Source organism: Falco biarmicus, chromosome 9, assembly GCF_023638135.1.
Source record: "Falco biarmicus isolate bFalBia1 chromosome 9, bFalBia1.pri, whole genome shotgun sequence".
Lineage (NCBI taxonomy): Eukaryota > Metazoa > Chordata > Aves > Falconiformes > Falconidae > Falco > Falco biarmicus.
In genome coordinates, this window is record NC_079296.1 from 28,789,125 (window position 1) to 28,933,303 (window position 144,179).

Sequence of the window (144,179 nt, forward strand, 5' to 3'; positions counted from 1 at the left end):
CGTTTAAAACTTACTGCACAAATCTTCTTAATGAATAGGTCTTGTAAGGAAAAAAGAATGCAAAGAATATGTCATTGATTATTATCAAGGAAAGAACATATCCCCTAGATTAAAAGTGGGTGTTCATAGAGTTTGATCTAAGTGTTACAAATTCTTACCATGAGCCAAATTCAGATTAGATTAGCAGAAGAATTTGACTCTGAATTGTGCCATTTAGCATAAAATTAAATGAGGATCTGATGAGTAGAGGTTGGCCCCTGTGATCTATAACAGTTTCCCTTACCACTTTTTTGTATCATCTCCTCTCTGAAACGCGGGTCCAGACATTTCTTCAGCTGATTAGCTAGAAAGTGGGTGCGTGATGAATATCTCTTCAACTTTGCCAGCTCCCATGTTTGAAGTTCAAGTGTCAAGGCAATTGCTTTTTTTCCCCAAAAGGTTTCAGCTTTTGGAAATTTGGGAATATATTAGTGTAAGTATCTTGGCTTATTATTTTTTAATTAAAGAAAATGCCTATGTTTTCTGGTTGTAGAGAAAGAAAAGCATGGATATATGACACTGGAACACCCTGAAGGCTTGAAAATGTGGAAGGTAAAGTCAAACTGAAGTGTATAAAGAAACCTGTGTTTTTTCTTTCAGTCTTGCATTTCTTTGGGACTGGATTATTTTTCTAAGCCACCTGGGATGGCAGATGGTGCCAGCATACCTTTGAACCTAGTTATTTTCTTGCCTGTTTTTGTCTAGCATTGTATCTCACAGGGGTCTGGTTTGGTTCCTATACTTATGCATGAAGGACAGTCTGACTGTGAGAGTTCAAGAGCAAGAGGGCCTGAGTTACCATTAGCAAATCTATATCCAGTTGCAACTAAAGAGGGTGTGCAATTGTTTTCCATTTACATGACCGAAATACATGATAAAAATTAGAGGTTAGCTAAGACAGAATCCCTACAGATTTATCATGATGGGCTCAGGCAGGAGGTCTGAGGAAAGTGTTATTCCCCTAGGCCTTTTGAATTGTGATGAGGTACCATTCCTGCGGGCTGGCAGACTGGGCAGTCCACGTGCTGTTACTGACCAGAGACTGCAATTCATGGACCTGGGGTCACTGTTCACTTCATTGCGATGAAAATGAGATTGAGCGCTGTTTGAATTCCCTGATGATAATCACGATGCACAGCTTTCTGAAATGGCAGGCAGATTAAAGAAATACATGCTGAACACGGGGCAACTTGAATACATGATGTCGCCTGCAGCTGGTTCACTATGTAGTCGTGTGTTATTGTTGCGAGGAGAGATTAGCAGAAGGGAGCGTGGCTTCACGGTGTGTTGCTATCTGTCTCAGCTGCCTGGTAGCCCAAGGTTTAAGAATTTTCACATTAATTGTTACAGTCCCAAGAGGATTGCATCCCAAGTGCATTTTTTAGCTTCTGACGTCCTGTATTCCATTTCAATCTTGATGGTTAGTAAAGAGAGATTTTGGGGCCTGAGGGCTTTCTGAAATGGAATAAACTGAGAGTATACACAGTCTTTTCCTCTGGAGTACTGTGTGTGTGTAATGTTTCCCCTCCAGAACTCAAATGTGTCACAAATTTAAAAATGCACTTTCTACCTATAACCAGAAAGATTTGTGCAACAATACTTTTAGATGTAATCATTTCACTGTTAGTAGTTATGATTTAAAATAACAGACTAAGGAAGAAAGACTGTGGAAATGTAATATTAAAGTCATCTTTCTTTGCCTTGGGCATTGCTTATGAAAAATTACTAATCTGACTTTTTCAGCTTACTTTTCAGTGTTTTTGAGAATCTTTAAGAGGCTATTATGCTTGCTTATTTTAAAACATAATATATTAAATACCTCAGACAAAAAATATTTTTATGCTCTTCACTTGTAAAATGCACAAAAAGCAAACTACTAAACAGGCTGGGACTCCTGCTAGGGGTATCTTTATTACTCTATCTGTATTTCATCTGCCTGTCATGACTACAAGATGAGTAAATCTGAATTCATCCTCACACCCAGTGAAATTCTGACAGGTTTACTTACCTTGAGTAGGATGTAACTGTATCTGAGGTCCTACTGAACACACAGGTAATGTGAATAAAATATCAGAATACAGCACATTCAAATCAATGGTCCAGATCTGCCACCTTAGTTCAAGTGTTATGTCTGTTACAGGTAGTTTTTTTCTGGTCAAAGGCTACAGAATCAGTCTCCCATTCCTTTTGCTTACTTTGATTTTCCTATCAATAAGCTACCATAAAAGTGAAAATGTTTATTCAGACTTTACTATTGCTCTTACTTTTGGCGATGTATTATACTATGTGTAAATTGGTTAGATATGGTCTTATAAAAGTTTTAAACTAGTACTACCTGCAAGTCAATTACGTAGTTTGGCAGTTGTTCTTGCCCAGCCTATTACCACTTAAAAAAATACAGCTGCACTGTCGTTTCTTGATATTCAAAAAGATCTAAATGATCATCAGTGAACAACAAAGAAATAGTCAATGAACACAACTTTGAATTAGCAGCAATAAAAATATAATCTTTCAGTAGTTCAGATAAATTGCTTTGTTAAATAAAACAAAACTATTCAAAATATTTGTGCTACTGTTAGTGTTGAAAATACTATATATTTATTTTATGAACTGGTGGCTTAATCAGCACTGAAGGCATGTTGGAAAGTGTTAGAATGTATTCTGTCATTTGGCTCAGCTTTAGGCAATTATATATGTAAACATAATTACTGCGGTACTCTTTTTTTTAAAACATATTGGTCTCAAGTTTGTGATGAATGAATCCGCAGTTTGTTTTCCTGACACCATTTTAAATCAATTGACATTGAATTAATCCAATATTAATTTATTTTAGATGTGCCAGAAGCATCATCCTATTACTAATAAGTTGAAATAGACAGCAGGAAGCGCAGGTCCCTTCCTCGCACTGCCAGAATGCATCTCTGTGTGCATCCAGCAATCTGGGTGATATGTTGACAGAATGAGGCCAGCGATGCAAATAAAGGAATTTCCCCCCCTCTCCTTGCAGTTTATTGCTTGTCATTGACTAACTCACTGACTAGAATTTCAACAGAAAAATCAAATTAAGAGAGAAATAGCTTCTATTAGTATCAAATGTTTAAGTTGTGTATTAAGTGTTAAGAATATTCATGTTTCAAAAAGCACAGTTATTTCATTGGGTTTATCAGCCCCCTAAGACTGAAGTAGCATTCTCTACATATAGATGTTTTTGGCTAGATCCTTAGCTACAAATTAGAGTAGTTTCACCGCAGTCACCGTAGCTGACTGAAGTCAGTGCCACTTTGCATTGGTGGAGCACATGAATCTAAATGTTTCTGTTCAATATAAAATACTTTTTTGAAAATGGAAGATGATTTTTTTTCCTATCCTCCAAAAAATATCTTCAATCATTATTCTTGCTGTGTGTGTTAGGACTAGCTATTTTGTCTTAATTGCTTGCAAGTTTGTTATCTGATTCCCCAACATACGAATACAGCACAGAGACATAATTTATTTATTTTTGAAAGCCATAGTATATGTTTCAGTTTTTACTTTACTCGGATCAGGAAAGCTCAACTTAAGATCAAAACTATTTATTCCATGAAAGAGAAAAGTCAGAATTCATTATTAAGTGAAAAAACCACAGAGAAGAATTTATAGATAGAGAAGTAAATCAAAGATAGAGGGTGACTGACAGTGAAGTTGCATTTATATGAAATAAGCATTCTGGGCTTCAGTATTAAAGCGAGGTGACAGAATCCTGTTTTCTTTGATCATAATACACAGATAGATGATCAGGATAGGAAGTCATATAAGCATATGTAACTGTACCCAATTCTTATTTGATAAAAAGGGTCATGGACAAAGGACCCTAACAACAGAAAAAGCTTCTGAATTTCTGGCTCATTGTATCTAATAGCTACAGAAAGCTGGATTTGTGTATTTTATTCATACTTATCTGGGAGCCTGTATTTATCTAAGAATAATTACCACCTGTGACGTGGGGTTTTGGACAATCATAATGGAGGACCCAGCATCTACTGAAAGAAATTAAATGGAACTTCCAATGTTAGTTTGCTGTTACCAATGGAATACAGACTCCAGTTTGGCAAAAATCCGTCCTGTGGGTAATTCCAGGGGAGAAAAGACACCCAACCATTCATTGCCACACAGGCACCCTAAGAACTGGAAAAAAGATTTTTTTTTCTCAGATTGAAGCCTGAATACCTGCTTGATGGAAGGGGGAAGCCACTCTTCCCAAACTCACAAAAGATGTTGTAAGTGCTCATTTGGATGGCTGAAGCAGCCCCGATCCCTTGCTATATAATCTGGAGCACAGAACACTTGGTATGATTCAGCAGGTACTGATTTTAAGTGACCATAGTCTTACCTCATATGCCATTTTTTCCGCTCGTAGAAATGTAAGACTTGGCTATCACCCTACCTCATCTTCGTAGTTTTAATACAAGCAATATTTTCAACTCTGCCCATAAACCACTGAAATCAGCTGGCAAAAGGGGTATTTGTGACGAAAATATTCTTTTTTAAGGGAGAAGCAGGAAGGTGTGAAAGAACTGAAAAAAATGTGAACAGTTTTCTAATGCTGCTAAAAATGTAGTAAATTTTGAATGGTAATTTCTTATTTAAGACACCAAACCAAAATATTTCTGACCTCTCAGATGAATTTGCATTTTAAAATTCCAAGTTTGTTACTAAACAATGTAGAAGAGGCTTTTCCCCTTTTCTAAATGAAATGAAAACACACAGAAAGTTTATTTTTTAGCAGTATGAAAGGCAGTTTACTTGAACCCTGTCCAGCTATGCTCACTGTATGTAAACAGGCCCTAAGTATATAAATCATTAGCGATTTTTTCCCAGAGAATCTGTTCATCTGTTTTATTCATTTTGTTGTATGTATACTTGACAAAGAACTTCAATCACATAAATATGAGTTGTCTGGCAAACACATAATGGATGAAGTTTACTTTGAATCTAAGAATACAATACCCTTCGTCTGCCAGGTCAGATAGTAAGAGCAGTATATGGTGCTAGCTCACAGAAGGTGCCTAGCACGTGGCCTAAACAGACTTCAGTTTTATGAGTACCACAAATAATAACTTCCAGATAACTCATACTGCAACTGTTGCCTTTGGATCAGTATGCCTTCAACAGGATGAACTCAGTGCACAGCTATAGATTCTGCTTGTTTTTGTTTTAGATGAGTGAATTTTGCAAGCTGTGTATGATGTGTGCACGTGTAGCTATAGCATATGATGTTTATGAGCCTTTAATCTTTCTTCACTCAAGGCAGCAATGAACCCCTGCAGTTTACAGTGTTCCATCTGCATCACTTGTCTTGAGTTGTAGTTTTGTATCTACTTTTGGCAGAGTATAGAAAAGGAATCTTCAATCTTCTCCTGACAGTTGCACAGCATGTTTCTAGGCTGAGAGTCCTTGTCAAATCAACAACAAACCTGCTGCACTAGGGCTGCTAATTTTCCATAAGGAATTAACAAATCCCAACACTTTGTCTAAAGAGTTGTTACTTCCTATCCAATTTGCACTGCAGCATTTCACCCAGGGATAGACACAATATATTAAACCTGTGCTGAAGTATTATAGTATTCTCTAACAAAGTGAAACACAGTGTTCCAAAAGTGTATATTCATGTATGTCCCTACTAGCCTAATGATTGAAAAATTAATTCAGGCACATAGAATACCTAGATAAATCCCTGGAGTAGCATGTTACTTAGTCCTGTGCATTGTCCTCTCAGGCCAATCGTAATCTTTTTTAACTGTGCCATATTACGTGAACAAATGTTTACCAGAAGAGGGCCTTCAGCTCAGGTTTTGTTGCATTCTACTTGCCTTTGCCTTATTTTTTCCTATTGCAAGTTGGTTGATTCCTAATAGAACATTTATGATGGATCAAAATGTTCACATAAAAAAAAGTTAAAAATTAAAAAAATCTTAGCCAGTCTGAGTGGCAAAGGGAATGGATTCTTAATTACTGTGCTTCCCTTTCATTACTGCCACCTGATTTAAATCTCTAAGTAAATGCTTTAGAGTAGCAATGTAAGAGTTTACAGTAACATTCTTCAGAATAAGAAAAACTATGGCATAGTTGTATTCTCTAATGAAGAGAGAGAAAATACAAAGAGATCGTTAAACTATTATCAGTCCCTACATAAAAATGTTCTTCACTAAGGACTGTAATAAACAGAAGTAATATTCTTTATTCTGGCACGATAACTCTCTACTTTTATTGGAGTGTGACTCAATCCACCTTTTTATCTTGGAGGAAAAAACACAAAACCGGAGAAATGTCATTTCAGAGAAAAACTGTACCACTGGCAAAAAGTTTACATTAAGATGGTTTTCTTTAAACACTTAACTGAGAGGTTTTTGTAATGCAACTGAAAGAATATACAACGTAAAAGCATAAAATCATTTTGCATCAGAAAACAGACTTCATAGTACTTGTTACATGGAGCTAATGCATGATACTGTACATTTTACATGACATCTATTTCACCAGGAAAGTATGATTTTTGTCAGTCTGTTTTAATCTGTTGTATTTTCCCTAAGTAGCAGATTCAACTTCAAGTATTAATTTATAGTTTGCAGTTGTGTTAGTATCTTGGCTTCCAAAATTTTTCCAGGAATTGTGGTAAGCTCATATCACTGTTTATTAACCTTAAAGACATGACAATTCCTCTGTAATCACAGAATGACATTACAAAGTCTTTTTATCCACTGTTGGTTCTAAATTTTAGATTTGTGTTATAAAATATCAAAACAATTTAGTAAGTATATTGAAATGTGAAGTAATTGAAGTGGAAATTATCTGGCCATTAACTGCTGGTAATGATTAATGTGATAGGCAAATTACTACTGATTTTAATTACAATGTGTCTGTTCATTTCTACAACAAAATTCAGGCTTTTGAAGGAAATGAAGTATCAAATCCAGAAGTACAGAAAATAATAATCTATAGGAGTATAATTTTTACTGAAATAATTTAAATGTTCGTTTCCCTGCAAGGAAATGTTATTGTGAGTATTGTTACTGTGCAACTCTCACTAAGAATCAAGGTATTGAGGGGGGTGTGTGTGTGTGTCTTTTTTTTTTCTTCCCAACTGTGCTCCTACAAAGCAAAGTAATAACTCCTATTTTAGTTTTTGACCACATAAACAAGAAACTATAGGGATTATGACAATATTAAAATTATTGTCCAACTCATGAAAACATCTGAATTTACAAAGGCAATAAGCAGCCAAACTTGCTGGAACCAACCCAATTTTTAATTAATGAGCTCTTGAAATGTGCGTGAAGACTGAAAACTGTATGCAGATATGCTTCCCTACAGTAGTCAATCTAATCTTTCTTTGATGCATTTTATAGGATTATCTATTGGCTTTGTATCAAAAGGATACTGAAGGAGTTGATGTTGTGTAGCATCATACAACGACATGCATGAAGTATATGCCCTCTGTAAAGTTCTCCACAATATTGTCTATGGATATTCCAAAAAATGTCTCTACATTAACAGATATTCTTTAAGAAGAACTGTAAGTGCTCTATCAAGGCTCAGTGGTGAAAGGAAAGACCAGAAGCCAGCCCAAGGCCTTTGAGCAGCTGGATACCAAGGATACAATGGAAAAATCCACCGCTCCTCCTGGTGAAAGAATGGAGGTGAGTGCAATAGTAGAACCTCTTTGTTTTCTTCCCATTAGTGAAGTACTAGGTGCTTTTTGAGGCAAAAATCTAGCACTTAAGCTTCCCAGCACTTTGTCTTTATGTACTACAAGTAATATATGTAGCCCATATTAAAACCCCAGTAATATTACTCATCTATGTATTAAGTATGAGTGCGTTGCTTATAGTGGCAAAGGCTAAACTGATCCAGTTAGAGCTGCAGTTGCTTGACATTGCTAATTCTCAGTGACATTAGATGAAAGCAGCTATAACTTACTCATTTTAACTAAAAAGGAAAGGAACAGTATTTAAAGTTAAAGCTTAATATTTGTGGAATGCAAAACATCATCAAAGAGCTGCTCAAACCATCATAAATTCTGCTGTACTCTTACACATGACTCTATCATCTGTTTCAGATGCTCCAAAAAACCTTTGAAACAATTGCATGATCTCTTTAAGTACCCTTAACACATGAAATTAATTTCTGCAAACACCTCGAGTATCAAATAATGAAAGTCCTTTAATGAATAATCTGGAGAAGAATAGTTTATGTTTTGCTATCAATTATGGAAAATCTTAAGAGGTATTTGTAATTTCTTAAATTGAGAACTGACTTGTTAATAATGTCTTTAAACAGATCGTGAGCCTTGAGTTTTTTCAAAAATTTTACTAGTTTTGAACTCCAAGTGCCAAAAATTCAGTGCTTTTTATTTCAATATTACTAAAGTATGCCTCAGTGGATCTTCTAAGTTGATCTGATCCCCCTCCTGAGAATGAGGGAAGGAGGGTTATCTTTTGAAGATAGTAAGAATGAAGAAGGTCAAGACTGCATGAAATAATATTTTTCAGACCACAAAATGAGAAACTTATGGAAACAGTTTGTAATGTTAAATTAGTCTACTATATTTATTGAATTCTGTTATGGAGAGGTTAAGTTGCATCTTTGTAGACCATTTATTTACCAAAACAAAACTTCACATGAGGTTTGTTATTTATGTAAAACCAAACCAAAACAACCACCCCTTCTCCCAAATTATACTATGCAGAATATATTTCTTCCAGTATTAGTAAACTCTAAAATGATCATTGAACTCATCCCATCAACTCCGTCCTTCCCAAAAATGCTGAGCAAGAGTGAAGAGTGCTAGCAAATCAAGTAGATATATGCATCACTAATCCATACAGATCAGCATTCCTTGAAATGTAAATTCCACAAAGGGACCTGCATTTTTCAAAGATGTGTACAGCTTCTGCCAACTGGTGTTGCTGCATTCAACTCATTTAAAGATTAGCTGTAAACTTCAGAGAAGAAGGAGAAAGACTTGATGCCTGAAAGCATAAATAAAGACATTAGATTTTTCTTTCTTTTCTATTTCTATTTTGTTATTTTCTTTTCATAGGCTTCAGAGGAAGCCCATGAAATTGCATGTGACATATAGACAGTGAACTCTTCAATTACTGGCAACTACCTGAAACCTTTGTTAAAGTACGCATTGTTTTCAAATTAACTTCTTGCCAAAAAAACCCAAACCAACAACACAACCTTATTCTTATTTTCAGTACTATTAAATGGAATCATCATTGAGAAGAAGCAAAAGAAGAATATGGAAAGTTTTGGAATGTATGAGAAACAGAAAGCAATGCTGAAAGAAAGCCACCATCTATGATATGAACTGCAGGTATGTTGCTACCTTTAATACTGTATTTCTGAAATTAGTGGACTGGGATGAGTTTTGTTCATCATTGAGACTGCATTGGTCAGAGAGAACAGGCTCGGTTAAACAATACAGAGAATGTGGATTTCGGGCTTCCGTTATCAGATAAAAATGTTGTGCCCACAAAATGCAAAGTGTTGGTCCAATATAAAATCACCCTGCTTATTTGGAGTTCAGAATTTTTCTCAGTTAACTTTTAACCTGACAGATGACAAAGATGATATTGGAAGACTACACAGCTGTATTTATTACAGTTTGCCTATCCGGTGTCCTGGTAGAGACGATACAAAACCAGCATAAACATCCCGTTCTTAGGCTAATTTGAAAGAAATATATCTGTATTTCTGCACCTGATTCAGATCAACATTGTACTTCTGAGTAGTCCCCACATGATCAATATTAATGATGAAGAAGCCACAATCTCAGGATAGGTGGAAGAAATAAATAACCGTTTGGTCCCTTTGTAGAAATCAGATATGTAGTAAAAAAATCAGGCTTCAGAAAGATAATTTCAGAAGTTAATTATAAAATGACAAATATAATTTTCTCTCATATATACACATAGAAATAGCAGAAGAGATAAAGAATAAGATTTTTTATGTTATTTTTAACATTTTACATTTATTGAGGGAATATTTGATGAAGGCTATTTCCACATAATCTGGCTGGGTCTGATTCTGTCCACCTTTAGTGGAACACTGCTACCTGCCGAACATCTAAGTAGCCCCCACATGAAGTATTACAAGCCTAAATATTAGCGCTGCAATACATACCTTTTAGCCTGTGAAATGGAAGACTGAATCCCATGTTAGGGACATACACTCCTGTAGGCTTGAGCAGTGGCTTAGAGAGAAGGACACAGATTCAGGAACCTCACCAGGGTTAGGCGGAGATTGATGCTGCGATGCTCCGAGCAGGCTCACACAGCTGCAGCTCACCAGTGTTCTGAGAAGCTTAAAGGGATTGTGCCTGGTGAACCCTTCTACTAGGGGGTGCACCAGAGTGTCTGGATTGCAAGGTACAATGTCAAACAAGCACATCTGCACCTGTAGTTCTATCTGGCACCACATTTAACATTTCAAGTTGATTTTCTTCTTTGGTATTGATATATAACAAAATGTTTACATGAAAAAGAAGAACAATACTGTCAAAGAAAATATTAAAAACAAAAAAATGCATAATGCAGTTGTATAGTTGGATGTTTTTTATATATAATCTGAGTATGTCATACCTAGCATACTTAACACTGTGCCTGAGATATACAGTGTAACAAGATGTTTTAACTTTGAGAACATCCCAAGATCTGTATTAGAAATAACAAAATAAAAATACTCGATGCTTTGGAGGGCAAGCAATTTTTTTTTTCCCCCAGCAAGAATCAATATACCAATGGAGATAGGTAAACTAAAGCCAGGAGAGGGAGAGTTAACTAGTCACAGAATGCAAACATGATTAATATGGTAGTATTAACGGATACCTTTTCCATTCAAGAGCAAAGTGACATAATTTATATAATCAAATATTTGTACAGTTGCTGATATAAATTATTTTTTCCATTAAGGGTTTTTTTTTGTTGTTGTTGGTTTTAGTGTACAGAATAACAGTGTAAATTGAGGTTGCCTGGGATATTTTAATTTCTTTACATTCAGGAGACTCAGTTTAAGCTTCATCAAACAATTATATTCTTTGGAGATTTTTTTTTTTTTGTAAACCCAAGATGGTAAGAGTGTGGTTTAATACTAATGATATACTGATAGGGAGCTTCTAGTTCACCTATTCAAAATCACAAGTGAAACAGATTCCCTCTATTATTAATTAAGTACTTCAGTGTATTATCAGCGGATGAATTATTTATTGGAGCCACTATATATGCCCCCTGTTTTAAGATACAATTTAACTTACTGTATGAAAAATTCTAGAAATCAATGCCACTATCATTGTGTGATATAAAAAAAATACTAACAACAAAAAATACAGAACAGTTAGAATAATACCATTTCAAACATTTACATTTTCTACACTGTTCAAAGTAGTCATTTTTCCAAAACAGCTCAAATCTTGTAACATACATATCTGAAATAAGTCTGCTGAAGTTAATGTATTTGCATGATGAGAGAAAGAAGATCAGAATTTGACTCACAGTAATCATACAAATATGTGAAACTTGTTTTTCCCCAACATAAAGGGTACCATTTCCATGAGTTAGAGGTGTTATTCCAACGAAGCATATAACCAGGATGTTAAGTTCTCATAATACTGTTCTCTACAGTTTAGAAAGATCCGTTTGAAAAAGTTTGTTTCAGGCCCTTTTTAAGAAACATTGATTCCAAATGCATTAATGCCAGTCAAAGGAATGATTAACCATTCTGTAAAATTTTGCATTGTGCTCTCTGAAGTAAGAATACAGTTGCTCTAAAACAGTGCTGTTAACAAGAGGATGGGGACGCCCTTTGGATTCATGTAAACATCTCTCCCTTCCATCGCTTCTAATGCAGTAGAATCCCTTGGTTTGGTTAAAATAAAAATTAGAAGACATAATTCGGGAAGGAAGATTTAGAAATCTTTCAACTTTTTGTAATTCAGGAAGAGGGTCCTTGATTAAAGTATTGCCATCCACTATGTGAATCTGATCCAAACTGAAATGCTTAAGCCACTTTTCCATATGAACATCATATAGACTTCTCTGAATAGCTTTGTATTTGGTATTAAGTGCTCCATTCTTAATAACAATATCTTCAAAAAGCTGAACAGGCTTGTGACTTTCTACTCTGTTGTAATATACTTGGGTATAGTCAGATATAACTCTCTCAGTGGGATCCCTTAGAATAAGCAGCAGTTTAATGGAGCTATTCATGTCATGAATTCTTCCTGGAGCCTGTGGTGATGTAAAATAGCCTGGTGTTTTCTCAATTGTAATTTGATTTCCATAAGAAAACGGCATCAGACTTCTATACCAGTCTATTCCTTTCACATAATTTTCATCCCAGTCAAAGAAGTGGACTTCCGTAGCTGCTACCACAATATTAGGATGAATATCCAACATTTCCAGTAAAGCCCTTGTCCCTCCTTTACGAACTCCTATGATGATTGTCTGAGGTATTTGCCGGCTTGTGCCAGGAGGTCTCACCTGTGCCGAATAGTGTTCACTTTTATTGCTGAATAATCCTACTTGTGACTTCAGTGTTTCCAACAGTGCCCCATCCTCAACAGGAGCACCCTGAGCATGAGTCAGCAGAAGATAAGCTGACACTAGTAGGAAGGCCATGTGGAGAGGAGTAATTAGTTCAAGATAATGTTATGCTCGACTAATGAAAGAATAGGTAAGTCCCCTCTCGAGCTGGCTGGCAGAACCCGTGGTAAACACACAGCAAGTTTCTGAAGCATCTACAAAATAAAATAAGACAAGTCAGTATTCCTAAACCCATCACCAGTTAGAAACTGCACTCACAATTCAATTCACAAATTGAATCTGTGATCTCAACAGAAAATTTATACCAAAGTTATTTGTTTTCCCTGACTTTATTTCAGAAGAACCGGAAAAAACCTGCGTGCTTTTTTTCCTTAACCACAGGTGAGTAATGATGGCTACTAACCCTCCAACAGCTTTTATTTCCTTTAAGCAGAACATTATAATTGTTTACCAGATTTTAAATTCCTGACTATTATTTGCTTGCTTTGATTTCCCTAGTTCTTTTCTACATATATCATATACTTCTCTTGCCATATATACCATACCCAGTATGATATTAATAGTAATTCCAAAGCATTTTGAATGTCAGTGCCTTTCCCTTAATTTAGAATAGTATATATACTAATCTAAATAATAGCACTGGATGGTGGTGCAACCATTTGGTTTCCAGTGAGCTATGGATCATACAAAAAAAAAGTTCTATTTACCTGGACACAGAAAACAGAGCACGGATATTATTTGAAACAGATCACTAACAGATAGCAGTGATAAAAAAAAAATCAGATAAATGCAACACCTGCACTGGAACCACTATGCTTATATTGCCTGCTTCTGTGTCTGAAAAATCTTTCAGGACAAATCCTCATTGAGAGGATTCTTGGACTTTATTCCATTTCTGAGCAGTTATAACATTTAAAGATTTGTAGGATACATCTACATCCTTAACTTGATTTGTTTTCAATGCAGAGTGTGGAAACAAGCTGTTTTGCATATAGTGAAGCAGCAGTCATTTAAAAAAAACAAAACTGGTTTTGGAATCTATTTGAATTGCGGCTCATATTTTAAAGTAAAGTAGTCTCAGAAATACTACATCTGTAGCTTCTTTTTCGGTTCCACTGCCAGTGTCTCTCTTTTTCTGAATATATTGGTCACAGTACTTCACCTCTTAGAAACGACCTTAGAAAACACAGCCAATTCCCATTTGTCATGGCTCTGAGAAGCACTCAGTATTTCTATTTAAAAATTGTTTACTTTGAGGCTTACTTTACAGACTTAAACATTTAACATAACATTTTTGATAACAACTGTCTAGGCAATGCAGCAGACTCATTAAATGTATTTGCTAAATCTTATTAAAAGCTACTCCAGCTTTTTGGATATCTAGGGAATGACTCTTGTTAGCCTGAATGCACTCTAAACTCACAGATAGATAGCAAATATTAACCCTAAAATTGCCATTTAAAAATAAACTATGACCTTTAGCGAGTAAATCTGTGGAGAACATTCCCTGTTATGTCCAAGCAAGACCTAAAGGGCAACTGCTTCTTCAAAAATAGCAGGGTTTCAACCAGTAAAATGTGTGAGCATACACTTATTAAATATTGGAAAAGTCCAAGTACAAATTGGCTTTGTAATCAGAGACTGGAGAAAATACTGCTCTCCTTTACAAACCTGAGAGGAAGTTTAATTTGAAAGGTCACAAGTTTTTTTTACTAAGAACTTCTGTGTGAAATTCTATTGAAAGTTCTCAAAACCAGGGAATATAAGTGTTTCTGTGGCAATTACAGGATGGAAGAACAAATATGTTTACACCAAAACCATTTGTAGCTTTGTAGCTACATTTTTCAGATTGACTTCTTTTTTGGATGGCAAGTTTGGAAAATGCTAGCCAGTAGCCAATGATTTGGGAGCCGGGGGGCAAGGGAGCAAGGAGCAGTTAATCATTCTTTTAACCTATTCTGAAATCCACTGGGTTTTAATTTAGATTCTATTTGTCTTCATTTTTAAATTAAAATTCTTTCAGGAAGATTGGGGAATTGTTTTTGTAAACACCTTAAAATTGTTTTTAATTTATCTTTTTTTGTGCCTATACACACAGTACATTATAACGTGTATACACCTGCATACATTAGATTACACAAACTTTGAAACTAAGGCAAGACCAGCCTGAATATCTGCCAATCAAAGGATGCCTTGCAAATACCAAGGTGGAGACATATAGTTCATTATTTAATTTAAATTCTGGAAGTATCCCATCCTGAAACAGTTTTATGAACTGATTCTTGACAGTTATTTTTGGCAGATTTGGCATATTTATTTAACCAGAAAGAAAAGTATTTTGGGAGTTTTTGAGAAGAAGTATTCTTGAGACTAACTAGGTTAACAGCTTAAACAAAAAATAGAAAGGGAGAGAAGAAAGAAGGAAATTCTCTGAAATCAACTAAAACTAGTGTAAAATAAGATACAAAAGTGTTTGAGACTGGGGGCTCTGCAGTGGTATAGACAGAGGTATGCTCTTCCTAGACCTAATGACAGATAAAAAAATGTTCAAATTATTTAAAAAAATGTATTTTAAAACCCTCAACACTAATATTATTTTATCCCTAATTAAATGATAGTTATCTGGTTTCATGTACCTAAGAATCAGGTGCAAATACTGTCAAAGAAGCCTGTAACCTGAATGAGAAATCCATACTTGGAACTAAAGAAAATTGGTCTTCCAAAATATTATCAGGTTCAGATGTGATGTGAGTGTCTAAATTAATTTACCATCTGAAATCAGCAGTTCTCTATAAAACATGTAGAAAGCCAAGTAACAGAAGAGATTCTGCATTTTATATGGACCAATGTATTAGTAGCATCTTTGAAAACAATTATACTAGTTTAACCAGTTTACAATTGCGTAGTTGTTTTATATAGTGGAAATTTCTTAGATTCATTGCTAGAAGAAAACCCTACCCGGGAAACACTACCAGAAATAATCAGAATGTGCTGTAAAACTGGTGCCTAAATAGATCAGAATTGCCTTTGGGAGCAATTCCATCAGAACAACATTCCAGCTTCAGCCTAAGATATTTGATTGATTTTGATGAAGCTCTAAGATGTTAAATCCTGTGGTTAGGTTATAATTGCTATATAAATGTAAAGGTTTTAAAGATGATTTATCAAATATAATTGGAATGTTATTTGAATAATTTTTGTGTTGCATTTCTGCCTTTATGCAATTAAATGCACAGTTTTAGAAGATATGAACTGCTTTCTGTAATGAAAACAATATATTTTACATTGCTGTACTGCACACTCCTTGAATCTCAGAGTATTCCTAAGAAATTAACCCCATGATACATGATCAGAATTATAGTGCCTTATTATGGTTTTTCCCCCCCCATTATTTGGTAGTGTTGGTGTTGCTTAGTAACATAAGGAACCTCAACAGGTATGATACTTATTAAGCAGAAATGAAGTTCAGAAAGAAATTCATGCTGCAGAGAGGACTAATTAGGTAGATACTACCTTGGGCTTTTGTTCGTTTTACTTTTTTAAAACCTTAGACTAGATTGAAGAAGCTCAGATGCTGGCTGAAAAATCATTTTAATATTGCAGAAATGTTCTAAAGACCCTTAACTGCTGCATTCTACTGTAAAAAAACCCACCTTCTAAGCAGCTTATGATTTATCTTGCTTTGGGGTAAAGTACATCATAGGGTAAACCTAACTGGATTATCATTACTAATTTATAATATTATTAATTTCTAATAATACTTTCCGCTGCCTGTAATGCTTTTCATTGGAGAATTTCACAGCACTTTGTGTTAATGATCTATGTACACCCTATTAAGGTACCATTCTCACCTTACAGGAAATTGCAACTGACCAACCTATAGATCCAGTCCAGCAGTGCAAATGCTTTGGAAAGTCAGGGTTAATGTGATCTGCTCAAGGTCATATAACAGGTTTATAGTCCAACCAAGAATAAAAGCCTCAGGGCTTCCAATTCCCATTCCAACTTTGTGCCATTTCATGGCAGCCACTCACATCTCTTACGGTAAAAAAAAATGCTTGGGTTACATGCTAAACTAAAAAGCAAAGACTCCTCAATGCTTCAGCATAAGATTAGAGTATTTTGTGGAACAGGAAGATTCTTCCTACTTGCTCACCCCTGCAAATTGAAACAAAGTATGAACTCAGGATTTTGTTGTTTCAAGGTATTTATGCAGAAATACTTCTGTCCACTACTGAAAACTACAACAATGGGAAGTGGTCAGACCAAGTACAACAAAACACAAATTTGTCTTTATTTTTAAAAATGTGTTTGGATTTAAAAAAGTGTACTGCTTTTCCTGTTTATTCCTATTATATATCAATTCATCCCAACACTGAGATCAACCATTGAGAAGAGTATAATTCAAAGATTTTAAGGCTTACTGGCACTCAAATCTGTACCAGCTCAATTTTATCTCTATAATCAAGTACATCTCTAACGCTGACAATATAAAAGAACCATATAAATAGAAATAGCAGCCTAACTGTATTCATAACCAAAGCTCATGCAAGGTGAACTTTTTCAGGAATTTTTTAAAAGAAAATCACACTTTGATGACAGTTATGCCAGTGCAAAGTATCCATATACAGACTGCCTTTACGTAAAAAATAATTCTAAATAACACCGCCGCCACCACAATTCTAAAAGTTTTCAAGTATCTGAAATTAGGTTGTTTTTTTTTCCTTTGGTAAAAGTAGAGCTAGTTACATAGCATAATAAATGCAAATCTGCTCTCAGTATGACTTATACCTTTTTGAAAAACAGGCACATGAATAATCCAGTGCATATGGGACATGTTGCTTAATACAATCCAATATCAATTTGTTCAAATCCAATAAAGTAATGACTAGTTCTATTAATTCTAAGCATTAAATGTTAGAAGTAATACAACATCAAAAGTCCTCTTCATAATACCTTAATTCTGCTTTGTAGAATAGTTTGTGAAATAATGGACATTGAAAAATACCTGGCACATGTCCAACATTTGAACAAAAATGTATCCTCTTTAGTATGAAGTAAAAAGAAACAAAATTCAGCTGCTTCTATCTGTACAGGTCAGAAACACCTAGACTGAGTTAAGGAGACAATGAGAACACATTTATGAGTGTGAAAAATACTTAAAATTTTGAAAAGTTTCCTACATAGAAACAATTGTGAGTAGACCTTAATTTTGTTAGAAGCAGTGCAATTACTTCAGGTTTACGTTAGAATGAGATCAATTAGAAATAGGTGCAATTGAATATGTTTAGAGCTGTGTCCTAAAAGTTCCAGTGAGGTCAGATTCAGAAGAATCCCAAATTAACTATTCCATGAAACTAAAGACTGTGTGAAAAGACAGTTATCCCAGCACATGATAACCTTTTATCTTCAGATAGGGCATGAAACTATTCTGCTAGACATTTACTCTACATTCTGTTACCAGATTAAGTGTAATAACTAAATAACACTCCCGTGATGTCATTACCGGGCTTTATCAAAGTCTGTTAGGAGAGGTTAGGCAGTCTTCATGAATGAATATGCACAGATCGGACATGAAGAATACTTTCCACCAGTGATTGTGAAAAATGTCAGATGCAAACTGGAGAAAGCAAGAAAGGTTGAGTGTGAGTAAAATATGACATGGCATTTTGTAACAGAGCTTCAGTCTGAGCTCCAGTGGTGTCTGGTTATACAAGGAGCAGAGGACTAAGAAAATATGAAAAGGACCGCAGATCCCAGAGTCAAACAAACATCGCAGCAGTTTGTATTGCTCGTGAAGAACATTAACATTCTTGTATGCACTTAAGAATTTTGTTTGCTTTCATTTTCCTAAAACTATGGACATATTTTTAATAGGGAGATGTACTAAGAATTTTTAAATGAGGCACTACCTAAAAGGCATGATCCCACAGACTGTTCCAATATTCTGTCTTGCTGTCACAACCACTCTTCTGGAAATGAAAGAATCTAGATGTGTCTCTTGAAGCATCAATATAAAAACATATGTTATCCCAAAGAAATACAAAGACATTAACATTTTAAAGTCCTAATATCAGCAGTGACTTTATTTGAATGAACCTTTGCTAATGACATTGCAGCTTTATAACAGCCAACAGTTACTACATTACAGAAATAAAAAAAGGAATAAAAAAGAAAGTAGCAATTTGGTGAGTAAAGATAGGAGCTACAAAGTAATGGCAATTGGCTGCAGGCTTCCCTTCTACCAGGTACACAGACTATAACAGATAAAAACGAAAGCTAAGAAAGGTGAGCATAAACTATAAACACATTAAATCATTGACAGGTGATATTAGTAGATATGAGTTTTGAAAAAACTTTGCTCCCCTAAGGCTAGCATTACATTTTCTAATTCCCTTTTCTGATAACTCAAGATAGAAAATTCCCTGATGATAATATGACTGCAAATATATAGCAGTACCTTATATGCAGTAATATATACATTATAACTACACTAATACATTTCTGAGCTAAATAAGCCTTCTACAGCTGTAGCCTGCACAGTTATGTTTTACGTTATCTTTGAAAAATACCACATTCAAACCATCCACATAAAACTTACTGAATTACAATTTCATAAAGACCCTTAATATGTTTAGTCCATAACGGCAGGTACATTCTAAGCATACCTCTAAAAAGACATAAAATCTTTTTCTGTTCTTATTAAAATGTAAAGCATAGATAGTGGTCAGATTAATAAAGATGACAAGGCCAGTTTTGTATGTCTAATCACTCTGTATATCACACCGGCATATTTCAAATGGAATCACATTATTATTTAGTTGAATTAAACTTACACCTCTAATTGTTAATTATGCATCAGGACTAAAGTAACTGAAGTAACAAAGATGCCACGCCAGGTCTTCAGCCAAATAAGCAGTAACTGTGTAATTACAAAGATACAAGGTGTAATGATGTGTGGCTGATAACTGGCTCTTGTTTTATTTCTACAGAGCTTACTAAGGTAAAACTTCAACCTCTCTCCCTCTGGTATAATTAATTTAATATTATTCATTTGCCCACACTCATTGTCATAAATAACACCTTAATACTCACTGATGTTTAAGAATTAAAATTAGATTTTGCTGCAGAGGGTTTATGAGACCTGTCTTTCAAAGGGAAAGATTCCTCAGAGTGTCAGAGATGGCAACAGAAGCGTTCAGTAGGGATGACGACAAGTTAGTGCTCTGTTGTACAAAACAGCAAACTCCCACAGAAGATCCACGTCAGACAGGTGACCCTAGAACCGTTACGCTGTCTTATAAGAAGCAGAGCTTCCTGACATTCAAAAACCCCCAAACCATAAACCCCTGATTGAACTGGTGGGTACTCGAAAGCATTACAGCTTCAAGGACTCCAAAAAAGGGAAGACTTTGTCTCACAGAAGAGTTCTGGGCAGAACTTGCCAATATTAAACCTTATGCTCTCAGCACTGTCCTATTGCAGGGTGAGAGCAGTCCAGGCAGAGCTCACCAGACATTGGCAGCTGCATGGGGAGCGACCTAAGACAGCCAGGAGTGACACGTGATGAGCTGGCCTGGAAGAGAAGCCACGACGCATTAGTCTTACAGGCAAAGAGGCTCCTCTGTCCCCCACCTTGAATGCTCTCACACAGTTAAGGACTTCAGCCAAGTCTGCAGAGCCAAGGTCAGTACCTTACTCTCTGCTTATAATATCTTTTTGGAGAACTTTTCCAAGGCTTTGGCATTAGTCTCTGGGAAGTAGTTACATGATGTTGACTGATAAATACTGCTGTATTGGGTCTTATATAATTGCTGTATATACCCACTGTACAAAGTATGAAATAAATTGATCCTTCCCTCGGTAGTAAGTCCTACTATCCAACAGTCAGCAGATTGGAGACCTTCTAATGTCAAATTGAGACACTAAGAGAAGGAGCCAACTTCTTGGCTCAGGAATATACTGAAAAGCATCGCTGTAAAAAGTGAGCTGAGAATTCATCCACAGTAAAACAAAGCAGTTGAAAGGCCCATCAGAGTTCAAATGATCTGGCCTTATAAAGGATGACTGAACAAAGTTTAGGAAGTACTTCATTACTGCATGCAGCCAAAGAGCATATTTATTTTTCTGACTACAGCTACTTCTTAAGTATTTGATATTTTTGGTAGTTTCTAGTTAAGCCAAGATTGTGAAAAGTACTGCGAAGAAAAATAGAAAAGAGCTCAGGAGCAATTTTTTTTTTTTTTTTTAAAGAGTGACTATAAAACAGGATGTGAGGGAATATAGAGATATTGGAAACATAAATCATCTAGACAACTGATTTAAAGCTGAAAATCTAATTTTGAAACTTTGGGTACTAGCATAGGCCCTGATAAGAGAAAAGATCAAGATAACGATCAGAGACAAAAGACCTGAGTATGCTTGTTTGATGCAATAACAGGATTTGTAAACTAAGAAACCTGCCTAGTCTACACTGAGTTTAGGTATGCTGAGAGACTTTGGCATCAAAGAATCCAAAATTACATTAAAAAAACCTCCTCATAGTCTACCTTTCCTCAAAGTAAATAAACATGCAGAACTTGAAGTCAGAGACCACACAGAGCAACCGCCTATCAATCCTTAAAGCTGATTAACACAGAAAGTAGTGAAAAGGCAAAATTCTGTCTTACGCTGGTAAACAAATCCTTGCTGCAAAGGTAAATATAGTATCACGATACAGAACAGGTAAACACGTTAGAAAAGAAACAAATAGACAATACTCTTGTTGAATTAAAACTCAATACCTTCAATACATATCCATTATTGAGTTACATGCATGTTCAACCCAGCAGGCAGCTGCAGAGACACAGGGATGAAAATTGAGGAAACATTTGAAAATACCTAATAACCAGAGTATGACACAGAAAATAGGTGTGCCAAACTCACGCCTCTTTCACACTGTTCCTTAGGCTAAAACTGAGAGTCAAAGATGACAGTCTGAAAACATGGAGTAAATAGAAGACAGTTTATTTTCTGGATATCATAGAAAAGCAGAAATCAGATTCTTTGTTCTTTATCAGATCTGTTCCCACCGCCAAAGTGGTATGTTAAACTACAGTAAAAGAATACTCATTATTGAAAAATCTGAGAGCAGATAGCTAATACCAAACACTTCTTATGCATATCTCCAGGATTTTGGAGATTTAGTAAGGGTCCTTGCACTTCTTAGTTAGGAATGACAGAACTTAAGAGTAAGTTTCTCCACAGTTCCAATCTTTCAAACCTTGATGTACAGCCTGAACCTGTAGACGTGTCAGTAGTCCAACCAAAGATATACATACACATGTCAAAACCTCTTAAACTTCAGCAGAAAACAAAGCAACTCCCTCTCCAGCCAGTTATTGTGACAACTTCCCTGTGCAAAACCAATCTCTGAATCTACAAGTTTAAGGTCACCCCACAAAACCCACCTTCTGTGGTTGTGCTTTACATCTGAAAACCCAGGGGAAAAATACCTGCAGTAGCACTGCATCAAATAGCATGGTTAATTCAAGCAGAATGTGTTCCTTGCCATACAGCATCGCTTCTCCCCCATAGCTCAGTGCTACTTTGCACCCAGATAAGCCTTCTGCACTATTCATTTAATACTGCTTCACTTCAAATCAGTTACAACTTCTCAGAAAGGCTTCCTGATGGCTGAGAGTGCCTTAAGCAATTCTTCGGAACCTTTAAGCTCTGACAATTTTCACCTAGGTCTTTAAGGTAAAATCATATTTAGGAGCCATCACATACATTCAGGATCTGGACTTTAAGACTTTAAATTTGTGAGACTTGTGACAAAAGAGTCACAAACCCTGACTAGGAGGAGCCACAACAGATGTGGTTGGAGCATGGTATGATTCCCTCCTAGCTTAAAATATTGTGTTTGCTGGCTATGATGCTAAAATTTGCAATTAGTACTTTTTTTATTTCAAATTGTAGTATCAATCTGGAAAACATCTGTTGCACCTAGAAATCCTATAAGGAGAAATATATTAAAAGGTCATTAAGTATGAATGGTGTTATCAGTATTCTGGTAGTTGGCAAGGTGCTAGAAACTCCTGTAACAGAGGAGAAAGAGGCAGCAGTAGGGAGGGGTTCTGATATGTTTTCATAATTAATTGCATATTAATTAGAGCAATAAAGCATTAGAATGTTCAAAGTCATTCTCTTACCAGTGGGTAGGCTGTATGGGATATGTCCTTTGTTTGTAAAACCCCTAATTTCAGCTACTCAAAAAGATACAGTAAGACAGCAGACTGGTCTTATATTGCCACGATGGGACATTTCCCCAAGGATCAATATTAACATGACATAAAGGCAAAAGGTACTTTCACTATCTTGCATTCTCCCTTTCCCTCTCAATTTCCTTCCCTCCCAAATAAAAAAGACAAGAAAACAAAGCACTAAATTTTGTTATTTCAGTTCCAGACTGGCAAAAGGCCTTTACTTTCTGTAGGAGCAGGTAATCAGTTTTGTGATCTATTGTTGCCATTGTCTAGCCACAATTAATTTTTTTTCCTTACTATATAGTTTACAGCCATACATTCTATATTATTTTTTCTCAGGAAATTTAAAAAAGAAAAGTTGATTATCAGTCATCATTTCTTCTCTCTTTTACCTGTTCTCCATTACCACTAAAGCACTGTTATATAAAGTAAGGATGTAGGTGTTGTGTATTTTATTTTTAAAACCATCACATACAGTCTTGTGCATCCTGATCCTTGTTTCTCTTGCCTCATAAACACACTCAGAAGTCCCTATGCATGGTGCAATGAAAAAAAAAAAAAATTAGCTCACTGTACATTTTACTTCTGCGTACATGATTTTTTCCCTTTTCAATGCAGTATGAGTTTTTCTGGAGTGTTAACAGAATTATTTTCAGCAGGTTTTCTGTGGCATCCTTCATCAGTAGCTTAGAAGTTACTTTAAGCCTTTTGAAGAACAAATGTCAGCATTTGAATACCAGTTAACTTGCAAGTCCAGTGAGATTCCTAGAAAAAACAGAAAGCGAAGTGCCAAACCAACACTTTCAAATCAGACTGCCTAAAAGCACAGAAAATCAGAAAGACATTCTGCTGCCGTTACTCGGTGAAGAGTACTTTACTCCATTAATAAAACAGGGTTGGACAGTGCTGAATGCAAGACTAGAGAATCTTAATTCCCTGTGTAAATAGTGGTTATAATCTTTAAAGCTCTTTCAGCATCTGATGCTTTTGTAGCTGAGAACTCCACTGAAAAAGTCGCCTGTTCTCAGACACCAATACAATCATTTTCCAACTCAGCAAGACACAAGAAACATACTCAAACACAGGTGTAACAATTCTCCAGCAAACATCTGCAGCCTGTGATGTATGTCCAAACCTTACACCATTTCAGAAGAACTTCACATTTTTTTAAAAAAGCCTCACAAACATGCAGTAATGCAGAAAGATTAACATGAAATTTAGTTTGGGAAAGAGGATCTCTGCTGAAATCCCAGAATTACTTATTACAACCTATCCATCCTCCTACTCTCAGCTTTTAGTATCGCACTGTTTGGTCATTACATAAAGTGGTTTGCAAAGCATAGTCATAATACTATTTCCCCCCAGTCCGGTTTGTGAAAAATGTACACTTCTATTTAAAGCAACATCATGTTTAATTTTGTGGCAATAAAGGACTTTTTCTGCATTCTGATTATGAATATTTAAGGTAAGAGGACTGAACGTGCCCACAGGGGAAAATAAATCTGGATTTTAAATTTAATTTGCAACGATAAAGTACGGAATAGTTATTTCTGTTTATAGCATGCTAAAAAAGGTAATGCAAGTAAGCAGTGTAAGCTACCGGTTATTGATGCCAGCTCTGTTTTACAGCAATGGTAATAGCTTTTCCTCTCAAGGGATGACAGTATTTCTTCTAGAAACTATAAATTTTATTTATTATTTTACATTTTTAATGCTGAATTTTGATCTTAGATTTGTAGTTTGATGTTTCTTAGCTAAAATACTTTCACACTCATGTCCCACTCATTTTTTATGGCACCTATTTAATTAAATACATTTCAAGCAAAAAGAACAGTAATATTAAGAGTGGGTTAAGTTTCTTCCAAAACCTTTCTGTCCAGGGAGGAAAGTCTGACATGGATGTACCTAGAAAGCTGTCACACCTACTGATGCCTTAAAGGGAATTATAGTCAAAAGAACAAAGTCACTTTGAGTTTATAGATAATAAACAGTTCAGAGCAAACTTTTGAGATCAAAATCAAGATGTTACAATCAAAGATGTTACTGAAGTGCCAGTGTGTGAGAAATAAAGAGGTTCAATTACTGAATGTAAAGAGTCAATTCCTAAACTATGGAGCTCACCAAAATTATATAGGAAATGAGATAGTAGCACATCAAAAAAATTCATAAAATGAAGCTATTTCCCCTGACATTTTTTAATAAAATGATGGATATCATTGTCATTCACAGTCTGAGAATTGTTTCAGAAACAAAATTTCAGTCAAATTTAGAAGTACCAGGAGAAATAAATCATGAAGTTTGATCTATTTCATAAAGCATTGTGGATCTACTGTGTTCTAAAGTATGCAAGAGAAAATTAATGTGAAGGATTTTAAACTATAACATGTAACCAACTTCTACCAAAACCACCACAAAACTGGTAGTGAAAGAGGAAAGGAGTAGAGAAAGCAATGGAAGTTACAAAAAGCAAAATATCAAGCATCCATAGGCAAAACCATGTTATTAATCATATTAATGGCCAGAGTTAGGTTCTATATTTGTGCAAATAAACACACACACATATAGCATACAGAGAAATAAAGAACAGTAATATAAAATAATGTACTCAGATTCAAGAATTTAAATTACTTGGGTTCATGAGGAATGCATGATAAATGTGGGTTATAAAAGTTTATTGCAAACAGATAAATGTGTATACACTGGAAACATGAACAGCTGTTCAAGCACAGAAGGCCTTAGATTTGTTACCACATAACAAAGCTTAGGAAAATTTAGACTTTACTATAGTGCATGTTTGTAGGAAGGCAAAAGTGGTAAGGATGGCATTGTGGTTGTGATTGGAGTGCAGACAATGAATCCAGGTTCAATTTCCACATTTTCCCATGGGGGCTGGAGCAAACATACCTTGGACAGCAGATGCTATAACAAAGTGAGATGGAGTTTGAATTTACAGTTGGTTACATGCTCTCCAAGCAGAGAAACCTCCACAAACTCTGAGACTATTCACAAGGAGAGTTAGAGCTCAGTGGCTGATACGTTTTAAAATTTACACCTGAGCTTTCTCACGGTGATTGCCCCTTGAAGACAAGCCTCGAGTGTGAAACTTTTCAGAAGCATTTACACTAGTCTAATTTTAGCCCCACAGAAGTCAGCCATGGAATAATTTACTTAGTAGCAAAGTTATGAAAATTATGGAAGTTTGAAATATTCCACTTTCTTCTTCACCTTATGCTCCTCAGAATTGTGTTTTTCACCTTGCAGTGATACTATAAAGGCAAATTTAAATACCTTGAATGTCCAGGTGACGGAAACGTGGAGGCAACCATAAAATGGATTCCTTAAAATTGTAATGGTGAGTTACATTGCTACAGCTGAATGATAAAAGGAAATGTTAAATCACCATGCAGATTTGGAAATATAGCATGTTGGAGGGATTTTCAATTACAGGGTTGACAAACTATCAAGCAGTATCAGCCCCCATGTTGAAAGATAACAATTTTAAAGCTACCAACAATAGTAACAAAAAAAAAAAGTCACAGTCATTGAAATAAAATGGGAGAAATTACATTGAAAAAACATGAAGGGAATCTTATATGCTAAAGGAAGGGAACCATGATATGCTAAAATTAAATCAATTTATTTAGATTATACCCCTCATAATCCACCACATATCCCTTTTTGCTGAGCAAAATTTTACATGGCTTTTAAATTCCATTCACCATGCAAGCTAAATAGCACAGGGAAAAGCACAGGCTGACATAGTTTACTTGATCTTTTGACAAAGTGCTTCACTGTTAGTTTCTAGGTAAAAAGCAAAGATTTAATGTGGATTAAAAAAATAGCTCAGAAACCAAAATGTAGGAATGCACAGGCAACCTTTAGCATCCAGTTAATTCAGAACCTTGCACCATGCATCTCTTCACAAAAAGATACAGGCTGACAGTTTCAAAGGAGCCTAAGGGAGCTTCAGTTACTCGTTCATTTGAAATTTGAATTTCAAATTAGAGATGGACACCTAGATCCCTCAGTCTTCCTGGAAAGCCCTACCCTTAGGATTCTTTGTGAAACACTCTAAAATCTCAATGAAAACTTCAGCTTGATATACAGTAGTGGACAATGGCAAGCACACTATTAGTATGCAAAAGCAGTGAGAGAAAATGTCAGTACAATTTTAATGTATTTTGGTAAAATAATGGTTCAGAGTGACTAGAAACAGTGAATTTCATTCTGGTCAATCTCTCTCAAAAGAGAGGGAGTTCAGAGGCGGCTGTCAACAGACAGTTGCAAGCATAAATAATTTGTTATTATAAGGAGACAGAAAAATACACACATCTTTTGACTTTCTCAGGAGTTTGTGCTTCGACTGCTACATTAGATAAATGAACTAGGATAACCCTTACTCATCCCTTTCAAGTTCATGAAAAACATGGTTCAGTGAAACAAAAAGACAACAAAATTAAACCCGACAAAGTTATATGCTCTGAAAAATGCACAATTAATCTAGGAGTGTCATTGCCACTAAATATTACTGAAGACCTATGTAACACAAATAAAAAAAGAAGGCAAGAACAGCCAACAAAGACATTTTAAGCTGTATTTGAAAAATATAGTATACAGTGTCTTAAGCAATCTACCATAAAATAGATTTTACAAGAGCTCAAGGGGAAACAGATTTCAATTTGAGAAATCTTCACTTCTGGGATTATAATAACTAAGAGGTAGATCATATAAAATACATAATAACGTATTTTAATATATTTTCTGAAGAAATTTTATATAATAAAGACTAAATAATTTTAATAGGTTTGGATGAGTTTGGGTTTTGAGTTCTGTGGAAAGAGGGGCAGAGAAAATTCTCAAATTCTGACTAAATGACCATAGTTTCCACTGTCATAGCTCAATGCACAGCTTCTAATGTTCCACTAACTTTACTGAAGACCAGGAACTATACAATTAGAGCATACTGTCTAACATTGATATTGAAAGTATAAGCAAAATTGGATGACTTCTAGAAGACAAGAAAAAGGACAGCAGCATGACAGACTAGAGTCGTGTCCCAGAGAAGAGGCTGCAAATACAAACAATAAAGCAAGCTAACAGAAAGTTAGGAACTCAGATCCTCCCACATATTTTAGATGCCAGGGCACAAAGTAACATGATCAATTGATGAATCCTAAACAGTTGTGTTGTATCAGCTTTTAATGAATTTGAAGATGTTATACTATGCAAAGAAAAACCTAAGAAGGTACACAGTAACAGACACAGTTCATTTAATTCTGGCTTGTGAGTCATGTTTTCTAGACTTGTGACCATTCCCACTGATCTCTAGACTCTGCTGCTTCATATCCACATCGATGGTGACACTGAACCCCTAGGCCTCTCTCATCAGATAAGACCTCACTAACATAGAACAACCAAACACATCACTTGTCTTCCAGACTATGGCTTGTGTAATTAATCCTTACATTCTTCCTGCTTTTTTGCTTGGATGGCATTAATTCTTGGGCAGTTTCTAATCCATCAAATCATGTGACATTCTTCTGTGCAGCACTCTTAGCTAGTCAATAACTCCAAACCTGGGATTTGTACAGTTAAACATTTCTGTTTATTTTCACTCGTAATCTGCCCCTACTAAACTGCAGCCTATTTTATTCAAACCATATCTTGAGTATAGCAACAACATTTTGACACACAGTCCTGTCCTCCAGTGACTTTTCACCCTTCCTCAATTAGTGTCACCTATGTCTCCTCCATCATCCAGGTCATTAATAAAAGATACTGCATATTGTTTTTCCTATGCTCAGAAACCGTGTACTCCGATGTAGGTTTCTGCCAATAAAGACTGAACGACACAGTGCAACTCTCATTCAAGATGTCTTAAAAAGAAAGTATAGGAATGAAATATAAGGCAACAGTTGACATGTGATTAAATACAGAAAAAAAATATACGAATATATGCAGTGAGTAAGTTAAAATATAATTAGCCATGAAGGGAACATACTTTCATGTAACAATAACACAAAAGATCTAGAAATGCTATCCCATTCATCTCAATGGAGATGTTAATTTCAGATTAAGTCAAATTAAAACAAACACACAAAAGAAACAAAGCCAGTGCTCCGTCTCTGAAACTACATGCAAATTGAAGCATACTTGCATCTTGGCAGCAGTTTTAACTGAAACATTTCTTAAGATTAATCTAAGAAAGGATATACTTGGTCAGACCAAACATTTCACTTGTCCTGTGCCCCCTCTCTAGCAGTGGCCCAACACGGACATATATGGGAGTGTACAAAGTCCAGGGAAACATCCAAGCAGACCTTCCCAGCCTCCAGTGAGTGAGTTTCAGTGGCTCTCAGACAGAATTGTCATCTTTGTAGTCCTTAACAGATAGTATTGGTAACCAGTCTTCCTACTTTTTGAATCAATGTAAACTCAGCATGTGGCAAGGAGTTCCATGGCATAACTATATGAAACATGAAAAAAATACCTCCTTTGGTTCAACTTAAACATACCGCCTACTAGCTACATCTAATGCCCAATGTCCTTGTAGTAGAAGTTGCTGAACAATCACTCATAATCTATTGACTCACCACTCATGAGTGCATAAAGTTGTCATAGCCTTCTCCAATTTTCTTCTTCCCAGAATGAAAACCTGTAGTTCTACTTGTTCCTTGTTTAAAAGATTTAATCATCCTTTACTCATCCTACTCATTCTTCTCTTTAGCTTTTCAAGGTGTAGATGCACCGTTGACACTGCTTGTAACTATGATGTTCTCTACTTTGTTCTATTTCTTTCTAAAAATTTCTACTGTTAAATTTGCTTTTTTTTGACTGCTACTATTTTCATAGCTCACACTGAATACACATATCTGTGAATATATAATCTCACAGTGAAGTTCTTGAACAGTAAGTGTCATTTGGAAGTCCATTCTTGGGCACAAAAAGGCTTTTTTTTTTTTTTTTTTTTTACCCTTTGAGAACTACTTTACATTTCTTTACAATGAACCTCACTTGTCACTTTATCACTCAGTATCACCGAGGTGCTTCTTTTCAGTTGGTTTTCATTTCTTGTATTCTGAGTAATTTAGTATGACCTGCAAATTTTTCTGTATAAAGCAGACTTCCTGTTCCTGGTGAATTTGAAACAATGCTAGTCTTAGGTCTTTAACAAACTGTTTAGTAAGCTCTTTCTTAGTCTATCTTATTGTGGTTTATGTTTCTATTTGACAGGCATGTCTTCATTTCTTACATACTGATTTGTTGGTGCCTCCTTGTAAGAAGGTTTAGCCAAAACCTGAATTGTTGAACAGACTAAACATACACCTGTTAGAGATGTATCAAAAATAGCTGAATAAAGCCATTTAAGATATAGTCAAATATCTTCAAATATATAGTGAATTAGAAAAATTCAGTGGAACCTCTTTGCATTCTAGTGGATTTCGATTTGGTACTTAAATCCAAGACCAAAACCAAGCAGATGGTTCAAGATGCCAATACACTGCTTTGGAAGTGGTCTAGATGAAAGCATTCTGCAGTTCACTTGTTGAGATTTGATGATGTTTTTGCAGTAAAGGTCCTCTACAATAAGTATGTGATACAAACCCCACCTGTCAGTAAGAATTACCTGCACTGAATTCAATAGCCTTGGAAGAGTTCATAAAAATGGGTTAAATAATGTTAATAAACCTATAACGCTTTTACTCTTGACATTTTATTATTTGGTCAACACTATGCAACTTCTCTGAAACTGAGCAACAACTCTATGCACTGCTCATTCCAAAACACTTAAGCAGACACCTGTCTACAGTAAAATGATACCTATCATCTACCTTTATCCAACTATTGTATGCTCTCCATGATCTTTATCTCTCCTATTTAACTTGTTCTGCACTCAGTATTTACCTTCATAGCTTCACCTTTCTCCTTTTCTTCCTGCACTTTATTCCTCCCTCCTTTTTCAGTTCTCCCCCTCCCTAGTCTTGCCCATCTTTGCCATTTTAATTACAGTTAGAATGACTTACACCAATGCTCCTCAACACAGTTTATTAGCAAATCTAGTTTCCAGTTGTATGCAAATTTGCCAAAAATCTGTCAGCTGAAATTCTCCACACTTGTGTGCCTGCCCAAGGTGATTCTTTTTTCTTAAAAATGGCAACTTACTGAGCTGAGCTGCTTCCAAGAATGAAGCTGGGGAAAATCACATTGTCTTTTCAGGTTACAATAAGAAAAATATAAAGCAACTTGCTCTTTAAGAAGCTTTAGTGTTGTTTCGTTAAATGGGGTTTTGTAATATGGCAAAGAATTGTCAGCATTTTACTGAGCCCATGAAAATTTCACTGAAATTTGGCCAAGTTATAGAGTTTCTATTAACTTCTGTTTACGTCTCCCCCGCCCCCCATCTTTTTTGAAACCTGGATGCCAAAACACTCTGAATCACCCACTACACACAGCCTGCTCCACCTTCCCACAGCTTTTTTTCGCCTCAGACCTGCCCCACTACCGCACAGTAGCTGCCAGGCACAGCAGGACCCCCCCGCTGTGCACCCAGGCTGTGCGGCAGCAGCCACACTCGAGCCCACCACAATGAAAAACTGCATGGTACAAGGGAGCATAAAAGCCACAAGGGTGCTGAAGAAGCCAAAAGAGAGAGACAGAAAGGGATGAGGCACTTGGAAAGGAAGACCAAGTGTGCTTCAATACTACAGGACCAAAGAGGAGCTAGAGGCTTAGCTGCTTGTAATCACTTACAGTCCATTCCCTAGACTCCAAGAAGTGAATCCAATAGAGGGAAACCCTTTCTACAACTAACAGAGGTTTCAAGCTTTCTGGTTTTAAGAGATTATACCCATATTTTTCCCTGTTTTATTTTTAAACAATTCTCCGATCCAGTTGAAATAGGTTAATTTTGAGAAACGTTCATCTTGAGCTAGATGATTTGCCTGAAACGGTCTCCTCTAATAGCTGGTAACTGGTGCATTATGAAAAAATGAAAAAATGACGTTATTAATATGCAACATGAAATACAGGCACCACTTCTAGCTTCCTCTATAAGACAGGAACTTGTACATAACATTTACAGACCTGTCCATGCAAACACCTTATTTGACCACCCTCTGAGTCTTCTATAGGCTTCTAAGTGAATCTACTACCTTGGCCAGTCCATTGATATCTGCAAATCCTGAATGCACAACCTTCTCTTCTGTGCATGAAGAAAGCAATTATCAGAGTATCAGCAATAATTAATATACATATTGAAACTCACTGCACACAGGATGCCTGCACATCATGTCGTTGGAAAAATCTGTAGTAACATGTGAACTGCCAAATTTTGCATTCTGAATACTGACCGATGTGTTTCTTTCTAGTCTGAATGGTACCCTGATTCTACTTTTCTCATCCTGAGCTTTCCTTCCTCTCTCTCTACTTACACTGGCTGCCTCCATCACCTATGGCACTGTGGTTATATTTTAGACTGCCAGCTTTGCAGCTGCATCATATTTAAAGCTTCACAAAAAAACCCCAATACTTGTGAAACAAGTACTACTAGGCACAAGAGAAGAACTCAAAGAGAGCAAAAGGACTAATAGTCTAAGTTATTCCTGTCACATCAAATAAAACAAAACAACAAATTACAAAAAGCAATTTGTCTTTCATTTCTGCTACCCAACTGTTTGAGATTTTAACTTTAAAATTGCACCCAAATTATAGGTAACTGCTGCAATTTAGCATTTCTTTAAATGATTGCATAGACAGCAGCATCCCCACATTCCCTTAAGTACCTGTGTAAGAGTAACATATGCGTACTTACAGGTTATTAGCAGACTGTAGAAAAATGTATGTTACTGTCCAAAAGAGTTTTACAGAACAATCAAGAAAGGACGAGAGCATGCTTCAGAGAATTAGTTAATATGCAGCACAAGAACTCAATCAAAGGGTGGAGCACACCTACACGAGAGACATACACCGGCAATAATGGTGAAGATGCTTGCTGTATCTGCCCATACAACAAAACTCATACTGTATGAATTTAGAATATATCCTAAAAAGATAAAAGTTGAACAATTATTTCTTGGTGGTAGTCTTGTGTAGCAGTAGTTTCAAGATTTCTCTTACCCAGAAGCCACTTCCAAGACATGACATCATGGAAACTCCATTTTAAAGATAAAAAAAAGTCTTAGCTGTCTCTCTAGTATCTGATGCCCAGCAAACCTTCTCATTTTCTCGCTGTCCTTTTGCAGTTCTGAAGAAAGAAGACATCTAATCCAACTTTGAATATTGTTAAACCTGCTCAACTTTACTGCCATTTCTACCTTGATATGGAAGCTTTCAAGGTTTTGTTTCTATTCCCATTCTAACAAAAACTGCCCAAACCAAATTTCTGTAAACTGATTCTTCTTTATGTTGCAAATAAAATTACACCTGCACTGAACTCTTCCTCCCCAAAACCCCAGAAGCTTATCTGCCATAACTAAGGACTTTACTATTTCTTTCACAAAGTTTTTATTCTTTTCTATGCAACGTAACTTCATTTTTTAAAAAAAAATCTAAATGGTAGTACATTGGTAATTTGCTCCACTAACAAACTTCACTGAATATTCAAATATAATACACGAACTACAGCAACTGATATCGGTGAAATACGCTGTTCGGTATACTGATCACAGGTAAAGTTTGCTTAAAATGCTCATGTATAAAATTTAAGTAAATTGATGCATTGAAATTCAAGGTTCTTCAGAAAGTAAGGAAATGATAAATATCACCAGCTTTGTTTCTCCTTTCCTAAACCAGAATAAAATAGTTTTGATGCTATTAGAATCTTAGCAGTTTATGCCTTTGTCAAGAGTACTGCAAACTATTTTGGGTTCCACCGTGTTTTAAAAAGCATTAACATAATATTGACTTAAAAAAAAAAGAAAAAAAAAAAAGAGAGAGTGCTTACCTATTGACACGTAACATTTTAAATGTGTACAGCTGTAATCCTTTTCAGCATGAGAAGAGAAACATAAAAATTCTCTAACGTAATACACATTTGAAGCACAATCCACAAAAGACCATTTGGTAGTTACAACTTTTTTCTTTAAGATCAATTGTTGATATCTCAACTAACTTTTACAACTACATTTTCACTTTTTCTCTCTATTCAAAGACAAGACTGAAGAGAGTTATCCAATAAAGCTCTTAGCCATGTTCTTGATTTTAAGCACACATTAGAATCCCTTGAGGTAAAAAAGCCACACTTAACTCTAAAACTGTTTTCTTACATTATTTTGTTATCAGAGATTTCACCCCCTAACAAAGACAACCAAGCAAAATATGTATATAATTATTTCCGTATCATGCTGTAGCTTCAGCAACATCTTCAGTTGGCATATCTTCCACATCAATTCCTGGAATATTTTAACTACACTGTTGTATCACGCACTTGGACGTCACTTCAGCAAGTATAAACCTTTAGGCTCATGTTAAGAGCTCCCTTTCAAGATCCATTGGAATTGCTCACACATCCTTAAAGACTTGATGAACTGTGACAAATGAGTAAGAAGGAAAAAGGCTCAAACTAGTCACGTTCAATAAAAATTAGATTCGGAAATATACATACAACATTTCAAGACTCCATAGAGATGGGAACAGGGCACCTTTTCCAGAAACTTCCAGTATATTTCAGTTTTTCCATTCTAAATAGACAACCTTTAATATCAAAGTCCAAGTTTTCACAAATGCAAGACTTCTACAAATACGGCCCAAATTAACAAGAGCAGCCAGGTACACATCACACGATAAGAACTACACCAAACAGCTAAGAAGAGAGACACATGAAGTCAACAAAGTACTTTTTTAAAGTACTTTAGAAAATGTAAGTTAAATATTTTTCAAAGCAACAGAAAATATTTTCTCATAGGATTTTCTTTGAAAGTGAATATTCACTTATTTGCTTACCAATATCAGTACTTATTATTTTAATATGTATAGTCAGATTAAGAAAGTTAATCATGCACATAGATCTGAGGTAACTAACAGGTTATGTTACCTCCATGTTACCAGTTTTGAATCTTACTGATGGAAAATGGTATGGAGTATGACAAATAAAATGAAACTCTCTAGTCCCACGCCACAGGGACTTTCATTGACCTCTTAACTGTTCCTATACTAAATTGCTACTTCATTTTTAATGAGTGTTCTATAAATGGAAGTAGTTGTTTGTATTCTCAACCTGCAAATGTTGCAAAAATTTCTAAAAATGGGTCAGCTGCAAAAATCTAAATACCTGCAGTCCATTAGTATACAGTAGTATTTAAAAAGTATTCTCAAGAATTGATGTTTAATAGTAGATGTGTATTTTAATGACAAATTTGAAATAATATCATCAAATAATGCTAATTTAAAAAATCAGGACACAGTAATACTCATGGGGAGTCCCATCACCCAAAATAATACATGTCTACAATTGACCAAAAAACGACACACACGTGCATATGCACAGAAAGAAATTGTGACTCGGCTTGAAAGATGACTTACGCTTAAGGATGCTTCAAGAGTCAACATACCAGAATTCTGTTCTGCCAGTGAAACCACTGCTGTACTTTCATAAAAGGTTTAATTTCAATTAATTCTAGCATGCTTAGCCTAGTTTGGATGAAAGAAGCCACATTGTGTTTCTCGCACCAACTAAGTTATCTTAATTGTAGCTACAACATGTACTGGAGATCACTACTGCAAAGCCATATAAATTCCAAAGCTTTCAAATTGATGTTCCTTCTGCAGAAAAACCAAAACTGAAACACTTCAATGTTTAACAAAAGTCGTATTTTGATGAGTCTTTGTTAGGACACTAATCTGGGCTTGTGGAAGCACAGTCAAGTACTTGATCTGCCTGATCGAGAACTAATTTTCCACTATTAGACCACACCACTTCAGGAATAATGCTTGTGTTTTCTCCTCCTTACCACAGCTTTTCCATCCTTTTCTCAAAGGAGAAACATCTTACAGAACAGTATACTTTTTCAACTCCAGTTTAATTCCCACCTCCTCTGGCTTTTCAGTTCTTGAGCTTGGGAAGTTGATAATAAATTGCAGGCATAGCTGCATAGGCATAAACGTTGTTGCTGCCATATATAGTTTTGAAGAGTCCTAAAGGTAACTGTACCATTCACTTCATCAACAGGACAAGGCATACAAGTAAAAGGCTGCAAACGTGCATTTTGATGACCTTCACAGAAGAACAGTCTGAACAAGCATGTTATTTGTATCACCAATTCATTAATAAAAGCTAACAACTCTGCCAAACACACCATCATTGTCTGGAAGAAATAAAAGCAATGTTCTTCAATAAATGTTACTTCCTTGAAGCAGTCTACCTTTTGAATTCTAGCTTTCATCCACATAAAGGCACAAACAGAGAATCACTGGCACAAGACGATCCACTGTGTAAAGCGTACTTGTCACTGTAACTCTTACACTCCATAAGACTGTGCTAAACTTAACATTAATTGTGAATCCCCAGCACCCTGCGTGTTTGGGACTTCACACTAAATTCATCTCTCCACTGTCGGTTCCAACATTTCAGTCTCCTCTCAGGCAATGCTAGTCTTTCCTCCTCAAACCTGTCATAAGAATACTCTTTCCTGTCTTTACGAAAGCATTCCATTTAAAACATACTTTAAAAAGGCTGATTTAGTGAACTTTCAAGTCTTGATCTATGCTGCTTTGCTTTTAATCTCTTCCTTGCACTCTGTTCTTGATCAGTCTCAAGGTAGATCTTAAAATGCAGCATCCAGTTAAATGGTATTTCAAGTTTCCATAATTAATTAGGAACCATTCTCCTTTCCTTCCTAATTACACATACGAATCCCTGAAGCTTAAGAAATAGGAGTGGGATAAAATAGTACAAACAAACTTTTATAACTGGGTGGCTTTTGTATAAGTATCTACAGCATGTGGCATTACAATGGCACAGAATCACAGAAAACTGAGGTAGGAGGGACCTCCAGAGGTCACTTAGTCTGCCTCTGCCCCAAGGCAGGATTCAACTATATTAAAATCATTCTTGACAGATGTGTGCAAAACCCAATCTTAAAAAATTTCCCGTGATGGAAATTCCACAGCTTCCTTAGGCAATCTACAAAAATACCATTACAAATTGTATCTACTGCTCAATATAGCAAACAGTTCTTACTGACACTGGTCTGCAGGATTAATTCTTTGCCAGTTTTAATGCACAATATGGCACTCCTGAATTCATACAGACAATGCACACATCTCTCTGACTAGGTCTAGAAAATGTGTGTTGGTTTTCAATTTTATAAAAAGAGAAATTCTGCATAGCTGATCATGAGCGCTCTTAAGTTACAGAGGACTTCATAATTAATCAAGGTAAAAATACACTGCATTCTCCGATAGTGTAATTTGTGGGCTAAATAAATTTATGTATTTTAGTATTATTTTTATACAGAAGGATTGAGATGCTTTCATGTACATACGTATATAGAAACATCCTCCATAGGTGGGCTGTGGTTTAAAACAGATTTATAATGCAAAATATTCTCAGTGGGTCTAGGTCTGTTGAAGCAAAGGATCTAATGATAAATTAGCGCCTTCACCAAACGAGGATTCTATGGTCAAGCCAGTGGGCTCCTGACACTTGTCTGCATCCTGACTTGCAGTGAAGGCTCAATACAACAGTTCACTTGCAAGCATGATTTGGGAATTCCAGTTGCTTGTAATTAGGATGTAGAATTAATTATCTACTAAAAACATAACAACAGGATTTTATTTGTAAAGGTGTCAGTTCTTTCCAGAATTTAATAGAGATTAACAAAGGCTTCTAACTTTTTTTCCCCTTCTTTTTTCTTTCTGCTTTATGAGAATAATTTTACTAGACAAATTGAAATTTTCATGGTGGTAGATGGATAAAGATTTTGCTGTTATGGGAAAGGGACTGCTTTAAGGCTTTAGTCCTGATACCTGGAAGAAAAAGGTACCAAAAATAGATCAAAAACCATTTTGAAAAGTGGAAATAGTTCACTATCTCTTTTTTGGTTTTATGTCCCCTAGAAAAAAGTTTTGAACTTGCCGAGTTAAATATTGACAATACTCTATCAATAAGTGTGTGTGAGCTTTCTGAAACAGCTGGAACATTATCTATAGATTTTTGCAGGTTCACAAGTGCTGTGCTCCCATTTCCAGTAAAAGCTGCTGTCTAATATACAAAGCTAAATGCCCCAGGGACACTGAAGTGAACATATTTTTCTGCTGCTTTAAGCACACCAGTAGTCATTTGTAGAGTTTACATGGCTTTCTTGTCAATACCTGCTGGTCACAGTCGGTGAAGAATCAGTTTCTCTTATGATCTGCTTGCTAATTAAGCATGGCAGTAGCTACACATAGCGACATTTTCAACAACCTGACACACAAAAGGAAATAATCAGATGTATTCTCAGAAGGCTTCGATCTTTAAATCATTTGGATTCTGTAGTTACTGCAACTGAAAGATAACAGAAAAAACTATGCCAGATTAACATGCAACTTTTCTGATAAATTATAACATACTTTATATATGTTATACATATGTATAGAATGCATGTATGTAGGATGGATATGTAGGATGGATACTTTAACTCTAATGCTCCACAACATAATTCTTTAAAAGAAAAAGTGTTAAAATTATTTGAAGCTATCACAATATAGGCCAAAAATCTGCATTGTCTTTTGCTTCTCCTCATTTTCTTCAGTGCTTCATAATCTACCTTTTCTGTTACTATCCTTCATTTATCATCATCTAACTGCACCTTATTTCTGTTGTCCATTCCTTTACTTGCAGAAGGATTGCAGAGTTTTGTCTTATGGTGCTCTTCTGCACACAAAACATCCTAGAAATTATTAACAAAGCTACTTCATTGCCCCATTTTAAACTGTTTCCTTTCTTAGCCTTCAAAAGCCCGTTGCTCCTTTGCTGAATGACTCCTTCTAACATCTCACTGTTTCCTCATATTACTCCTCCTTGGTTTGTGTCCGTCTGTTGTCTTTTAGCTCCTTCTTAGATTATAAACTCTTGGAGGCAGAAGTCTCTGGCACTTGTACAGCCCAACCCAGTGGTCCAAGTGAATTCCAAGCCACATTAGTCTTCCTCCAACAGTTAAGATTTCACTATTTTGTAAAGCCCCTTGTGTGCCTGGAGGACAAACCTGGAGTGGCTGGTAACCAAATCTTACTACTAGTTAATAACAGGCTGTTTAATCTGAGTAGGTAATGAAATAGAAAACATCAGTAAAAGTGAATCTGTTTTGAAAGAAATCTTCAGATGGCAAAGCCATTAGTAGAACTACCAGAGGTGACTGAAAGGCTTTTTCTCACTGCACAAGGAACAGTACCACATCCAAGCATGCTTTTGATTACTTAAAAGTCATGTCCAAATTATTTAAATAAAATAAAATAAACATTTATTTGTTTCTGATTTGTGGTTGCAACTTTTACATTCTTGTCCACCTATGCCTTATATTAATCTCCTCTAAAAATGAAAATTTGACATTATTGTAAAAAAATGTATCTTCTGCAATTCTGGACAAGAAATATAGCAATAAAATATAATTTTTAAAATATCCTAAAGACAAGAATGCAATAGAAGATGCTGCTTGTAAAGCCAACTGACATAAAAGAAAAATCTTAGAAAATCTAGTACTTTAAAAATCTGAAAGGACTCTCCCACACTTGTGGTAATAGAGATTGGACTTGAAACAGGAAGCTTCTATTGGCTACTTAATTGCTTTATTTACCTTATTAAGGTAATAAAAGGATCCACAGCTGCTATTGGCAACAATGGGTCCTGTTCCAATAGCACAGTGTTACTGGGTGACAAGTCAAGGCACACAGAGACCTCAGTCCACCACAGCATACTGTTTTTAAGAAGTAACTGTGGTGTACCCCTTGCCACTATAAATAGTCTTGATTTTAGTTCGGATATTGCAGGTGGTGAGGTAGCTCTCCTGCCCAGGCACTGTCTAGTGCTATTAATGTCTACTCTGCTCAGCATGAGATCTACAATATACTTCTGCTGGCAAAAAGATCTGACAGTGTTATTGTACACCTGGTTTTGAAGTAAACAGTACTTTAAAAACTACATAGACTTTATATTGAAGCCTAATTATTTTTTCCCCATTAGTGACAAACTAGAGATCCCCTGGACAGATAACAGAATAAAAAGACTTCAGGAAAAAAATATGTAAGATTTCATTTTAAAGACTAGTATTCTTTCCCTGCCCTTTGGGTTTTTTTTTGGGTTTCTTAATCATAAATGAGGTTGAGCTACTAAGCTGTCTGGAGAGAATACATGGTAGTGTTAAATAAAGAATCAAAATCCAGACACAGTGAAAAATACATTAAAAAATATCTACCAGAACTTTTAAATTAAAGTCTTCAGAAGAGTTAGAAAGCCTTTAAACTTCAATTTGATGAAGTTGTACTGAAAGGGAGCTCTCCCTGTTTCTGATAATTTTATTTCACCTTTCCATTGTAAATGGGTGGTTTTTGCTGGTTGTTGTTGTTGTTGTTGTTTTGGTTTGCTTGTTTGGTTGGGTTTTTTTTAATACTTTCTCACTTAATTGTTAGTTACTCTTTGAAATGCACCTCTTGACTGAGATTTTTGGCTGCACCTATAATAAAATATTTTCTGCTGTGGAATACTGGCAGCGTGCTGCCAGTGATCACCCATGCTGAGAGTCAATCTTCAAGTTTTCACTTGCCTGCAAGTAAAATGACTTGAAACATCCACAGAGAAGTTGCCTTGCTACTCCTTTTCCTCAAATATTTGTCACCTCAAAGGAAAACGTGAGCAGTGAAATAAATGTTGGGGTAGGTGAGGAGGAGATCCAGAAATTGTTTTTTAAGATTAAAGAACTCGAATTCAAATAAACCGTCAGAGGGTAAATAAATGGTCCTTTAAGAAAGAGGCTTGAGGAGGGCCACTTTTCAGAACCCGTCTGATACAAATTAGTTAGCGTTAGAAGCCTGGTATTTGTCTCCATGAAATTCCTTCCTCTCTGTTCAGATCAGACTCTTTTACACCCACTGAATAACACAGGAAAAGCCACAGCTTCATGAAATCTCTATGACTTTCCTTACCCTATAGCCCAGCTCTCAGAAATCAGGAGAATTTTATCTGGCTAGATGAGAAAAGGCCATGGTCCCTTTTAAGACATGTATCATTCATGTCCCCTCCTCTCATTGAGCATTGCCTCTCCTTGTGATCCTGAGATTCCACAGCAATTATCCAGAGATGAAGCTGAAGAAAACCTATTGCCTCTATGCATTTAAGACAGCAAGTCTCTCTGCTAGGACACATCAGCAGGAAGGAGCCACCTCCACAACAAAAGCAAGGTGGTATCAGCTTCAGCCCCCTTGTGTTTAAAGCACTGTTTGCTCTGTATGAATGGCAGCAGGACTTCCGCTAAGCCCTTACCAACTTGTAGTATTTAATTTGTATTTTTAATGAGCATTTGTAATAAACAGAAAATGGTAAAATTTTACTAACAATTGTACTACAAGGGTTTCTAATATAATGTGGTTTCTGTTTGATTATAAAGCTGGTACATATAGGACATATAGAACATCATGTCACATACGGTCTGTTGATTAGTTTTTGAAGTAAAGCATGATTAATCAACACCAAATGTCAAGAAAAATTTTAACTATGCCATTTGCTCTTCAAGAAGTATTTAGCTAACTTTATGCCACATTTTTAGCTTCCAAGGATTACTTCTTAAATCAGCAAACTTGGTTGATTGTAACTGTTGTCCTCTGTAAAATATATGTTGAAACAGGTAAACTTTAAGTAACACACAAATAAAAAATGGAAGAAGCTAATTTCCATAAAGTATTCTGTCTGCATCCTGCTGAAATGTCTAAAGATCCACCTAAACTACACCATAAACAAAAGTGGGATAGGAAATGTTACAGCAAGCAGTGCTGTCCATCAACAGCCTCACACATGAAATCCTGTATCAGTGAACAAAGAACAAAAGCCTTTGAGCTCCTTGCAACACCAACTGCCACTTATTAAATATTAGTATATTACCAACCATGTTCTTAAAAATGTATCAATAGAAAAAGGTCACAAGTAAGCCATCAGTTAAATTTAACATTTTTTTTCCTGTTTGAGGCTGTTGCACAAAGGAATGTTATTCCTGTGCAAGAATCCAACACCTTTTTACTAGGATGTGAGAAACACACAGTGTTTTGCATAAAGCTAGTTTTACCCTGAGTAAGAACCTTCTGGCATAAAACTGAATTAAAAAGAACAGATGGTTGCAAGAACATAGTAAAAACCCCAAACAAACCAAAACGAAACAACCAACCAACCAACCCCCTCAAAAACACAGATATCAAAGCATCAACTTGTTTTCCCCTAAGTTTTCCCCGAAAGAAGTATAACAGGAAGCTTTAAGAAGTTTAGATCATCTCATCTCCATAAGATTCAATCCAAAACCAAAAATACCAAACACTTAGATGCTCAGTATGGGCTAATTTGAACACTACCTACAGTGACCACTAAGCATTCTCAGATACTCAGGAACTGAATATAATTAAAAGGGAAAAGTCTTTGCTGAAAGTTATTATTTAACACAGAATTCATCAAACACAGTTTGGTTGTAAGTCTTACCTTGTTCTCTACCTGCTGTGAAGGCATGGCATTGCTCGTATTTGTTTATCTATGGAACATTTCCTGATCATTTAAAAAAAAAAATATGAAAAAAACGTCCTGCTAGGTAAAAAACCACGAAGTATTAATAATGTGCATAAACCCAAATACATTTAAAAATATATGAAATTCCTCACTTTCATTCATTCAAGAGTTGGTTTTTTACAGTTCTCAGACAGCATTATCTCTGGAGAGAGCATGGGATTACACTTCTATTCAACATCTGGGCTTGTTGAAAATTGACATCATCTACCAGCATAAGACACAGTTTATAAACAAAACAGCTCCTTAAGAGCCAATGTAAGAGCTACAATCATAGCAACAGTAGCAGATATACATGAAGTATGCTCACATCAAACTGCAAAGTGCACCAGCAACAGCTTCACTGCATCCTACATAAGAGCTACTACTCATGTGTGAACTCATTAGTGCACACACAGGAAGTCTTATCCCTCTGAGGAGCAAACTATATTTACATCTTTATATAAAGCTTTATGACTTCCATGGCCCATGCTCGGGCACAGGAATTTACTTGATTTGACCTCAGCCCAGGATGAGATGAAGTATACTTGTCCATAGAGTATTTGTTGTTAGAACTGACACATTTGTGAATACAGCATGGAAAAGTCATCAAATGTCAAGACATCTGAGCAAACAGATAAGCTTAAGGAAAGAAGTTGTACATTCAAGTGTGAAGTTAAGTCTGGCTTGCATCTTCTATTTGTATTTAAATGTGTGCAGATTCTTTTCTGCAGTTTAATAATGAGTTGTTTCATATGCACAGTCTGATCAGGAAGGTTATGCTTAGTATTCTGCAGTAAAACAACATTTTAATTAAGTTATAAGAATATTAATTTCATTCTAGTCTTTGATGCTCTTAGAAACAATTATAAAGCAGCAAGAATTTCAGAAAACAACTGTTAGTATTATTTAATTTTAATCAGAGATCAAAGTTATGAGAAGTGGTAAAAGCATTGGAAGTTTCTCAGAACAGCTGAAAAACCTTTACATCTGACTAATTAAAAGTACACTAGTCTATAATTCTAACAATGTACAATATGGACAGCTCCAGTAATAACGGCTACTGTATATAATCTATTCTGTGGCACATCTTCAGGGCTTCAAAATAACCAACAAGAGTTACAGGTGTGAGTTAGGATGTCATTAAAAATATTGACTCATGTTACTTTACAGTATCTGTAATAACCATCTTAAGAGCTCTGTTGTGCCACAGCAGTATCTGTACAGGTCACCATAGATGGGCCGGGGGGGGGGGGGGGGGGGGGGGAAGAAATCTTGAAGATTGGTAATGAAGAATGTGCAATTAAAGTGTACTTGGTATCATTTCATGTCTAAAACAAGCAATCTTCTATCTAGCCCTGCACTGAGCCATTGCAAAATACTTTAGTCTGTAGCAAAAGCGATGTATTCATGCATCTTCATCAACTATATTTTAATTTGAAAGTTGGTAAGTGAAGGTGTATATATAAACATAAATAAAAGATTATGGTGGAGTATCTAGAGGGTATCCTTGTTTATTGAAACAATAAGCACTGTTCTTTACCATTGCTGATACTACTAAATCACTTTAGCAATAAAGTTACTATTCAAAATCAGTTACTTCCCTGAAGTTATAAACTGTTGCCTTTGTGTGTATATTGTGTTTCAAAACAGATCACTAAGTGAAGCAGCTCAGAATACTCTGATACGGTTGCAACACCTTTAATGTAGCTCATTTTTCTGAAGAAAAGATTAAGGAAGAAAAAGGAAAATTTCAAAAACATTACATAATTTCTAATTTAGATCTATGAGACAAGGAAAAAGAGCCTAACTATATTACATCTAGGCTATTAAAAGCTGCATAACAGGAAGTTTATGTATCTATTTACTTAGAGAACTGGTAGGGATGACTGTCTGTCACAGTTAGAGTCACAGTACTTCATTCCTGACTAGACTTCACCAGTGTCTGTGTTAGCCCACAGCATGGACCGTGGGACTCACTGCTACTAAACTGATGAATTTCAATGTGCCGTGCCAGTTTTAAGTATCGCCAACTGCTCAAGCACATAAACATCAGCAACTAGCAGGTGCTCTGTAATACTGTATGCTGTACTTCATATCTGTGCTCTACACTGTCCTTCCTGATTTTCATTTTAAGAAATGCATTTTCAGTTTCATTGCTGTGTTACCAATTAGCAAATGCTAAAAAGGTGCTGCCTGAAGCCATACACAGCATCCCAAAAGGATAATCTGAGGAAAAGAGGGGCAAACTAAAACCAAGTCAATATAGAATGTAAACCAATATTTCCTACAATCTATTTGAAACAGATGGCAATCTGGTAAGATTTTACACAGTGTCGGTAGGAAGCAGCATATCTGCAGTATTATTGTATATGTATATTTTCCTGAAAACAAATCCTAAAATTTAAAAAGGAAATGATGACATCTGGAGAGAGTTTAAATGTATCATTTTTAAAGTGATAGATGAGATCGAATTAAAGCATTATTATTATTATACCCACAACTCTGTTTTTAATAATCAGGATGATAAGAGACAGGGAAAACTGTAAATTAGTTTTTCAACCCAGGAAATTTTTTTGTTTGTTTCTCAAAAGTATGTTTACAAAAAAAAAAATTGGAAGATTTGAATGGTGCTTCTATGACAGTGGCTTTGGGGGTGGAGACAATACCTTATTCTTCTCTCTTTGAAGGAACAACTAGAATAATCACATTTCAAAAAAAAAAATTTCAAAAATTTACATTTAGGTTCATTTCCTCAAGAACAGCCACCTCTCTCTATACACCAGTCTCTAAACCTGAGTACATTGATTTGCATTTGCAGTTAATTTTCTGGGAAATGCATAGAAACTGAAAAGCTTGAATAAAACATCATTTATATTTAATGCCCAGGATGTCAAAGCTGTAAAACTTAGTAATTGGAATGATCAGCAAGTTATTTCCTAGCAAAGCTTACCAATACAAGAGAACACCTTACCTAATGCAGAGACACCACAGATAAATAATAAAAGAACAAGCACGAAAATAAATAATTTCTAAAATCCAAAGGCAATCTTCTATCTCAGAGCATGATTCTCTCTTTCATGGCTGACAGAGGAAACTTGATGGTATCAGAAATGCTTCTGAGCCAGATTTGTTCTTATTCAAAGATTGTTTCTCCTTTTTTTTTTTCCCCAAAACAAACTTTATCAAATCACTCCACTAAAGATACAGATTCTGATGCCTTTTTAAGTAACTAAATCCCAAAAGTTAGACCCTTCTAACCATGAGTTTCATTTCTGAAATATAATCTAGGCTGTCAATATGTACAATACCTCATTTTCAGAAGTTCCAGTAAAATTGAAGAGTATTATTTACAGATAGTTTCCCTAAGCAGTTGGCTTAACTTCGTGCACAACTGCAAAAAAAAAAATTGGTTTTGGAAGATGTTGCATACTCCCAGTCAAGACAATGTGAAGTCCACCCAGATATAACCATACACAGAAGTGCATCTCAAAAAAAAACCAACGCAAGAACAAAAATTCACACCAAAAAAGCCCTGAAGAATACTATGGCTACCGAGATGTTTTGAATCTACATAAAAGATTTGGCAAAACAGTCTACTCGGCATGGCAGCTATCCTAACATTAACAAGGAGCTCAACATGACCCAACAGTGCACATTTGCAGCCCAGAATGCCAACCAGATGCTGGGCTGCATCAAAAGAAGTGTGACCAGCATGTCAAGGGAGGTGATTCTCCCCCTCTACTTGGCTCCTGCAAGACCCCAGCTGGTGTACTGCGTTCAGGTCTGGGGCTCCCAGCATAAGAAGGACATGGACCTCTGGACGATCAGAGGGCTGGAGCATCTCTCCTATGAAGACAGGCTGCGGGCATTGAGCTTGTTCAGTCTGGAGAAGACAAGGCTCTGGGGAGACCTCAGAGCAACCTTCCAGCACCTAAAGGGGGCCTACAAGAAAGCTAGAGAGGGACTTCTTACAAGGGCATGGAGTAATAAGACAAGGGATAACGGCTTTAAACTGAAAGAGAATAGATTTAGATTAGATATAAGGAAGGACTTCTTTACTGTGAGGGTGGTAAGGTACTGGCACAGGTTGCCCGGAGAAGCTGTGGACGCCCCATCCCTGGAAGTGTTAAAGCCACATCCACCCTGGCCTTGGAGCACCCTGGTCTAGTGGCAGGTGTCCCTGCCCATGGTAGAGGGGTTGGAACTAGATGATCTTTAAGGCTCCTTCCAACCCAACCCATTCTATGATTACTACTTTGGCAGGGGAGGGATATATGGCAAGCGTACTAAATTCTTTGGGTTTTGTTATCCAAGAAGAAAATAAAAACCTTAACAGAGATGTAATTCTTAATAGTACCAGTGGATTAACTGTCACTTTCCTAGCCAAGTAATCAAGGATTAGAGGTTTAGCTTCTGAAAGAAAGCTTTTATTTCTGTTTTCACTGTTCCTAAAAAATAAAGTCCTCATAAACCCTGCCAACCAATCTACTGGAGACACATTTCCTAAAGTAAAAGTAGAAGCCTAAAAACCTCTGTGTAAAAACTTACACGGCAGACATGCTATGATAGGAAAATCCATGTAAGGTTTTCTCTCTGCTATCTCTGCATTTGTATTGATTTCCTTAGTTTCTCTAGGACTGTTTCGCAGGTGCAGAAGTGATCTCCCAGCAGAGAAAGCTTGGTCTCAAGGAGTATTTCTTGCACAGAGCTTTGCCTTAGGACATGTCACTAGTGATGTGCAATATTGTCTCGCTAATTGATACATATATATATAATATGAAATGGCTACAGGTTAAAAAAATTATTCACACTGATTCTCTTCTTCCATTTTTATCAGTTAAAACATTTTAGACTTGTTAGATTATAAAAGCTAAGATCACCTCTTTGGGTGGCACAGGGTTGAAAAAATTTCAGTCTCATACTCAAAAGTTCTATCTACTAGGACAAGAGGAAGGAACACTGGACCTGTCTTCAACTAAGTCTGAGGGGAGTGGAGGTAAATTACACTAAAAAACCAACATGCACCAAAACTAGAAGCACAGTCTATTGCAAACTGCTTTCCTTCCCAGGTTCTGAGAGGGCAAGAAGCTCCTCTGTAAGGAGAGGACAGATACAGATGGGAATAGAAGGAAAGTTCCCTTCTCCCTAGATCCACAATTCAATTGAAGAGTTGTTCTTTAGGTGTTTTAAGTTTGCATGAAATTAGCACCCTCTGTGCAAGCAATGCAGATAGTATTCCTATCTTAGTTGAATCAGTCTCTGAAGCCACCACTGACTTTAGAGAGCCTAGACTCCTAATTTTAACTTTATTGGGTGCCAAAGTTATAGGGCACAAAGAGGGGTGTTTGTGTAATCACATGATGGAAGTGGTTATCTAACTAGTTGGCTTCAACATTCTGAATTCTAATGGTCAGCATTACCTAAATATGGCTCTTGGCATCATCAGCTCCAAATGAATCTAGCATGAGATACAACTCCTCAAGTTGCCTTTCCCAAATAAGCTTTGAGACATAAAGAAACAACATCAGTTCACCTCCAAGGTACTGGTGGATTTCTGCTGATGAACTAAGAAACAACTAAAACCACCAAATGCAGTAGAAACAACTCGGGGCGGTGGAGAAGAGTAACTTTTGTACACTTTTCTCTCTGCTGGCACCTACTGCTTGTGTACAGAGTGAAACAGTACAAACACTTTAAGTGTGGTCAGAAATTTTCTCTGATGCTATTTTTTACACTTTATTTCCTTTACGTCTCATGCTTTGTGTGGCACAGGAGAATAACACGGGTGACACATTCTGTGCTTGAGTTCTGGCTGATCAAGGTAGCATGGAAGGATGGTCTATAAGCAACAAAAACACTGGCTCCAGTCAGATGATCTTCCAGAAATTTTCCTTCTAGATGAATTAGTGCATTAGTGGTGAACCACAGTAGTAATACTAGCACAGAACATTGATACTTCAGGAAATGTGCTTGTCTGCAAATAAAGGACTTAAATACCATCTTAGAAATGTTTGGCAATCCCTCAATATACACTATTTTTGCAATTTAGTAATTAATCTGTAATTCTGAATAACTTCAGTTACAAGCCAGAAATCCTAAAATGCTCCTAAAAATCTGAGTGCATTTTTGAATTAATTTATTCTGTGGAAAATTTAATTCAGGCTGAAATGGAATATCTCGCTTAAAAAAAAGAAAAATCAGTTTTGGTTTGTAGACCTAATAGAATAAACTTCTACCTGCCTTACTTGCTTTATAAAATCTGAGAGATATGTAATGAAAAAAAAAAGAATATTTTTTGGTTATATGATGACTCAGAATACGTCACCTTTTTTCTTACTGGAACAATAGGAACTGATTGGAGACATAACCTACAAGCTTTACTGAAATGCTTAATGTTACTGAAGTGATTAGACCTAGAGCATTCACAGAGGGCACCAGGAACATCAAGATCTTTTATTCTCATTTCAACAGATATATGCTTCTAAATAAAAGGCAATTAATTAAGAACGTGCTTAAAAATGTTTTTCTTCCAACATTATTTTAGCTATTGTTCAGTTGGCTTTCATTAACTTGTATCTCATCTCTTTATCATCCTGTAAAATTTACTTACCTATATGAGATTGAGATTATTTTCAAATAATAAAAATACCCAAACCCCAAGCCTCCCACTCCAGACCTCTCCTCACAACAAAAAACTGTTTTCCTACATTCAGACTGAATTCAGGTGTTTCAGTTTATGTCCATTGTCTCTTATTCTGCCACTGGTCAGAAGAGTATGGGTTCATCTTCTTTGCACTCTCCAATCAGGTATTTATAACACTGATAAGGTCTCTCTGAGCCTTCTCTTTAAGCACGCACACTTATGACAGATTAGACACATAGGGTTAATTGCCTTCAATACCTTTTTGGTATCAGAACTACAAAACCAGGAAGCCCATTTTTAAAGTGAGGCAGAGTACCTGAACATATGTAATGCTACTGTTAACAACAAAGGAGCTTGCTTACAAGGATGTCATCACAACAGTGGAGCCAGGTTCTTCCTAGTATTGCATGGTGGGAGGACACAACACAATCTAAGCTGAAACATGAGAGATTCTGACCGCATGTAAGGAAAGGCCTTCTTACTATAAGGACAGTCAGGCATTGGAACCAGTTGTCCCAGAGGCAACAGGTTGCCACCAGAAGTGGTACAGTCTCCATCCTCAGACATTTTCAAGACCAGACTGGGAAAACCCTGAGTAGCCTGGCCTGACTTCAACACTGACCCTGTTTTGAGCAGAGGGCTAGATGAAGATAACCCCTGAGGTCTCTTCCAACCTCAATTATTGTATGACCCTATAATCTACAACCAAAGTATTCACAATTCATTTTTAAGGAATTGAATAAGGTCTGAGCTAGCTCTACCACTGTGAAACCAATAAAATCCAACCAAAACACCCAATATCTACATTCTGGAAATACACACAATGTGCACCAAATAACACATTCCTGCAAGAACTGCTCTGGAATAGGAAAAATGGTTTTAAAAGTAGAGGTAAGTATGAGAAATAAATGTTAAATGCTAATTCTGTAACAGGTTTTAAGTACCAAGGCATACAGCAAGAGTCAAAATGGTACAGGAAACAACACTTTTAGTAGATATACATCAGTATCTTACACATTACCTATGCTGTAGATTACAGACTCTCATAATTTCAAGCCACCCTAGATAAAAGGCCGTATTACCTACAGCTTCAAAATTATCCAAGTTTATAAAACAACATAAAAAGCCAACATCCCATACTGGAAGAATCATTCTCTCCTGATTTTCAACATGAGTAATTTTTTTTTTTTTTTTTTCAATTATAGTTCTTGTTACTAGGCAGTTGTGTAACAAGTCAGATGCGTCTTGCAGAGGCACATTCAGTCCTTTCCTCATCCAATACCTAGGCTGGCTTCTCTGACATTTCAATGGAAGCAGGTGCAAGTCTCTCAAAAGTGAGCTAGAGTGCACTGTGCAGATTTAATAACTGCTTCCCCAACAGACTAAAGTGCTCCTGGTGCTCTAAAAAAATAAATGAGAAAACTGAAGTTCTCTAGAGATCCCTTGGGACAATCACTCAGATCAGAGATGGAAGGCTTCAAAGCACGATGAACTTGGTTTTTTTCCATTCTTATCTTGATTATTTTAGCAGGAAAAGAGCTGGTTCTTGCTAAAGATGGGATCAACTCAACTACAGCTAACCTAAACAGCTACATTAAATTACAGTGTTCTCAAGGTTTCTTCTGATTAAGGAAAGAAATACATGATGGAACTTGGTGTCTGATGCAATCTTGTTTATTTACAGAGAGTGTTTAAGTTCCACTTTTCTTAGCACAACAAATTGCAAGCAGGCAATTGTTTTCTCTTTCTTACTACTCACCTTCATCTACTATTATATCTAAAGAGCTCTTACAAAGCAGTGTCTGTATTCACACTTCAAGTAGTCATTACGCAAGGTCATGAGCATTTGGCTCATTTTCACCTTCATGTCATTTCCTCATTTCTCCCAAGAATTACTCAGCAAAACCTGCAGGCTACATGTACTGTTCTTACCGAGTGACATACCTTTGATTTGGTGCTTCTTAAATGAAAGGCAGTGGCTCACCAGCTTCAGTTAGCATAGTTACAAATAGAGTTTAAATTATTCTGTCATCCTACCTAAGTGTGAAAAATAGTGACCTCATGCTTCTTCAGGGAAGAATTCAAACAGCATATACCCTTAAATACTAAAGTGCTTTTACCATTTTCCTGACTGTCCACTTACACAACTACTCTCAATTAGTGTGATTCTAGTATTCAAGAATCACACTAAATGACTGGATCAATTTCTGCTTTTTACTTTAAAGGTGTGAGCAATGAAAACTACAACCACTCTTCTGTGACTCTTTCTGTTACATGGAATTGTTCCTTTGTTAGCTTTCCAAAGAGGTGATTCTTCCCTTCAGTGGGATCCTACTCTTACTGTCAAAAAATTCAAACAAAACATACAATAAAGGTTAAAGGAATAGGGGTCCTTTCTAGAGAGACAAGAACTAGCTATCACAATCCTGTGCCGTGCTATGCTAATACTCTACTTTCACATTAATCTTTCTGACAAACAGAAGGAAAGACAGTATATACACCAAGATGGTATAAATGTAAAACCAAAGGTTTCAATTTAAGAATTAGAATGGCAGGGTGACGTTCAAGGGCATTGCTGTCTTCCATGAAAAAACATTCACCATGCTTGGGAAAGAAAAAAAAATAAATAAGAGAGGGATAAAAGGGAACTGGCTATTTTACTTAAAAGCAAATAGCAAGAATTTTGAGCCAAACAGATGTTACTTCCTTACACTAGTCTCAGAAGTGACTGAACACAGAATTCAAGATGGGCACAAATAAAAATCAGGGGAAAAGGTAAGCATCTGCCACAACCTCCCCCATCTTCTCATGTTAAAGAACTGAGTATGGGAGGCATGCAAGATTAACTTCACAAGGTTAATTTTGGGTGTCTCAGATTTTTATAATGCCAGAATTAGAATTGCTCCTTTGCATCACAGACATTTTACAATTTCTTTTCTTCAACCTACATAATTTTCTAAGTAAGACAGTCAGGGTAGGCAGACAGCATAGACAAACTAGAATTTGGCCAAGGTTCTGGGACTAAAACATTGGCTTAAGGCTCTGTCCTTCTCCCCCGCCCCTGACTTCCAATGCTGCACTAAACACTATAGCATTATCACATTCTTATAGCATCTAGGAATTGGCTATTAGTGCTACAGACTTAATTTCTAACCTCAGCTCTCTGTCGACACATGGCTGCAGATGGATTTTAGACACCAGTTATGTATGTGATAAAACACTAGCTTTCCACAAGGCTCTACAGTTGAGCCCCTCCACACACGGCTGCTGACCAGCTGTTGGTTATTCACAGCAGCAAGCTCAGCTTTTCCACTGACAGCCAACCTGAGCCCCATCTTTTTGATTCATCAATAAAGTCAAGCCCAGTAGATACAAAACTGACTCTCAGTTCTTAGGTTTTCTGCACCAAATGCAGAATCTGATAAAGGGCAAAGGCGGCCATACTTTGAAATAGAGTGCAATGCACAATCAGTTTTTGGTCTGTAAGACCAAGGGCAGGAAAATGGATGGCACTGGGCTCTGCAGGCAGAGACAGTCCTCTTTCACACTGGTGTCTTATGGAGAAACTGGATTACCACATAATAACAAGTCCAATGAGCACAGACTATAAGAGTAGGCTAGAACCTAATTTATCACCAGGTTAATCCCAGACATTCCTCTTACCTAGACTACATTAAAACATGGCCTATTTTTCAATGTGTTTCATATTCTTTGCTCCTTCCAGAAAGAACAATACATCAAATGTTTTATTATATTTTATTTACTCTCTACTATCTTCTTCAAAATAACAGTTTCACATGCAGCAGGTCAAGTCTGCTAATTGGCAGGAAAGTACAACAGTATTTTTAACCTGTCTGCATTTTCACTGGGAGATAATATGACTCTATGACTGCAGCACACAAAGTAATTATTCTCAAACACACAGTACACCTTATAGACAGGATCTGAGGTCACATCCATATAAGAAAACCCAGGAATATTAAACCAAATTAAATCTATACCTGAGGTGCAGTCCACTTCTTCACGGGAGGGATATGGGCACTACGGCTGTATTCTCCATCTCATTAATATTTAAAATAATACAACAGTTTCAGTGTAAAAGTCTGAATTCAACATTCTACCACAAAACATCCCATGAACTAACAGTGTGGACACTTTCCCAGCAGGTAGAAGATGTGGATTCAAAAGCATGTAGGAGACAACTCAGATTTCAAATCATGAATAAGTCCTATGCTCGCATACGCTGTGCTACTAAATTATATACTCACTGCCATAGCCCATTGCTACTACACAGAAGTGAATAATAATATACTGAAGATCCCTTCAGAAAAAATAAACTACAGGCATCTATATCTTTGGCACCCAGTTACTTCCAAAATTTTTTACTTTAAGATGTGACAAGAGTCCCAAATCCAAAGTTCATTTACATCTAAAGCTGGTGAGTCAAAGATTTGTTCGCCAAGAAATATGATACTCTATAAACAGTTTCTGCTGCATCATAATAAAGACAAGTTTCTCAACAGTAAATAAAAAAAAAGAGGAAAAAAAAAAAAAAGACATGTATTTACCCAGTGCAACGTATAAGCAAAATGTGGCAAGACAAAGCCCTGATTCTGTCCAGTTTACTGCAATCCAAATACCTGCTGCACTGAACCACTGAATTATTGATTTTGTCAAAATGCAGGTGAACAGGAGGAGTTCTGACAAACTGGTGTCATCTACTGAGAAATACTTCAGAAGAAAATTCCATCCCAACAGCACTAATCAAAACCTGCAGTTCAACAGAGTTTCAGGTTTCATTTCAGAATTCACAAAACCAAGTCTGAGAGATTGGAAGATGGTGAAGAATGACAAGCAGAGAGCAAAAACAGAAGTGGAAAGGAAGTGTGAGCAAAATAAAAAATATTAAAACAGAAAACCACCACCACAAAAAAAAGCAAACACAAAAAACCACCAGAGAAGCCAGAAAAATAAAGCATAAATGTGTGTCAAGGGAACCACAGATTTAGAAGAAAAAAAATCTGAAAAAATAGACTGTATAAAAAGAACTCTGCCCTAGATATTGATTATACTTAACAACAGACAACAGGAAACAAATGAACAACAAACCAGAACTTGTAAGAAATGTAAAAACTGTAACTAAAAAGAAAACATGACTAAATTCCACTGAATGTTCCTCCCTCTTCAACACAGAATAAAGTGTCTTCTTAAAAAATAGCTGCATTATATATTCAAGGTTTTTTTTCTCACTTATCAGCAAAGAGCTGCTTGGGACCTTCTTCTGCCATACCTGTCTGAATAACGCTGAATGGGCCTTAGGAAGGATTGTCTAGTTATTCTGGGGGAAAACCACTTATAGCCCTTCCCACCTCCCTCAGCCTTCCTGAACTCATTGCTTGACATTATATAAAAAGGGACCAATTATAAAACATCAAATAAACAAAATGTTTTCCTTACCACCTTACAAATTAGACTGCAATATTCAACATTCACTTTTCAGAGCCATCCCACATTAAACAGGACTGTATTAAAGCTAAGTAGTTATTCACTCAGCATCAAGATTAAAATAAATTGGGCATTAAGAGGTCAAGATGAGATATTTTATACCTGGATACTCAGTTATGTGGAAGGTGGAATGCATGTTCTAAGAAGTTCTGAAGCTTCAGTAGTACAAGAAATTATTTCACTTACTTAAGTGAAGTGTCTTAGATAATTTGTAGAAAGGGAAGAAGCTTTCCCCAAGCATTTTGTTAAACGAAAAAGATTTTCCTTAAGTTAGGTGAAACAAACTCTCCTAGCTATACAGATTCCTTGCTGCCAGCATGGTAAGCTCTGCCTTACACCTGGGTTTCCTGGGACCTGTAGTTGCCTTTAAGTCAGTTAGGAGTAGGAATAACAGTAATTCTATTAGACAGAATTAATATTTTCTCATTAAATATTAAGCTGAAGTAGTGTGTCAGATACATTCCCTCCAAAAGTTTCTTACCAGCCCTACCCTGACACCTAGGATTCCTTTATGTATGTTTAAGTGGTAAAAAAAAGCTCACCTCAATCACACATTGCAGTAGATTCAAACCACTCTACATGAGGCATACTATTCAGTGAAGACCTACAGTGATTAACTCTCATTAATAGATAAGAGATCTTCAAAACAAAAAACTGAAGAGCCTTACCCAAAGCTTCCTATATAACGAATCATTGTATATGCTTTGGTTGCTCCATCTGTTTAAAAAAATAAGATTACAATAAGACTGTAAAAATAAACATTGTTACAATCTTATTATTCTTATTAAAATCTACAAATGAAAAATTATAAAGTATTTGTTGCTATTATTAACTATGCACAATGAGCACATTTCATGGGACCAGGATCAACAGCACATGACTGCATGGCAGAGACTGTGTCAAAATACTAATGCACATACAATAAGCTATGTGCAGAGACAATTGATATTTTTAGATTCATAATTTTCTTAAATTACTCTGCAATCCTAACATCCTTTTTTCTCTGAACCTTTTTAGCAAGGAATCTTTTATGGATAAATGCAAAATCATCTCCATCAAAACAAATACTTGCAATTTAAGACTTAGACAGTTATTTCCTTCCTCACATATATAGATATATATACACACACAAATTATTATTTCCATTTAATAAATAAGAGTACCCTAGGTTCACAAGTAAATTAGAGACAGCAGAGCAGCCCACATTTCTTTATCTACAGTGTAAAGCAATATGATCAGCTTGTGCAGGAATAACATGTTAAAACATGTATAGTATTATTTTACAATTGGCTGAACAGTTAATTGGCTGAACAGTTAATTGCCTTAATCAGTATATATAATATTATCTGATTATTTTTTAATGGGAATTTTACACACTGAATATTAGATTTTTTACAGAAACAAAACAAAAATGCTTTTACAGCATTTCCTTCTAGTGCAAGCTAGCACAGATTTAAATATCTCCCAGCAGGCAATATAGAGCTATGTTCGATGCTTGTGTATTTCTATTGGCTTCTGTTTGATTAAAGGGAACCGATTCATTATAGAAGCAAAGTAGAACAATACCTTGCAGTACTAAAGCACAATACTCTGTGCATATGGCCATACAAGGATTCAAAAGAGAAGTGATTTTGAGAATGCTCTTTTCTGAATACCTGATTACCTGACTTTGAGGAACGACTCTTAGGTTAAGATTTTTATTATTTCCATTTCTAAAACTCCATAAGTAATTATCGTAACAGCACTCTTTTCAAGATACATTTAGTTATGAAATTTCTGTTTTCTATCACTGACACCATTTATGCTATCAGGATACAGGAGATAAAATACGAGCATAAAAAGCCAGGTATCCAACATGCAAATAAATGTTCCAAACTTCCATAATTTTGCTGAGGGGAGATTAAAAAAAGGGGTGAAAACAACAAAAACATTCAGCTCTCTAACCTGCTAAAGAGGCCTAATCTCTAGGGATTTTTTCAGTGTACAGGCATGGATCTTACTTTATGATCCAGAAACTTGGAGCTAACATAAGAATGCAGTAGAGTATGAAAATAACAAGCCTTTTCTTTTTCTTCATTCTCCAGTGCACATGTCAGATTCTGAATTTAGAAAACCCTAGAAGCACAAAAGAAGTCTACACATTGTAAGAGTATTTCATTAATCTACTATAGGAGGGGAGGGAAAAATATCCCAGCTGGAAAATCAGTGATGCACAGGTTACCAAAACTACTGGAAGACTCAACATTTTATAGTACAGAACAAAATCAAAGCCATAAAATGAAATTCTGTAAATTAAGTAAACAGATTAAAAAACCCCAACAAAACACCATCTAACTGAACAGCTATTTATTTACAGAATAAACTAAATGTAATGTGATACAAAGGAAGCAGAGTCAGATCTTCCTGAGACTGGCAGTACCTAATGTTTGGGGATTAGGTCTAAAAGATGTCCAACTGTTGCAACCCAGGAAAAAAAAAAATCTTAAATGCTTATTTTCATATTGCATCTTAGGAATCTATCACTAAAAAGTGTCAAAGTTGACAGTTGCAAATGATTTTCCATCTTAAACTTGACAGTATTTCCCTCTACAAAAGGTACAGCAGGAAACACGGTGGTGTAGGAATTAATGTGAGGTAAGTCTCAAAGATGCTTGAGAATCCAGCTATTATAAGACACGGACTTTTTTATCCTAAGAATTATCTATGGCTCTTTCATATATGACAAGGTCACAAGATAAAATATTTCATTACAATATCTGTCTAAGGCTTATTTTAAAGAATTAGTTTACATAGAAACAATAAATAACAAATTCTGAAGTTACAGTCAAAATTTAATTTTTTGTATTTTGTGTTACAAACTATTGTTTACAAGGCTTGACGACCCTCTCATTTAGTAAGATCCGCTTACTGTATAAAATGCACAGAACAGCTTAGTTGAGTAATATGGCATTTTCATGGCTATGTTTTTAACTAGTTATGCCAAGGAAACAGATGACAGCTACTTTCTTTTTAATCTAACTGTTGAAGTAAAGCTGTAAACCTTTTCCTTCCAGAAATAATCCTCAAACTGATTGCTGTCAACTGACTGCTGGAGGGAAAGTCTGTCAACCAAGGAGGGTGGAGACAGGGAAGACACTCTTTCCATGTATTACCACCTTTTTACAAAAATGGAAGCTAAATCTGACATAATCTTTGTAAACTGAAGATCTGTTCTGTATGAACCTTTAAAAAATTGTCCTGTATAGTAGCCAACACATTAATTCAGAAAAAACTACATCTGACTAGACTCCATTATCAAAGAGATACGATGTTATTCAAATGTTCAGAATGAAACCTTTTATCTTTGTTCCTTAAAAACGAAGGCACATCTTGTAAAGAGCTGATTTTGGATACTGAGGGGTACAGTCTGCCCTTTATAAACTTCAAACAGATTTATATAAAATTCAAACTCCTATCAGATTTCTAGGTCTAGAATATATTTGCCCTATACCATTCGTTTGTAGAAGATCACCTACCTGCTTCAGACCGTGTAATGAAGACCATTAATGACTATAAAAATAGTTTTGTACCTAGCAACCACTACATAAATGTTAAATTATGATAAAGGACAAAAGTACCCCATTTTCTCTCTATCCAGAAACTAAAAAGTTATGCTCAATATTTAGGTTACTTTATTCACTCATGTCTAAAACCCACCATCTCTATTAACTGGTATTTGCCGTATCAACACAATCTGTCCACCTATTATCTTACTTCAATTTTTTTCAGATATCCACTAAGATGCCTCTGTAAATAAATACAGAATTATTAGAACACATTTTCTATGGACAATCCCTGCAAAAAAAGGAAAAAGTCTTCCATTTGCAGGTTATACAAAGTTTAATTGGGGACCTTCTTTTCCCCTTTAAAAATTTCTTAAGATGACAGAAAGGTAAGGCTTTACTTGCAGAGACTTAAATGTAATACTCAAAATGGTTGGTTAGCACTCTGAAGAATCATAGTAGGGAAAAAAATATTAAATAAATTTCTCCATTGTTCTGCAGGTAACGTGTAACATTTTACCTAATAACTCTATCTGCATCTTCTATAGTTGAAAAGGATTACAAGTTAAACAGATGTACACTTAACAGGAAATTTTAGACAACAAAAGGAAGAAAAAAAAAGCAATTATTTTTCTGAAATTCAGATTACAAACATATGAATTTATGTTGATTTTGGAAATAAAGGTAAAGGCTAGAGCTGCATACTTGCACCGGTGCACATCAGTACTTTTTTCCGATTCCCACACATTCACTGCTGCTTAGATGCCAAGAGCCATTTCTCTCCAAATTCTGGAGGCATTCTAAGGTGCCTCAGTCACACAGAGAAGTAAAATTCTTCAATTTTTCTAACAGAGTTCCTACAGAACATGAATTCAGAACCAAATTGCAAAGACTAGATTGCTCCTCGAAATCAGTGTCAAGGTATTGAGTTGAAAGTGTAGTTAGCTAGTTAGCTCATCACTGTGTCCCTAGGACACCGTTATCTCCACTTCAAGGAGGAGGGGGAAAAAAAAAGAGAATCAGCAGTTTCAGTATCTTAAGTACTATCTTTTGCAGTATTCTGTAAGTGGAAAGCTTTCATGTGATGAAAAGGTTCCTTTTCCTCATTCTTCTATGCACACACACATACACAAAGAAAATACAGGTTTTTTAGTAAAAAAAAAAATAAAAAAAAGGCACCAGTGACTTGATAAGCCAACAGAAAACTTCTGTTCATGCAAGACAATAAATTTTCCTGAGACAAAACAGCTTAATACTAGACCAAGCTCAAACAGAGCACTGAGTATCACCCTGGAAATCTTAAGCTTTGCTTACAATTAGGGTAGTCCAGTGTCTTTTGCTCGCTGCTTCCGGCAAAGAAGGTGAGTTTGACATAGCAAGAGAAAATGTGGAATAGAGATGCAATTTTTGAATCAGAAAAATTCAGAAATTTTAAATTTTTTTCACCACCATCTGAAGCAAGCATCTATTTAAAAGCCCTTGCCTTTTTCTAACATGATACACAGTTGCTTCAGCTGAATTAGTCTGTTTAAGCTTCGTGAACTCCAACCATAGCTTGTTTAATTCACCTCCATTTCACAATCAACTTCAAGACTACACATTTCAAAATCTCTGTAGCTATATAAAACCCAGAGGGTCCTTCTCCCTTACAAATGAGGAGGAGAAATAAATTTAATGCAAAAAAATGCAGTGTCTATACTTGACATATACACTAAAACATAGAGAAAAGGACAACTGCCAGTGTGTGTGTACACACATACCAGTGCTGTTAAATCAGAACAAGACCGTGAAAAGACATTTTTACCTGTAAATTATCCTGGCCACACAGCAGTAGTAATCTACATTACTACTGATGAAGTGTGGAAGTGGGGGGAAATGAAAACTCATGGAACTGCTGGGCTCAGAGGACTGTGATCAGTGCCACAAAATTCAGCTGGAGGCCAATTACTAATGGTGCACCCAGAGGGACCAATGCTGTTACACACAATGTTTTCCTTAATGACATGCATAATGGGACTGAGCGCACCCTCAGCAAGCTAGCAGACCATACAAAATTGGGAGTAGTTGTGCTGCTACTCAGAGGGACCTCAACAGGCTGAAGAAACAAAGTTCAGCAACAGGATACACACATTCCTCACCCAGAGAGAAATAATCCCGTGAACTACTAACAGGCTAGGGACCAACCAGATGGAAAGCAAGTGGGCAGAAAAGGATGTAGGGGATCATGGTCAACAAGACATTGAGCATGAGCCAGCAAAGTGCCCTTGCGGCAACGAAGGCCAACACCTTCCTGACCTGCAGTAGGAAAAGCATTGCCAGCAGGCTTAGAGAGGTGATCTTTCCCCTCAGCACCAGTGAGGTCACATCTGGAGTAGTGTGTCCAGTTCTGGGCTCCCCAGTACAAGAAGGACATGGACATACTGATGTGCATCCATTAAAGGGCCACAGACATGACATGGGTATTGCAGAATCTGTCATATGAAGAGAGGCTGGAAGAGCTGGGATTGTTTAGCCTGGAGAAGGCTCAGGAGGGATCTTTTCAGTATGTATAAATACCTGATAGGAGGGAGAATAGAAGACACAGATTCTTCTCAGCAGCATCCAGTGAAAGGAGAAGAGGCTGAAGGCATAAACAGAAATACAAGAAATTCCCTTTTGGCACAAGAAAAAAATATGTTTCATGTGAGGATTGTCCAACACTGAAACAGGTTGCTTAACGAGGCTGTAAAGTATCCATCCTTGGTGATAATTCAAAACCCAACTGGACACAGCCCTTGGCAACATGCTCTAGGTGACTGTTTCGAGCAGGGGGATTGGACTAGATGATCTCCAGAGGTCCCCTCCAACTTTTCCAGTTCTGCAATTCTGTGGTTATATATCCATCTGATCTTCTGTGGAAATAGCTCCATTACACATATAAAGGCAGACTACAGTTATTTAGCATGATAATTTTAATGTCTTATCCTGAATTTTCAATGTATCACTTGACCTACTCTGCTTTCCTCTCTACAATTGAAAATTTCAATTATGAAGTAAGAATAATACTACACCATAATTTCCATGGAAATCTTGCTGCACTTTGGGGATTAAGCAAAATCAACACTAATGAAAGTTTAAAAGAAATGTTGCAATCTCAAAACGCAATAAGACTAATGCAAAATACTATTTATATTTTTAAAAATGAAACATTTTAAAAATAGTTGTTTCAAAACCACACTAACTTAATGAAATGTACCTATATTCCTATTCCAGCTTGTTTTTCAAGCCATTGCAGCACATATGCCCCTTTAACAGCTTTTCCACTTACTGCAAGTTTCAGTTAGAAATACCTACTTCATTAATACAAAGGGCTTTCTTCTCCAGGCTTAAAAACTTCCAAATCTATTTGTTAGTTTTAGCCAAGGGGGCTTAACTGCATTTTTTTTCCCCTATAGAAATGTCTTCAATATTTGAACAGAATAGATTCTTAGATTAATAATTAGAAAAGCTAAACCTCTAAAGGTGCATGAAAGGGTACTGGCTTTCTGAGGCTACAGATGGAGGTGCAGTCCCACAGCAATATTAGCAAGAGATTCTAGTTTCCATTCAAAACTTGGTAGGCAGCAGGAAGCCTTATAAAGCTCTGGTAACTGTCACTTGTTTCACACATCCCAGTAGAAATAAGGACTGGATTGAAAACAGGAACCTGCTTTAACAGAAAAGAAATGTCTACAAAAGCAGGAAAGACACCCCAGCAAATGAATCCTGGAGAGATTCTTTACTTTTGAGGTCAAGGAAACTTGAATGTAAAACTGAGAAGAGGGCTTCAAAGCCCTTTCACCAGCAAGATGTAATTGTCTTCTGTGGAGCCACATGAACCAGCTGTTTTTCTGAAGTAATATACAGAGACCTACAATATCTTTAAATAATTTCAAAAAACTACTCATCACAAACATAGGTCAGTCTATTATTTAACTGAATAACCTAAGTAAATTTTATATTATGCAGTCACAATTACTACTTTCTACTTCTCTAGTGCATTTTCAGTAGTAATTCAATGACTCAATTTTCAAGTGTTGCCCATGTCATCATGAAAATCCCACTATATTCCACCTCTATCTCATTTGATTGTTAAGTCCCAAGAAAACACCATCTGAGCAGCTGAACACAATGGACAATAATTTTAAGGGGGGGAAATGGGGAAAGAAAGAAGCGGTAGGGACACAAAGCTGACTTAGAATGTTAAACCAAGTATTAAAAAAAAAAAAAAAGTATTTGGATCAGCCCCCTGCTCTCAACAACTAAGGCACAATGGCTACTCAACTATTAAATCATGCCTCCTCCCTAGATTATGAATGGATTGGCCACAGGGTTGGAAATTTACAACGAACCCACTACCATCAACAGAAATATGTAGCGTACTACCACTTTTAAACAGTGAATAGCAATAAAAAAAGCAAGATCAAAGTGGAGAGTACATTGGAGAGTAGAAAGAAGTGGTACTTAGGTAAGAGAGAGGCAAGTCACCTAGGCAACTGTTATCCTGACTTCAATATATGAAAAGTTGGGGTTTTCTTTTTTTCAACTGAAAGCTAATTAACAATAAGGAGGACAATTTAAAAAAAATCAGGATAATTTCAACATAACTTCAAAAACACATATTAGTCTGGAAGAAATAATTTAACTTTTAAAAGCAAATATTAAAGCAAACAAAATCCAGAGTCCAATCTTTCCAGATTTCAGCAAAGAAATTGACACGGTATCACCCAGCAATTATTTACTAAGTTGGAAAAGACGGGGTGTAAAGTGGACATAAAACTGAGTAATGGTGACATATTGAATAGATTTATTTAAAATCCTTCTTCAGACTCACCTTATTTCTTGTCTGTGAATACAGCAAAAAGTAGAGGTGTTTTGATAAAAACTGGTTACAGGAACCTGTGTCCCCTTGATACAGGGGAGGCTTTTGCTAACTTACAGAAGAAACTGAAGGACTACTGAGATAGGCATATTAGAAATGGGAAAATATTTAGCAATTCTTCAAAGCCACATGATTACAAACAGCAGAATTTCTGTGATTACATGGTGTCTTACCATTTGAGAGCAATAGGAAAAGAGAAATCACATACCCGTGTCTAATTTACTACAAGAAGATTAAGCCAACCTGGCATACCTTTAAAATAAACTTGATCTTCAGCAATATCTGATAAAGTATTTTCAGTAGACCAAGTGGAACATTAGCACTATTACTCAAGGCTGAAGAAACACTTCAGGTGTGAGGTGTTTGATGCAGGTGAGGTACATTCAGAATTCAGGAGAATCAAGTTACTAGGCTCTGTATCTTCCTATTTATCCTGTTTTACTAGACAAACTGAAAGGTGCTTGCTTTGCTTGCTTGATCCTAGCACATAAAAGCCAAGGAAGGCACATGATCAATGCTTATAATTCATTGAGGGCTACACACCAAGGAAGGAGTTGTTTATAAATAACAAAAAATATTGAGATATTAAAAATCAGGAACCAAAAGAATGCATTTAGACTATTCAAAGTTCAAAGTTCAAGCTTTAAGCATTAGGAGACAGATTTTTAAACATCTTTCCAGAAAGAGCAACAGGCTAAAGTACTTCACTGGCTTTCAGGTAGACTGCAGTGACTTTATGACTGGGATTGGGTAAGACTGTTGCCTAACTCAGAAAGACCTTTTCTTCAGCCCTGAGTTACTACAGTGAAGAACTGCTCCCTGTTCTGCTCTCCCACTTCCCAGTATTTTTGTTCCCATTAAAGTTCAACTGGGGCTGTGAGAAGACTACATGCAATTTTTTATCTTAAAGAGAAAACAGTCTTAAGACTTAAACCCCTACCAATCTAGCTTGCCTGTTTTTATAGATTACTGCATCAAAGCAGATGACTAGAAGCTCTCCTTGAGATCAAAAGATTTAATCAGCAACTAAACAGAGCAGTGCACTGCAAACATACTGAAATGATATTGCCTCTTTAGGTCTTCATTAAATATTTGTCCTCCTTGCCAGTTTAATGGATTCCTGCTTACTACGTGAACAGCCAAAAAAGGAATTTAATTGTACTCTGCATATACATCTCAAATGCTGGCACTACCCTTTCTATGTTGATATTGCTATCTGAGAACTTCACATAAGCTTCTGCTAGGACATACAGCTACCTGCACTCCTCATGACAGACTATTTTTTATGTTAATCATCGAGTAACCTGTTCAAAAGTTTTCTTATGGCAGTGCGTAATTCAAAAACAGCTACAGAAAAGAGCAAGGGCATATTCACATGACTACCAATACGGACCAGTTACTACATAATTATTTGTATAGCATTAAAAGAACATGAAGCAGTGTTGCAGACATCCAACTCTTCTCCATTCCACTTCTTTCAAAGCTACTTCTATCAAGAAACATGCAGCGCAATGTCTTCATGATTCAAAAAGCATGCTCAACCTGTTGCAAATGTTGAAGAGGCAGGCGGGACTGTCGTTCGCTGATGTCCCACAATCCATTGTATCAAACACAATCAAGTCATTACTGTACACACAACAAAGTCCAGTGACTGTAAACACATTTCCCTACATCCTTCTGCCTGACAAACGATTTTTTCATTTTAGATTAGAAAATAAGCAAATGCTTTTCCAATGTAACTTGATCCACACTTGGGCAGCCAAACATAAATTTTACTTAAAAACATACACTGGGCTGAAATTTAAGCAGTGACAGAAATTGTTCAAACCCCTAATTTTTCAGAACTTCCACGTTATCCACGTATGACCTACATAGCCAAAGCACTGGCCAGAACAATGCTGGATACATAGAAAAAGTATTTCTACCACAGTGCTATATCAGACTGATAAACATCCACCACTTAGCGTGCTTTGGTCACTTCAGGGAATGTTGTTCATGACAATTTCCAGTTACAGAAGAATCCAAGAAAACAAACTGCCCTCCTGTTTAAAGTTCAAAGATGATGTCAACCATTATTGACTGTCATTTGACCTCTACCATCTTTTTTTCAGTGATAAACCAAATCCTCACCAACAAAATTTCTTTTAACTTTTTTTATGGACTGAGGCTGACACCTTAAATGTCATAAACAGCTGTATATGTGAGTATGATTTAGTTCAACAACGACATGCAGTCTTTGATTTGACAGAAAGACTCCAATTCAAAACGTTTTTCCCCCCTCTCACTAGTCTCCTTTTAAATTTTTGTTTTTATTTCTGGCTTGTGCTTATTTTTGGCTCCCTTATTTTGTTGCTGTAGACAGTCACATGAAAACTACTGCATACATGCTTGTTTTCAAAGTAAGCATACTGAGTGGTTAGCCTAACTCATATGTTCTTGCTTACCTCATAGATTTCTGGATTATTACTAGTTTATTCTACTTGTATAGCTCTCTTGCCACACACATATGCACACTTTTACAATAAGCTCACAACTTATGGAACTTGCAAATCACATGTGCCACTGTAGAACACAAACTCCTTAATTCCCTCATTCTGATGACATGACTTAATGCAATGTACAGGCTCCATCTATAACACACATCTTTTTAACCAGAAAACAGTATTTTTACATAATTGGAACAAAAGAGCTTAATAAGGTTTGCCATTTACAGTATTATGAAAAATGTTAGGCTACTAAAGCAATTAACCCCAATGTAAATTGGTTCCATCTGAAGTGACAAAACCTTAAGTCTAGTTTTGCCAGCAACAAAACTAGTCAAATACATGAAAATTCACTGATGTCATAAAACTAAAGTATTAATCATTTCTACAATATGAAACCATCATCTTAGCAGCCTAAAACCCTCATTTCCTATTTTGTGAGGAAACACCTGCTACAGGAATAAATATCCCTAAACACAAACATCATTCTGAACAGTAGTTCTCCCCAGTTCAGCTCATTTAACACACATGTGTCAAGAACTATTGCAGTACTGCCTCAGAGGCAGCTTGCTAGGTTCCTGGAAGTAGCTTATCACATTTTAATTTTTTTTTTTTAAAGGGTGGCAGTAAAGCAGACATCATACAGATTTTAGTTGCTGTAGTTGAGAAAGTCAACCTTTTCAATGGAATTTGTGGTCTCCCTAGTCCAAGTTTTCTCTATTCTGTATCTCAGAAGATACGGTTTTGTACACACTAAAAACTGAAAGTAAAATTTGACAGCCTGGTCATTCTCAGTCTTCCCATGTGCTGCAAAAATAGGAGGACATATGTGATTCTAAAGCATCATCCTTACGCTATCGCCCACTTCCAACTTGCAAGAGATTTCAGGCTATAACGTGTAAATCATTACTACGTGCTCTAACAGTACTTTCCATTTAATCAGGACAGAAGAAAAATCCCCTCTACAATTACAATAAATTACTACAGTTTAGTTTTAAATGAAATTACATAGTTTACATCTGACCTGAGTTTCAGTCTTTTCCTAGTGGGAAATACAAATTCAGCATTCGGGTACATAATCCTCAGCGCTCAGCAGCCGACCCGCCGCGCACACTGCACATGATTTATAGCCCCTCCGGATTCAGGCGACGAGTCTCGGCGGAGCAGGTGCAACGGGGTACATTTCCCTTCCTTCAGAGACCGTTCCCTCCTATGTAAATTGACTAGCGAGCCGTCCTCAGCCTGGCGGCGGCGGGGCAGGCGCAGCGGAGGGACGGGCAGGCCGGGGTTCCTCAGGCGGAGCGGGGCGGGGGGGCCCGGCTGTGGGCGCTGCCGGAGCCGCCGCGCCTCGGACGGCGCCGGGGCCGTGAAAGCGAGCCCGGCTGCGCGCAGCGGTGCCGAGCGCAGCTCTTAAACCGCGGGCAGGGTCCGGGGGGAGCCTCGAGGGTGTGAGGCGAGCACCCCCCGCACACCCGCCCGCCCGCGCGTTTCTCTCCCCCCTCCCCGCAAGTTAGAAGTGCCCTGCCACGCCATGCCCCCCCCCGCACCCGCCAGCCCTACCCCTCCCCTGGCTGCCGGGGGAACGGGGAGCGACTCCCGACGCCTGTTACCTCCTCCGGAGCCATGGAGAGCGGTGCGGCCGCGGCCTGGGCTCGGCGCGGCTGGCGACGGCGGCTCCGCACCGGAGCGCGGGGGCCGGCGCTCCGCTCGCTCCCTCGCCCCGCCGCGCTGCGCCGCGAGCCGGCGGCACAGCCCGCTCCGCGGACGTGCGTTAACGGCGGCCGCACCGCGGTGAATTCACCGGCCCCGGTGACCGGGGTGGGGATGCGCCCCGGGGAGCGGGGGGAGGCGGGGGCGCACGGAGCGCCCCTCCTGCCCGCGTTCGCCCCCGGCGCGGGGCTCCGCCGGCGCGGAGGTCGGGGAGGCTGCCCGCGCCCTGCCGGGTCTGAGGGCGGGGGAAGCCGCCCGGGCCGGTGAGCGGGCGCCCTCCCACCCGCGCCGCCGGCACCCCGGGCTGCCCGGCCGGCTCGAGTCGCCCCACGCGCCGCCCGCGCGGGGAGCCGTTAGGGCGCAACGGGCGCGTCACGCGCGCCCTCAGCCCGCCGGCCGCGGAACCTCGCGCGGGAGCGGGCGGGCGGCGCGAGGCGGCCGCGGGGAGTTGCAAAGGCTCCGCAGCGGCTGAACGCCGCGGGCCCCCGCTCGGCGCGGAGCTGCGCCCCTCTCGTCCTCCGGCTGCCCGCGGCCCGCCGGGTGCCTCGTCCGCGGGGAAGCGCCCCAGCCCGCGCTGCCCGCCTCCCGGCACCGGGGGGTCGGCCGGGCAGCACAAGCGTCCCCGAGGGCAGCGGCGGCTCAGCAGCCCTGTGGCCGTGCTCACGTTAACAGGGCAGGGCTCGCTTTGTACGAAGGCGTCCGTCTACCCCATCGCCAGCACCAGCCCTGCTAAAAGCTCGGCCGCTGGCCAGCTGCTGGAGCCGGGTTTCTCCGTGCTACGCACCCCGGTGTCCGCGCGAGCGGCTGTGCCCTGGTAAGCAGCAGCACCGACCCCTGCCCCGGCCCGGCGGCGCCGGCCTCGGCCGGGCCGTTACTACCTCTGCTGCGGGGCAGCGCGGGCCGCTTCGAATACTCTCTGTTGGAAGCTGCAGTACGCTGGAATTGGCGTTTCTTCCCAGCAGGGATAAGCAACCACTCAGATGTTTAGGCTTTCAGAACAGCTGTTGAAGGCAGGAGCCCCTTTCCATGTCTCTGCTTTTGTTTTCCACTCAAACATAAGTAGAAGTCCTTCAGGTCCACCACCCCCCTCCAGTACTTGCTACCAGATGTAGTCTACAACACCAAGCAAAAGACACTCTCCCGTACAGCCACCTTTTAATCTCAGTCAGGTAGCTCCCTTATCAGGTGATGAAATTTGTGTAGAACAGATGATTTATCACCTATTTTTTATTACCTCTTCACCTCATCTATAAAACCAGGCTTGCCTACCTGGTAACATCATCATGCTTTGAGGGACTGTGTTTGAACAGGATGTTATCAAGGTTTAGCAATTCTTTATTGATCGTGTGCCAGGAGCAAAAGTTTCTCCTGTCACCTCTTGAGGATTTTAGATTAGCAAAGAATTTTCAGCCTGACACAGCTATATATAGAGATTCCCAAGAATCAAACAGAATTCATAAGCTTTACATAGATCCCCCAAATTGTCATAAGCCCTTGGTTGGATAATCATAGGCTATGAGGATTAAAGCTGTGTAAAGAGGAAGAGGAAAATAAATTGAAAAGGTAGAGCACTTTTGTGGGAAAAAATCATTTACATGATATTTTATTGTTGTTTTTCCTCTCACATTGTGCTGTGAATTTTTGTGTTACTTGTCTACAAGACAGTAATTATTGTAACTCCACAGCTGAGGTTGCATTGTGGTTTGCACTTACAGCAGGACTAAAATCTCTCCACTTAATATTTGAATGCTTATATTTAGACTACACATTTGGCACAATAGCATCTGATAATTACAGCTGAATTTTCTTTTAAACATATTTATTTGGCTTCTATAGAGAAAAATCCCAATTGTCCTCTTTTTCAAAATGTTCACATTTTTGTCACATTCGTGAATTCTGAAGGTTCCCATGTATATTGCAAGCCATTCTTACTGTAGGATAAGAACACAGGTAAAGCTGACTTTGAACTTTTAAGATTAAGCATATGAATTCATCCCAGTATTTGTCACAGCCCAATTAAATTTGGCAAAGATTTGTCAGAGAGCGCTGCTTCTGATTTTGTTTTTAAAAGTGTGTGTCCTGGATTAATATTCTGATGAAGTTTTCTTTTAATTCTGGTGCCTGTTTTTCAGGTGGATTTCATTTTCTTCATTGTTTTCTGACTGCTTCTGGATATATCCGCCATATTACTTCACTACACTTAGTACTGGTGCTCCAACATGATTATAGAATATTTGGTGGAACTGTTCTATCTAGTTTTTACTGAAAAAAAACCAACACAAATGTTTGCCAGAATCAAAAGTTTCAGGTAAGTTTATCAGTTTTAGCAGGAAAAAGTAAAAAAAAAAGTGGGACTTGCCTAAAACTTCTCAATCGCCAATCCAAAACTCGGCTTCTCAGGAAGAGTACATTATCTAATATCTTCTGTAATGCAGTTGTTCATCTTAACATCAGTTCGTTTCACTGTTCCTACTGAAGGCAGTACCTGAACATCACTCTTCTGATTAGAAATTGTCTCACTGGTTTCTCTCTCAGTAGTGGTCTTACATGTTAATCTCTTCTGTTCACCATTTGATGTATCCATATACAACAGGCAGGTTTTATTTAATTGAACCATATCCTCATTTAATCTCTTAATAAAACAAGTTCTGTATTTCCCTGATGACATCTATGACCTATTACAGTTTGAATCAGTCTGTCTTAAACCCTGATGGATAGAGTTTTATACCTGGCATTCTAGTAAACTCTTACTAGTAATGTGTGTAATAGAATTAAGTCTCTCATCTCCATTTAAACACTAAGATGGGATTGGCCTTTCTTTCATGACTTTCCTGTGTTGATAGCTTATAGCTTGTCTTGTGCTCAGTACTAACATATTTTTCTCATCCTGTACAACTTCTGATTCTCCAACTACCAGATTATACCCAAATTCTTCTTGAATTTTGTTATCCTATCATATAACACCAGTTCTTGGATCCAGTGTCTTGTGTGTGCTGCTGACAAGTTGGGAATCGACAGTAAATTTCATGTTTTCTTTTTTTTTCTAAGATTACTGATGAAATTACTAAGAGGTACTGAAGCATGGGCCCTCAAACTTTTTAACCAGGGGGCCGGCACGCGGATGAAGTGGCAGGCAGTCATCTGCGGCTGCTTGGTTTCCCCCCCAACCCCTGGTGGTGGTGGTGGTGTGTGTGGGGGGTTTCTGTAAATACCAGGGGCCGGATTGAGGATCCTGGGGGGGCGTATCCGGCCCTAGTTTGAGGACCTCTGTACTGAAGTAATAACACTAATTCTTAAAAACTCTAGAGAATTCGCATTGATCTCTTTTCAACATAAACCCTTTTCCTTGTCCGCTTCACAATTTTTGTGCTAGTTTTCATCTCTTCCACTTAAATAGTTGCTGCTTGCAGGTGGCTACTGTTAAACTCTGGAAGAAGCACAGGTGCTAAATGAGATAGTGGATACGGTGTCAATTGTTTGTGGTAGCGTGATAAAGGTACAGTATAATTAAAAGGATAGAGGAGAAAAACATGTATGGCTAGCCTGGTGAAAGTCCAAAGTCCAGTGTATCTGTTGTGCTAGAATCCCTTCTTAAAAATGGCCTAGGACTGTGACTCAAAGAACAATCACCGTTGCTAGAGATGGGGGAGAAAGGACCTATTTTCAATGCTTTTTACTTATTTCTTCTGGTTTTGGAAATTCTCCAGATTCTTTATCACAGAGCTCAATTGCATGGACAGTTTCATTCATGAATCATCTTGGTTACTTTTGTAGAGATATGTACCTATAAAAGTATCCAAAATTTCAAAGCCTGGATTTCTTATATTGTTTTTATTTATTGAAGTACCACTTTATGTTTCTACTAAATGATTAACATCCTTGCTGATGCCTTATTGGTATTAAAAGATAGACAGATTTATTACATATGGATGCACAGTTCCAGTACTGCAACATCTGAATTTATATGGGCATGGGTTCATTGGCAATATTTCAAATAATATGTGTATTCATGTTGTGGATCACTTCAAGTTTCAGTGCTGTCACATCTAGACATTTAGAGTTGGTGCATCTCTATCAAATACTTTGGATGAAATCTTGATTACACAAAAACCAAAGAAATTCTGCTAGTTCCTTCATCAGGGCTAGGATTTCATTCACTGACGTTTTTCAGAGGGTTCACTGTGTTTGAGATTAAATCCCTAATTACAGTAGCTTATATAAAATATAAACATAGATGTTTTCTAGATTTTTTTCCTAGAAAATGAATTATATAGAAGAAAGAATATTTTATGATAGGATCAATCCTGATATAGTAAAACTAAAAGCAAATGATAGTAGTACAGCTATGTGAAATATCCCTGGCCTGAAGGCCATATGACATTTGCTTGATTCAAGGCTTAATACTCAAAGTTTGGTACAATTATTCATCCACTAAGGTTCATGGAGTTGGTCTGATTTACGACTAATTCTGGCCACTACACAGAAACCGTGGTTTCAGTTGAATTATGATTATTTGTTTCAGTCTGAAGCACAGACTGAAATTCAAGGCATAAAGGGTGTCTTTTGCCTTGATTTGCAATTATTTTTCAAGTGAATTAAACATCTGACGAGTAATTGAGCAGATCTACTTTTCTGTACTAAGAGTGAATTTGACTCAACTTTTCCTCATTCTCCAAAGACCTTTTCTTCGGAGCTTTATAACTAAGTGAGGTTATCTAGACAAATATGGATTTCAGTCTGCATAAAACTTACAGGACTTTATCATATGAAACCTCAGGGCTTGACATAGGCAGTGTCTGGTATTCAATACAGTACCAACCTTTGAAATACTCCAGAGAAGTGCCTCTTCTTTCATGTTTATTTAGTGATTGAGTATTGTAATTCCTGACATCTTAATCACCATTAAATTTCTTTTTCTCACTAAAGTCATGAAGACTGTTAGAAATCCTTATGAACAGTAAAGTGATAGACACAAGGTACTGAGAGGACATCAGTGGTGGTGAAAGATGACAAACTTATTTTCCAAAAATGGGGCAATTCTGTCATTCCTGAAGGGTGACTGAGGGCATTCCAAACAAGTGTAGATAATTTTTTAAGCTGAAACACTTTGCCATATATTCTATTTCTGACTTTAAAAATTACCCTTGATTTTAAATACCCTCACTCATATGTCCATTGCACTACTCTAAATTGTGTCACCAGAGGCAGTGCTCTGAAGAAAGAAAAGAGAGAAAATAGGAAGGGTGAATGAACAGTCACAGCAAGGAGTTAGATGATCCAAAAAAAGATATTAGTCCGAATTGCTAGTCCAGCTGAGTTGTACCTTCTGCAGACTCAGAACAGACGATAACTAAAAGTAAAATTGCTTTTGTAGTTTTCTTACCCTGAAAATAGCCTAAAATTATCTATACACCGCTAGGGTAAGTTGCAGACAGGGCTGGTGTCTAGGTACACCACCTCTGAACATTCTCCTGAAGCTGTGCAGTTAGCCAAAGAGTAAAGCATGTTGTAGACTTTCCCTTCAGAACCTCGATGCATTTACGGCTTCTGAAGGAGCAAGACATGAGATCACTGGAAGGAAAACTCACTACGCCACAATGCTGAACCAAGACTTTATTGTTTTGCTGGCCCTGAAGTTTCAGCTGAAATGTGGTTTATAATACTGTAAAATTATAGGTCAGGTAAACCTCACTGCAGCTCTTGGGTATAGCTGTCCCTCTTCATTTAAGATAGGTGTAAGAAGTCATTATGCTGCTTTGCAGAAACAAGTAGCTGGAATGACTGTAGTCTCTAAACCCCAAACACAATTACATTCCTCTGTACAAAACAAAAGCTTGAAAGAGCCAGATGAGAATGTGAGTGAAGTGGGTGGAGTGGTTTTGCTGTTTTAAGCAGGAAATATATACAAGTGAAACAAATAGGGGCTATGTATGTAGGACATACATAAACATGTAGAAGCAGCCAAAGTGTAGAAGGAGCTAATGTCCAGTTACTGCCAGAAGAAAACCTGGAAAGGTTTTGGGCTGCTGGCACAGACTGACATGGGTTGGAAACTCTGTAAAAAATATGTTTTTTCAATATGTATAATTTCTGCTGTTCTCAAGGAAACAGGTTTTTTTTAATGTTGCTTTTTAGAAACAGACTGCTCTGAAAAAAGATCAATCTCTATTAACAGTTCCTCCTTCTAGTGGGAATAGTCTACAAACCTCCAAATTTTGACCAGCCGTTGGGCATAATAACAAAGCTGTGTGACAGAGTGATAAATCGCAGATGTAAATATACATGCTATTATTAAAGTGATAAATCTCAGATATAAATATACATATTGTTATTAATTGATTTACAGAATTCACATTTCCAGAGGTACACCTTCCTTTAAGGTGTTCATAAGAATTATTTATGCTTTGGGAGATGAAACTGGTATATCTAGCTATCATTCAAATACTCCAAAGACCTGCTAAATCAAAAAGACATTCCTATAAAGGAGAAAAAGTTTTTAATTCTCAACTTTTATGTGAAGATTAGGTGTCTGTAACCTCCCCAACACCCAGCAAATCTAGGAAAAAATAAGAGTATGTAAGCATGTGTTTTCTGAATTTGTTCCCCAGAGCCTTGAAAAAAGCTTAGAAAAGGAAAGAGCTTTTTGGGTAGTGGGCTGATAGTAGCTTGGAGCAAGTGGTGAAGGAATACTCTGTTGCCTTATTCAGGGAAATAAGATTTTGTAGTTTCTTGTAGACAAACAGGATCAGCTCAAAGAAACAGCTGTACGAGAGGACAACCCATCAAGCTTAGACCCACGGTTCAACTCAGTAAAGTATGAGTACATTCCTGACTTAACCAGACCAGGAAACAGTTATCTCAAATCATGTTTCCCAAAGCAAACCTTGACAATAATCCAGATTATGCAAATGATTAATTTTCTCAATGCACATGTAACTGTCGACTTCATTATTAATCAGCTGGGCTTTTTCTATACCTGTAGGTAAATGAAAGAACTTATGTGGAAGGTGCAACACACTCATGGATGAAACATTCCGTGTGTGAAAGAATGAAACATATTGAAATGGACACCTCTGCGCTTTCTAAATCTCACAGTATCAGTAAGGACTCCCATATTCTTTAAGGGTAACAGTTAAGTATGGAATGCATTTTTTTTCTTTTTACTTTGCTACATAAATGTACAGCATATTGTGCAATGGTCACATTAGGGCAGTCAGTCATTACTGTAAATAAGGGAAGTATAGATGTTTAAAATAAGCACACACATGCATATTTTACTCAACAGCAAAAAGAACCATCTTGAAGAATACAGCAGTGATTGCTCAAGTGCTCAATACACACAAAAAAATCTCACTATTAAAAAAGGAAATGAATGCCATGCTGGAACTGATCAAAGGTCCAGTAGTCTGTTTCCAATGTATAGTTATAGAATCATAGAATCACAAAATACTTCAGGTTGGAAAATACCTTTAAGATTATCAAGTCCAATCATTAACCTAGCACTTCCAAGTCCATCACTGAACCTTGTTCCTAAATACCACATATACATGTCTTTTAAATACCTCCAGGGATGGTGGCTCCACCACTTCCCCGGGCAACCTGTTCCAACGCTAGACAACCCCTTCACTGAAGAAGTTTTTCCTAATACACAATCTGAACCTCTCCTGGCACAACTTGAGCCCATTCCCTCTTGTCCTGTCACTTGTTACCTGGGAGAAGAGACCGACCCACTCCACCTACAGCCCCTGTCAGGCAGCTGTAGAGAGCGAGAAGATCTCTCCCCTGAGCCTCCTTTTCTTCAGGCTAAACAACCCCAGATCCCTCAGCCGCTCCTCATAGGACTTGTTCTCTAGACCCTTCACCAGCTTTGTTGCCCTTCTCTGGGCATACTCCAGCACCTGAGTATCTTTCTTGTAGTGAGGGGCCCAAAACTGAACATGATATTTGAGGTGCAGCCTCAACCGTGTTGAGCAACAGGGGGACCATCACTGCCCTAGTCCTGCTGGCCACCCTATTTCTAATACAGGCCAGGATGCTGTTGGCTGCCTTGGCCACCTGGGCCCACTGCCAGCTAGCGTTCAGCCAGCTGTCGGTTCATCTACTTTCCTATCCTTGGCCACTAGCAGATGGTTAAAGACTATAAAAAGAGTGCGTACAAATTGGTCCTTTCAGAGGAACATCCTCCTACCTTCTGGCAATAAACAGTGTAAAGGTCTTCTGAAACAGAGGTTCTGTACAGTCTTACGTTCAATAGCCACTGTTGGACTGAATGAAGAAAGAACAACATAAGCAATGATTGAACACTTACTGAAAAGGAACAGTGGCAGCTACTGAATCTTCAGTGCCACCACATACACCACCCTGGGTTTTCCTCAGAGGTCTCCTGTCTGATTACTCACCAAGTTTGACCCGTTTAGGTTGTGAGATCTGACAAAATCACAGCCTGAGTTGGAGCATCTGGGATTTAACTTTTATTTATAAAACTTAATTAGGAGATTTTTTCTTTCTTTCCATTTTTTTCCAGCTCTTCACTGTTAAAAAACATATAACACCCTACATAGGCACATACAAACAAATAAAACAAGTAAAAGCAAACCACAACAGTCAGTGAAGTTACTTGCTATAGAAATAGCAGTGCTGGCATTAGCACTTCAAAGGGAAAATCTATTTTAAAATTTAACTGCTTGGCAGATGCAGCAGATATAGAACAGGAACCAAAGAGAGGTGAGGAGGGAGGGAGAGTAGGAAGAGGAGAAAATGAGCGGGGAGGGATAGGAAAGCAGATGAACTGCACATTAATTCAAGGTAAAAATAGCCAAACTCGGTGTACTGGCAGTGAAATGCTGGCAATGTGGAACCCAGTAGCAAAATCCTCATTGGCTTCAGGGAAATCTGTCTTTCACTCTGCATCAATATTTTTACTCTTAGGTACGGTGTCAACACAATTCCTCAAGGTATTTATTTCTGTTTAGTTCATAGTTGCCAATCACTTATACTACAGCAATTCTATAAATATTGTGAAGTCGAGAAGGAAACTGACCCTCACTACTGTTTTCAGCACTACATTGGAAAATCAGGGTAAAAACCTTTTGGGTTTTAAGGAATAAATTACTATTCATACCGATAGTATTATACAACCATAAATAGCCATTTGTTTTATATTATACTCCTGTATTTTGAAGCAACTGGTAAAGAGTTTCAGTCCCTTGATTCCTGGGATTTGCTGTCTTCTACTACACCACTGAACTCCTGATGCAATAATGATTTTAAAGACAAAGCTTTAAAACAGTATGTTTAGTCTGTAGTGCAAGATATATGGAAAGGTTAGTCTACATCGATGCATAACTGATTATTCTTCAGGCTGAAAAATATTCATGGAGAAGTGTTTTTTATACAGTCAGTCGGATTGCTGTGGTAACACTGAATAACCTTAGCTGGCTCATTAAATCCATCCATGATAGATTTTTTTTGTTTTCTGTTCTTTGCCAATAGTAGTAATAATCATGTAGATAAGTCATTAGACTATTACAACTTTGTCATTTATTCTTAAATCTGTTCTGAACAGGATTCAGATAGCATGGTTAAAAAGTTACTATCCTTGCCACTGTTGTTCCAGAAGATTCTTCAGTTAAAGTACATCACAGTAAATATGAAGAAACATATCCATATCAAAGTAATTTTCAGGATAACCTTTGTCTTGATACGAGCAGTCCATTTCATAAGCACTGCATGACATCATTTCACATGAAGCTTTGAAGGAAAGGAGATACGTTCTCTTCAGTGATCCTAAAACAACTATGGCAGATGCATACACTTTTACAATGGGGGATCACACTCCATCAATCAGGTAAAGTTTTCTGAGTGGCGTATGGGAAGCAGGTACAAGCTCATAGCTCCAAATGTATCTACCTTGTGGAGAAGCTCATTATACAGGAGAGGGCAAAGGGTGACCCATGAACTTATGGGATTGTAGTGGAAGGACTGTACTTGGCCCTTTATAAGGACTGTAAAAAAAGGCAGAACTTTACAGCTTCACTGAAGAAGGCACAATTCCAATTTAGGCTTTTTTGGCAAATTATTTTCTCTCTTCTTTTGTAAGAAGGAAAATGAGAGCAAAGTAGTCTGTTAAGAAATACCAATTTTGTTTGTTTGGGGTTTTTTTTCCCTGAAATTTGCATTTAAAATTAGCTTTGTTTATCTAGGTGCTCAGAAAATGTTGGCTGGGGATTTTATTTATCCAGACATCATGGAATGGCCATTATTCTTTTAACAGGATAAAATCTTGCTATGATTTAAGAGAATACAGTAAGAGATTATGAAGACACTAACACAAAGTAAATCCACCATTTTCAAAGCAAAATGTGAAGTCTTGCTGATCAGCCAAGTGAGAGACCGATAGATGGTTGTTAACAATAATAATTCCCCATACCTTTATTTTATTCGCTCCATCTTTTATGTGTTTCCTCCTGCTTACTTCTCCATGTCTGTAAAGTGCAGGTCTTTTGAAGTTCCGTTGTCTATATGGTTGGGCTGACTGTTATTTAATTACTTTTTTAAAAATCAGCAGTTTTGCTCCATGGCCTCAAATGTTGAAGTCCCTGGCTGAAAAACAGGTTTGGTAGCAGATAAGTCTCAAGGGGAAAACATTTGAGGTAAATGCCTAAGGTTAAAAATAAAGAAATATATCTAAAATACAAATAATTTAATGTATAAAATCATTGGGCCTTCATTTTCACCTATGTAGCTATATTCATTCTGGGTTAAATGAATCTGAGGAAATGTGGAAAGTTCTAAACATAAAATTATAAAAAATAATACTTGTGAGCTAGTTACACTTTGTTCAGCTCCCAAACTATTTTTTGACTGAGTCTATTTTATAGTAGCCTGAATGTGCTACAGCTCCCTTAATACATAGCAGTTTTCAAAATTAAGAGTTCTCAGCAACTCCTGCTTTCCAGTTGAAAACGTTTTCAGCCATTTACATGTGTATCGTGAAATGGACCTCTCACATCCGTGCCTACATTTCTAGAAGTCGGCTGAGACTTTGCCATTGACCCATGACAGAGGAAGCTGAAAATATTCGACTGAAGTGTTTAAGATTTGCATCACAGAATCAAGATCAATAGCTCTTTGTCTGAGGCAAGCTGTCCTTGCCTGGAACAGCCTAACTACAAAATATCAGAATTAAGGTGAACAAGGAAATACACACTTTTTATACATGAGGAACTGAAGAAATGACAGTAATTAAAACAAAAAAGGGTAGCCCTTGACTTCATTTAGGTTTTGATATTTGGTCTCTTTGTGATGGTTTATAATATTTCAGTTAGCTTTTTTTCTTGGTAAGTATATACTTTAATTGGGTCATTTTAACACATCAGAACACTATGGGATATTTTAACTAAATAGAATCCACATCTCTTGGACTCTAACCCATCAAAGCTTACTCAGTAATTATTTTAGTCTTGAAAAGAACTGGCTGACATTAAAAGAACTTACCATAGTTGTACAAAAAAGAAATCACCAAAGACAAGAAAATAATGGTATTTGTATTATTCTGATGTTAATTATCTCTTTTGTTCTGGATTCTACTCTCAAATAATAAACTTAATCTTATATTGAGCAATCTCGCCTTCAGTTTGGTATAAATAACTCATGTCCCAGTCAGTTCTTTTCACAGGTGCGCCTGTAACAGAGGAGACCTGCTTAATTAGACCTCCCTCTCCCAAACCCTCAAAGAATAATTGTATTCCTGTGGTTTTAGGTACAACATAATGTTCTAAAAACAAAACAAAAGCCATATAAGAAAAATAAGCCCTTCACTATTAAGACATAATGCTTTGTAGACAAAGGCTACCATGCTCGTTAACACAGAAAATAGATTTGTTTGCCTCACAAATTGTTGTAGATAGGCTTAATTGGTTATTAACTCTACAGGTAGAGATAATTACAAAGCTTTTAAAATATGCCTTCAAATTTGATGTGGCCAACCTATGCAAAACTGGGACCCAATTTTTCAGAGTGGTTTGTGCTTTCAAAACCCAGCTGATGTTGATGTGGTAACTGTAGGTACTCATCTCCTAAAACCATTCTTATACTAAGTATATACTAAACATAAGTATAATAACTAAATATAATAATCTTATTCTAAGTATCCAGTATTTAAGACATCAAAACCAGAGGCACTTTTTCAAAATTTTGTTTGGTACAGCAAACCTATTTACATAATCTGGGTCTTCTGATGCCATTATACAAGTAAGATATAACAAGAACAAGAAAACTCCCAACCTCCTAAATAGTGTCTTCAGTCATTCCCTAGCTCAGTTTTTCTGGTTTTAAATAAAATGTTCTTTTTAACTTTTTTTGAGTTTGCTTCCAAGAAATGGTTCCCACACTCTTACTCAGAACAATCCTCCATAGAAAACATTCTGGAGATTCCAAAATGTATGTGCAGTCAGTTGTCATTGGGGATTCAAAATTGTCACTAGAGTTCAGAGTTGGTTTGGGGAGCAGAATAGTGGTACATCCTCTGGAACTTTAGTGAACTTTTATATCATAGCATTCTTTTAGACAGTAATTGTTCTAAAATAATTTCAAAGCAAGCCAACAAAAATCTACAAGCGTTCTATGCTGTATCATTTATTCATCAGATCTGCCACTAGTAGCAATGATAGCTTTGCATGTAATTTGTTAGCTAATTGTTAATATAGATGGTTTAATTATAGTGAACATACTTAAAACCTATAAATATAAGAAGTAATGCTTAATTTTAGGGTTTCTTTCCTCTGGATACTTGAGAGTTTTGGATATGTGGGCTTGTCCTAGGTATCCAGAGGACTCTATCAAAAATCCCCAACAAGGTAAGTAGAAATCTAATTAGAACTAACTAAAAGACTGAGTCCAGGCCTACTGAATGACACACTAAATCTGATGTTGTTAACAGAAGATATATGTACACCGTATTTTACCACCAGATGCGACTTCAGCCTGCCTACATTTTGAGCTGATTAGAGGAAATCATGTTCAAAACAGAAGCCACAGATTGCTGTGATATAGGGTGTTGTAGCTATGCTTAGTGTTATGCTACTGAAGCTATATAGCTGCTGGATGGCTCATATTTAGTGAGAACTGCTTTATGTTGCTTCAGAGAATGGGCAGGCAGAAATCATATTTGCCTTTAAATGCTCATATATATATCTAACAGTGGAAGAAGAACAAACCTCAGAATTTTTTGCTGAATATGACCAACGTTTATTTTTCTTATTATGTTTTTTAGAATTATTATTATGTTCCTTATTATTTTTTCTGCTGTGGTAGCAGGCATCAAAGTTGAAAGTAAATATACTCGCATGGCATTTTGGTGAAGTTCTAATTTGAGTCATGTTGCTCAATTTATTCACAAATGTTAATTTCATGATGTATACAAAACCATGATCTAAAGCAATACTTCAGATACTTAAAATATTTTTTAAAAAGTAGACATTCCCACCCCCCCAACAGCCAAGTTAGCAAGGGATAAAATGGTATTTTTCTTTGATATGATATATAATTTATGATGCCAAGCACATATGCCATCTGTTGACTGTTGAACATAACTAGAAATATGACATTTTTGGAACATAACAGCAATTAGAATATTACTAAAATGCATTGAATACAATGGGCAATCATGGTAATCATGTAGATAACCACAGAAAACACGGTACACTGAAGATGCACTGGTTATTTGATTTATGTCTTTAAAATCTGCATAATTTGCAAGAACTCTTTTGTCTGTTTAGTGAATGTGAAGGAACATTTTATCACTGTGATTCTCAATGCATATTTTATAACTTTTTCAAATGTGTTTAAGCATGAAAGAAAAAGGGAGGTACTTCCAAATATCTGCACCCCAAGTCTTTCTTATAAATTAACGTCTCTAAGTTTTCATTGCTTCCTCATAAGCGTGATATCTTTCAATAGCACAGAATACGATCTATGGGACTGTGGTTCACATACATAAGACAAAGAGAACCAAGATACAGGGTGCTGGAGTGAAAAGTCTAAGCTACATGTACAAGGCCACTGAAATGACAAAAATTGTTTTGTTAGTGGGAGCACTGTGGCTAGTTCTGGACCAAAGTGGCCTATCAATAATAGATTAATGGTCTTGAGTCTCCACATCCTACTAGAAGCTGTTGTATATGGCATGCTTGAATTCTCAAGAAAATAAGATCTGATTCTGGGTAGAATTACTGTGTGGGTGTAGAGACGTTTGGATCCAAGGTATTAGGTACATAATTAACAAAGATGTATCTCAAACCCTGAACAATCAGCGAAGTTCTGTGTTGGAAAATCTTTTCAAAGATTAACACATTAATAACATTTGTGGTGAACCGAATGGCTAAAATCCTGTTCTTATTTCAGAGGATGATAAAACTCCCCTTGATTATGCCAGGAAACATCAGGCACAAGTACCAAGCTGTACATTCTGCTAAAGAATGCTGACACCTCATACCTGTTGTTAACGCTTTGAGTGACTTATTGAGTAAACAACTGAAGTGACTCAACATTTATAGAAGACAGAGCATGTGAACAAGGGTTATATCTTATTTTGTCTAGAATGCCATGTGGTCTTACAAAGGACATTTATTCTATCTGACCCTCACTTCGTCTATAATCCCTAAATAAGGTTTTCTTCACTGCTTCTGTCTACTGAAAGTATCAGATCTTCATGGTATGCAACATCTCATTCTATGCAATTGCACAGTCGCCAGCATAATAGAAACAGTGTTAGATGAGTCTCCCAAGAACTGAGGTCCTGAAAATTTACATCCAGCTCTAAGCATGCAAAGGTATGGATTAAAAAAATGTAATTAAAATGTAGGCTTTAAACAGTTATGCACATGTACCTCATATATTTTTCATAGCACCGTTGCTTTCTAAATTTCTAATAACCTCACAATAGCTCCCTCTTATGCATATTTGATGTGAAACAATATCTTTAATGGAATAGTTGAAATGAACTGTGGTAAATCCCTGTTAGGTATTTTTCCATTTTGCAAAGTAACAAGAAGTTGCAAACTACAGATTAGGTTCATTTAGATGAAAAGAGTTTACATCTCAAGGCAAAAATAAAGTCCTAAAATTTAGGGGAAAGGAGAAGATATTTTTTTGTTTGTTTCCATTTCTGTCTTTGAGGCTCTGCTAACTAAAGCATTCAAGTTCCAAGGCTGAACTTTAATCTGGATTTATTTATTTATTTATTTTAATACTCCTGGGATCTCTGTGAGGAATCTCCAAAAAGAAACTGTGGTGATTCTTCAAGGACAGCTTCAAGAAGTCGGAGTTCTTAAATACAGGCCACACTATTCCATGGTCAAGAAACACATAGAAAAGCCCTGCTTATGAGCCAAATTCCTCTTTTTGTTGGTCTACCCATGTATCAAGACCTCATTGTCAGTGCTTTTCTTTGGAAGAGCTGGTGTCAGGGAACACTTTCTGTCTTCCCTTTTTTCCTGGCTTGAGTATCTTGTGAAATTCTAGTTTTTAGAGCTAGGTTGGCAAGGTAGCACCTTGGGCCTGGTGACGAAGGAAGTGAGACAAAAGTTCATGAAGAAACAGGAAATTCCAAAATAACTTTTATGATATGTCAAAGCTGTGTTCATATGATGTTTCAGGAATCTGCCACAAAGCACTCAACTTCAGCAGGCTTTGATGTACCTTCAGACATCGTCCTGGCACAAAAGCTTACAGTGAAATAGAACTTCCTTGCAGCAGTTTTTTCTGCTTTGTAGAAACAGGACCTTGAAAAGACTTCTGAGAGTGAGCTGATGATTGTGTGGCCTGTTTCTTGTTAAAGTCAGAGTCTTAACATTTTAAAGTTTTTAATAAGCATTTTAGTTTAGTTTGCTAGCATGGAGGCTGCTCATTATGAGCTAATTGTTTCAAAGAATTGCTGAAAGTGCTTAAATGTTAAATACATGCTACTGTAAGCAAATATTCACAAGTCTTTCAAAACAGATGTTTGAGAAATGGTAAGCTGTCTGCTCATGGTGGCAGTACGCAAAGGACATGAGGAAGTGGGATTAAATATGCTCACAACTACATGGATGCTAATCCACAATGCTGCTTTCTTTAATTTTCAATTAAATGCGTAAAGCAGCAATAACACTAATCGTTTTTGTAAAGCCAGGTTCACTGCAGACACCAGTAATTTTTGGCTTTCCTTTGCTCTCCCATTCACTTCTTTGTGCAGCTTTTCTACCTACTCATGCCAGGGCAGGGCCTTCCCAGTCCTGACATCCATCCACTCACATCCCTTGTTTTCTTCTGTCAGCTAGGGTTTTGTGTATTTTCAGTCTCTGTGCACACATCCTTTCTTTTTTTTTTTTTTTTCTTTCTGTTATTTGTTTGGGAGAGACTAATTTTGGTTTCAAGATATCCTGTCTAAGGTGCAGTAGCAGGGTTGGATAGGAAGGCATCAAGGGTGCCATCCGTTACAGACAACTGCAGAAGTACTAAAGCTGAGATTCTGCCAAACACATGGCGAAAGCTCCATTGTCCTCTCTTCCCCCTTTTGTTGTTTTTCCTGATACATCCCCAAATCAAAAGCATTCTGCTGACTGATTCCTAGAATATTGCCTGGTATTGACTGGCTAGGACATTCAGCAGATATTGCATTACAAACAGATAGACAGATGTTATTACAGTGGTAATCTGGCCTTACAAACTTTAAAGAACTGGTATTTTTACTTTCCCATCTTTACTTGTTATTCTTGTAGTTTTCAGTTGTTTTTTGTGCTACCTTGTTTACAGCCAGTTTTCTTTGGCAATCTGATATCTGAATACCATATGGTTTTGCTTATGGTGGATACGTTTGCAAGCATTTACATATGTAGCACGTCATAGTACTTTGTGGCCATTAAGGCATCTGTGTGAGAGCTCAACCCCCAGGTAACAGACAGACCCTTATACCTGTACATATTACTATTAAAGTAAAAACAGCCAACTGCTTAATGATCGTCATATTTTTCTCATTAAGTTAAATAGATGGGATTTCTGATTTTAAAGCATTGAACACAAGAACTAATTGCAGTAGTTCAAATCTACTATTAATTTATATCACAAAGTTCCAAGACAGTAAATACATTACTACAGCATTATACTTGGAGCAAGCTTATTTTTCTACTTGCTGAACCTGGAGAATTGTGAGTTTTGTTTTTTTGTTGTTGTTTTGGTTTGGGGGTTTTGTTTGTTTGGTTTTTTTGTTTGTTTGGTTGGGTGGGGTTTTTTTACAGAGCTAAGAAGAACCCCTCTGATCTGATTCCAAGAGTTCATTAGAAAAGCAGCTCTGCACAGGTAAGCAAAACCTGACTTCCAGTTTCCCTTAGCTATGATTTTCTCTACTTCTACATTTTAACCATTATCACTCATTTATTGTAACCCCCTGTGGCTTTTGATATACCCAGAGCTTTTCAGCTTGTCTCCACAAATTTCTCACGACCCTCTACTACTGTTCACAAATGTGCCCCTCCTTTCTATTATTATACCCTTTCTTTTCATGGTGAACCACCCGCAAACTATGTCAGAAGCTCAAAATAAGAAACAGAGTTTGCTGCATCAGCAAGTGTCTTGAAAAATGCAATTGAAAAATACTTTGCTGCTAGGACAACAAAGAAGGAAAAAATTTATTCCTTGCCCAAATGTCCAAATCACACTCCTTAGGCTCCTTGTAATATGAGTACATTCATGCACTAACTTTCTCTGTGTAACATTTGTAATGAAGTACATCTTGATTCAATATCCCTTCAGTTAACTCTCTCTGGTATCTATAGAAGATTGCACTGAACTGTTATGGTTTATTCTTGTATTTGATGATTTGTCTGCTGTAAACAGGGTATGCCAGGATATTTACCACAACAAACCAGCCTGGTTAGTCTCAGTAGAGAAGTTGCAGAATGTCTGAGCAATCTTTTGCAAGCACAACTTAAACCATCACCACTGCACAGGGACCCCTTTTTTCATTTGAAAATACCTGTGTTCGAAGCAGAGTTTGAATAGCAGAGCTGAATCAGAAAGGCCAGTCATTCATTTCTCCCCATGGGCCTTGCTCTATTAGGGAACTACGAGAGTAGGCAAAGATTTCGGTGCCTGCAGAAGCTGAAGTTAAAGGCAATATTCCGTACTCGGTATCTTACTTCACCAACCTGATCTGCCACAAGAGGGCAGAGGCTTATGTCACTCAGCTTCATCTACTGTCATATAAGAATGTCAGGGCTCTTTAATGGGCAAATTTATCATGGATTAAATACCAGGGTGAAAAATGAAATTCCATTAACTATTTTTAAATGGCTTTAGGCTAAAAAGCCAAACTCAGCAACACAACTCTGTCATCTCTGCTGCAATGAATACAGCTACTGTAGTGTGTTTGTATGGCATTAATTACTATGCAATTATGCAAAATGGGGGCTATATAGAAAAAGAATTTGTATGGAGAAAGGCTTTGTTAGTTTGAAAAACGTGTCAATCCGAGATGCTGAAACTTTTATGTAAATAGGGTCAATTGTTTCATTGCAATAAATGGGTAGATTTTGGAGTGGGAAAGTGTTGGGAATCCGAAATTGTTATGCTAATTATATGGCAAATCACACTTTGGGTGTAAACTACTTCATGTCTCCTTTCTCTTTGTTTTAATTTTTGTTTTGAAATCTAAAGATAGACCTAGAAAAGTTTAAATTATCTGCATTTGATTAGTAAATGCCTCACAGTGAAATAAACTTTATTAAGACATTTAAGAAGCTGTACTCAGTACTTCACACATGTATACTCCACTTAATTATCTCCTGCACTTTACTGGAAAAAGAACAATGACTGCAGTTTGTATCCCTAAATCAGCAAAAAGATGAGAAAATGTTTATCTGAAACTTGATCTAGTTTCAAATGATGTTCCAGAGTTTTTATTAATAAGGAGTTTGAAAAGCACTAGTTGAACAATACAGTTTAGCTAGCAAAAATGAGTGAATCTGCTGCTATAGGCATAAATAGGCCTTCTTTTAGAAAAGAGAGAATTGGAAACCATGGGTACATGATGCTCTGACCAGCTGTCATTACAACCCACTGCTGGCTTGTGGCTGATTAGGTAATAGGGAAACTATCAATACAATAACATGTTATATTCTGCACTGGTACAATGGTTTTGATGAAAAATGAGGACATGAAAAAAATCAAGCTCACTGTTTTCACACTGGGGTAATTTCCATTGCACACACTGATTTTCATTACATCAAAACTTGTTTCAAGTGCAAGTTGATGGAACTATGACTTAAAGATTTGTAGGTTTAGATTCCTGCCTCCCCACCCCATTTTCTACTGTTGTTTCATGAAAGAAAAAAATAACATAGAATGTTTTCTAAACATAGAAGCTTACAATTCTATCCAGATTTTTGTAACAAGCCAACTTTTCTATAGTTTATCAGCTGATTTAACTACTGAAATGAAACCTTCAATACCAATAAGTGATGCATTTGTCATTAACACACATTACTTGAAAAGAGCAGGATTTTCCATTTCCTCTTACAGATATTGCAGCTGTAAAGCAAGAGCAGTTCTTGCTTGTCTCAGAGTTTTTTTACTAACCATCAGCTTAGTAGAAGACTATGCTGCAGAAGTAAGAGAGGAAAAGTTAATGCTCTTTGCAATTTAGTTAAACCATATTCTAACAAAGTACAGATTTCTGTATAGGGAGATTGCTACCTCATCCTTCCTCCAATGCTTTCTTAAAGATACTAGTGACACAATTAGTGGGAGGAGATACAGCATGAATCCCTGCACATTTACAAGCTCACAAAACTGATGGTGATGATTGTAATTACCAAGGACAGCACAAAAGAGTTAGTTATAAAATTCCGTTAAGATAACTGAGTTAGCCCATTGCTTTGTCAAAACCAAAAATCTACCTGTAAGAGAGGAAAAAACTGAACAGCTTTTTCTGTATCTTAAAGAATCTGGAAAAAAAAATCAGAAACCTTCCTCATTTTTCTTCTTAGGTAAGCAGATTTCATATTCCAGAAACTGGAATAAATCCTTTTCAGAAGATTTTAGGTGAGAATTCTGTTGCGCAATTCCATGGCCACTTCTATCCACCCTGGCTTTTAGATTACAACTTGGAATCTTTTGTCCTAGACCATTGATAAAATGGCTCCAAAAAGTACTCTGCATTAAAGCTACTGGGGACTTTAAAAAAAGTGGGAGGTTGTGGTTTTATGATTGGAAAACAGACTAGTCTGCCATCTGGGAATCTGGATAATCCACAGTCCCTGGCTTTCCCATAGTCCCTGGATCTGCAATTGCCCATGGGCTACCAAGAAGCCAGTGAGCTCAGGTGAGCTGTTGGGAAACTAAACTGGACTTTATCAGAAACTTACCTGGTTTCATTCAAAAGATTGATCACAATTACCACATTTCCATTTTTTTCCCTGACACACCAATGCATTCTGATAGAAATGTTCCATCAGAGATTTTCTAACCAGGCACAGTCTCAGTCTGTGTAATAAATTAATTTGTGAAAGCACAAGTGTGGCTAACGTGGCAGGGACAACAGTCAAAGGACTGATGCCAGTTTATTCTCCCACTCTTAGTCTAGGCCTAAGACAATTATTACTACCCCATCAGCTGTGATTATCACAGTTGATCTGACTTCCAGCACTTGCAAGAATACTAGTACCTGAAAGACCATTTTTGGGGGGAACAAAAAATGTAGTAATAAACAGTGACATAAGAGTTTCCTTAAAGCAAGAGTATTAACTTAGGATGAAGAGGAAGGGACAAAGTATGTCCAACTCAGGCAGCAGCAAAAACTGCTAGCTAGGTGGCTGATTCTAAGAGGATGATCCAGGGGGTCACAGTTAGGTACTCAGGTACCCAACTTTATTTACTCAGTAGTAAATAAAGACAGATAAGAAATTCAGTAGGCTGGCCCACAAAAACCCTTCTGCAAGTGGGGGAGGATACCGATAAACCACTGTGAACATAGCAATGAGCCTAAAACCCCACCAAATATACCAGTGACAGCACTGCTTATTAAGGACCTCCATGTATGCAGCCTCTATAGACTGGAATAATTTTCTGAAGAGAGGCTCTTAATTAGTCGGGACTCCCTTTTTCTGGAACTTAGCTGGCTGATGATACCTGCCTTTTTCAAAACATCTCACCAATTGGGTTAATCTCTTCAAATGCATAAAAACTGTGAATTTGTTCTCCTTAGCCTATGCAAAATCAAATATATGCCTCCTGCTTCCCTAGTGTACAACTTAGCCACCACAGCGTGGGAAAGCTGCTTATAGCAATCATGAAAATCAGGCCTAGTATATGTTACATTTGGATTAGAATACATCAGGAACTCTATTTGCATAGTTTCCAAAAATAAAACCGTACAATAGACACCTTAAGCTCTTCAGTCAGTCTTTTCCCAGTGTCGGATGGCACAGTTTACTGAGTTAAAATCAATTGCAAATTCCCACAGATTCCAACTGAGACAGGTTATCACTGCAAAACAGTAATACCAAAGACAAAGAAATGATATAATGTATTTTCCTTCTATAACTGGATTAATTTGTACTTTATTCATATTTTTAAATGTCATTTTTATATCCAGAAGGTCAGCTATCATTCTTGTACCCTTTGAATAAGACAGCTGTGAAGGGGACTGATTAAAAAAACCTGTCATTTTAATGAAGTTTCCGTTCTCGATTGGTTTTCGCCAAGAATCTTGCACTTGCACAATACCTTACAGCCAGGCCTGACTCCTAGCCATTAGTTCTGCCAAGTATAGAAGACATCCATAAACCTTCACAACATCCTTCTGCTGAATAAAGTCTGCCAAGTTTTATTAATCTTTTTGCCACTTAATATGCCTTTATATTAGACATCTACTTCTCACACTACTCTCTTCAGACTTTTTAATTTCTTTGGACCATTTTCAAAAACTTAAATTGGAATATACTTTTCCCAAAGATTTAATATCAGTGAAGCTGTAAACAGCAAAGAAGAATCTGAAAGGACTCACCTTTTGCAAATTTAGGACAGTACCACAGCAATTAGAACTTCCCAGTGAATTATGAAAGTGCTGAAAAAAAATTAAATTGTTCGGAAGCAGTGATTTAAATGAAAGTTAAATGGAATTCATAAGATGAAGTTGGCCGAAATCATTGCTGGGAAAGGAGAAAAACGTGACTAGCAGAGGTACATCTGTGATTAGCCTACATTCACAGTTTCAAAAATGTTTAAGTGACATTGGCAATTAATGGTATGATAAGAAAATCACAAGCGGTTCAGTTAAAGAAACTAAGGAAGCTATTGCACTTTCTCAGGCAAGATGCAGAAAATAACAGTGTGACTGCTCCTCACTAGTTTCACTGCAAAGTGAAATGGATTCACCTCAGTTTAAGCAAACCATTGAAAGGATATGAAAAACATACACTTCATTGCTGAATCTTCGGTGAGCTAACAATAATTCTCAGCAAAAGGAGCGAGAAGTTTTAAAACTGCAACACTTGCACCATTTCCATTCGTCAAGCCAAACCCTAAACTCCTGTTAAAAAAAAAGAGCTTGAGATGTCTATATCACACAGTGAAAAATTATGTAGAGACATCTGAAGTAGCCCTTAACAGCTCACTTTTTTTACTGGAAGCTGCATGTTACTACAGGGCCCTGCTGGCTACAGTCATATGGTTGCATTGATCTTCCACAACATGTAGGCTCTGAAATCTCACAGGTAACCTGTGTTTACCAGGGCTGTGATTTTTCTTTTGCAGGTGGGTCTACAATTGACAATATGAGCTAAAGACTGGTCAAAACTGATGTCAAAGAACACTCTCATACAGTACTTCTGGATAGCTCTCTCCATTGCTGCTGCTTCTGCAGTGCTGAACTGTAATGCAAAAATCCTTCCCTTTAGGATCCAACCCAAAAAACCAAAACATGCGGACACCGGTAACACCCTGTGTAAGTGTGCCATGGGTTTTGGACCAGACAGGTGATATTCCTTCAGTCTTAGATCTGTCTGATTTCAAGCTGATATCAAAGATGTGCTGTTAACAGATACTGCTGTGAGAAAACACATTGTGTCATGGCTGTCACTGTCTCACTAAAACTAACTATACTAGTACTACAATTTAGCTCATTTGAAAACAGTAACTCAGTGTTAGAGGACTCAAATCAGTATTCTGATACACATGAATGTAAGCATTTTTAGGTAGCAAATTGAATTAATAAAGCATCTTACAAAATATTATTCACTGCAGAGCTTCTTTTTAAGGGAAGCAGTGATTTTAGATGTTGTTTGCTATATCGCAGTAAACTGAAAAAGTAGAAATTATTTAATTTCGAGAGGAACCTTTCAAAGCTGCTAGGTCTGTGCCCTTGAAAATTCTGACCTGATATAATTTTCATTCTTTCTTGTTATGCTGTTAGTTCCACTGAAAGGACCATATTTTTACTCCTCTATGTTGAATTATTTTAACAATGAATTTCAGGGTTGTTGTCTTAACTCTTTCATGGCTTCATAACAGAAATATTTCAACCTGTTGTACTAAATTTTTTTTTATCTGATGCACTGAGCTATTTCAATAGTGCCTTTGCAAGGCACTAAGAAAACTATGTATTATAGCACAGCTCATACATTTCACCAAAGACATTAGTTTTTCTGTTTATGGTAGTATGATCAATGTCCTCAAGTACACAACATTTAAATGCAGAATAAAATTAAGGCAAAATAAAGTATTTAAATCCATACTGTTCTATGTAATATCATAGAAACCTATACAACTAGAAAAATAATTGAGAAACCCTTTTAAAATTTTCCAGACATGATCTTGCCTAACTTATGGGAACAGTTTCAAAGGAAAATGTATTTCTGTAGCTGGAATATATTTAATTTCAAAAGATAGAATTATAAATAACACAAGAATTAGGTATCAATGGCTAGCACACCAAACATTTTAGAGAGCATTGAGAGGATTCCAATGAGTTTCCACTTTCAATAATTTTTAGAACTAGAAATTAATCAGAAATATAATTTGATCAATATTCTTCAAACTTACATAAACAAAAGTTCTTGTCTGAGAATAAGAAAAAATCATTGATGTTCAGAATACTATTCGTTTTAAACATCTGATGAAGGGAGAAATTTGAGATCACAATACTGCTCCAGGTATCAGTCCTTAATCTACAAGACTTTCCCTTGAAAGCCTGGGAAATGCTAATCTATTAAAGCTTTGCGTTTTGGGCATTAGGAGTCTGTGCTGCAATACTATGATCTAATTTTTTTAAACAATCAATCATAATGCTATAAACCAACAGTGAAAATAATTTTACTGAGAACAGAAGATAGTTGGGAGACCCTATGAAACATTGAAAGAGGATAATTACATGGCAAATATCACAAAGAGACAATAAAAGCAAGACATAAAAGATTTCACTCATCACTGAATTAATTAATAAAAACCACAAAACCAATGAATCATTACTACAACTTCTGTGCAGTACAGTTTAGAGGGTTATGTTTCAGCAATATGTGTACTTGTCACCCTCATTATAAATCTCCTTGTAAGGATATGACCCTTCATTTAAGGTTACTATGCTTGTGTTCCTAATTACAGAAACTCACATTTTCATTCACATAATGAATATATGAAAGTGTAATATGAGCTTTTAGCTTTCTAGATGTTATTCTAAGCAAAAAGAAAAATTTGGTGATAGTGCCTGAACTCTGATGGTACCTGGGGCCACAGTATACCTAATTTTACAAAGGAAGATATGCAGGACTAATTTTATCAAAGCAAAAATCACCATGAATTAATAAACCGGGAACAAATCTGTATTGTTCTGGAAGATTTAAGAATAATTTACTTCTGCGCAAAGTCAGTGTAATGCACCATCAAAAAGACAAGTTTTAATATTCCACAGGACATCTTTGATTTTAGACTATGCCTGACAGTAAAGACTCAGGCTGTAAACTATGTTGCTGCATTTAGACTATACTTAAGTATACAGATAGTAGCCTGTGTTTTAAAAGCAGCATAATCACAATTGTGTGCTGCTTTACTCTGTACTTAGCTTGGCTGAGGACAGTATATTATAGTGCTGCCTTCTTCCTGGAATATAAATGGTATTTAAGGGACTTCTACCATCTATGATTACTGGTTCAGAACAAGCACAGATATATCTACGCAGCCTTGCACTGTGTTGTGTGGCTCAACCAAAATTACACAGTCATCTATGCATTGCCAAGAAAGAAGCTTTCAACTGACTACCAGAAGCCCTAATGTGGAATGCTTCTTTACAGAATTAAAATAAAGTAAAATTGAATAGAAAGCATAAGAACCCCTCAGGGACATCCCCAACCCCACTCCACCCCCGAACCCCAAATTAAAAAAGCAGACCCTGCCCCACCAAAACCTCCAAAACCACAACCAAAACCCAAACCACAAGAAGGCATCGCATTTTAGAGGGGAAAGTAGTGGGAACAAAAGCTGGCTAATACTTTACCTCACACTTGGGCTTTCTGCACATTCTTGTAACTGTGATTTTTGCTATATTATTATATACATTATAGGATCTGTAATATCCTGTCAACTCAATTTTTATTCAAAACTCTGTGCCTTTTAGCTGTAAGAATTCTAGCCAATTATTCCCATAAAGTTCAGTTCCCTTACAGAAAACAAAACTCACTGAATTATCCCAGCTACTTTGACAGTGCTTTGTCAGTCCAATCTCGTTATCAGGTCCACAGACCTGGTGTGGGTGCCCAGGAAGGATTTGGGGCAAGGATCCTACGTCTACCTAAACTCTACCTTAATATAGAAAAAGACACCAAATAATCTAAGTCATCCCATTCTTCTGATCTTTGACTAGACCAGCCTTTAGCACAAAGCTAAAATTTTAAAGTGAAAATTTATTCCCCAATCTCACCACCAGCTGGGGATTGCCAGAAGTGTTATACCTCCAGCACCTCTTGGCAAAACTTTGGTCAACCAAGGATGTTATCTGTTAGTTCAGTTCTCCATTTCTTCTCTGCTGCCAGAACAATGAAAAAGGTACAAAATCAATCCTGTTGTCTTGGAGCCAGTTTCTTCTAGGAATGCTTCTAGGAATGATCAGAAAACTGGTCATTCAGGAGATTCTGTTAAATGAATGGGAGATGGATGGAAAGCAAATAGTTAGTCCTGTAACTTCCAAATTACCTGCAGCCTTCTGTTTTGGAACAGTGAGTGGCCAGAGGCTTCATCCAGCATCTCAACTTCCTATTTAATATTCTTTGATTCAGTTAAAAGTGATCAGGGAAGAAAACATAAGTCAACTCTGTTCTTTCCCTCCAGCATCTTTTTTCTCCCTTTGCAGGCTAAAGATCCAGCTCCAGCAAAAAAAGTGGAATTTATTATTGTTTTGCTCCCAGAAATGCTCCCTGATAAAAGTGCAAATGGGATTAAAAAATTAGTTTAGTTTAAATATAACATTCATAAATGATCTAACCCCAGCTCTATATAAAATATTAAGTCATATTATTTTTACCATTCATATAACATAATCATTAGTGTTTTCATTCAGAAAGGTTAACACCATGGGTAAGATGAGATTTAAGTCTCAAAACAGTGACAAATGCTATCATCATGCTTGTAAATTAATATGGTAGCCAATGCTAAGAATGCTCTTGCCTTTTTGCATTTTCCCACTTTACCCAAGGCATTTACAATCCAAAATTCTATTTTTCCCCTCACCTTGTTTAGGCTTCTTCTGTAATTATAGTTGTTTAGATGAAGGTAAACTTTCAGTGTGAAAATATTATTACAGCAGTTACAGCATTGCATTCATTAGAAACATGGGTTCATACTGGAAAAGAAAACCAAAAGAAAATTTATTTGCATTTTCCTTGTGGAAAGGCAAGTGTTTAACGATTTCTATAAAAAAGTTCTTATAGTTTTCTCAGCTGAGTTAGATACCTAATTGCCATTTCTACCTTTGAAACTCCTCCTGTAAATCCTTAAGTAATCTGCCTAGAGATGAGGTATCATATGTTAACAGGTGGAGAAAGTAATTTAGTTATCATCTCTGTATGAAAAACAAAGAACACTGGTATCACTAGAGAAAGAAAGAAAATGAGGACATTGAAACAAGATTTGGCTTCATTTCCTTTGTGGACACGAAAGTATAACATGCTTCATAAAATACAAACAGGTCTCTGGAAACAAGTGCCTGCTGTTGTAGAGATTTAATGTAACAAAAACTCTCCATAAAACCTTGTGGAAGGGGAAGGTGATACTTATTTTAAACAAAACTGATTCTAGTCATTCATACTCATTCTTTTGGATTTCACTCACTCACATACTTGTATTTTCAAACTCACAAGCACCAAGATGTGTGTATCTCTGGTCTGGTCAAGATCCTTTGTATGAGCATGGACAAGTGATGGCTGATATCAAGACCTTGCTACACCTCCTAGGTTTTTCTTAATTGCTAAACAATGAACTGGGTTTTGGACTGGTTTTTAGACCTTTTATAAGTCAAACAGTTCTACCACAGCCTTGGAATCTTGCTCACATCAACCTCTAGCATTCGGAGGCAAGGTTAAGGTCCACTGTCACAGTCTCCTCATTTGTGTATGTATGGGTACAGTCTGTCTTCCTCTTGGAATAACAGAGGGGAAGTGCTTATGCGATGGGCTGTAACTATGTTGCCATCTTCTGTTCTCAGAGTCAAGGTTACCTGACCGGCAATTCATCCACGATGTGACCCTATTGAAAATTAACCCCTCTAGTCTTGCTGCAAAACCCCCAGTTCCTCAGTGTTTACTGGTCTTAATGCTATCGGTCACCTCCTTGATTGTTGACAGAGGCCTATGTTTTTGTGTTGGTTTTTTTTTTTTTTTTTTTTTTTTTTACTCTATATTGTTTCTTGTGATGCTTTCAAACTCAGACATTTTAATTTGTACTAAATTCTTAAGTCCTAATAGTTTTGTTACAGATTTTTCTACTTGGCTGCTTTAACGGAATAGGTGATAATAATTTTCAAAAACTTGAATCTCACTCTACGTTGTTTTCAAACACAGATAAATATTTAGATGAAAAAAGAGTAATCTTCATCTTAACAGACGCTTTCAAAGCATGTGGTCAGTAATTACTTTTCTCTAAGGGCACATCAAACCGCAAACCTGACTGCTTTTACAATCAAATAGAAAGACACATCTCTGACTCAGCCTCATGCAGCCACATTAAACATCACATGGTTTCTTCATGGCTTTTCTCACAATGTGGATGGAAAGACCAAACAGGGGAAAAGGATCAGCATAGAGAAGCACTCCCCAGGACAGAATGACAGAATATTCTGCTCTGTGTAAACTGTGAACTGCCACTAACTGATAAGAAAGAAGCATTCTTTTAATGAAACTCCCAATGAAGTTACTTAAATGAAGTTACATGATCAACCAGCTTCCTGGCTTAAAAACAACCATCACCACTTTAGATATTTAGCTAGTGCTGTGGATAAAGCTTCACTGATTTCAATGGTTTATCAGGCCCAAGTAATTCAGGATACCACCCCTTTTATGTGGGGTGTCCAGCCAAGCTAATGGAACAACATAAGTATGACTATTGTTTTATTAACAATTTCAAATTATAAAATTGAGATTTCTCCAAACAGGTTTAATATTGTGGACTGGAGCTCTTTATCTTTGATGTATCATTCGAGAATCTTAGGACTGATGTTAAATTTCTTCTAGCTGTATCAATTGTCCTTATGCACATTTGATTGATTATACAAGGAAAAAACATTTAAAGACAGCACATCAGGTCAGACACTGTGTATGAATCTATAACAGGGTATTGGCCAGTGATTACTTATTGGAGATTTCATGTTCACTACTACAGAACAAATGAAATGGAAATCATTATTTCTCTCATTTCATACAAGACTATATATATGCACACAGGAGATACCTATCTATCTGTGTACCTTGTGCAAAGAAAATCTCAGTAATGAAATAACCAAACATCAATATTACATGCATCATATGGTCCTGCACCTAAGTTCCTCTTTGGAAGGGTGCCTGGGGAGAAAGGAAACGATGGAGACATAGTTACTCTTCATTTCCTGTTGCTGTAAAGTAATATATGGTGCTGTGGATGGCAGAGATTGCTGCAGAGTGCTTCATTCTTTACGATGCTTACACTTTTTTGTAATTGTCAAGGATGCCTAGGGCTCAGCATAGGCACCTCTTTATCTATTTGTATGAATCTAAATAAATACATAGATCTCACAAGTCTGCAACTTTGCACTCTCATGAGACTTTCTCCCTATTGTTCCTTATAAAATGTGTATTCTTGTAAGCCATAATTCAGAATTATTTTGCCCATGTGCATTTGTTTGCATTCTGCAGCAGTATGCCAATTTAGCTTAGTTCTGAAGATGTCTGCATTTTAGATAACACAGAATATTATAAAGAGTATTATTTACACAATGTCTCCCTGGCCTATTTTGGCATAAATCCTCTGAGGTAAATGGAGAATCCATGAGGGACATTAAAAAGAATGGAATGAGAAGATAATACCTCTGGTTTTCTCTCTATACCTACCATTTCCTATGGTGAAACTATTGAAAACAGGTTCCTCCAAAGCTTCTTATGCCCCTACAGAAATGCAGAAAACCCAAGGATGTAATATTTTCCTGAGCAAAACACATTTTTTTCTTTCAATCTATTTTAAAATAGACACACAGATGTTCAAATTATGAAAGGGATCCTGACAACTTGCTGTGCAGTCCTGAGAAAAGCAAAGTCCTGTTGCCAAGCATATTTGATCACAGCCCAGATCATTCTTTATTCTATGAACCTATTCAATATGACAGGATAAATAATACTCTGAAGTGAACATTGTGGAACAGGGGGTTATCGTTAGTCTGTCTCTGCCACCAAACAGGGAGTTCTACTTTACTCAAAGCTGCTAAGGGATTGGTCATGGGATAAAATAGGAGATGCACCATCCCTTAGTGCTCCTGCAATACAGTGGACACTGTGTACCTGCTGGGTCAGCAGCACAGATTGCCTCCTCTGTGTTAATGGCAGTGAAACAAGGCATTACACCCAGAAGACTTAATGGTGGCTCAGTGTTGAAACTGAGAGTGGTTAGGAAATCTGCGCACATTTCCTGCTTTTTCATTGACATTTCATTTTTATTCAACTGTCAGTCTCCAGCAAGCCTTATTGGTACATTTAGTAGTTACAAAGTTTCAGACTAGTTCAGTGCAATGAATCTGTTGCACCTCTAACATGTTTACGGAAAAGGAAAATAATATAGAGCAGACCTCTACCAAGACAGTAAACCCCGAATAAAGAATTAGAACAAATCAGTTTTTGTAGAATTATACAGCAGGGAGAAGAGCTTAAACATAAATATAAAAAGCTTAAGACATAATTCAATAGAAATTAATATCTATTATCATCTTAGATAATGAAATTTTGTTTCTGTTTAATTTTAATATAGGCCACCTAACTAAGCTATAAAAGATAATTAAATAGTGTGGCAGTTTACTTAAAGAAAAAAAATATTAAAATTCAGACAGCCTGTGGTTCTGAAGTTGGGTATTTCATAATGATTGCCTGCCTTTTGGGGGCATATGCCCATGAGTATCACCTTAGTGTTGTGCAGTAAGGCCTAGAGCAATAAATGAAAAGAAAGATCAGTGTTGGAAGAGACTGCAGCTAATAAATATTTGATCAGATACACAGATTCACACAGTTTGATAATGCCTTGAGGAATTTGCCATCATTTATTAACTCCTGCAATGTAAATGTATGGTGTTACGTTTCTTAAGAAACAGCAAGCAAATAAACAACTATTAATCTTTTCAATCAATTATTTTCCAGAAGTATATACATCTGAAATACTATTGGACTTATATTTGTGTGAATAAAAAAAAGAAAAAAAAATATCCAGAGAGCTGTTCCTGCAGTATAGAAACTGTAGAGTCACTCCTGGTTTTAATATGGGAATAAAAGATGTTTTTAACAATTAAATTACTTTGTAAAAAACCCCACACACAATCCTAAAGTAGAAAATATTAGTTGTCTGGAATAGAAACACCCCTGGACACTGTTATTATTCTGATGTTAAATGCTGCTTTAACAAAACACACATGGGACAGCACCCATTGATATTAGGAGTAGTTGGAAGAGTAACATCACTCAGAATCAGACTGTACAACACAAAATGTTTTTTTCATATTTATCTTCACAACACTGTGGAGTACTAAGATATTCCTGTGGTGGTGGAACTTTTTTATACTTTATGTATTACTGAAGGTCAGATAGTGCTCCTGCATATCTTACCTTGCTGCAAGGCAGCGATCACACTGAAGGGTATGGCCCTGCTAAGAGACAAAAGTACCACTTAGATTGCTCTTAAAAGAAAAAGCAACTCAGTGTTTGTGATACAGCACCCATCATTACAATGCTATGGAAAGATGGTGAAAAAAACCTGCAGGTGTTAGGCAGCAAGGTGAGCTTACAGAAATAATTTTCTATTACTGTTTTATTGGAAGTGGAAGGAAAAGACTTTACTTGTTCATTAGTTTTTAGGATGGATTAGAACTTCAGACATCACATTACCAAATACTGCAATTGGGGGAATCTAGGGACTCTTGGTGCTTAATGTGGATTTTTCTGTATGCCTTTAAAGATGTTCAGTAGTCACACCTATGGTGATATTTATTATCCATATCATGTCACCCTTTACCCTTGTAGTAAATTCCTTTATGGAGGGCTTTAAAAAGGAAAGATCTTTCTTTTGAGTCATTCTAAAATGTAATCATGAACTTAAATGTATTGCAGTCTGCATAAACTCACCTTAAAATGAGTATGAACAGCACATAAAAACATTCATCATCTTCATATCTCTGAACGGTACACTCTTCTGCCTGTGAACCCTGTATAGTCCATGTCTGCAGGAAGCAACATGGCAAATCCGCTGCTTCTGCAAAACTAAAATTGCTGAACATAGCTGGACTTCTTACAAATCAAATAACACTGGGAAATCCTAAATGGTGTTAGAACGAACTTGCTGTATGAATTGGTGTATGTACTAGAGTTTTCATATGTTTCAAATTCTAGTTTGTGCAATTTGATCCTAGTTAACCACATATCATTTTTTAGGAAAAAGAATGTTTAACATTTTCTCCACAGTGTCTTATCCATTGAAGATGTCAGACTATAAATTAACAAACTACAATACTCTGCCTATGAAATTACATGAATATATTGAGACTCACACTGATTTATGTGCAAGCTTTTTCTCCAAATTGCACCATCAAAACACGTATTTTCACAGGGGACCTTAAAGTTATTTTGTTTCATTGTATGGATGACAAGTATTTTAGGGATTAACAAAAGCAAACTGCAAACACTGAAATATTTCTACTCCTGTTAAACTTGCACTGACAAAAAGTCTGTCTAGCCATGATGGAATAAACCTCCCCAAAATCTGGTTCTATTAATTGTCATGCATAATAAGGAAGAATTAGTGTAGGTGAAACATTCTTACTTGAGCTGTGCAAGCTTCTTAGACTCTAATCCTCACAGATTCCTGTAGATATTTATGTTGGTGGGCTTGGGATACAGGTAACAAATGATACATCCAAACCCATTTTTCCTCTGTTTTAAATACAAAGTCTTCTTATTGTGTCTGGGATCAAAATTTTTGCAATCATATTCCATGTAAACATTGCTTGGCTTCATGAATTTGGAGGAGTCCGTAATTTTTGATAGGCAAATATTATGTTAAGGAATCTGTCTTGATCAGTAACGTCAAGTATGAAGAATAATGATTCAATGTTTGAAAAGTAAATTTTAGTATTGCAGGAACTTGGCAAAAATGAAGTCAATTTAAACTGGTTAGAAAAATACGGTAGTTTTCAATTCCCTGTGAATATTTTATACAAATAAAATATATAAACACAATTAATTTTCCTAGAAGTATAAATTGCAGTAATAAATGCCTTGTCACATGTTGAAGTTTAATTCCCAAATTTCTCAAAAGCACAGGATACTAGCAAAGACTTTTACAGATAATTTTGCAAGTGGAGAACTTGGCTGCCATTGAAATTCAATATCTACTATGTACTCCTTTTAATCCCAGTGAAGATTCCTTCAGAACTAAATTTATATTTCAACACTTTTTACACAGAGAAAAAATCAATATGATAGTTTGAATACCCATGCAAAGCATGGTTCTACAATTACTATTTAGCAGTATAGAAATACAGGAACCCACTGAGGCCATGCAAGGGAATCTTTTAAGGAAATACTACACAAAGGGGCTAATAGCTTTGAACCTTGTGTAAAAGATGGCACTGTAATTAAGCCATAGATGTGCCTTATTTGAGCCATAACAATGTGATTGTTTAGAGAGGAGATCCTTTCACCTGAATATGGATGGTGAAAATTTTTCTGTGCTTATACACAAAGAAACCAGTTGAGTTGGTTTAGTTGGGGTATTTTTAGTTGTTTTTTTTTTTTTTTCTGACTTAACAGTCATACAAGACAAAAATTAAACAGGTGATAGGAGGTGGCACAACAAATGGATTGAGCACTTTTTAAAGGTTAGTAGCAGTCTCGGGGCCTAAGAATACTCTTTAAAAGTCACTATATATGATATGTAATTAGATGGATGAGATTCTGCATAATTTGGCATATGTCAGAGATAAGATTCCCTGCAGGGCTGCTTTGACTGCAGGATATAATAGATGTGACCTTTTAGGGTCGTAAAGACAGTAAAAATCTTACAGTTAAAAATCATACATTTCCAAACATTTCTAAAAAGTTCTAAACATTTCAAAGTACAAAAAATGTGTTGTCCTAATAACCAGTCAAGATCAGTTCAGAAAAAAACACAGAACTAAACTCACCTTGGTGAGCTTGGTTTTGCAAAGTCCCTAGGGCCCTGGATCTAGCTTTTAAACAGGACGGGCCAAGATAATCCAATACTTTCTTGCAACTGAACTTTATTTCAATAATGTCTTTCACTGTGGCTTGCTGGAGCTCAAAAAAGCAACAGATAATATAAGAAGGGAGTAATTGCTAGCGGTCAAAGTTCTTTATTTCTTCTCTGCACTTGAGTTAAAGACACCATAAAGTGGCTTTAAATTAACATAAACTGTTGTACAAATATTAAGTTGACCCACTGCCTTCATTTGTCTGTCTGGTAAACTGTTAGGTCTTCAGGGTGAAAATAATTTTTTTGATTGCCAATACTCAGTACCAACTGGTCACATAAGCTTTTGTAGCATTTGATCATAAACATTTCTCTGGTTTGTTTCCATAGAATTTCTTTGTATTAGTCACAGCAATGCTTATGTAAGTTGGTGAAAACCAGGAGAGACTGGCTACGGATGATGAAACCCCACTGAAGCTGATTACAGCCTTTTGACTGATTTTAACAGGCTTTGGATCAGACACCTAGGGAGGGAAAGACATGGTGGCACTGCATGCAAATATAACAGTGAACATGGACTGCCTTAGAATGGGACACTGCCGACAATGCAAGAGCAATTGCAGCAGAGACTCTACCTGAAGGTAAGACTTACTCTGTAAGGCTGGAGGGGTGACAGGAAGGTACTGAGGTTTTCAGAACTATGTAGTACTAATGAAATAGTTACATGACTGGAGGACATCAAGTTCTGTTTGAAATCAATTTTCACTTGCTATCCTGCGTGGTCTTAATTGCATAACAAAGTAAACAGAACATATCAAACATTATTTTTATAGTCACTGTCAGACAATGAGAGTTCCTTTTCCATAGTTTCACTTATTCTTGGCATCAGAGTGGGTTGATAATGATTTGAACTACACTAACACCGTATTTTTCACTTTACCAAGAAGTGAACAAACAGTGAAAGATTGCTAGGAGATGGACACGGATCATCTATCTATCCAACGTGGTGCTCAGTAAAGGTAGTGGAAAGCAAAGGGTAAATTATAGGATCTGAGAAGCTTTGAAAAATGCATTAACGTCTTCTCTGCTGCAGCTTCTGCAAACATATCATTCTTTCAAAAAGCACATTAAAACAAAAGAACTGTCAAGACATGGAAGGTGTGTTTGGCCTGAGGGCAGGTGCCATCTGACACTCATGGTTAGAATAAGCACGAAGCAGTTAAGAGTGTTTTTGAAGTGAATGTTGTAAACAGGAAAAATTTGTGATGCATTTCAAGAGAAAGTCTAAGAATGAGAGACTTTCGATTTTTTTTTTTTTTTTTAATACTGTGTACATTTTTAACATTTAAAAGGTTAGCGCATGTTTTTCAAATATCACTGCACATCCGTGCATCAGTGCATTGTTTCTTAAGCCCTGGTCTCTTTCACTGTCTTAGCGACCTATCAGTGCTGGGAATCTCCTTCATCTTCAGAGGTTTCTGAACTGATCTGAACTATCAGTAATTGAAATGTCTTTGAAGAAGACATCATGATGGGGAAAGGATATGTGTTCCACATTGTGGAAGATTGCCTAGCAGTGAAAATACAAAACCCATACTGTTGACAGAAGAACTGTTGTAAAGCAGAAAGCTTAGCTTTGTGGGTCACATTCTTGTGAGATACCATACAAACAGTTGGAGACACATTCAAGCAGCTGGGAGGGCACTAAATAATCAATGCTATGAAGTAAGGAGGCAAACAATACAATCCCAGTTTCATGTGAGCTCTCAAATAATATCTGAGTATATTAACCTAAGCTGAAAGTTATGCTGTTGCAACGTGACAGCTTTCTACCTAAGGTAGCTTGTTTACAGCTAGCTTGGTTATCACTGTACTAGATTTAAATCTGCGCCCTCATGAATAAACTGAACTGATATGACACAAAAATGCAAAGAAAAAGAGGACATTTTTCAGTTGCTTATATACAAGTCTTAAGAGACTCCATAAAAATTGAAAGGAATTGGAAATTCTCATTGTGGAAAAGGAATTGGACATAACTTGCATTCCTGAGACTTGATGTGATATTTCATAACTTAAGTGTTAATATAACTGATTATTTTATATTCAAGAAAGGTAGACTATGTAAAAGAAGAGTAGACAAGAGAAACATTGTACGTATTCGGCATTCTACATCCGTCTCTTTTAGAATTACTGGTAAACTTGAAGTATAGGTTTAAAATTCATCTAAAGGAGTATGATAACAGTGCCAAAGTAGAAATCTATTACAGGCTATCAGATCAGAAAGTGACATGAGTTCCTTTCAAAATGTCTGTCAATAGTGTGTGCAAATAAAAAAAAAAAGATACCTATTTTTACATAAATTGGGAGCTATGCATTGAAAGTTCTGTGTATATGTATCTAAAGAAATATTTACTGAATGGAAAAAAACCACACACACACACACACAAACCCAAACCCAAACCAAAAATCCCAAAACTTTACCCAACTCAAAATAACTATTTTGGTCCTTAAAACCATGGTTTAAAATGGATTACTCTCAAGATAGGAGGTTGGTGGTTGCCTGGGAAACAGTGATCATCACCTGATTTCTTTAAAAGACAAAACCAGGATTCAGCTTCTCCCCCATCATGTGACAGAGAACCCATGCTGTGCTGGGCAAGGTTAATGTAGGAAGGCAGGCTGCCTGGTCCATGCTTTTACATCCTTGGTCTTCACTGATAGCAACTTTCCTAAGCTGCTGGAAATTATGATTGAAGTGACTACAAAGAAAAATGATTTGTTTGTAAGATAAAATGAGATAGTGAAAGGCCAAAATAATCACTACAACACAAAAATAATTGTTTTAGCTATGGATTCAACTTCGATGAAAGTCCATTCTAGCCAAAGGCAGTCATTTTTAATACAAGTCAATATATCAAAAATAGGAAAAGAAAACTATCAATGGCAGTAGAAACCAATTTGGAGGTTACTGGTAAAACATTAGGAAAATGTATGGCTGAAAACAAAAAGAAAATATGGAGGTTCTTTAAATCTATACTAGGAGAGAAAAAAAAGACATTTTCAGACAGAAACTATGGAATTGTTAGAGGTGTGGTACAAAATGTATAAATATTCAGTAGACATGTTTGTACTGTATTTTGGAAGAAGTTTGACAATATGTTTAAATTGTCTAAGCAGGATGTAGGAAAAGATGTTAGATAACATTTACTTAGAACTGATACTTTATAATCAAGATGCCCAGAGTATCCCTGCCCAAAGGACTTACAAGAATGTACTAAAAGCGTACAAAAGATCACTGTGTTCCTAGTGCTACCAGAAAATTTCAGATGCCTGGAAGAGTGCTAATGCTGTGTCAGTATGGAGGAAAAAATATTAATAATAAAAAAAAAAAATTAGAGGGGATGAGAATAGTTTTCTTCGAGGCTGGTTAGCCTGGCATAAATCCCATGGAAACTATGGAAAAACTAATATGGAAATCAACTGACAAAAATTACAGGTAGAAAAGAATGTCAGCTGTATTTACAAAAATGGCAGGATTGAATTTATACATATTCTGTCTTGTCAAACTACTTGATTTTATTCTTCAATAAAATTTCTGACTGAGTTGATAATAGTAACTGAACAGATGTAATAGCCTTTGCACAGCATTTGAATCAGTATTGTAAGATAATCTGATATTAAATTAGTACAATACATTGTCTATAGATCTTACACTAAATAGAACAAAAACTTACTAATTGAAGGACTAGAAAAAAAATAATTTCTGGTGGAGTTCTTCAGATAACAGTATTAACCCTGAAGCTATTCAGTACTTTCACCAATGAGGTAAAAGTGAATAAAAAAACCTTCTAATGTAATCTGTGGATGGTGGAAAGACTTGAGAAGGTAACTAATGATAAAGGCACAGCAATCATACATATCAATACCCAAATATTCTATATATTATGACACTATAACCTCCAAAACTGATCTGGTTACATAAACACATTAAGACTGGAATAAGGCGAGGACTATGCAGATATAACAAATCAATTTTCTATTGATTCCAGAAAAAAATGATGAAAATATTTATATTTTTATCCTGCCCCAAGTGTGCTCTTTTCAGAGACAAAAATGTCAGTTTCATTTTGATATGCATAGAATTTCAAATAGCTGTTTTGATTTTACATGGTTTTGTGGAATTGAAAATTCAAAATACAAAATACAAGAGTGTAGATATAAAATATGGAGTATTTTGAATGAGAACAATCCAGTGTTATAATTTTTTAAAAGCTTAGTTATGGAACTGCTATATTATTTTCCACAAAATGCTCTAGAATTTCCCAATACTATTCAGTTAAGAAACTGCAAATCTCAAAGTTCAGGTTCTTACTGACAGCATTTCTGTTTCACATGACTATTTGAGGACCATTAGTGCTGCCTGGGACTTTTATCTTGTTTTGCTATTCATTGGTTGCCAGCAAACTCTCTTCTTGCACTGGTTACTGCTTAGCAGCATATCTATATTGTTAGATACGTTGATTTAATTTAGTTGACTTCAGAGTGAAGGATGGAAGCTCAAGTAAATATGCAACTTTGAAGTTTCTAACATCTTTTCCACTGGGGGCAGAAGCATTTTTTGTCTTTAAATTTATGTGCATAACAGACGAATCAGCTTCCCCATCCAATAGATCTCTCAAAAACTACAAAGGTCTTGTATTTAGATAGTCCCCATGGATAACTATACTAAACCTTATCCTAGACATTGCATCCAGAGATGCCACATTTCCACTCTCCTCTTTCCTCACCTATCAAACAGAAAAGATATGAGTCCATACTTAGGGGGGAGAAGAAAGTGCCTTTCTGCTTCTAGTTACCTGCTGACTACCTAATTGTGGGGATACCTGAGGAAACTACAGACACTATCTGTTTGCAGCTCCAACTTTTCTGGCCTGTATGCTCGTTCTTGGTATGCATCACATCTATCTCTGTGGTATAATACAAAGGCATACCTGGTAAGGAAATGCTTCCCTTTGAGATTCTTTATCTGAGTTTGCATCATTTGCAGTATTTTACCATCTAGAGCTGCAGAATCAGTAGAATGATACAAATCTTCTTCATTTTTTTTTCCTTCTACGTGTAATTTTCTTTGTTACTACATATAAAGATGTACAGATAAAATCCTCATCCTTAAGCAAAGAGATTTTTGTACTTCCTATCATGAAAATAAACAGAGGTCTTGCATTTGTATTTTATATGAGGCATAGTTCAGAAGGACCAAGATTAACTATTTCATAAAACCTCAGAAAAACCTTAAGCAGAGAGGATTACCTGTGCAGAAGGACTGATGTGGAAATAAATTAAATACAGGTTTTTCTCTTCTGTTTACAAGAACTATCAGAATATTCCTAAAGACACTGATAAACCCAAGAAAATTACTTTGATATCCTGACAGCTTCTTTCTATTACTTTGGTTTCTCAGAAGTCTGTTGGGAAAATCCCTCATCTGCCATGCCTCTTCAGCTTCTCTGCCTCACCTCCCTTTAACATCCTGGGTCTTGCTATCTGATCACAAAAGTGCGATGAACTTGCTAGTTGTCTGCCTAACAGTCCCTACCGCCAAAAGCTGACTGACAGCTTTGGAACAGAAAAACAAATTAAAGTGACCATTTGTGTCTGTTCCTGGCTACAAAAAAAATTCTGAAGGAATAATAAGTAAACCACTTCGGTCTCAGGAAATGTTTGGGTCCAATTGTCATCAAACATTCTCCATAGAAAACTATTAGGAAATGGTTTTCTTAGTCTTTTAAATCACTTTGACTTTGCAACACCATTGTTTAGATTAATTTAAATGGGTCTGAGCTGTTGACGCTCCCATTGCCTCACAGATTAAGTGTCCCCGGTTTAAACTGTCCAAGTAAAACCCAGTAATTGTCTAAGTGCTATCAATGTCTCTAATGTCCTGACAGAAACAATCACAAAATAAGCTGCTGTCTGCAGCAGAGCTTACTCTTTAAAGATGCCCTATGCATTTTTGTTCATCACGCAATAATTTGCAGTTAGTTACAGAGAACAGATATTATTTCAATACTGTATGTATATGGGTACAAAACATCCACATGATGTCTCTGGGGTATATTTTGTTCATCTATGGCCCCATGCTTTCGAATTCCCATTTCCCTGTGACATTGCCTTTCAGGTTTTAAAGATTAAAAAAGAAGTATCAACAATTTATGAAAAATGCCTCATAGCTGTGAAATACCCACCCTTCATAGGCCTGGTTGTTTGCCAATTACTTTGCAGCCAAAAGCAACAGAAATTGCTCTGTATTGCAGATTCAGCACCTGAAATACAACACCTGCGGAAAGGGCAGGAACAACCCAAACTAACCAAGGAGTTAGCTACCTGGTGCAAAATGTCATTTTTCACTGTCTTTTTGATAGATCAAAGGTCAAAGTAAAGAGAGGAATTGTATGTACCTTTCACTGTATTTTGCAGTGTACAGGTCTCTATGCAAGTCCATAAATAAACTGTAAAAAAATATTACATAGTGTGGCTGTGTGGTGTCTAAGGGCTTTTTTCACAGTTTTTTTTTCCCAACAAACAACTCGATAACGTCTCATGTTAATGAATAAAGTCTAACATACAAGTTTCATCATATGAGATCTTATAATTTTAACAGCCTGTACAGAATTCTGACTTACCTTGCGTTATTCCTTGATCTTATATATTTCTGTCTTCAGTACTTCTGTTATACTATATGGAAAACACCGAGAATAAAAAAAAAAGACATTGATTTTTTTTTGGAAACAAGTCCTGAATATTTATTATGTATTTTCAGATAATGGACTGTCCATGGCTGAGCAAGACAATACTGGCATGCTTGAGTTGCATTCTTAAAAGTAATTTTATGGGGAATAATAGCTGGGCTGAGAGTTAGCAGTGGGTAGTACCTATGAGCTGTATTGCACTAATAGCTATTAATGGCCACTGTTAACCCTTGTCATCAATGTGAACTACACAGGATAAAAAACCTACTAAAGGGCAACCAACTTGAAGTCCAAACAGTAAGAATGCAATCTATATTACAGGCATCATCTCCTTTAATTTTTTGTCATTAAGCTAAATTATGCTTTTACTTTATATCAATGCAGCCTGAGTTGACCAATAGTAAGTGACAGGAGAACTTGGCAAATAAAATTACTTTAAGGTGATTTATGTGGTTCTAATAGTGTAGGTATCAACAGAAAATGATAGTGAATAATGAAATGGAAAGAGTCAAATAACATTCTAAGGCTAATTTTGCTAGCAAGTGCTGAATACAGTCCATAGCTGTTACAGTGCTGAATTAATGCATACAGTAAATGTTTCTAATACCATATTACAGTCTGCATATTACTTAAATTGTATGCAGGTATCCTGAATTCTGAGATGTCAGCAGCAATCTAATTGCTATCCATTTGCTCTAATAATGTTTACTTTGAGATGTTTCTAAAAAAAAAAAAAAAGGCAGAAGGAATTATACTTGGATGCACAACAGAGAGGTCACTAGGTACTTGGGAGTGTTTACCATCTGCTGACTTTAGTTTCCATCTGTGTTTTTTATTGGCATTAAAATTCTTGAGATACCATGATAAAATTGATGAAATGAATATTGCTATAAGATCGTGATGTCACCTGATGGTAGCTAGACTCTACACATGGGTGACTGGTATTTTGACTCTGGGTGTATGCAGCTCAGTCTCTTGAGAGCATAGGGTTTGAACTCCCTTAGGCAGAGGAGGACCTTGATTTTGGTTCCTAAACATTCTGAATAGTGTTCTGACTTCAAAGCATTATATTTACAGAAGCAATTAGGTACATAATTCTCTTGGATTGCAGTGGGTGTTAAGTTCCCAGAAGATAACTGAACAATTGGATCAAAGTTTGTTATACAAAAGGGGCATTGCCACTACCCTGTTATCTGCTTTTTGTTCTACTCCAGTGGTTAAATTTTAAACAGAGTAAACCTATCTGAATTTTTCAAAAGAAAGATTAAATGGCTGTATACTGGAGAGGAATACTGGTTGTTGGTCCTTAGTAGAGAGTTATGAAATGTTAGAAATTATATTCACCTTCTCAGCATTTCCTTCTTGCATGATTTACTCATCACATCAGGATTCCAAGTGGAGGCTCACAGCTTATCTTTTACCTCTTGTAAATAGCCATGGCATTTCAGTTATCTTTCTGGATTCCACTCTGGAGTCCAGGCACCTAAATGCCTGTGCTGAAATTACAGCTATAAGCATCTACATTCTGTTGTACCTAGTCTATGATTTGTTGCAGTAAGATTGTTTACAGTAAATGGATCTTTTTTACCTCATTTTCCTTCTTCACCTTCTTATCATCTGTTCTTTGTCTGATGGAAAGAAAAACATTTTCCCTTGTTTTACGGGTGTAATGACAAATGTTGATTACGCTGCTCAGTCAAACCCCATCAAAGTTGCTTAAAATACATGGCTAGTGCCTAATCATTTTTCATGGGATAATTAGCGTGTTAATACCCGCATACATAGACATTTTATTTTGTATTTGTAGATATTAAATTTCTTCCTGTCTTACAAACAAATATGATAATTTCTACGGAATCCTATTCTTAACATTCTGTATATTTTCTGATGCCATTATTGCTTTGTAAGATTTTGGGTAATAATGCCCGTTCACTATTAAACTAAACAAAGTTTATCAATTATAAATTCACCATTTCAGCTGTCATGGGTAATCCAGTGAAAAAAATTCACTGCTTTAAAGGCCATTTTGTATTCTCATTGCAATTAATTGAAAACTAGGTCAACAGCCACTCCAGACCGACAATGATATTAAATGGGGGGGAAATACTATACAGAAATAATTAAGCACTTGCTATATTAAATCATGGTAACATTCTTTCAGCTGTACCCACTGACACATAAATTTGAAAGCAAATTCTTTTGCTTCATGTTATATCCAGTTTCAGGACTGAAACACAATGAAAACATCACTTTACTTTGGAGCCTCGGTAATTGCTATGTGATAAACATTCAGGCATACCGCGTGATAATGAGTGGACTTATATATAGAAACTAGTAATTAAATTTTCCCTTTTTTTTGTTTTTTAAACTACTTTAATTGGTAGTTAATTTATGCACCTGATTTTTCAGGTGCTTGTACATACTCATTAAAAATGACCTCCAAGAAAAAGCAGGAATGCTGAAAAAGGAAGCAGAATGACAGGTTGGCTGCTACTAATTTTAGCCTTTTTCTATGTTGGGAAATGCTTTTGTAAGTTACTGTAATTATATATGATGGAAACTTTCAGAAACTTTTCATATTTAAGAGTATTACAATGCTAGGAGCAGACCTGTCAGTATTTCTCTTCCAAATCCCTGTTTACCACTTTGTTACAAAATTCACTACAGGCTGAAATCTGGTGTGTACCATATTATCCTGGAAAAGAACAATTTTGTAATGTTTTGTTATATACCAATTACACCAATCTGCCCTTTCTCTATCAGAATATTAAGAAATTGTTTATTACATTTGAATTTGAAGCAGGAAGCAAGGAAATGAAAGAGTAAATTTGTTTTAGTCAATGAAGAATATGTGGACTAAAAATCTGCTTTTAACATAAAACTGTGAGGCTACATAACATTAGTTGCAGCACACATACAATGACGTCAACTCATTAGTTTAATACAGATGTCCTTAAAGCTTCACGCAGACTGGCAAGTTGTGAAGTACTGGCTGCCTCCTTCAACTAATAAGTACCTTACCGTGTGGAGCAGAGCATAATTGTAGGTCTATATTTTATGCACTAAATGCATTGATAATACTTGAGATCTAACAATACCAACATACACCATAGCCACGATGGCTTTATAGACATGGGAATCCAAAGGGTACATTTATTGTATTCTGGGAATAAATCTGCCTCACAATATGTTCACAGAAACATTAAAAATTCCATGTGCATCTGGGTCAGGGAGAACCACTTTCCTCACTGGTAACCCATTAAAGTTACCACTGAAGTTCTCAACCGCACTCTTTGGTCAAGCCAAAACGTGTCCAGGATTTTCAGTCTTAAATGACCTTCTCCAGTCATTGATCTACCCTTGCCTTGCCACTTTGGAATATACTTTTCACATCAAGGACATCTATGGGGGCAGATCCTGTGCTTGGTAAAAGGTAAACACATCCACTAGTAGTTTTTTTAGTTTTCATCTAGTTGTGACTGAATTCCTCACTGCTAAAGGATTGAACTCTGCAGACTATTACAAAGACAATCTTTTTTAAGCTATGTGAAGTCCAATACTCTATCGTGCAATGCCAGAGGTCTTTAGATTAACTTAAAAGACATTAATTCCAATAGAATGATTTTTTCAGTATCCTGCTATATGAACTGATATGAGAATGGTAGAATGATCTCAATCTCTGAATGTTCAGGGGCAACACATGAAGAACAAATAACCAGGTCACTCTACTGTGTTTTACCTGTCTTTTTCTAAGCTTACCAAAGCTGCGTAATTCAGAGATGCTGAACTTTAGATTAGGGACCACATTTTCCTAAGTACTTGTATGGTAGCTAATACAATGGACCATATTCAAGGCTTTATTGAAAACTAAATATTAAATAGCAATAGCAATTCAAATAATACCACCGTCTCTCTAGAGCACAGTACATTGATTGCCTTGTACTTTTCACAGGATAATTTTAAAAGCAAAATAAAATGTGGATTGATTGTACATCAAATATGGAATGGCGTTATGTATAGTACAAGCATGACAAAATGTTCTCTAAAGGAAAATGCATACTAATACCTAAAGCCCACTCTGTTCTGCTTCCTTTTTCATTATAGCTGATGTTTCATTTTAACATATACATTTGAAACTCACTTTGTGTTTTAATGGAATGCTCTGGGCCAAATTGATCCCCAGTGTAATGTTGCATGTGCATGTCAGACAATTATTATGATTTTTAATGGCATGAGTTTGGGGTGCTGCATTATTCATGTGGGGCATATTGATAAGAAGGTCAAACAGGTCAATGTAAGAATTTAAAATACTCATGTAGTTCAAAAATGTACTTTTTACATACATATGTTTAAAAAGCATGCTTACTGGTTTTGCTTTTCTAATTGATGAGTACTAACATTATTTATTCTAAGGTCTATAAGGTGAAGTTTCATTAGCTACTGTTTGCAGGCTCAGAATGAAATGAAGATTACAATAAGCTTTAAATTAGAAAATTCCAGTGTTGTAGCAGATTCTCGCTCTCTTAGAAGATTAATGGAGCAGACTTGTAGGACATATTCTGTAACCTGTGGCTATTCATTTAACATATTCATTATGCTGGACATCATGGTATGTTTGAGCATTTGCAAGAACCTGCTCTATTTTTTAGCAACAAAGCTCTTGAATAATGAAAATATTGTCTATAAGAAAGACCTGAAATAGTTCATTATATTTCTGACATCATTATAACAATATACTGGAGGTATGTTTTATCTATTGTGGTGATTCTATGCCCTTTCTTCTTGCAGGTCCTGCAATAGGGGATGCAGCCAAGGAAAAATGGCATCATATCTCTATTGCTTACACATTACTCCTGTTCCCCTCAGAGCTATGGTTTTCAGCTGTGAACTGGAGGAGCCTAAATAGGTTTTGTAACCTACATCATGGACTAGACCATCCGCAGGCAGCTCCAGTAGTTGTGATGCAGAAACATGATAAATAGAAAGCCATCCCAGAGTTTCATAAAGTACCATCTGAAGGGAACAAATGCTTACTTTGAGTGGAGGAGAGAATATCCTTCATTTGACACAGTATCATCCCGGCTTTGCCTTGACTGACGGCTGAGTGACTCAGTGTAATGAGCCATGGCCAAGAGGACACTGCAAAAAAGGCCTGAGCATAATGAGCCATAGTTGACATGCATAGAGGTTTTGAGCATAATGAGCCTTGGTGTGGGCCGTGTATCAACCACTGGCAGCAGAATGGTACCTGCAACTGCTGGAAGCGGGTACTACAATCTGACTGGCAGCTTGTATCAACATCTGGCTATACTGACGCTTGGCAGTAGAGACTGGGGTTGGTGGGAATGTTACGTGGACATCCAACACAGCGTAGAAGCAGAGTGCCTGCGGTGGAACTACTATGTGTTGGTGCTGAGCCTCTGCCCAAGAGTTTGACGCAGAGACTGGTCAGAGGGAGTGCCATGTTCCTCTGGGCTTCACTGTGCTGCCTCGCTGGCTTGGTAATAGAGGTGGGCTTCAGTTAATTGTGTGTTATGTGTGTGAAAAGCTTTTTCTGACACAGCCTATTTGTTGCTTCGTCCACTTAAATTGAACTTCACAGTGTCACAATACTTTAGTGTTCCATTTCCCTTGGTGACATTGTTCCATTCTTTTCTGCAGTATTTGAGGATAGAACATATAATTTAAGTTTCAATCGCTTTTTAGAAGCATTGTCTATCACTTAATTTCGATATCTCTAAGCACATTTAAGAAAAACACCATGGCCTACAGAAAGTTGGTACAAACATCATGAAAATGGAGAAACCTGAGAGATTTCCATGGGTTGGGAGCATTTTGTGACATTTACATACAATGGTGTCAGGAAAATAGAACATCAGTCAGAAATGAAGTTTTGAAAAATCCTAGCAAGAGATACGAGGCTATGGTTCAGAGGACTGAAGCAACTAGAAAAGTGTATTGCCAAAGAGCAAATGTCACTTAGATTCTACTTTGAAAATTCTGCTTGAGAGTATCCAGAGGTAGCTAACCAAATCCTTTGCAATCAAGAAAAAAAGCCCATGCTGATCTTGCTTTTCAAGAAATTATCCTGTGTAAATTATTGAAAAGATGAGTCACTATTTCCACAATTTCCTGTAAACACACACATATTTCATGAGATCCTGTGGGAGAGGAATATTTTAGAAACATAAAACCATAAACTTATCAATAACTTCTGTACTTTGGAAATATCTGACACACGTGGGCCAAACATTCATTTTTTTAACTCAAGATTTACATTCTTGCTAGAAAGATAGACTAATATTTTTATTTCATAGCATTGTGTTTCAGCCATCACTTCTTTAGCTGTGCTTCTTGTCATCAGAGTAGTGTATGCTTGCAAACAGAATAGGGTATACAGAGACCAATTTGTTAATCAAATCCCTTCTCACTCCTTTGCTCTTTCCTCTTATGATCCCTGCATGTTCTTGGTATTAATAATGAAAAACCTTAAGAGCGGTTCTCGTTAAAAATGTAACTCAAGAATTCAGCATGACCTTTTACATCTAGACCCTGATTTAAGAGCCAACACAGCTAAAAGCATAAGATAGTATGCTGCTGTAGCACATTAAAAGGTCAAATTTAAATGAGTTCAGGCTGAGATACTACGCTATTCTTTATCTTAGGGTGGAATCAATTGTGAACTCCAGTTAAATATATAACTCTCATGACTTTCTCTCAAACGGAATATATTGATGAATTTAAGCCATAATTATGCTAGTATTAACAAATACTTAACATCTGACTCCTAATCAGTCATACCAGAATCAAGATGTATTTAACATTTGTAAAATTAAGTATGTATTTAATGTTTGCAAAATTGGTGTTTGAAGGACTGACGTCTTCAAAATTAAAGATCTGATATGTGTGCAACAGTATTTCCCAAACTATTTAGTCTTAAGGGAGATTTCTGTCCTCAGCAAACAGAGTAACTTTTACCTTAGGGTGATCACTTACGATGTTTTTAAGTTAAGATACTGAAGGAAGGACTGGTAATTACCTTCAATGATTCTGTTGTGGACAAGAGATAATTTCAAATGCTGGGTTCAGAAACTCTTTCCTTTTTCTCCATGTCTTCATACGAGGTATCTGTTAGCTTTGAGATGGACAGAGTACAGGAGCCAGGTGAAGTCTTTTCAAGAACATTTTTCCCTTTACTGTTGCTAAGATCATTCATCTGTTCTGTTCAGATCTTGTAATGGGATCCATTTTGCCTGTGGAGGTTCCCAGCAAGGACAGTGCGGATCTCTAGAAGTGGCTGTTCATGAAGGAATGAGTTCCATACACCTAAAGTCCCAAATTAAAAAACATATCTTATTTGTCCACAAACCACCATCCATGTGTGTACATATATTATATATATATATATATATATGTGCATATATGTATGTATGTGCATGTGAGTGTATATATATATACACACTAAGACAAAATGTAAATATTGCAGATGGGGCTCTAACCATTGTTTCAACTTGTTTATTCTGAACAGCTATAGCATGCTTCAGTGGAATGTGTTGGACTTTTGCCATTGACTTCAAAGGAATCAGATTCAGACAGCTAAAAAAGCAAAGTTTTTAAACCAATATTATTTAAAAAGCCTGGCTTTGAAAGTCATGATATGAAGCTCAGAGTTTACTCTCCCCTATGTAGAAATAACCTGTAGGGGGGAGAATGGGACCTTTAGATAATTAATTATTCAGTAAGTCTTAAGCAGCTCAATAGTGCTTTTTATCTTCAAAGTGCTTTTAAAACATTAACTGAGTAATCCTCTCAATCCTCTGAAGTAAATAATTTGGTATTTATTATCCTGGTGAAGAACTGCTATCAATTAAAAGCAAATGCTGAAAATAGTACTTTTAATTTACATTTTTTTTAAATAGGAAAAAAATGCAAAAATCTCAGGCTGTGAAATTCCATTCCCTCAGTACTTACTCCATTTCAAAAGTTATTGCTCTAAAGGAAAAACATAATCTGTAAGACTGCCCACTGCCAGAGATGGAAAACCTACTGCAGAAAGTAGCTGCTGCTGAACTCTACTTCTTTCCCAGACAATTGTACGCTTAAGTGAACTTTTCTGGCACATGCTTCAGATAGCTTCACTGTCATGAATTGTCCTGATTTGCAGGAGGATGATTTGACTGCAGACTCCTACAGTGGATGAAATTTAGTATAGATAAATGTAAAGCAGTGCACCTGAGGAAAAAAACCCAACAACCCACAATCAAAGGATAGCTGGAAGAAAAATCTTACCAAGTGTGAGTAAGATCTGGTGGTTGCTGGACATGTAGTTCTATAAAAACATCAGCTTGATACCCAATATAATTTAAAAAATTAAATTAAATGCTAAGAATTATTGGGAAATGTTCAGTGGGGTTTCCTTTTAGGTATATATTTCAGTGGACTATCTCACCATTCCTGTATATTTACAATTACATACACAAATGGACTGGAGAATAAGTGTTTTATACAGGATTTCAGGTTTTGGTCTTATTTCTTAGCAGTGGAATTAAGCACATTTTACACAATGTTTTTCAAGCAAATAGGCTTTCTCTAAAAATTGTCAGAGTACTACACATACTCAAGCCTCTCAGATTTACTACTGTATTAAAAAGACTGAGGAAGAAGGTAAGCTTAGATCACACCATCCAACAGGTATGTTTGCATTAGAGAACATCAGTGTCACTTTAACTTAACTACCTTCAAACTCCTGCAAAATGCTGAATGCACAATACCAAAATACTAGCTAATGGACTCCTGATTGATACTAGTGGTCATATTAGCACTGCTATTCTATGTTTATGGGGAAATGAAATATAAAAAGTGACATGGAATATTACATAATTAATGTATATCATATTTTTATCAACACATCCCTAATGCTAATGTATGTGCTAAATTTCTGAATATTAGCTTTACACCCATATGCATGGTAGAAAAAGGCAGGCACTTAATCTTTTTCTATTATAATATTTTATTCTTGCAAAATCATACCTTTCCACATCTACACTGAAATTGGGAAAAAAATATTATTCAAGAGAACTTTTTTTCTGATGTTAAGTTTGCAATTGCGTTTATGGCTAAGCTGAGTGTCAGGTTTATATTTCTGTTCTATGTCTTTACCTGTCCTCCTGAATGATGGCAAAGGACAGCAGACCAGGAGGAAGAAATGAAAGTCTGAATAAGATACTAGAGATGCTCGGGATAATTGTTATCAGGAAAACCATGAATTTACTTCATTCCAGGAACCCAGTTTTTATGTGGTGTAAATTATGTGATAATTCTGGTAAGGAGATGGTTTAATTTTCCCTTCTGCTGATTACTGAGGATAAATATGTCAAATAATACCTTTTCTCAGGATAATGTGACTGATTATCTGGTTAAGGATTTTTCCCCATTTTGGAAAAAAACCAACAACAAACCATGTTGATCAGAGATACTCTAAAAGAATGTGGATGGATAGGAATGCCAGGAACTCAGAGTCCTTTGAATCTTTGTTTCACCACATTTCAGTAAGAGCTTCAGGCAACAGCAGAATCCATACTCTAGGTTAGCGATGCTAGTTCTGCTTTGTCCTAAATGTCCACAACGAATGTGCCATAAAGATGGTTATAAGAACTTCATACACAAAGTAGAATATTGTCATTTAATATAATAACGTGAAGCATCCTCATAAGCAGATCCAGCTTCTATGTAACTTGGGGATGCCCTTCACTCTTGTGCTCATGTTATGGGGGCAGCATTCCCTGCGTACTCCTAGTTCTCAGCTCGCTACTTGAGATAACGTTTGGACAAGCATCAGTACTGATTCTGTTTGAGTTCTTGAGATGCTCTAGGCATTACTGTCAAATCTTTTTTTAAAATCTAAGGATAATATAAAACTTCAAAAAATCTAAGAAATATATAATCTTTTTGGAAAAGGTGTTAATCTTTTTTCATGGATTATAATGGTTCTTGTTTATGAATTTAGGTGAACTCTTGAGTATTTCAAACTTGTAAGTTTTCTTTCTGTTGCTCTTGCCGCTGTGTATGTAAGGGTTTTCAGGGTCTACTAACGGGTTTTTTCCTCCCTGAAAATTAGTTAAATTAGAAAATTAGTTAAAACTGTCCATGTTTCCAGTATTTACTGTTATTTATAAATGTATTTATTATTTATATATACGTATATTAAATATATACATATTTATACATATTCCTTAACATTGTAATTTTTAATTCAACATTTATTGCTACTTCCACAAAGACTTTTTCCACCAAAACCATATTGGCTCCAACATTTTAGTAAATGAAATTATTTTGATTAATATATCAAAAACCTGTAGACATTTTAGTAGAAATTAAAAGCACCCCATTATGTAAAAGCCTGCAAAACGAAAGCAGTTTAAATTTTAATGGTAGGAAAATTGTGTCTTTTTCCCCCACAGATTCAAGTGTAGCAACTGTAATTGATAACAAGCAAGATTCTAATTAAATGTTAGCCATTAAAAGGAAACCACAATGGGTTCAGCTCACATCTGAAATTTATCTACATTTTATTTTCAACTCCACAGTTGGTTTGCAAGCTAAACTTTCCTTCAATTCCAAACGTTCTGAAAGAAGGACCAGAATAAAGAATTCCTCAGAGACCGTCATTCCTTGCAGTCTGCTGGTCTAAATCTTACTCCAGAACCAAACTGTATGCTGTTAAAGGTTTTACTGTTTGAAAGCTTTAGTTATTAAATCTGTCATCCCTAACACAAAATTAGGAATAAGGTTGCCAATTTATAGAGGTGTTAAAAGTATATTCAATCTAAAACTTCAGTGAATGAAGGCTTTGAGATAATTAGACTTCAGAGAAAAGGATAAATAGAATTAAATCTTCTACAATTTTAAATAACTGAGTTTTTCAGCAAGAAGAAATCAGTGAAAAACTATCAAACATGCCTCATATCAAATGGAATAATTTGATGTTGGGAGAGAGGTATACCTCCTAAACTGTTGGAGAAAGGAAATAATTTTAATATACTTGTGTTTGGGATATGCATGTCCGTTCACACCTTCCACATACCCTTCAAAGATGAATACAACTAAAGAAATGTTCTTTTTGAAAAGTCATCAGGAGAAGTTTCAGTGGTCCAAAACTAAAAAAAAAAATTAAAAAAATTAGTGTATAAATAATGGATATGCTTCATGGCAAAAAGTAAGGTAGTTAGTGCTTGGCATATTTTTTTAAAAAAACCCCACGTTTTCCCTTTGAACAACTGTTTCATTCTCCAATGAAGCATCTGACACTGTCTGCTATTATGATGCTGAATTAAAAGGACTCACTAGTTCACTCAGTCACTGAAATTTCCATTGCCCAAAACTAGAACTCCCGCTGTCCTTTAGAAAGTTCAGATCCTAAACAAAACAGTGACAATAAGGCTCTTTTTTAGCAGGTACTCTCACAAGAAGAAAAAATGTGTATAATTATTTATACTGTAGCAATGAGAGCTAAGTCTTAAACTAATAGAACCAATGATAATGTTTAAAAAGAACTTGCTCAACAATGGGGGAATTGATTCACCATGAAACTAAGCTATAAAAGACACTTCAGGAGAATATTCCATGGACAGAGTTATAAAATATTCATGGGGTGCCTCTACATCCAGCGTGTAACTAGGATACTGTTTCTGGAGATGCCATTACAGAAATACAATATTCAAAATATGAACATTTGGTAATCAAACGCATGGCAGTGTAGTACTTACATAAGAAACATGATTTATTCCCAAGGAAGGATATTAATTCTAAACACAGGGCTTCCAGACTTTCTGGAAGACAAAAACATGAGAGATACAGGAGGGAAAGTAGAGCTCTGTGTATCAGGAGAAAAATCAGAACTGAAAAATTGCTATAGTAAGCCTTGGAGAAATATAATGAATCAATCTGGGATTAAGCTCCTAGATAGGAAAAAGAATAAGGACAGCACTAGGGAGGTTGTACAGACCTCCAGGGCAAGAAGAGACATGAGAATAAAATTCTGCTTAAAGATGAGGTGAGAAAAAGAAGGTAAAAAAAACCCATAAGACTATAAGAATTCATAATTCCAACCCTCTAATTACCAAAAAACCTCAGAGACACAGAGGAGGAGAAATATGGGAATGAAGATGTAGTGAATGATTACATCTGAATTAATTAGGGACACAAACATGTGAGTGCAAAGACCTACTGCCAAGCATATTTGTTTGGCATGAACTAGTGATGAGGATGATGTTAATGCTTTTAGAAAATTGAAATAATTTTGCAAAATAATTGTAATGTAAGGAGATGATAGGCTTTCTGTATCTCAGTACAGTAATACATGAAATAAAACCTTCAAAGAAAGCCAGTTCTGAATTAATTTACATAGGCCAGCTGAAAAAAAAATAGGAAAAGAAGTGCTGAGTAATGGACATGAAAGACAAATTCTTTGTCTCTGTAAAATGGTGCAGCTCCATTAACTTTTTCACACAGTTCAAGACAGGAAGGATCCATTAGATCATCCATTCTGACCCTGTACATCATAGGTCATTAAATTTCATTTTCGATTGTACTCAGCTCAGTAGTTTAGGTTTAACGTATTACAGAGAAAACATCTAGTCTTGATTTGAAGGCAGAGAGATGGAGAATCAAACACTACCCTTGGCTTTTTGCTCTAAAGGTTAAATACCATTGCTGCTGTGAAATTGTGCCTTATTTCTTATTTGAATTTGTTTGGCTTCAGCTTCCAGCCAGGAGTTCTATTACAAGATATTTTTTTCTGCTAATCTTTTAACACAGTATATTTTTTTCTTGTACTTCTAGATAATAAGCAAGTCACTTCTTTGGGAAGCCATACAGAACAAGTTCTTTTTTGTCATGCTTCTCTATAAGCCAGTTTTCTCCAGCTTTAATAACTTCTCTCTTTTTGAACCCTCCCATTTTTAGCAACCAACACCCACTGTTCTTGTACTGGTCAAAGTAATGTTACTTCTCTACCCATGGTCATTCACCCGTTGTGTATATTTTACATTAGTCATTTTCACAAAGCATCATTTCAAAATTCAGTTTGAGCTGCACATCTATTGTGTCTTTTGAGGCACTGAAGATCAGTGAAGTTGTCTATGTTTCCTATATAATCAAGACACAAAGACAGGTTCCTTTATAGGATGACCCATATTTCAGGTGAGTTATGTCCATTTACCTCATAGAGAAGACAGAGTGACTGAGGTCTTCATATGGAAACACTTTAGTATTAATAAAACACTGTAGGACTAGGAGATATACACAAAGACAATTCTACAATGTACTCGGAATTTTATTACTTTCCTGGTAATTTCAACAATGAGCAGGAGGAAAGCAAATTCTTCTAAACTTGTTACCCATTTCTCCTTTGGCTGTACCTGCTCTCCACCATTGCCTCTGTATTTTGTAGAGGGCTGTCTGCAGATTCTGAGGAAAAGGATTTCTGTAATTTTTGATGAGGAGTTTACCAAAAATCATGAACAATTTGTTAATCTCCTTGTCTATCTGTAATTATTTCCTCTTTGCCTGCGTTAGTAATAGTTTCAGGAGCAAGGGTAAAAAACACAATCCAACCCTTTACTTATCTTTACATGCATACTTACTACTTACTTCCAAACCATAGGCAGTACCACCAGGCATTCACACTTCAACCAAGACATTAATGTTGCTTTAGCACTTAATATAAAATATTACAGGCCATCGATTCACAGTATGCAATGCATATTGTTGTTCCATAAAGAGAGCTTGTAGAGCTGGCTGATTCTGTATACACATTTATTTCTACTGATAATTTTTCCTAACTCCCTTCCAGCTCTGTTTTGCTCTATCAGTCAGGGTTATGAAGGCATCTATAACTCATGAAAATAAATGATATATGATGAGTTACCTTTATGTAAAATGTTGTGTTAATATATTTAACTTGTATCATTTGGGTTTTTCCTTAGAAGAGGATATAATTTTGTTTATGACATATCAATGAATTTAATTCTTGTACTGCATGTTAAAGTAATGATAAGGCAGCTCCACTCATACGTGTTTCTATCACCAAATGTGACTATGTAAATAAATATTAAACGGATTTTTTTTTTTCAACAATAAACTCCAAAATAATGTGGATCAAGAAATCTCTCATCAGGCTGGAAAAAATGGCTACCCTAAGCATTTCCCCAAATGACCTCCTCTTTATTCATTGAGTCTTACATTCTGATTTTGTCATTTAGAATATTTTCATCCTTCTCAAACAATTATCTTCTCTTACATGCTCAACTAAATGGTGCCTGGAAATGAATCAAGGAAAAGTCAGTGCATTTTGTGATGTTTTTCTGTGTTTTTTTTGTTTGTTTTCTTTTCCTTGATTCATCAGAAGCTATCCATTTATTTACTTAGAGACCTTACTAAATCTGCCAAACACTATTAAATTGCCATCTTATAAATTAAACAACATAGTGTTTACATGCCCTGCAACAAGCCTTTGGTCCTACCCAGGCAAAATCTTGAGCTTTCTAATAAACCAGTTACAGCAATGAGACCAGATAGCTCAGCTCAAGACTTTGAACTTGTCTGTCCATTCTGATCTTGGGTCAGTTTCTATTGTCTCATAATTCAATTCAAGCAGCCTTTGGATGACCACAATTTCAGAGTGCCAATATAATAGTGGTAAGACTGATGAGCATAAGAAGGATCGGTAAGCACTGGGCCTGCCTACTGAGTGTTTAGCTTTTTTTCATAGCAGGATCCCTGTCCCCTAGCCAGCCCACAGTCCACAAAGGACAGAGAACAATATAAGTAACCAGGAAATAATCTGTCTTAGAGTTTTAAAATCTTCTTTAGTGATAATGATTGACCTCCAAACCCCCATAACTATGTCTATCAAGCCCTATGCCGCTGATCTTTGCTGGTGTGATAGTGAAAGAAAAATAGGATGTGGCTGAGGTGACTTCTGTCCAAATCAGGTTTTAGAAATATCATTTCTTGAGGAATATTCTCTGCAAATTTCTCCAATGAAGATGAGAGAAAGTAGTTGCATCCCCTTCATAAAAATAGAAAGTCCCCTTATTTGCTAAGGTGATGTATTTGTCTGAATGTTTAGGCCAACTATGGAATAAAACATCAAGAACAAGACTAAAACCTAAAGTTATAGATAATGAAAATATACAATGAACTTGTAATTTCAAATTTGTAAATAAATTGAAAATATTATATGAACATATGTTTTTTTCCTGAAATGGTCATCGATAAATTAAGTAGTTTTATTACCACAATTGATATTGCATCGATTTATATAATCTTGCCCATTTTAATTTAGCGATGTAATTAATTTTTATACTCTTTACAAATACTAATTATTACTTAAAGATTGTTTTTCAAAGACCATCATTACTAACAGCACAGAGCAATATTATATACTGGTAAGGCTTTCACTTCAATTTCTTGTCTTTGTTAACACAGTATATTTTTGAAGAGTGCTTAGATACCGTTGACTTTTCTCATTAGAGACAAACATCATTTAAAAGACAACAGAACATTATTTACTGACATTCTACTCAAAGTCACTTAAGATCTGCAAGATGTAAATGATGAGTTCTGGTTAATTTTTTTTTTTCTTTCATAACTTTCTTGATCAACATTGCCTAAAGCACTTAGCGAGTTATCTGCAGAACTCTGAATGCAAAGTACTGGAAGTAGGAAGCTGCTAAAATAGAAAAGTGTCATTTTCATACTGCAGATATTCTTCCTCTTGAGAGAGGGATGGGGAATACTGTACTTCTGTCTTTCAACAAAGAAGTATTTGCTATTGTGCCTCTGGACAGTGTAGAGGTTTTCACTCATGGGACAAAAGTAGGTTTTTGCCAAGTATGCTTGCAACCAAATTTCATTCCACACTCCAATCTCTTTGTAAACAAAAAAGGAATTGTGCTTACAGGAAAAACCGGAGGAAGAGGATTTTTTGATAATGTTTCTGTTGGGGTACTGGGCTTTCCATTACCCATTTACCTCTTTAGCATGTAAGGAACATCTCTGGATGAACTTGGTCTGGGGAGTACAAAGCAGATTCATAACCATCTTAGCTATTCTAAGTTGTTTCAGACCCTGGATAAATTGTAGACAGAAGGGCAAGTAGTTGACTTTTTAAATTAATTCTTTGCCCTTTATTTTCCCCTTCTTTTCCTCCCAATTTGAACTGTAAAGAGTCTGAGAGGATCTGATCTGTGGTTCATGTATGTTTCGATGCTATCATACAAAACATAAAATTTCACGTCGATCAGAAGCAAACCACAAGCTTCTTTTTAAAGACTGGAAAACACTTTTTTTACTCTTAAGATTTGGGTCAGATGTCACCTACATCTTTCCAGGTAATTAGCAATGAGAAATAGCATTGAAAAAATAAGTAGGTAGGAAGTATTTCAGAACATGCCTCTAAGGGATAACAATAATTTAATAAGGCATAACTAGCATAGTACAGCATAGGGAAAATTCTACCCACCTAACTTTGTGGATATTATAGTGGAACTTGGAAATTTTAACAGCAGATGACATTACTTATTTATATTTTTAGAAAGCCTTTGATGAAGTTCCTAATGACAAAGTTCTATTAACTATAGAGTTCTACAGTCAGATAGTGAGAATCAGTTAGTATCTAATTAAAACAGTAAAAAACCCAGCCCAGTGATCTAGCTCACTAGACACAGTTCTTGTTCTTTTGAGGTCAATCTTCAAGTCTCTTTTTTTTTTTTTTTTTTTTCTAAAGCAAACATACACTAACAGAGGAAGGGTTTTCTTCTTCACCTCAATGTAGGAATCTTTAAAATAGGGTGACTAAGCTTGTTGCCTAGGATCTGTTTGTAGGTATTTAAGGTGGAAGTGATGAACCTTCTGGCATCTCCTTTTTCTCCCCAATAGTTACCAATGGAGCTTTGGTGACTAACAGAATAACAAATAACTTTCACATGGCTGAATTAAATCAGCTAATGAATCCAGCCTTGCAAACCCTCCCCAGTCTTCAGTTATTCAGCAATCACCAAGTCAAATTAGTATCAATAAGAATTATTCCTATTGATTTTTGATTTTATTTATCTGTGTGACCATCTTCCATCTTCAACGTGGGAGACACAGATGACATAGTGGTACAAAAGAGTTATAGTACTGCAAGATGCAATTGAATTTAAGTGGTATTATTTAGGTGAACAAACAGTACACTCTACATTTATCAGAGCAGAGCATATTCCGCTAGTATTTGGCTATATCTGAATCTAAAGGAAGGAAGTGCACCAACTCTTCTGTTACACAAGGAATTAAACTTGCTTTCAAGGAACTGGTGCTTCTAGGAAGAAAATGTACAATCTATAGATGAAAGTTAATATGATTACAAAAAATTCAGGGCTGTGCTTCTGAAGAAACAAAGATTGTCCTGGGAAGAAACAAATTCATTGTATCACAGTATTAGAAACAACACTGCAATGTTTTCAGTAAGAGAGTTCAATAGGCATAAGGAAATGCTGGAGAAAAACTAACTTGGGCCATGTGTTACATAGTTCTTTACTGATCACCCTGAGCAGTGCAGTTTAAACAAAGATTCTAATTCTAGAATATTTTGGTCTTGAGTCTAAAATATGAATCTTAAAAAGCTAGACTGCAAAAAAGAAAAACCATGTGGAACTAAGATCAAAAAAGTATATGTAGTCTTCAGAAAATTTTACTACATTATGGGAGTCACTATGTCTGAGTTGCTCAAATCACTGGTTTTCATTACAAGCAAAGAAAGTGGTCTACAGAATTTTGATGCAAAAGTAATTGCCAATACCATCCATTTTAGCTTTAATTTGAATGTAGAAAAAAAAAAAAAAAGAAAGTCCTACAAAATGGAGAAGACAGTTGATGGACTGTCCTGTAGCAAGTGCTTTCTTTAGTTATCACTGATGGATGAGATCTATAATATCTTGGGAAATTGTTTGGATTCTACTTATAACTTTACTAATCATTGATAATGATAGTATTTTTAAATTTGACAGAACAGGAAAATGACAAAATTCCTTAACGTGACTGTTGAAAACTTGCAATTTCACACAATATCACAATAAATTGAAACAAACTTATAGATGATCCAAAGGCCTTCTGAATTACCAGTAGAATATTCAGCTATTTTCAAATTTACAGTTGATTTATTTAAAATTTCTGAAAGTGCAGAATTACTCCAAAGCTCTGTAGGGGAAATACTAGCAAAGGAAATTTCCAGATATACAAACCAATCTAGTGTCTAGGCAGTGGTCTGACAAAACTGTCAGAACATCAAGGTGCTGATAATTTCTAAGTGAAGTAGTCTTCCCATCTGCAGTCAAGCAAATAAATCATCAGAATTTGGTGAGATTTCTCTGTCACCTCTATCACTAGGTGCAGTTTTAAAATACATTGAAACACATCTAATGGCAGGATGCTACTGCTAGTTTCTGCTTTTTCTGTCCTTTGCCTAATATTCAGATCCAGTCCATCCAATTTATGATCACACATGGACTCATTCTGTAACCAATTTAATAGAAAAAAGATATCTCAAAAGCACCCGAAACATTTGTTTTCCATGAGATCCCTAAATTGAGGGGGAAAGGAGGAGACAGCACAACTGTCCATTTTGAGGACAGACTACTGATAGGCAGGTAGATTTCAGGGGCATCCTATCGCTCCTGAAACAGAATTACTCTTTCTCAGTGTTAATACTTGGATACTCAAAGTGATCTGAACATTTAAACTTCTACTAGTACCTTCCATCACCTGCTGAGCACCTTTCAGCTCTCACTGAACAATAAGAGATGAAGAAACTCAGTACCACAGAAGGTAAGACTCCCACTGAGCCAACAGCTGAGATCTAAGACTTTAGAAACAGCAGTCATTCATGGACTTCCAGTCTGTAGGTGCTCTGATTTCATCAGAAGTTGTGCCCGAGTTAACAATTCAGCCTGCTTATCCCTAAGAACATCCTTTGACATACTAAGCATCTGTGTCTCCTTGTAAGGCTGGCGTCACACTGAAATACAAAAAGGAAGTATTGTCCATTTGAACCCTGAACCTATACATTTTAACAGATAGGCAAGACTTAGGTCCTACAAAGAGGTATTTGTGTGACTGTGCACGCAGGTTTACACAGGGAGAGAAGCAGGTAACAGGAAATAATGGGAAATAAACTGATTTTTTACTAACCTTGTCAGCAAACTAAACACATGCTGTTATTTGTATCAGAATACATCCACAAACTAACGAGATCCAGCACATTATTATACAACACCCCAAGACTGCTGGAAGTTTGCAAAATAAATTAAGACACAAAACTTGCCCCAAAGGCATTTACAGTGTAATTTTAGATATTACACAGGGTAACACAATGACAAAGAAGAAAACTGAAGACAAGAATGATAGATGGTGTCATGGTTTGCATGTTTTAATGATTGCTTCAGATACTTTAAATATAATTATTCCCTTTCTCCTCTAGCTTTTTTAATGCTACCCCTCTTCTTTGAATGATACCAGTTGGTGTGCAGACACAACCAAAATAGAAGTTTTTAGCTGTACATGCTCAAACAGGTGAGCTGTTTGTCTTCAGTCTCACTATTTTTTGATGTACCATTGTTTTTCCTCCAAAATTAGAACTCTGACACAGCCATTTCTGTTAATATGATTGCAATCCCATCCAGCTTATTGTTTACATGGAATGGAAAAAGCATTTAAAAACTATAAATGCATTTAATTAGGTGCAAAATATGGAATTGTTCAGGAAAATAGCTAACAAAACATTTACAATGTATCTGCTTAGTTTGAGGCACCAGAAACTTTTATTTGCCTTTCACATATTTATTAAATATTGCTTAAATATTCCTTAAAACGTCTCTAACTTCTTCCTTACAGAATCATTCTTTCTTTGCATACAATAATATTTTTGCCTTTTAAACATTTTAATAAAGCAAATCTGATATTGATTTAGCAACTGAACAAAAATACCATACATAAATCAATTGTGTTTAAATTCAGTATTAAAAAAATATGACAGAATTGATATGCAGAAGTCTTATTGTATTTATAGTCTTATCCTAGAGTGTATAAGGCTAAAAAGTACTTATCCTCATTCTGTATTTTCTAGCCCAACTTTTATTTCTAGCTGTGTTTGAAATTGGTGGGATGACTGACAGATCAAATAAGTAATTCCAAGCAAAAAAATGGCATCAATTGTGCTTATTTTGGACAATTTTCTCGTTGTCATCTAACTAGTAAAAGAAAGAGATAGATATTCTTTGTGAGAATTTAAAAATGGAAGGCAGACAAAGAAGATAGTAGATCAATAAAGAAATCAGTAATGAAAACAAGCAAAGAATACACTTTTGAGTATATGAGTATGAGCACTGAAAAGCTTCCAGAAATTCCATTTTCAGGTGATGTACAGAAAAAGCTAGATAAGGTAAAAAGAAAAGATAGCAAAGTATGAAATTGGAGATATTTTTAATTATGTATGTATTTTGCAATAAAAAATGGAAAGACACAGAAAACAATTCAAGCCAAATCTACAAACTTATGTAAGAAAGGGAAAAGGGAGGGAAGCATCTATATGAGAACCCTTGTTAGTGAACTCAGGTGTTGTGATCTTAGACTTCAGCCAAGACCATTATAAACCCCTGTTTTAAGAATTACATTGCTCACCTTAACTGAGCTGCAATCAGTTTTGGAATCCAAAGCAAGCCAGACAGGACAATGACAACACATCTGTTCACTGCTCTGCTTTTTGCTGTTTTCCCTCTGAATACATGGATTCAGCAAACTCAGGAATAGGTTGCTCACCTTCAAAGCACTCTATAGATTTGGACCACATTATCTGAGAAGTCATGTATGTTTGCAAGCATATCTATGTAGCAAAATAAAAAATGATGCTTCAAAGATCCTTTAGACAGTAAAAAGCCAAGTTATAAAATGAAAGTGTAGCTCAGTATGGATTCACCACCTCTGATTTGGAAGCAGGACAGAGTTATGAGAGTAACCATGAATATTCTATACCCTTTTGAAAACAGTTTCTTGGACTACATTTCAATAGTACAACAGGCAGACAGCCATACCAATAGGTCTAACCTGCCAACCATTCAAGGAAGGAATTGCCTGGAGGGTACCACAGCTGCTTTCTGGCCCTTTTATGCAGGTTATGTTTCCACAGAAAGTAGAGTGCATGAAAAATGGATGGTATACCCTGAGCTTACCTAAACAGGCAGGTGAGCTATAATGGATGTCTGCATTTGCAGTGAGGTGCTGCTGAGACCAGCAGTTTAGATATTAACCAAGACACCTGGATGTAGCACATATTATACACTGTTATGAAGAAATATAGTCACAATGAATGATTCATTTCAGAGGAAACTTTTATATTAATTTAAAATTGTGCACATGACTAACTGGTGGTCTTGAACAGATGAAAGCCCTGTGACTAGGGATGGTAGAGCCTAGCCAAAGTTACCGAGTGAAAAAAGTAAGACAAAGTATTAAAAAAAATCTGTAGGCAATTTTTATAAGAGTGAAAGCAATTTTTTTAATGGCAAAAGTAGTTCCTCCAAAATACTGATCTAGTACAACACCAAAAGCCTACTTAAACACTGCACTATGAATAGTAAGTAGGTAATTCACGGTAAAGTTCAGGCAATCAACACACCTTTGAAATGAGAATATAAATAGAAAGTACACTATATGAAAATAAGTCTTTTGTGCATCATTTAAAACATGCTTGGAGTATCTTTTTAAAATGCCTGATTTAATTCACAAATGGTATTAGGAAAGAATACTTAGCAGAAAATAAACAACTTGTCTATATCTGTATATTCATGGACAAATAAATGCTAAAGATGTGCAACATCTTGTAGCATAAATTTATAAAGCATGGAGCCAAGTGTAATTTGCACACAACAGAGAATACTGGTAATCTCAAGTCTCTTAACTTCTACTAAATCAAATATTTATTTTAAGTGCTCTGCTGGGAAAAGCTTGAGTCATATGTGGCAAATCTAGTCCACTTCCGGGGCTTTTCTTTGCAGTGGTAATCAAGTCTTTTTATGTCCTCAAGATTTTTAAACATTGCTGTATAATTTAATTCTTTTATCTTATCTGGGTTTTTTTCTGTGTTTTTCTTAGGTGGTATTAATTCTCACAGGTTGTGAATTGAAAAGAATGAGATCTATGTGGCTTTGCTGCCAGACTGAGAAAAATATCTCTGTGTACTCTGGATCCTTGGCTAATTGTTCAAAAGTTGTGAGGTGGAATCTGATGACATGAAACACATGGCCACAAAGTACCTGAAACCAAGAGGAGTTTTTTGCAGGGGAATAATTGTATTGAACTAAGCCAATTGAAACAAGACGATAATTTTGATTATATGAAGGGATAATGATGGAAGTTCAGGATAGCATATGCTAATATTATTTCTTCCAATTAACTAGAATAATTTTTTCCACCATAAAATTGAATACCATTCCATGAGTGTTACATACAATATAGCATAGAGTTACTTTCATATTGAGATCAAATCTGAATTATTTAATTATTGATATAGTAGTCAGTGGAGCAGAAATAGTCTATATACTAAAGTTCCATCAACATGATTAAAAACCAGAGGTGGGTGAGCTGGGAATATATTTCACCTACTGCTCTCATAACACTTCCTGTCATTTCAAGTTGCAAATAACCAAATGAATTTTCACAGGCAATTAGTTGTTAGAAATACCTGTGAAAGCAAGCATACTCCCAGTGTCTCCAAGTAATTTAGACCAGCAGGTGTTGAGGCAGCGGTACATCTTCAATAGCACACAAAAAACTTCCATGGCGCCATTGGTAAGACTAAAAGAAATTAATTTCAGGAGGATAAGATAGCCTATTGTTTCTGTCTTGCATTTAGTGAAGAAACAACCAACTACAAAAGCTACTCACACAAAAGCCATACCACTCTTTGGAGCCTGGTAAGCCCTTCTCCTCAATGAGAAGACATTTCACAGTGCAGCGCTGGGTGTTAATTACACCATAAAAGAGTAACCTAATAACACACAGAACTTTATTGCAAGACATGTAAATCACTGAGATATGATTCTGCTTGGTTTCTTTAAGTGTAGAAAAGTAAAAAACATGGAATTTTTATTTGAAAACAACAAGATGGTATGGTACTGTCATACAAAAACAGTGAAAAAATTATGAAAAATAATTTTTTCAACATGTTTACACTTAAATATGTGCAGATATGTGCTTGCATACAGAACATTTGTATAAGGACTGTTGTGATCTTGTGGTTTGTGCAGTGTCAGATTCATGACAACACTGTGAAGTTGAACTGTCATCCTGCTTCCTGTTATGCTACATATTTTTAAAATCATAAAGAAGCACTTCAGTGTGCATCTAGAAGGTATCTGTAATTTGCAGGTGACTGAAGTCAATCCAAGTTCAGAAATTTGCCCAGACATTGTTCCATCCCTCATAGTAAGTATAAAGAATTTTTAGAACCAGGTTTACCTCCAAGTAAAAAGCTGATTTTCTAAAATCAGCCACTGTCCAAAGATGACAGTGATTTACCTAGAATCTGGAGCTATCTGGATCTGGCTGAGTAATATCCATCTGACAACTTATGACAAAATAGTTGGTATATCATTTGACAAATGGTATAAACATTATTCAATTGAATAATTTGTACAGTCTTCTGTTAAAATTAGTTGATAGTCACAAAAAACATTTCTAATTATTTTAATTTTAAAAGTTTTAAACCATTATGTTTCCTTTGGAAAGTTTTATAGCTATATCCTTTGAAAATTTAATCAAAATATACTCAAAAGCATTTTATTTGGAAAACGAAAAAGCCTGAAATTTTAATCTAGATTCTGTAGATATAATTTGTTTTGAGATACAAATAATAGATATGGACTGGATAAGTAATCTTCTTCATGGAATAGAGTCAAATAAGGTTTTGATACAGCATAGATGACCCCAGGAGAAACTGTTCACTGCTTCACTACATGACTCCGAAGTTCCCATGTAATTTCATTATTGGACGGTGGCCCTGGTGTAGTGTAAACAAAGCATCAACTATATTTTTATACTGTGCAAATGGTTTGAGATATGTGTCTATATAAACACTAGGAGTTTGGTCAGTGATTCTAATATTCATAAACTGTACAATTAGTCCTCCAAGAAAAAAGGAGCTTATATATTGAAAATGGAAGAAATGTAGGAAAGAAATAAATAATTTTTTTTTCTTAATTTAAGGATTTATCTGAGACATCAATATTAGCCTAGAAAACCTAGGCTTCTGCTGTGGCTGGAAAGAGAGAGTGAGAAGGCTCCGAGATAAGTTTGTGGGTGTGCTTACCTTTGAGATGGTTCCTTGCTAGTAGCATGTGTCTTGCTGACAAGCATCAACAAGGATTTCTGTTTAGGGGTTTTACTTTAATGTCTAAAGGTAGGTAGAATGAATCTGGGTATGGGTGCAAAGTCACCCTGTCGCTGAAGGCCTGGTATGCCTGTATAGAGGCAGCATAAGCAACCTCAGCTGCTGAGGTTCTGCAGAGCAGTTTCCACAGAAACTGTATGTGTGGTAAGACCACAATTTACCAGCCAGAAATAGAAACTTCTCTTACACTGTTCTCTTCTACTCAGTGAAGTGTCATACAGAATCCAAGACAAATGTACTAGCCAACAGGGTGCTAGAATATATCCTTAACAGCTTTCTTTAAAGTCACAAATTGGTACTAGATCAATAACTATATTTCTTGTATTTCTGAAGTTTAAGTTTTTGTTTAGTTTTTACTTTAAGAAATTGCTGGAAATAATTAGTGAAGTGTTCTGAAATGAAAAGCTCAAGAATTTAAAATGTGGAGAAGCTTTGTTTAAAAACTGAAAAAAGCAACCTGAAACTTGTACTATAAATGGTGTTACAATGCTTCAGCTCTAATCAAAAACCTCTTCCAAATGCTGAGAAGTAGATAGCTCACAACAAAGGATGAAAGAAAAGGAATTACCACCAAAGAGGACTGTACCCTGGAATTCAAAAAATGCAGAGAAAAAAGTTAGAAATCACACTAAATTTGAGTATGCACCAAGAATTAAAGCATATCTTTAAGAGGTTTTTCAGGCAGAAACCTAAAACTAGAAGGAAATAAGAAGGATTTTGATAGAAGATGAAAAGAGCACAGCTCAATAAAACCCTTGAAATTTGGGATAATAGTTCCTTATAATCTGGGATAGTAATTCCTTACCTTAATTTCCAATAAGACTGCTATAAACGTAAGGGCAAAGGGAAGATGACTAGCAGAAATGAGGACAAGAAACAAACCGCTTATATATAAAATAAAAGCAAAACTAGGCTCAGTACCTCCAGCTGAATAGTGGGGGTAACACAAATTCCTCATATTAGGGTATTAAGAGTGTAGTGTCTAACAGTGTGGGCATTGCGAATAAGAGACCTATATTTAAGAACAGGTGAAAAAAATCCAGAAAAAATCTAGGCAATTACAGACTTGTTTGTCAACAGTATGCAAAAAGAATTATACAGCAAGCAGAAAAAAATGGAACAGAGGTTCCATTACTGAAATAAACAGATTTAATTAAATAGATATTCCCACGCTTATTTCTTGAAATGGGCAACTGAAAGTTTTGACATACCAAGGACAGTAGACTTCAGGCACAATTGATACATATGAAACATTATTACTTATAAGTAGAGAATGTACTTACTAGCAGTATTAAGATCACAAGGAATTATCTAATAAAAAAATAAGAAGTAATGTTTTTTCCATATTGATTTTAGCATGACATTTACACTAAGAACAACTCTGCTAGATTTTCACAAAATGCACTATCCACTGCATGTAAAAAAACAAACAATGAAAGCTTAGTATTGCATGAGGGATGATCCTATGTTGCACTATCTCCTAACAATGCAACACTTACTTCACTATTCTACAAGCTATGGCAATGTAAGCAGTAGAAAAGTATTATTTGCCTGCCTTTCCCATGTAGCCCTCTTACTCTAAAAATAATCCCAAACCAAAACCCAACCCAGAACCAAACCAAACCAAACCCTTTTACTTTTACCCTGTCATAACACATTACAAATTCTTGTTTAATAAAATATTCCTTTGTGTTTCTTTCCTATGTTCATTCATCACAATATCTTTCTAATCACTTCCTTCTTGGTATTTTTATCTTGCATGTTTATCCTTCATTTCTTAAACTGACTTTATTTCCTATTTCTTTTTGTTGTTTTAAAGCCCCATATTCCTATCCCTTCCTTCCCAAAGAAAACAGGAAAGCAAACTTGGCTGCTCTATGTAATCATCATCAAAATTAAGACACATTATCTGAGAATTTGTTTACTAAACACTTTTAGTGTTTGTACAAACTGAAATGTATCAGGATGAAGGAAACAAGAAGCAAAAATACTTTAAAGAAATACAACAGGAATGTATGGGAGTTTCTTTCTATGGAGGGTTGATTGCTATGGCAATAGGATTCAACTGTGTTTAATAAATACACAGATTTACAAAATTAAACAAGAATACCATTCATTCTTTAAGCAAGGAATGACATGTGATACTTTCTTCTAAACTTACTCCATTTACATGTTTGAGTAATTTTTCTCCAAACAGAAATTTGTGATTGATATCTGAAAAATAAATCTAACACATAGCAAATATATCCTGATGTCTGTATTTAAGCTATACATTAAAATTCTGTTTCAAGAATTGTAAAATATGCATGTGATTTATTCTTACTTAGAATTGCTAAACATCTTCTGAAGTACAATCAGAAAATTCACATCAACATGCTGTTGAGAATTTCACTCTGCTTTGAAAGCACAGTCAAGTATTTGATTTGTTGGGTCACAGATATATAAATCCAAAATAACATCACTGAGAAAAAAATGCAGGAGAAAGTGCCCTCTTGGGATTCAGTAATCCCTGATCTTTTCCTCTCTGTCTTTCTGATGGTGAAACTTTACATCAGCTCAGACACACAAGAACAACATGCTTTTCAAAAGAAGATAATGATTTATTGATCAAATGATGACCAACATCTCAAGAGTTTCATCAGCTCCAATAGTTAAAGAGAAGCCTGGAATTTTCTGGTAGTTTTGTGACTTATTTAAGGCTGTATTTTACATAGTAAATTCTTCATTTAAATTCTGTATTTTTTTACATGGGTTATTTCTTAGCTCGGAGTGCTACAGCACTCACTGGATTTGATAGAAATTTCACTTGATATCTGTGGTTGTTAGACTGGACTCCTAAAAATTATCTTAAAAGGGACAAGATCAGTCAGGTTTTCTCATTTCTGTGAAGATGACTGCAATTTTTACATGGTATATTGCTATCTATTAGAAGATGCACTAACAACAGCATATTGCAGGGGCCCAAACATAATTAATTTAGCTGTAACAGGCTTAGTCTTCTGAGGTCAGAATCTAGCCCATATTTTTTTTTCGAGTAGAAACATACCCTGAATTGTTAACTTTCTGAAAAACTTTACTAACACCACCAACAGTGAACCCTCACAATGCAATGATGGGTATACTAGAACAGACTAAGGACAGATTAAGAGAAGATGAAAAGAACAAATTTAGAGACACCCTCCTCAAATTTTCAGTTAAGATTTTGGTATTAATGCTCTAAGAGACCTTGAGGAATGTCAGTAACAGAAGTACGAAGTCATAAAGCTTAGCTGATTTTTTTTGTTGTAATTTACAGCATCCACAAATCTACAAATATCATATCAGTACAAGGTTTTAGGGGACCCAGAGAAAAACGTTAAGAACTTGATATCAGTTTAAAATGTTGCAATTCCATTTCTATACCATTTCAATATAATTGTTCATCAGCTGCACAGAGATTTCTACATCAACATGAGAGATGCAATTAATTCAAGAATTAAAATATTTTGAATAATTTAAATGATTAATTTCAATCAAGAACTGATCACACAGTCTGTATGATTTCTGCTATTATACTTATTTATATCAACAAAAGATATACTAATATCATACATGGAGAAAAATATTGATTTGTAAGTTTTAGATTTAATCACAATTTATAATCCATTTGACTTTCTGTATGAATACTATTCTAAAAGTATTGTTAAAAAGCTGTAAGTTTTTTTAAAAATTAATATCTAAATTTTTTGTAATTCTTAATAAAACCACTTAGTATGTAGCCCAAATAAATACATGAATACCGAGTTAGCCAATTTGGTGAGTTCCTTGAGGACAGCACATGGGATATAAAACTTTTTTCCTGTAATATTACTGAGTTTTCAATTAAATAATAGATGTGGGTTTAAGTAATTATTTCTCCAAATTAGAGGGTTTTCTGCCCTACTATTGTAGTCAGATTCCTCCTTTACCACTGAAATAGAAAAGCAAATACATAAGTTGTATCTACACTGGTAAAAGTAAAAAAAAATAAAAATAAATATCCCTTAAATTCATTTAGCATCCTTCATTTTCAAGGTCTTGTAGCAATATATAAGGATGTGGGGAATGTTAAAATTTAAAATTGAAGTTTAAAGAGCAGTAAGGATATATATTTAGAAATAGAGCAAAAATGTTCTAATTCTTCTGCAGGAGCTTTGACTCCTCTATTACACATCACCAAAATACTAAGTGCATGTATGATTCTTAAACAAGATAATTTGATATCAGGGAAAGAAAAGGCAATCCTCATATCATTTGACATAATTTTAAAGGTAATCAATAAATATAAATCAAATCTATCAGTAATCCAGGATATCTTGTTATAAGATAATAATTTTACAGGGACTTACAGTATAAGACAAAAAGCCTCAACGTTTACCTAGCAGCGAAACAAGTTTCAAGAAAGTCCTAAGCTCAAATTCTAGAAATATGTACTTCTGAGTTTTAAGAGTGTTTATGTAACTACTTTTCCTCTCTATTCAATAATTTTAACATTCTTATTTTTTTTATTTTCATGAGTATTCTTAAGTGCTTAAAAAAACAACAAAAAACCCCAACAAAGACTATGCTTTGCATCAATGCCATTTTTTAATTCTCAACAAATCTATTATAAAATATAACACAAAAATTAAGTTACTTTCCAGACCTCAGTCTAGGATTTGTCCATGTCTGAGTAGCAGGAGATCTGCATAATGGAGTGATATGATTAAGGTACAATTGACTTCAAAGGCACAACTTAAATGATCAACAGTAGGATTTGGAATTTCACTAGTGATTTTGTAACAGCAAAGTCCTTTTGCTCTGCTTGATCATCTAAATGTATTTGAACCATTTGGATAAACTACAGCTTACAAGAATTATTTTGTATGAGGACTTACCCTGTGAAAATTTCCTGACTTGGATTAATTTAGCCATATTACACATCTCAGCTGCTGAGCCAAATATATACACACCTAGAGAATTCCCTTAGTATTGTAAAGTGGTAGTTTCCAAGAAACCAATAAGAAATTAGCAAATAAAAGACTTCAATGTAAGGTTTGTTCCAAAACCTCTAATGTTACATGTGATGTTACAATCTATAAATTTAATATATAAAAATTACACAGAATTTACTTAATGCATAAAAATTGCACACAAAAATTACACTAGATAAAAACTTGTCCCTAGACTAGTCTAGGGCAGGTAGAAACCAGATGTCATATCTTTGTTGAATCATATGCATACATGATGTAGAATAGAAATACACATTCTTGCTGGCTGTTGCTGCCATTCATTGAAGGACACTTAGCACACTGTTAAACATTCAATTTGATTATTACATAAACCTTGGTCAACCTTTCTGCTTTAACTTTCCCCCTAATCTCAACACATTGTGCTTTGAATATTTTCTGAATATCAAATGGGAGAACACCTTCTTTATACCCGTATTTGTAAAACTAGTTGTTCCAATAAGTTATCAAATCCGTCAAAATAAGATAAACTGTCTAGATACACTCTATCATGCAAGATAGTCTAGGGACCAGTCAGTCAAACCCAGGACCAATCTATTATCTATATGGTAATCATCTAGAAGAATTGCTGTTTTGGATTAATTAAATTTTGTTTTCTGACTAACATTACAAAGTTCATTTTAGGCTATAGAAGAATATAGAGGAAATGGAAGAATAGACAAATGAAACTTTTTTAAAACTCTCAAGAATCCTAAAAGGGTTTTACAAATATTAATCAAGTAATATTCCCACAGAATTAGTATTATTATTGAACATCTTTCTCAAATAATAAAGGCTACTTTATTAGGAGTCCATGAAAACAATATAGGTAATGAACTTCCAGCCCAAGCATGTGGGTCAGTGCACTGAAAGACTGCTGAAAGTATACTGTATTTTGTCAGACTATTTTACTAAGTCTATCAAGAATAAGAACTGTATGCAGTGAAAACTCAGTTACGATTTTATGCAGAATGATTTATAGTAAAACTCCACTGAAATTTTTTAAAAAGACAGATCAATACTCCAATGCATTAAATGAGTACATTAATGTTAATAAGCATTATAGCATTGTTTAATAACATTAGGCATGCAGGCTAAGCTTGTGTAAAAAATATTGGACATTATATGTCAGCGACTGAATAGCTATGTTCATCATAGAGAATTTAAATCTATCTGAAATATTGTGCTTTAGCTTCTTTCCCTTGAGAAAGACAGTGTAAGCTAATTACAATATGCTGTATTTGAATATGAACAGTCCTATCCGTCTTATTTAATTTTTATGTGAAAGGAACCTTTTCCTGACAATTTATTTTCTAAGCTATTTCAAGCATTTGGTTTTACTGTAATTTAGAAAATCAGCTATCTGTAACAGTCAATTCCATGGAATATTCTCAAGAAAATAAAATAAATTTTCAGTAGTTACTACTGCTAGTATTTATTCTGTTAAATTACCTGGCACTTAACCAAAAGCGGTGGTAAAGGGATATTAAAAGCAGAGAATAACCAATCACAGAATCACACACAATGTGTATGCTCCTCCACTTATCTGATTAAGTTCTAAATTTCTCCAAGGATGGGGATTTCACAATCTCTCTTGGCAACTACTCAAGTACTTAAACACTCTGACCGTGATTTATTCTGCCCAGCCCCACCCCCCACCCCCCCTTAAATGCAACTGGAATTTGCCCTGTAGTTTGCAATTGTAGCCTCTTGTCCTTTCACTGCATCTCGCAGAGGAGTATCATTCCCTCTTCTCTGTTATCCACCTTTACATAGTGGATCTCCCTTAGATTTTCCCCAGACTAAACAAACACGTTTTGATATCATACGTCATATCCTCCAGGCCTCCTAAGTATCATTAAAGTCTTGCAGTGGCCCCCTCTCCAGTTTGTCAATCTCTTCCTTTTTTTTTTTTTTCTTGGGGGGACACACACCCCAAAATTGGACATTGTGTTCCAGACATATCATTGTAAGTGCTGAAGGGAGGGGAATATTCATTTCTCTAACCCCACTGCTGCTTTCCTGCTAACGCAGCCAAGTGGATGTTCAGCTTCTATTACTAACACGTCATATTGCTAATTCATGTTCCATTTGTCCACCAGGACCCCCAGAGTCATTTTCTGTAGAGTTGTAGGCAATTCCCAGCCTGAACTGATACAAGGAGTTCCCTCCCAGGTGCAGGATTTGCTCCCCCAGTCTGATGCTCTCCACGGGTCACAATGGCACTTCATTACATCATCCCACTATAAATGATGTCAGTCTCAGCCCATGTACTGATCCATGAAGGAAACAATTCATAATAGGCCACCCAGAAGTCAAATATTTTTAACCCAGCAGGCCAGCCAGATTTTAATGTAAATTTTAGTCCATCCACCTAGCTTGTATCTCCTTAGCTGGCTAGATGAATCCTACAGGAGACTGTCAGAAAAGCCTTGCCAGAGTCAAGATAAATTAATATTCTCCCCTCACCCACAGAGCTAGTCTTCCCATTGTAAAAAGCAATCAGGTTGGTCAGGCAGAATTTGTCCTTGGGGCATGCACACTGAATGTTCACTGTCGTCTTCTTGTCCTTCATGTGCCTTGAAATGGATTAGAGTAGAACCTGTTCCAGGATTTCTCTGTGGTCTGAAGCAAGTATGTAATTCCATGCCTTCTGCCCTTTTATCTTGAAGGTGGGGCATGACACTTGACTTTTTTCTAGTCATGGGGAACCTTCCTTGATGACCACAATTTTTCAAAGCTGATAGAGAGCAGACAGTTGGCTCAGCACTTTTTTTTTTTTTTTTTTTCCTGCCTGCATGGTCCTATGACCATGTCTATTATTTTTATATATTTTTCTTCTTTGAACATCAAAATCTTTTCTGAGAAAAAGAGTAACTTTTATCCAGTTAGGTGGATTTGAGTATTTCCACTATGCAAGTATTCAGTAGTAAGCCCATAATGATGTACTACAGTAACACACATATATTGGCACTGAATGACAAACCATGGAAATATCCATATTTCTAGTCATTACCTCACTCATCTGTTCCTTCATATTTCAAAGGTTCGTTTTACAGGCTAAAGTTACATTTAGGTTGCAGCATCCTTTAGCTTCTGTGTCGCTTGGAGTATAAACCAAAACCACTGTCTTCTTTCCTTGTGATTGCAATGAGATGGGAGCAGGAACTTCAGCTTCGTTTCTGAGAATAGATGCAGGAAGACAAATGCAGAAGTTTGCACATATTAACCAACGAGGAGATTCTCAGTCTCCCTGTCAACCACTGTTGTAGTGTTTTCTGGAACTCTGCCAGAAAATCAATTCAAAATGTATGAAAAACCTTGCTATCTGTGAATACCTTCACAATCTCTAAGTTCATAGGTACAAAATTCAAAGTAGCACAGTGAAAGCTGCAAAACAATGCTAAATACGTATGCTTTCAATGTGAGAATGTAATTAAGATCTTTAAAAAAAAGTTTGTATACAGACATGTAAGCCCAGCAGACTTTTATATACCACTTTTTCTGGCATCTATTATTTTTTGATCTTTCATAGTTATTGATGCATCATAGATAGCCAGCATTATATCTGAAATTAGGATACATTATAACTATATTCCACTGCATAATGTAAATGCATTCCCAATTCCAGCTGTAATTATCACACATATTTGATTTGTACAGATAACAGTGTGAACTTGCAGAAAAAAATGATGGGATTTGAAGGGAACAAGAAAGGCTTGCAAAGTCTGCAAACATCTTGAACTAAGTTCTGATCGATTCTTATAAAAGATGTACGCAAGATTAAAATTGCCTTCTTTCGGTGTTTCAGAACTGAGTAAAAATAGGGCAAACATTTATCAGGTCTGTTTATTATTCTGTGCTTAGTTTGTCATAGAATTACACCTCCATTCCAAAGAAGAAACTTGAGCACAAGGTGATGCAAAGAATCACATAGCATTCTTTTCTTTGCCACCTTTTAGCATTCCATTAGCATAAAAATCCAATGTCCTTAAGATTAATATCGTCAGAACTCTTTAAGGATTTGTAATCTGACAGTCAGCATATCCCTTGTTATTATATTAAGCATTGTTAGATTTTTCTGTCAAAAATTTATAAAACCCCAGAGGGCTGGACTGAAATAATTACATGGCATGCATACATCTCTCTAATGACAAAGAAAATATGCCTCAGGTTGCAGTTCAGTGGAAACCTCTTGCACTGGTAGGAAAACGGCGACCGAATAGGTCATTTTCACTTCTGCCTTACCTAAGTATGAAGAATTTATTTCTCCACAATAAAGAACGCATCTTTGATAATTTTAAATTAATTTGATAATTTAAAATTAAATGTAAAATTAACTGCTTTGTACCAGAGCAGTAGGATTGCCTATTTTTGCAGCTTTAACGTATTTAGAATTTAGGTAATAAAAAGAAAAATGGAATAGGCACAACAGCTATAAAATGACATGTAAACCAAAGTTTTCCAAGTCTCTCCTCCTAAATCATACAAGTTTCATTTCTTTTAAAATGATATACCTCTTACTGTGTTCTTTGTAAAAAATAAGAACAAACTTTTAGTCAAGGAACTGGACCGTGAAACACAAAGACCAGTAAAAAGAACAGTTTCATCACAAATGTTTCATCAAAATGTTGAAAAAAACCCTATTTTTCTTTTTAAGAGAAATATTTGGAGGTTTCGTGAATTTGCACAAACTCAGTTTAGGAAAAATATACTAGCAAGACATCAATTTTGCCATTTTTTAATAAGAATTTTCATGTTTATTTTGTACTTTTAAGAAAAATAAGTGCAAAAACCCAAGACCAAAGAAAAACACTGTAAATTTAACAAAGCATAACACTTTTTATCCACATCTGAGTTTTCAACAACTTTTCATAGGAATTCTCAATTGCTCTTATTCTATATTCCACAAAGAAAAGTCTGAATTAATAGAATAAAATTTTTATTTCCTTTTGGCTCTAGTTAGTGCCTAGCTCAATAGTAACTTTGTGTGTGACCTTGGGAAAACTTTTTAATCTCACTCAGTTCTGTCTGGGAAAATAATAGTTCCTCATGAGTGCTACAGACTGTAAATTAATTGATTTTCTGAGATGTTCTGATATTACAGTGGTATCAGCACAGCATACCAGAAATCATTTGAGAATAATTCTTCAAGAATTCTAGTCCCAGAGTTTTTTCAATAATGCCATGTCATAACATTTCTCAAACACAGCGTAACTGGAACACGTTCCCTCTTCTGTCTTTTTGCCAGAAGTGAATTTCACCCTTGGTGAATTTTACTGCTTTCTTCCTACTACCAAAACCATAAGACAACATCACTCTAAAAGAAAGAAAAACCCCCATGATGTTTGCCACTTAACAGTATAATTCGCAGATTACTGAGATAACGTTTGAAGATCTGCAAAAGTAACAACTCAATTCACTAGAAAAAACAGAAAACAATTTAAGCCTGTGTGTACTCTAATAAGTATCATCTAAGGACTCAGTGTGATTTGCATGATTAGTTAACCTATTTCAGCATGAACATTATGAAATTCTTGGCTTTCTATTTGCATTATTTCAATTGTCTGTGAATTTTGAAAGTGATAGAATTTGTGAATTCAGTCCATAGTTGCAGGTAGTTGAGTATATATAAATGACACCTGTTTACCTGTAGCCTAGTATCTGAATAGCTGGAATACTCCAAACCATAAATTAGATAATGTAGGATATAAGCATATTTATTAAATACCATTATATTATATTCTATCTATCTTCCTTCTGTGGACAGATCCAACATCACTGAAAATCATTTGCAAGTTTTAAAACCTTGGGCTGTTTAAGGAACTCAGAAAAACATTACATCTACCAGACCGCTTAGCGAGATCACTGTCAAATGAACCTAAGTGAAGAAAGCAGCAGTTCGGAGTGAGTTCAATTCCTGTGTTCTAAAGAAAGCACACGCTTTATCTTCTTTCAAGCACTCTTCATTTCTGCCAGAATTACTGTTGCTACGGATGAGCAAACTCAGCCCCTCTTTCTCCACAGATAAACCTTCCAAATATGTGGGAGTCAGTACATTTAACTGCAGCAAAGAGCTTGTTCATTACTAACTATTGAAAAATCTCTAGAACAAAAGCAATGTTTCCAATACACATGTTTAATGTCTAACAGGGTAATACCCAAAAATCTAAGTTTGCCTTCTCTAGATGCTACTGCAAGTCACACAGTAAAAAATGAATGTCACAGACTCTAAAGGTAAGAAAGGAGCATTCTGTCACCTGTCACCTTCATCATATAGCATACAGTTTCACACAAATATACCCATAATCAATGCTATAACCTTATGAATTTACTGTACGTTATTAAAAAAAATGAAAAATCAAAATGAAACATTGAAAAAGGTCTCCAGATTTAAATATTTGAAGCAGTGAAAAATGCACCCACTGTTCTGCTTTCCCAAATTTCCCTTTGTAATGTGTGTAAAGTACATAATTGTATTTTTGTAGCTTCAGATTCCAGCTACCAGATCTTCTTATGTCTTTATCAGATAAATTAAAGAGCCCTTTACTATCAGAAGTTTTCTCTTCATGGGAATATCAATAGATATATTAAATTGCTTTTCAGTTTGTTCTTG

General features: G+C 36.2%; 1 protein-coding gene and 1 long non-coding RNA gene across 8 annotated transcripts; both read right to left on the minus strand.

Moving 5' to 3' along the window:
• Window positions 1-6,236: 6,236 nt before the first annotated feature.
• LOC130155412 (heparan sulfate glucosamine 3-O-sulfotransferase 1-like) lies at window positions 6,237-67,619 on the minus strand. 7 transcript variants are annotated; one of them, XR_008824067.1, is made up of 4 exons: window positions 18,536-22,485; window positions 18,130-18,243; window positions 10,207-12,817; window positions 6,237-9,047 (listed from the first exon to the last, which is right to left on the minus strand). XR_008824067.1 is itself a non-coding variant. In XM_056352607.1 (2 exons), the coding sequence occupies exon 2, from the start codon at window positions 12,696-12,698 to the stop codon at window positions 11,769-11,771; it is 930 nt and encodes a 309-aa protein (XP_056208582.1). In that variant the 5' UTR covers window positions 12,699-12,817; window positions 66,685-67,075; the 3' UTR covers window positions 9,657-11,768. The 7 variants fall into 7 exon arrangements, 1 of the variants encoding a protein (XP_056208582.1); XR_008824066.1 differs by lacking the exon at window positions 18,536-22,485 and adding an exon at window positions 17,632-17,735 and having other exon boundaries at window positions 18,130-18,514; XR_008824065.1 differs by lacking the exons at window positions 18,130-18,243; window positions 18,536-22,485 and adding an exon at window positions 67,271-67,619.
• Window positions 67,620-73,873: 6,254 nt separating this feature from the next.
• LOC130155178 (uncharacterized) lies at window positions 73,874-79,167 on the minus strand. Its single transcript, XR_008823938.1, has 3 exons — window positions 78,867-79,167; window positions 77,800-77,972; window positions 73,874-77,120 (listed from the first exon to the last, which is right to left on the minus strand). It is a non-coding gene; the product is annotated as an uncharacterized LOC130155178 (long non-coding RNA).
• Window positions 79,168-144,179: the final 65,012 nt, after the last annotated feature.

Coding starts and splice junctions, on each gene's coding strand:
- LOC130155412 (XM_056352607.1), bottom strand. CDS start 12,698: ATGGCCTTCCTACTAGTGTCAGCTTATCTTCTGCTGACTCATGCTCAG.